At 37.5% G+C, this 132,038-nt stretch overlaps 2 protein-coding genes across 3 annotated transcripts; one reads left to right on the top strand and one right to left on the bottom strand.

Annotated features, from left to right (window-relative positions):
- Nucleotides 1-24,114: 24,114 nt before the first annotated feature.
- LOC101900966 (transcription initiation factor IIA subunit 2) lies at nucleotides 24,115-25,110 on the bottom strand. Its single transcript, XM_005183953.4, has 2 exons — nucleotides 24,927-25,110; nucleotides 24,115-24,734 (listed from the first exon to the last, which is right to left on the bottom strand). Exons 1-2 carry the CDS (start codon nucleotides 24,996-24,998, stop codon nucleotides 24,483-24,485), a joined length of 324 nt encoding a protein of 107 aa, XP_005184010.1. The 5' UTR covers nucleotides 24,999-25,110; the 3' UTR covers nucleotides 24,115-24,482.
- Nucleotides 25,111-26,938: 1,828 nt separating this feature from the next.
- Nucleotides 26,939-131,775, top strand: LOC101889032 (protein pellino). 2 transcript variants are annotated; one of them, XM_059118107.1, is made up of 10 exons: nucleotides 26,939-27,126; nucleotides 33,153-33,575; nucleotides 108,797-108,889; nucleotides 119,386-119,617; nucleotides 121,757-121,948; nucleotides 125,735-125,923; nucleotides 126,002-126,100; nucleotides 126,178-126,331; nucleotides 130,547-130,724; nucleotides 130,793-131,775. In XM_059118107.1, exons 2-10 carry the CDS (start codon nucleotides 33,565-33,567, stop codon nucleotides 130,917-130,919), a joined length of 1,275 nt encoding a protein of 424 aa, XP_058974090.1. In that variant the 5' UTR covers nucleotides 26,939-27,126; nucleotides 33,153-33,564; the 3' UTR covers nucleotides 130,920-131,775. The 2 variants fall into 2 exon arrangements, with proteins under 2 accessions (XP_058974090.1, XP_058974094.1); XM_059118111.1 differs by having other exon boundaries at nucleotides 27,000-27,023.
- The last annotated feature ends 263 nt before the right edge of the window (nucleotides 131,776-132,038 follow it).

The following is a 132,038-nucleotide window of genomic DNA, read 5'->3' as shown; positions in this document are numbered from 1 at the left end:
TCACCACTTTTGGCCAAGCGAAGCAACTCTTTAGCACATTTTAGACCCCACAAAGTATCTATATGTATATATATTCTTGATCAGTATAAAATTCTATGTCGATTAAGCGATGTACGTCCGTCTATTCATCTGTCCGTCTGTGGAAACCACTCTAGCTTCCGAAAGAATTAAAGTAGATAGACATTATTCACCGGAATTGTTCCAAAGTTGGTATTTGAAGTTCGTAGTGGTTACTACAGCTTATGACAAAAAATTGTCTGTGCAGGTCCACATCTTCGTATAGCCCCCATATAACAGTACCTCCCGATATTCGCTATTTTGGTGATTTGAGCGATATTATTCACCGGAATTGTTTCAAATTACGTATTTAGAGTTCGTAATGGGAACTACAGTCATTGACAGAAAATTGTCTATGCAAGTCCAGCTCTTCGTATAGGCCCCATATATCAGAACCTCCCTATATTCGGTATTTTGATGATTTTAGTGACATTATTTAGCGGAACTATTTCAAATTTGGTATTTGCAGTGCGTAATGGATACTGCAGCTTATGATAGAAAATTGTCCGTGCACGTCCGCGTCTTCGCCCTATATAACGGTACCTCCCGATATTCGGTGGTGGTTGGATGGTTTTAGCGACATTACTCACTGGCATTGTTTCAAATTTGGTATTTGAAGTTCGTAAAGGATACTACAGCCTAAGACAGAAAATTGTCTGTGCAGGTCCACAACTTCGTATAGCCCCCATATAATGGTACGTCCCGATATATGGTATTTTGATGTTTTAGCTACACGTTATTCACCGAATTTTTCTTTTCAAGTTTCGCATTTGAATATTTTAATGGCTTATGACAAAAATTGCCTATGCAGGTCCACGTCGTCATTTAGACCCTAATATGACGGCTACATGTGATATTTTTGAGATTTTAACAAACATTTTTAACGGAAATTTAATTTTTTTTTTGAAAATTGCCAAACTCTTTCCAAATGGTGGATGGTATTCAAAGTCCAGCCGAACTTACATCTTTTTTACTTGTTTTACTTTTTATTTAAAGATTTCTAGAAAGTTTTGACACCATCTTTGGAAGCAAATTATGAACAGCTCTGGTGGCCAAAGGAGTACCTGAGCTATAGCTTTTAGAAGGCCTATGATTCCTGAAGGAGTAATAGAAAAAACACAAAATTGCTCTTCTAAAATTGTAGAACTGAGATTTGCAAAATTTTGTCAACAACTTAATAACCTTACCTTCAAAAATAAATAATGTCACATGATAAAGAAGCTTAATAAATAAAATATATACTAACGTTAGTCATTGCGTTTTTGTTGTCAATAATATTTATATTTTATTTAACATTGAACATGTCTTATCTAAGTTAATGACACCCACCCGGGCACAAATTGACAACCATATTAAGTTGTCACTTAAACATAGACATCCCATTAAAGCTCTAAAAGAGTTCACCTAAAGTCTAAGGTTTTATTTATTGACGTGGCAAAATGATGGTACCTTCGATTCAAACTAAAAGACGGCAAATAGTAGCTCAAGGTTTAATTGTTTTTATACCCTACACCACATAGTGGTAAGGGTATTATGTCTTTGTGCATTTGTTTGCAACTGGCAAAAGGAAACGAGATAGATCCATACTTACTTTTGGGGATCTCCATAGAATCACTTTCTGAGTTGATTTATGCATGTCAGTCCGTCTGTCCATGTATTTTTGTGAACAAAATGCAGGTCGCATTTATTATCCGATTGAGATGAAATTTTCCAAACAACATTTGTTTGGGCCAAGGATGAACCCTATTGGAAATAATCGGTCAAAATTTAGATATAGCTCACATATATATCTTCGTCCGATTTGCTTTTTATTGTGCACCAAACGTGTAATATCACCCCGAATAGTATGGAACTTTGCACATACAACCAAATTAGGCCTGAAAATAAGTACGCCAAAATTGATCGAAATCGGTTCAGATATAGCTATAGCTCCCATATATATTGTTCATCCGATTTGTTATTTTTGTCTTCCGCAGCCGTAATATGCACTCTGTAACAACAATATTTGGGAAAATATATCAAATGCAGCTCAGAAATACCTTTGCTAAATTTTATCGAGATCGGTTCAGATTTGGATATAGCTCCCATATATAACTTCGTCCGATTTACTTTTTATTGTACACCAAACGTCTAATATTTGCCCAAATGAGATGGAATTTGGCATATGCGACCGTATTGAGTCTAGAAGCTAGTATGGAAAATTTGGTGAAGATCGGTTTAGATATTCCTATAGCTCCAATACTGTTCATCCGATTTGTTAGTTTTGTCCTCCGCAGCCGTAATATGCACTCCGTAACAACGATATTCAGGGAAATATATCAAATACAGCTCAGAAATATCTTTGTCAAATTTTATCGAGATCGGTTCCGATTTGGATATAGCTCCCATGTATAACTTCGTCCGATTTATGTTTTATTGTACACCAAACGTCTAATATTTGCCCAAATGGGATTGAATTTGGCATATGCGACCGAATTGAGTCTAGAAGCTAGTATGCCGAATTTGGTAAAGATCGGTTCAGATATAGCTATATCCCATATATATTTTTTATCCGATTTGTTGAATTTGTCCTGCACAGCCGTAATATGCACTCCGTAGTAACGATATTCGGGGAAATATATCAAATACAGCTCAGAAATATCTTTGTCAAATTTTATCGAGATCGGTTCCGATTTGGATATAGCTCCTATATATAACTTCGTCCGATTTACCTTTTATTGTACACCAAACGTCTAATGTTTGCTGGTTTTCTTTGTTTTTTTTACAAAATTTCCCTTAGAACCCCAATCAGAAAAACCCCCCCCCCCCCCCTACCTTGAAATATCCAATATGATTATTTTGCGTACGGATATACCTGTCACCAAATTTGAATATTTAATTAAACCATAAGATAAAACGCAAACAAATAAGTTATCAGAAAAAAAATTTCCCAGAAACTAACAAGACACAATAATTGTCAAGCCGAAAACTTTGCAAATATGATTAACGCCTGTTGTCCAAAAAAAAAAAAATAAAAATCGGAGTTGAAATGGGTGGTCACGTATGCTTCCCTTTTAATTGAATTAACTCACAGAACCACAAGTGTATGAGTGTATCAATATTTAGTTTATTCCAAATAAATCTATACATCTGACCGGATTTTTTTTTTGTTTTTTAGGAACTATAGATCTCTGTTCAATGATTAATCGAACGATATGGAAAAGAGGGTATAAATTATGCGACGAATTATGTGTGTCTCTAAACCACGTAAGTGCGAGATTTTTCATTTCATGGGACAATTTGTTTTTCTCGTTCCTTTTTTTTTGCTAAGCTGTCTGTTAATTCAATTAACACCTTTCGAAGTGCGATAAACTGGTAGCAGTATTGCCAATGTGTGGCAAGATTTGATCTATCAGAAAAGCAATTCAATTGAAATGCATCGATTTCTATGCTTACTAATCGTGGCTTCAAGTATGACTGACTCACCGCGCCAACTTTTACTTTCTAGAAATGGAGATTCATTTTTTCTGGCATAAGTCACCTGGCTGACTTTTTTCCTCAAAGAGCAAAAACTTTTGGGGTAACTTAGTTTCAACGAAAAAGCCTAGCCCAAAACTTATATCAGAAATAATAGAAAACCTCCTAGTTCAGTGAATATAGCAATATGGCGCCCAAAGTGGGACCCATACATCGATATAATTATTTTTGGAGCATCAGGTAAAGATTACATTCGTCCTTTATTAGACTTGTCCACAGCACTACAATGTGGCAGAAACCAGCTTGTTTGTTGCTCCCCGTCATCGAAATCGGTTCAATTTTGGTTTCTTCGGAAATGAGCAAAGGAGCATAGGGCCAAAATCGAACTAAAAAGAAGACAGAATCGAATGGAGAAGAAGAAAAAGGTCCAAAATCGAACTACAAAGAAGCCAGCCGATAACTTAAGTTAGTCAAAAAAGAGTTTTATGTATTCTCACCTCTACTCTTACTTATGTTTCCGATTTTCTCGGACTCCTTTTTAACCTTGAGAATTTGCCTCATTGATGAGTATATTCAGTTAGCGAAGAGATGTTCAAAATTTTTTCTGAAGAAACAAAATTTGTCAACCGAAATTAGAATTCCAGATTTTCCCTTAGAGGAGGATATTGTTTCAAATAACATTTAGATCGAGAAAGATGTTGGCATGATCCGTTTAAACCGACGTGAAGCCCATAAAAGATAAATTATGAATCAGGAGTTTAACAATAGTATTTTCCAAATTAAGTGAGAGAAATAAAGATGAGAATACATACAACGCTTCTCTGACTGGCCTAAGTCATCGGCTGGCTTCTTCGTAGAGGAATAAATGAGTCCTAGGTTGACTTAGTTGGATTTTGGCCCTACACTCCTTTGTTCTTTTCCAAAGAAACCAGCCGATGAATTAAGCCACTCAAAAAAGCTCTCTATGTGCTTGCACCTTAAGAAGTTTGAGATCGAACTAAAGCCAGGAGAAGATTTTAAGGTTGGTCTTAAGGGAAGAAAGGATGAGCAGTTTAAGGTTCTTGAAGAGGATTCAACTTCAACATAAAGTCGGAAGAGAAAAATAATTATGACTTTCTAGAGCGATCAGCTAATTGCGATTTCGTGGCTAACTTTTCTTATACAAAGTGGCGCAAACGTAAACTTTTTTGTGGGGAAGGTACCACAAGGAAGGGTCCGATCTCTAAGTTATTTTTAACAGATCTTGTGTTGATGGAAAAATTGAGATGTGCCATGTCTGAATGGAATCGAATGTTAATATCGTGTTTTATGAGATTCATGAATATTCAAAATTTTGAGCCTTTGTGAGGGAGGTACTAGAAGTAGTGGACCAATATATTCCATCTTCACACCAGACCTTGCGTTAATAAAATATTGTGATGTGTGTAATTTGAAGACAATCGAGCATTTATATTCAAAATGTTGACTCTTTGTGGGGAAGGTAATGGATGGAGCCTAAAACCGTTATTTCGATGAGACACGTTTCGGCCGCATCAAATGATATATACCACCCTCCCAAGCTATAATGCTAAGGGTATAATGAATACAATTTTTTAAATATTCTGTTAAAATCTTAAAAATATATGGGGTCACAGGCTGCAGTACCCATTGCAAAGTGCAAATACCAAATTTGAAACGATTCCGGATTATGAAGTAGATATAATCGTCAAAATACCGAATATAGGGAGGTACCGTTATGTGGGGAATATACGAAGACCTGGACCTGCATAGGTTATTTTCTGTCATAGATTGTAGTACCTATTAGGAACTTCAAATACGATATTTGAAAGAGATCCGGTGAATAATGTCGCTAAGTTTATAAAAATACCGAATATAAGGAGGTGCCGCTGTAAGAGGGCGTGGACTGCATAGCCAATTTTCCGTCACAGACTGTAGTATCCATTACGAATTATAATTACCACCATACTATGGTGGAGGATATAATTTATAATTTCTTTATAATTTCTCTCGAGGTTGGCCCCGAAAAACAAAGCCAGCCGATGACTTAAGCCAGTCAAAAATTCGTTTTATATATTCTCCTTTAGATTTGATTCATGCTGCACGCTTTCTATCCTTTCAAGTCTCTTAGTTCCTAAGTTTTTTTTTTTTTTTTTTTAACCGTGCTTTATTGACTAGTTCCGCTGCCTTTATTGCATCTTTAGCTTGCTTTTTTAAGTTATTTCTCATTTTAAAAATACATAACCAATATAAAATATTTGCTGATTCTTAAGAATTTTTTCCACTTACGCAGGTATGTCAATAGTACTCTCAGGTATTCAAATGTAATTTACACAAACTGTCAACAACAAAGAAATGATCATGTTGAATTGACGCACTTCGCTGGTTCTTGACAAAGAAAAGTTTGGTATGTGTTCTCAAGATGTACGAATGCATGTGCATAATTTGAAAAATGACATGCGGAAATTTTGGAAGAATAGCGGCGAGACTACTTAAAACGATTTTTTGACTGGAGTTTTAGGCTGACTTGGTTCAATTGCTTTACATAATTTACATGGCAAGATAAAAAAACTGCCACAAAGTCTCACGCCATAATTTTTACATTTTTTTTCTTAATTTTATTGAATGAAAGCAAAAAAAATTCGGAAAAAGCATCAAATTTTAGAATATGTTTAGATTTGTTCAAGTTGCTCACCTTTGGCACGAATTATGGCTTTCAAACGGCCAATGAAACCGTCACACGCTGCCCGAATGTTGTTCTGCGGTATTTTGGTCCATTCCCGGCGAAGCGCTTGCTTGAGGTGATCGACACTTTGGTATTTTTTGGTGCCAACCTTGCTTTCCAAAATACTCCAGACACAATAGTCCAACGGATTGGTATCCGGAGATTTTGGTGGCCATTGTGCGCTGAAAATGAAGCGAAGAACCTCATTTTGTAACCATTCTTGGGTGGCTGAACTTGCTGAGTCCTGTTGGAATGTTCAAGGTCTGCGGTCAAAATGTTTGCGTGCCCAAGGCATTAATTTCCAAAAATTTTTCGCGATAATATTCGGCATTTATTCTGATGCCACGGTCGATTAATACGAGCGGGGAGCGACCATCCGCTGTTATGGCGGCCCACACCATCAACATGGTCGGCGCTTGAGTTCTAGTGGCCAACCGAAGGTGCACATTTTCAGCTGACCTCTTTGGCAAGCAAATACGATCGTTTTGTTTATTTACAAACTGCTGGACAACGAATGTTTTCGTTTTCTCATCGGAGAAAACCAAATTCGGCAGTTCACCACTTTCCGCTAAGCGAAGCAACTCTTTAGCTCTTTTGAGTCTATTTTCTTCCTGTTGCGGTGTAAGTTCTGGCACTTTTTTGGAATTTCAATGGCTTTACCCCGAGCTCATTTTTCAATATTTGCCGAATGGAATGTTGCGATATGTTCAGCTCATGAGCCATTTTTCGGCCAATGCGACGAGGGTTTCGATCAAGTCGCTGCTTCTTTACTTTTCGGACCATTTCTGCTGATGTTGATACGCTACCAGTACCACGGTAACGAGCGATGGTGCAAGACACAAAAGATCTATTCACATTTAAGTGCACATTAAATGGAGTGCTCTAACGATAGCCACTTGTGGTTTTCCAGCCAAATATAAAGAGATCACACTATCACGCTTGAATTCCATCACGAACAATGAGCTGTCACTGGAATAATTTTAACAGCTGTCGGACGAGTGGCTTAGAAATGACAGCAATCAGAAGTTGGTTGCAGTTTTTTCATCTCACCCTGTATACCAATTAACCCTACGCTCCTTTGTGTTTGCACGAAGAAGCCAGTCGATAACTTAAGTCAGTCAAGAAAACGTATTCTAACCTTAAAGGTGCAGATACATAAAAAACTTTTTTACTGGCTGCACTCATCGGCATCGGTTATAGTTTGACATAGTTAAATTTCGGCTCATAATTTATACTTGCTCACCCTACGCTCCTTTGTGCTTTTACGAAGAAGCCAGCCGATGACTTAAGCCAGAAAAAAACTTGTTCCATGTATATCTTCACCATAATGATGGCATTATTATCAGCTGAGATTACCACCCTAATAAATTAAAAAATGCCACAAGCTTAAAAATGTGAGAAATATTAAAAGATTGGATTGGATTGGATCAGAGTACATTTACAGGAGTTTAACGTCGGGAATAACGTACAGCTAACACTTATGCAAAATGTATGGATCAACAGGTTTTCAATTGCAATCTAGAATTACGATTGTAAAAAAAATAGAATTCCAACTAGCACTATATAAAATCGGAGGTCTACTTGTGTTTATTAATATTCTTCGGCTATTTCCGATCCGCCATAAAATCCACTTATATAAATTTATTGATTTTTTTTGTGCTGGCGGACATGATAGTGTGTACGATACTAATCTATAGATAACTACTACTGTATGCCTGTGATTAGGTTAAGTAATGATTAGTTTAAATAGTTCTTAAGTGAAAATATAAGTTTCAGATTTGAAACTACAACCGAACTAAGTGGTTGGATTATACTCTCTCTCTCTCTCCCTCTTGTAATTGGTCCTTCGAGCCTTTACTTATATTAAAGTCAGAAAATTCTTCTATACATTCCATTGGATGGGATTAGAGTAAATTTACAGGATTTTAATGTCAGAACTATTGAAAAATGCAGTTTCAAAGAAATAAAAAAGAACACGAAGAACTTGTTTTATTTTTAATAGGGTGTGAACGCTATTTTAATTTGTCTTCTTCTTGTCATAACCACTGTAAAATGTTTGCTGATGCAGCAGAAATAAATCCAACTGTAATTTCCACAAGCAGTTAGTACCCTTACCACAACAAAGAAATTACCAAACGCAACCATTGTTAAGCTGGTTGAAAAAGTATAGCCTGCTGTTCTCAAAAAAATTCGAATGCACGTGCATAATTTAAGAGATGATTTGCACAATTTTCGGGAAAGTACATTTGGCAAAATAAGCATAAGTCATTGACGTAATTTTAGAAATGTGAGAAATTGTTGATTTTAGCCAAAGGGCCGCATAAGTGTTCCATCCTTAGGTTTAAGCATGAGATGACTAATAATAAGTTATGATGGAACTATCAAAGTACATTATTGTTAACAAACAAAAAGGGAAAATGTCAGCAAATCAAACACTTGAAAAAAGACACTTGACAAAGAAGAGATCGTTCAAAACGTAGAAATAATCAGTGCAATAATAACACCAGACAATGGTAGTAAAAACTACATTAGCTGTTAAGTAAATCTGACTATTTTATGTAAATGTAGAAGTACGTTTATATATATGAGGGTTAACCCACTGTATTTGGATTTAAATTGTCATATCCATTACTTTTACTTCAAATAAATCCTCTCAAAGTAGGTTAACCCTACAAAAAGTTCTAACGTAAACATGGCATAAGAAATCTCTGTTTTGGAAAATAATTGTGCCCCTAACAAAATGCTGTGATATTAATAATTATGTTTTCTAAAATAGATTGCCCTGAAGATGCAATTTGATAATTGCGAAATATTGGGAACATCTTATTGTAATCAATAAAAATAAATCCGAAAATGCCCTAAAGCTCGAAAAAATCTTATTATATATAAATTAAATAAAAAGGCCGACAAACAACCATTTCTCAAAATTTAAAAACTTTTCTGAAAAAGGTTGGCTTAAGTCATTGGCTGGCTTCTTTAGAAATGAACAAAGAAGTCTTGGGCTAAAATCGAACTAAGTCAACCTAAAACTTCTTTGTTCCTCTACGAAGAAGCCAGCCAAATAAGCGCTTTATGTATTCCCACCTTTATATATGACTGATATGTGCCATGTTAGGAGAATACAGGTAGTCCCATTGACACAACTGCTGGGACAATGAACTGTCAACCCGATTTTGGAATTGAAAATGTTGAATGAAAAATTATTATTAAAATTTGTAAAATTTTTAGAAAAATGCTTTTCAAATCTACTTATTTTTGACAAAACATTTTAAAATTTTTGACATATCAATGTTCCCAAGCGTTGATGCATCTACCTGTAATCTTCTACCATGATATGTGACAATTAAAAGACGCTTTTTTTACTGGCATATGTTGAATAAGCTCAATTTTGGCCCATAATTTATACTTGTTAACCCTACACTCCATTGTTCTTTTACAAAGAAGTTAGCCGATGACTAAAGACAGTAAAACAACATTTTATGTACTCTCACCTTAATATATTACTCACTTAGGGCTCGTAAACAAACATAAACATGACTTGAAAAAGACTCGAAAAAGGTTCAATTTAAGGAAACATTGCAATAAATGATTAAAAGATTCTAAAGTAAACTAAGTTCATAAAATTTTACTCAAATGTGTATTGAAATTTTGCCATGTACGTCCACGTTTTGGCATAGCCGCCCAATAACGATACCTCCCGATATTCGATATTTTGAGGATTTTTGTGACATTATTCAACGGAATTGTTTCAAATTTGGTATTTGAAGTTCGTAATGGATACTACAGCCTAAGACAGAAATTTGTCTGTGCAAGTACACGTCTTCGTATAGGAGCTTCGTCTTGTAGGAACTATCTGGGATTTGAACATCGCATAAATATTGAGTTTTTAATCTAAAGCTTCACGCCTCTTTTCTAATGTCCGCCTGAGGCCAAACCCACCCTGTAACCCAGAAAAAATGAAACTGCTTACATTAATCACGAAAATTATGTGATGCTGAAGTTGCTAATTGAGTTGACAAACCCTAACAAAAAAACATGAATCACAACGAACGTGATGATAAACAGCAACTGAAATTCGAGTAATACAAGATGCAAGATTTATGATGTAATAAATGGAAATGATCGCTTAATTAAACAAGTGAAAAAGCTGTAAGTTCGACAGGGCCGAACTTTGAATACCCCCCACCAATTGGAACAAATATGGCAATTTTCAAAAAAAAAATCTGTTAAGAATTCTATTAAAATCTTAAAAATACAGAATGTAGCCGTTATATTAGGGTCTATACGACGACGTGGACCTGCATAGGCACCTTTTGTCATAAGGCAGTAGAAAATACAAATGCGAAACTTGAAAAAAATCAGTGAATATTGTCGCTAAAATCATCAAATGGTGGCTATACGAAGGTGTGGACCTGCACAGACAATTTTCTGGCATAGGCTGCTGTATCCATTACGAACTTCAAATACCAAATTTCAAACAATTCCGGTGAATAATGTCGCTAAAATCATCAACATACCGAATATGGGGAGGAGGTACTGTTATAAGAGGGGTTATACGAATTAGTGGACCTACACAGACAATTTTCAGTCATAGGCTGTAGTATGTATTACGAACTTCAAATACCAAATTTCAAACAATTCCGGTGAATAATGTCGCTAAAATCATCAAAATACCGAATATCGGGAGGTACTGTTATAAGAGGGGCTATACGAAGGAGTGGACCTGCACAGACAATTTTCTGTCATAGGCTGTAGTATGTATTACGAACATTCAAATACCAAATTTGAAAAATTCCGGTGTATAATATCCCTAAAATCATAAAAATATCGAATATCGGGAGGTGCCGTTATATAGGGGGATATACGAAGACGTGGACCTGCACAGATAATTTTCTGTCTTAGGCTGTAGTATCCATGACGAACTTCAAATACCTAATGTGAAATAATTCCGGTGAATGATGTCGCTAAAATCATCAAAATACTGAATATCGAGAGGAGGTACTGTTATATGGGGGCTACACGAAGACGTGGACCTGCACAGACAATTTTCTGTCTTAGGCTGTAGTATCCATGACGAATTTCAAATACCAAATGTGAAACATTGCCGGTGAATAATGTCGCTAAAATCAACAAAATATCGAATATCGGGAGGTAACGTTATATGGGGGCTATACCAAAACATGGACCTACATGGCCCATTTTCAATACCAAAAGTCCTGCAGACATAATACGCATTTGAGTAAAATGTTATCAACCAACTTCATTTCGTTCGGAAGCTAGAGTGATTTCCACAGACGGACGGACATGGTTAAATCGACATGCTGACCAAGAATATATATACTTTGTGTGGTCTAAAATATATATTTCGAGGTGTTGCAAACGGAATGATAAACTTAATATACCCTCCATACTATGGTGGAGGGTATAAAAAAAGACTCATACATACAAGCAAACATATGCATTTTGTGGGGGGATTTTGTAATAACGGGAAATTGACGATAAATAAAAACGAAAATAACTGATGCTGCAGATTCCGCAAAATATATGTCAATGAAATTTCTGTTGAGATGCGAACGTGATTCCCAGATAACAAAGAAACCATATTTCAGTTTCTTTCCCAATCAAGTGAAGAGCGGAAAGATTTGGTTGTTTCCGAAACAAAGGGGAACCACATGCGTAGATGTATCTGATAGGAAATTTCGATATTACACAAATTGTTTATATGTGATGTTCGATTTTGCTAAATTTAGGCAGATACGTCATATTTGTAAGGGAAAGAAATTATTGTATATACAGGGTGAGATGAAAAATCGGCTACCAACTGTAGATAGCTGTCATTTCTAAGCCACTCGTCCGACAGCTGTTAAAATTAATCCAGTGACAGCTCATTGTATTGTTTACAAGCGTACAACTGCATTTTGGTGAGAATTTTCCAAGAAAAAATTTATTCGTGATGGAATTCAGGGGTGACAGTGTGATTTCGTTATATTTGCCTGGAAAACCACAAATGGCTATCGTTAGAGCACTCCAGCATTTAAACAAATCTTTGGTGTCTCGTACCATCGCTCGTTACCGTGATACTGGTAGCGTAGCCCGTCGTCAAGGAAGTGGACGGAAGAAAACAGCAACATCAGCAGAAATGGTTCGAAAAGTAAAGAAGCAGCGACTTGATCGAAACCCGCGTCGCAGTGGCCGAAAAATAACTCGTTAGCTGAACATATCGCAATATTCCATTCGGCAAATATTGAAAAATGAGCTCGGCATAAAGCCATTGAAATTCCAAAACGTGCAAGAACTTACACCGCAACAAACAGAAAACATACTCAAAAGAGCTAAAGAGTTGCTTCGCTTGGCCGAAAGTGGTGAACTCCCGAGAAAACATTCGTTGTCCAGCAGTTTGTAAACAAACAAAACGATCGTGTTTATTTGCCAAAGAGGTCAGCTGAAAATGTGCACCTGAGGTTGGCCAACAGAACTCAAGCGTCGGCCAGGATGATGGTGTGCGCCGTCATAACAGTCGATGCTCGCTCTCCGCTCGTATCAATCGATCAGAAGAAATGCCGAATATTATTGCGAAAATATTCTGGAGGGTGTATTAAAGCCTTGGGCGGGCAAACATTTTGGCCGCAGACCTTGGTCATTCCAACAGAACTCTGCACCATCGCCACCCAAGAATGGTTACAAAATGTGGTTCCTCGCTTCATTTCCAGCCCACAATGGCCACCAAAATCTCCGGATACCAATCCTTTGGACTATTGTTTCTGAAATATTTTGAAAAGCAAGGTTGGCACTGAATAATACCCAAGTGTCGATCATCTCAAGCAAGCGCTTCGCCGGGAAAGGGGCCAAAATACCGCAGAGCAACATTCGGGCAGCGTGTGAAGGTTTCATTGGCCGTTTGAAGGCCATAATTCGTGCCAAAGGTGACCAATTCGAACAAATCTAAACTTATTCTAAAATTTCAAGCTATTTCCGAATTTTTTTGATTTCATTTAATAAAATTTAAAAAAAAAAATGTAAAATTATGGCGTTTGACTTTGTTCCTGTTTTTTTTTTCTCTCACCCTGTATACCCTCCGTAGCCATATGACTGAGTGTAGAACCAGTAAAAGATAAATATGTACCATTTGTTTTCGTTATCGCTTCTTGCTCGTTCCTTTTTATACCCTACACCACAAGGTGGCCGGGGTATTATGTCTATGTGCATTTGTTTGTAACAGGCAAAAGGAAACGAGATAGACCCATAGTTCCTTTTGATGATCTGCATATAATCACATTCTGAGTCGATTTATGCATGTCCATCCGTCCGTCTGTTCATGTATTTTTGTAAACAAAGTACAGTTCGCATTTATTGCCCTATCCAGATGAAATTTTGCACAAATCATTTGTTTGGCCCATGGACGAACCCTATTGAAATTGGAGATAATTGGTGAAAATTTAGATATAGCTCCCATATATATATCTTCGTCCGATTTGCTTTTTATTGTGCACCAAACGTGTAATATCAGCCCAAATAGTATGAAATTTTGCACATACAACCAAATTAGGCCTGAAAATAAGTACGCCAAATTTTATCGAGATCGGTTTAGATTTGGATATAGCTCCCATATATAACTTCGTCCGATTTACCTTTTATTGTTCACCATATGTCTAATATTTGCCCAAATAGGATGGAATTTGGCACTTACGACCGAATTGAGTGTAGAAGCTAGTATGTCAAATTTGGTGAAGATCGGTTCAGATATAGCTATAGCTCCCATATATATTGGTCATCCGATTTGTTATATTTGTTACCCACAGCCGTAATTTGCACTCCGTAACAACGATATTCAGGGAAAGACATCAAATACAGCTCAGAAATATCTTTGCCAAATTTAATCAAGATCGGTTCCGATTTGGATATAGCTCCCATATATAACTTCGTCCGATTTACCTTTTATTGTGCACCAAATGTCTAATATTTGTCCAAATGGGATGGAATTTGGCACTTACGACCGAATTGAGTCTAGAAGCTGGAATGTCAAATTTGGTGAAGATCGGTTCAGATATAGCTATAGCTCCCATATATAATGTTCATCCGATTTGTTATATTTGTTACCCACAGCCGTAATATGCACTCCGTAACAACGATATTCAGGGAAATATATCAAATGCAGTTCAGAAATATCTTTGCCAAATTTTATCGAGATCGGTTCCGATTTGGATATAGCTCCCATATATATCTTTATCCGATTTCAGATAAATTGTGCACCAATTGGGCAATACAAGTCCGAATTTAAAAGATACAAATGCTTCGGCATATTTAGTCCTTTGAACTTTAAATTATAATCATGATCATAGCGCGTATGATTGAATTCTCCTATAAAAACTTTAAATTGTTATGCGGAGCTCTACTAAATTAGCATAGTGGTTATGGTATCAAAAAGTAAGCCCCGCCCGAATTTAAGACTTTCTTTACTGGTTTCCTATTTGTTTACGGAAACATTGTAGAGAATTGTTCTCAAGTTATTTGTCTTCATACAGTTGCAGTTTTTTTATCTCACCGTATATGAGCCATTTTGATTAGCAATTGGTATGTTATTGTCCTGTCTAGACATTTTCTTCAAACATATTTTCATTTATCTAATATTCAACAAAATTCCTTAGCCATCGGACACTAGTTGTGGCAAATGGTTTACTTTGCAGACATAACGCTTTTATCAATTCCGTTTTAATTAAAATGACCAAGGTTTTTTTAAAAGATAACTCTAACTAACCAAAACTGCTACTTTATCTATCTTCAAAAAGACACCGACCCGGTAGCCATCCCACTGACTTCTGTTCTTTGTGCAAAAAAAAAAAAAAACACCAAAGTCCATGAAAATCCCGCATTTCGTAAATGGATTATCTAAAGGGAATTTATTTCAAAAATAATAGAACGAAATAATCAAGAATTGTTTATTTATTTATTTATTTTTTTTTTTTTTGGTATTGATTTATTCTTTTCATTTTTATTGGCGTGGTTATTCAAAATCTTTCGCATTGTGATACCACTTATCAATAATTTATAACCCATTTTTTGTTCTATTTTGTAGTTGCAATGGCTCCACTACAAAAATAACATTGGTTTTGCGCTTGTACTACACGAAAGAAGTCAAATAAATGGAGAATATCAGATTTAGGTAGTTGGGCTGTTGTTGTACTAACCTGACATACTACTACTAATATACAAAACAAGTAAAAAAGCTGTAAGTTCGGCCGGGCCGAACTTTGAATACCCTCCACAATTTGGAACGAATTTATCAATTCTCAAAAACAATAAAATCCCTTAAAATATTAGAAATACCGAATGTAGCCGTTATATTAGGGTCAATACGACGACATGGATCTGCATAGGTAATTTTTTTCATAGGCCATTACTATATTCAAATGCGAAACTTTGAAAAAAAAATCTGTGAATAATGTAGCTACTGTCATCAAAATACCGATTATCGGGAGGTACCGTTATATGGGGGCTATACGAAGGCGTGGACCTGCACAAACCATTTTTTGTCTTAGGATTTAGTATTCATTGCGAACTTCAAATACCAAATTTCAATTTCACAATTCCGGTGAATAATGTCACAATTCCGGTGAATAATGTCGCTGAAATCATCAAAATACCGAATATCGGGAGGTACCTTTATATGGGGGCCATACGAAGACGTAGACCTGCACAGACAGTTTTCTGTCTTAGGCTGTAGTATCCATTACGAACTTCAAAAAGCGAATTCGAAACAATTCCGGTGGATAATGTCGCTAAAATCATCAAAGTACCGAAAGTAGGGAGGTACCGTTATATGGGGGCTATACGAAGATGTGGACCTGCACAGTAAATTTTCTGTCTTAGGCTGTACTATCCCTTTGGAACTTCAAATACCAAATTTGAAACAATTCCGGTGAATAATGTCGCTAAAATCATCAAAATACCGAATATCGGGAGGTACCTTTATATGGGGGCCATACGAAGACGTAGACCTGCACAGACAGTTTTCTGTCTTAGGCTGTAGTATCCATTACGAACTTCAAAAAGCGAATTCGAAACAATTCCGGTGGATAATGTCGCTAAAATCATCAAAGTACCGAAAGTAGGGAGGTACCGTTATATGGGGGCTATACGAAGATGTGGACCTGCACAGTAAATTTTCTGTCTTAGGCTGTACTATCCCTTTGGAACTTCAAATACCAAATTTGAAACAATTCCGGTGAATAATGTCGCTAAAATCATCAAAATACCGAATATCGGGAGGTACCTTTATATGGGGGCTATACCAAAACGTGGACCTATATGGCCCTTTTTCAATACCAAAAGTCCCGCAGACATAACATACATTTGAGCAAAATGTTATCAATCTATTTCAATTCGTTTGGAAGCTAGAGTGATTTCCACAGAAGGACAGACGGACGGACATAGCTAAATCGACATAGAATTTAATGCTGATCAAGAATATATATACTTTGTTGGGTCTGACATGAGTATTTCGAGGAGTTACAAACGGAATGACAAAATTAATGTACCCTCCATAGTATGGTGGAGGGTATAAAATATCAATGACTAATATTTATCTTTTGGGGGGAGATATGAATTAGAAGTACCATTACCCCAGCCCAACATCATGCCGGTTATATTGCCAATGTTTTGCTATCGAAAAAAAAAGAAAACAACAAAAGTAATAAAGAAATGGGAACGTAATCAGGCCTCTGGAATTGTGAAGGACTTTTGCTACACCCCTTTGGTTATATATATGTTGGCAAAGAGGGGGTGTGTAATAACTAAAGTCCATAGTTAATGGAAAATAACTCAACTTAAATAACTCGCAGTTGAATTATTCTGAAAAATTCCATCAGAAAATGTCCGTGTACAGAAGATTATATTCTGTTAAACTATTTGGAGAGATATTAAAAACATAGAAATAACTTTTAGAGCGTTACGAAAGGAATTAGTCAGTGGAGAATTTGTTGACAGAAGAAGCAATCAATAGCCTATAGAGACCTAAAAACATTGGAGAGTGTTTGATGTTCTATTGCCAGAAACACAGATGGATTGAAGACCTCTCCCGTATCGAAATGTTGTAGTTTCATCCATGAACATAGCCACGAGTTTCCAAGATACAGAAGATATAAATATATCATTCAATGGTAAACCTCATATAAATAATGGTTATAGACCTCAGATCTCTGTTGAAGAAATACATTTCAATGCAATTTCAATCAAGAATTTTGTATGATTACAATACTCAAGTGTGAAAATATCAAAAGATATTGGACCATACTTTCTTGTACCTCTCCCACAAAAGTATACAATTTCTACGAACAAGTAAAGAAGTAGCTAAGTCCGGCCGGCCAAACTTTAGAAGGATGTTGAAAACACACAAAAAAATCGTCGAAAAATGCCGCTTAAATGAAACCCGTTATATAATGGCTATACGAAGACGTGGACCTGCATAAGTCATTTTTGGTCATAGGCTGTAGCACCGATTCCGAACTTCCAATACGATATTTAAAACAATTCCGGTGAATAATGTCGCTAATATCATCAAAATGCCGAATATTGGGAGGTATGTGAACTATACCAAGACATGGACCTGCATAGATGATTTTCCGTCATAGGTTGTAGTATCCATTACGAACTTCAAATTCGAAATTTGAAACAATTCCGGTGAATAATGTCGCTAATATCATCAAAATACCGAACATTGGGAGATATCGCTATATGTGTACTATACCAAGACGTGGATCTGCATAGATGATTTTCCGTCAAAGGTTGTAGTATCCAATGCGAACTTCGAATACCACATTTGAAACAATTCCGATGAATAATGTCCCTAATATCATTAAAATGCCGAATAAAGGGAGGTGCCGTTATATGGGGCTATACGAAGACGTGGACCTGAACAGACAATTTGCTGTCATACTCATTACGAACTTCAAATACGAAATTTGTACACAATTCCGTCCTATAATATACCCACAATCATCAAAATACCGAATATTGAGATGTGCGATTATATGGGGGAGCTATACGAAAACGTGGACCAACATGACCCATTTAAGAACTTAATTTGCTTACTGACAAAATGTTTGCAGAATGTTAGCCTTCTATCTCAATTCATTCGAAAGATAGCGTTATTACAACAGAAAGACAGACAGACGGACATCGACAAATCGATCAAGAATTTTACGCTGATCAAGAATATATAAACTTTATTAAGTCTGACATCAGAATTTCGAGGAGTTACAAACGGAGTGACAAAGTTAATATAACCTCCATAGTATGGTGGAGGGTATAGAATTAGGGAATGATTTTTTTTTGTGAAATAGAGATTTCTTTTAACTTTTGTTGGGTCGGACATCAGTATTTCGAGGAGTTACAAATGGAATGACAAAGTTAATATAACCTCCATAGTATGGTGGAGGGTATAAATATTAGGAAATGATTTTTTTTTTTTGAAATAGAGATTTCTTTTCGTTGGTGACTTATAGTGAAATATTGTGAAGAATATTTTGGTCCTTCAGGCCATTCTTAAAAATGATGCTATGTTGGAGATTTTTGCATAAATTCACATAGAGTACGGCTTTAACCCTAAAATGTGTTTTAATCTACATGATTTCCTAGCGTTTGTGTACGGTTTAGACTCTTGACGTCTTCTTGGACCCATATTAGAATTTTATGACAAACTATTTGTAGAATATTTAGACTTGCGAGAATTGTGAGAATTTTCGAGAAAAAAAATTATTTGTGATGGAATTCAAAGATAGTGTGATTTTATGTATTTGGCTGGAAAACCACAAGTGGCTATCGTTAGAGCACTCCAGCATTTAACTATGAATAAATCTTTTGTGTGTCGTACCATCGCTCGTTACCGTGATACTGGTAGCGTAGCCCGACGTTAAGAAAGTGGACGGAAGAAAACATCAGCAGAAATGGTTCGAAAAGTAAAGAAGCGACTTGATCGAAACCCGCGTCGAACTGGCCGAAAAATGGCTCGTGAGCTGAACATATCGCAATATTCCATTCTGCAAATATTGAAAAATGAGCTCGAGGTATAGCCATTGAAATTCCAAAAAGTGCAAGAACTTACACCGCAACAGAAAGAAAATATACTCAAAAGAGCTAAAGAGTTGCTTCGCTTGTGCGAAAGTGGTGAACTACCGAATTTTGTTTTCTCTGATGAGAAAACATTCGTTGTCCAGCAGTTTTTAAACAAATAAAATGATCGTGTTTACTTGCCAAAGAGGTCAGCTGAAAATGTGCACCTTCGGTTGGTCACCAGAACTCAAGCGCCGGCCATGATGATGGTGTGGACCGCCATAACAGTCAATGGTCGCTCTCCGCTCGTATTAATTGACCGGGGCATTGGAATAAATGCCGAATATTATCGCGAAAAGGACTCAGCACCATCGCACTCAGCACGCGCCACCCAAGAATGGTTACAAAATGAGGTTCCTCCCAGCACACAATGGCCACCGAAATCGACCACCGGATACCAATCCGTTGAACTATTGTGTCTGATGTATTTTGGAAAGCAAGGTTGGCACTGAAAATACTCAAGTGTCGATCACCTCAAAGAAGCGCTTCGCCGGGAATGGGCCAAAATACCGCAGAGCAACATTTGGGCAGCGTGTGACGGTTTCATTGGCCATTTGAAGGCCATAATTCGTGCCAAAGGTGAGCAATTCGAACGAATATAAACGTTTTCTAAAATTTAATGCTATTTCGACATTTTTTGCTTTCATTCAATAAAACTTAAAAAAAATTAAAAATTATGGCATTTGACTTTGTTAAACCTATCCAAAAACCAATAATTATTTGTTATTTACTTTAACATAAGTGAGTCTCTTAGATCAAGTTTCTTGGAATCAGTGGCATATGACCATCCACTTTGGTGGAAATTTACAAAAATTTCTACGACAAAATTCTTTGCTTGCTTTATACAGTTTCGCATCACAAATTCTATAATTTCATTGACCCTGTTTTGACGTATTCAAATGTTTCCTAAAACATATTGAAATAAGAAAAAAAAAACTATAAACAAATTAGTTCTTTGTTTTAAAACATTATGACGCATTAAACTTTATTATTATTTTAAATATAGAAACAAATGAAATCAAGTTGTTAATTGAGCCAAAACCAAAAATGACCGGCCAAAATCGGGTAGGTCGCTTGGTCGACACATGGAATTTTGCCATCATCATTGACGAACTGAAAGGTTTACAATGCGTTAATTGATACCACAACTCGTGTATGCACCGTAGATTGTTGAGTTGTAAAATTATCTTTGATGCTGTACTGGCTGACAAGGATCGCGTGATACAACCAGTCTGAGGTGGGTAGGTGATAATTTTCATTTATTAACACTTTTTCAAAAAATTAAAATTTCCAAAACAAAAATTATAAATCAAAAAATTATTCGATTTTCGAAATCCTGATTTCGGCTATGTTTGATTAATTATAAGTGAAATGAAACACAATTAATTTATAAATCTTAAAGTAATATACTCTAAAATGTCATGGCAATTTGCTGAACTAGGTGATGGGATTTTCGCTGATTTTGGGAAGTACCGTCAGCGAATATTTCACACTTTTTTTTAATAATAATATTGGGTAACATTGAAATGAACTGGGAACTTTTTCAAAACTCAAAATGAAATATACTAAAAATTCCAATGGAGGTCTTCTCTTAGAATACTACAATTGTACGTTTTTATAGAGTAGAGCTGGAGATATACGACATCTATGACCATTGAAAAGTGTTGTTGTTTAAGAGTCCATTAGCAATTATTTCACACTTTTTGATGATAACACTGGACAACTTTGAAATTAATTGCGTACTTTTTCGAAGTACTAATTGAAGTTACTAAAAATTTCAATGGAGGTCTTCTCGTAGAGGAGACTAAAATATTTTTTATTTTTATTGAAAAGCAATGGAGATATGAGAACTTGACCCCTCTATTTAGTTAACTTTTCGCTGTAAACTTTCAAAACGTCTATAAATGTATATTCTGCACATTAGGAAACCTCTTGAGGTGTCCATGGACTAGCAAGTGTCCGCTATTTCGCCAACGAAAAGTCCGCACTAAAATTTAAATTCGTTCCTACTGGGTGAGATAAAACAAAACTGCAACAAAGTCAACGTCATATTTTTACATTTTTATTTTAAATTTTATTGAATGTAAGCAAAAAATGTCGGAAATAACATAAAATTTTAGATTAAGTTTAGATTTGTTCGAATTGGTCACCTTTGGCATAAATTATGGCCTTCAAACGGCCAATGAAACCGTCACCCGCTGCCCGAATTTTGCTCTGCGATATTTTGGCCCATTCCCGGCGAAGCGCTTGCTTGAGGTGATCGACACTTTGATATTTTCTAGTGCCAACCTTTCTTTCCAAAATACTCCAGACACAATAGACCAACGGATTGGTATCCAGAGATTTTGGTGGCCATTGTGGGCTGGAAATGAAGCGACGGACCTCATTTTGTAACCATTCTTGGGTGGCGCGTTCTGAGTGCGATGGTGCTGAGTCCTGTTGGAATGTCCAAGGCCAAAATGTTTGCCTGCCCAAGGCTTTAATACACCCTCCAGAATATTTTCTCTATAATATTCGGCATTTATTCTGATGCCACGCTCAATTAATACGAGCGGAGAGCGACCATCACCATAGCCGGCGCTTGAGTTCTGGTGGCCAACCGAAGGTGCACATTTTCAGCTGACCTCTTAGGCAATTAAACCCGATCATTTTGTTCTTTTACAAACTGCTGGACAACGAATATTTTCTCATCGGAGAAATCCAAATTCGGCAGTCCACCACTTTCGACCAAACGAAGCAACTCTTTAGCTCTTTTGAGTCTATTTTCTTTCTGTTGCGGTGTAAGTTCATGCACTTTTTGAATTCATCAATTGATTTACCCCGAGTTCATTTTTCAATATTTGCCGAATGAAATATTGGGATATGTTCAGCTCACAAGCCATTTATCGGCCACCGCGACGCGGATCTCGATCAAGTCGCTTCTTTAAATCCTGGAGTGCTCTAACGATAGCCACTTGTGGGTTTACAGCCAAATATAAAGAAATCGCACTAACACGCTTGAATTCCATCACGAATAACTTTTTTTCTGGAAAATTCTCACCGAAAGGCTTTTGTACGCTTGTAAACAATATAATGAGCTGTCACTGGAATAATTTTAACAGCGGTCGGACGAGTGGCCTAGAAATGACAGCTCACCCTGCATTTCCAAAACTACATTCGTGTCTTAACCACAGACACCAACAGTGACATTTATATCAAATTTCAGGATTTCAGTTCTATTCCTTCAACGAATGCCAAGTTTAGTATTACTTGGTAATTTTCTTACATTTATAGTACACATTTTCAAAACTACCTCCATATCTCACTTCCAGATACCAACAGAGATCTCGATATCAAATTTGAGGATTCCAGCCCCATCCCTTCGCCCAATTCCAAACTTAGTTCCCTTTAGTACTTTTCGTACAAATATGGGACACATTTCCAAACCACCGCCAATTCTCAAACGCAAATATCATCACTAATCTAAATATTAAATTTCAGAATTCTATCTCCATCCCTTTACCCAATACTAGATTTAGTACCATTCAGTACTTTTCGTATAATTATAGTACACATTTCCAAAACCCCCTTCATATGTCCAGGCTACACATGAACAGCCAGCCCAATACCAAAATTTTCGATTTCAATCACTATCTATTCACTCAACACCAAATTGTCCCAAATAAAGCACTATTTAGTACTTGTAGTGCACATTTCCAGAAACCAACCTCCAACAGGCACCCCAAAACAACATTTCAAATTTCCCGCTACATCTGTTCACCCTACACCAAACTGTTTCAAATTTATATATCAAATATATCATACATATATCAAACAACTTTCCAACCTTGATTATCATAGCAAATTTCAAGTCTCTATCATTTAACATCATCCAAGTTGTAACATTTTAGAGGTTTGGAACCATTTTAAAAATTTTTATAATTATCGAATTTCAAAAAAAAAAAAAAAAAAAAAGGATTGGTACATCTATCCTGCACTCCATCAGTAACCCTGACTCCAAATTTCAACTCATTCCGTTTGTCTAATGCAAGTTATTCGATTTTTAGTACACTTTAGTACCCTTTTAGTACGAATCTCCAAAAACGCAGCCCTTTCCCACCCCTACGTACCAAGACTGACCCTCGTGCAAAATTTCAAGATTCTAGCTTCAGCCGTTTCATCTAGTCATTGATTCTCAATCAGTCATTGAGGGTCCACCACTAGGGGCCTTCTAATATCAACAAGCACTAGTGGCCTTCTAATGTAGAACACCATTGGAGGTATTTTCATACAGAAAACCACTAGAAGCATTTTTATATAGAAGATCATTAGAGGTCTTCTTATGTCGAAGACTTTTTGAGCCATTTATTTATAAAGAACTCTAGAATATAGAAAACTGATATTTATATAGAAAACCATTGGGGTTTTCTTATATGGTATACTGGTCATGTAGGTAACCACTAGAGATTTTCTTATAAAGGAGACCACTAGATTACTTCATATTTTAAAACCAACTAGATATCATTTTATAAAAACAGACTCCTTCTATAGAGGACTCTTACATTGATTATTATACACAATGCAGCAAGAGGTATCTTTATATGGAATACAACTACATGTCTTCTTATGTAGGAAGTCATTATGGGGCTTACTTTACAGAAGACTACTAGAGATCTAAAATAGAAGAAGTAATCTTGGGGTCTTCCTGTATAGAAGACAACTAGGGATCTTATATGGAATTGTACTCTTCCCTTTGTAGAACATTTATATATATCACACTTACTACACAACTCTTTGCTTAAATTAATGCTACATTAATTAACTTGATTTATTTAGAAAATCTTATATTAAATACATGGTATTTGTCTTTGTCTACATCATCAATTCGTTACTGTCATAATTATTATCATTAGTAATAAGTAATGCCATAGTCCATTTCCAAGCCAATAGTGTGTTTTCCTATGAAACCATTACTCCACAAAACTTAAATTATCTTCTTACTTTAATATAGTATGTATATCTAACCATCATCATCCACATGATCAATTTATTCGTATGTATTCCAAGTCCAACCATAAATGAATTTCTTCTTTCATCTCGGTGGCTCTTTGTAATTAATAATGTTAACAATTCGAATAGACCTCTTTGCCAGGTTTTTTTTTTAGTTGAATTCGCCGCTCTTGCCATCACATGCCACAATCTTCACCTTATTCACTTTGGCAAATTCGTGGACTTCACGGAATTCCACTTCGTTCAACATCAGTGTCCATACATTGTCGCAGAAACGATAGGTGTTCAGTTTGCTGGCTTTAAATGTAACACGAGCCTTGACACGCTGACTGAGCGCATTGTTGATGCATTTGTCAAATTGCAGCAGGACCTTAAATGCCAATGCGGGTGTAATTTGTCCATACTGAAAGTAAGGTAGATAGGTTTAAATCAATGGCCCAATGGCCCAAAGGATAACAATCAAAATCGCTTTATGTGCAGACCCCAAGCTGAGAAAATTTCACAGATTCAATCAATAATTGCATATGCATGAATATTTAAAATGCAAAGGTTCTATGAACTTTTCTGCCTGGGCAACATAAAGTAAATTTCTTACCTGGATTAATTCGTCCAAACTTTCTTGCAGGGTATTGCCCAGTGTGGTATTACGATACAATTGATAGGACATATTTGTGCTAATTTGTTAGATTTTAATGGAAATAAAACAAAAAAATTGGAAACTATCAACCAATTGTAGCTGTGTCCAGACAACGAAGCGGCACAATTATTTTCGTCGGCGCCGACTGTCATGTGTAAGCTAGGGATTCGTAGGTCGACTTTTGAATAATAGCCTTTTGGCACTGAAATGTATAGTCTTAGTAATCGAAATTTGATTTTAAGATCATAGATTTTGGGTCCAGAGTTAAATTAGCAACTGTTGTGTTTCAGAAACTATGTTAGGCGACTTTTCCTTTATAAAATAAAAAAAAAAAACAAAATTTCTAGACTTTAGCTTAGCTACGTTGCTAACTATCGATAACATTGATCTTTCACAAACTACAGGGTGATTCAAAACAGATTAATTTATAATAAAATACATTTATTCAATTTTGCGACGCGTTTTTCGTTTGGCTAAGCGGCTCATCAGGCATATTTGGTGTGTATGACGGCTTACAAGGGCCGTTCTCTGGAAAGTTATATTTATTTCGAACTTATTGCGTTTAAGCATATGAGAATTAAAACCACCCTCGACAAACCCTCGACGTGCAACTCAAGTTCTATTAGCAATTCTTTTTCACAGCAAAGTTTGGTTTTGTACTGATGTATTTTTCGTCCAAATGAACGTAGAGGAACAACGGAGTGAGGTTAAGGTTGACTTAGTTCGATTTTGACCTTACACTCATTTGTTCTTTTCCGAAGAAGCCTGCCAAAAAAGTGTGATATGTATTCTCACCTTTACTATGGACATATTGAGAGACGAGTTCGGTGAATATTTTTGATTTGTTCCAGATATAATGTATAAAGAATATAATGTATAAATGTTTATTGCAATAACCGATTTTTATTTATGATATCGAAAATTTCAGAAAAAACTAGTAGGTATTTGCATTCTTCTAAATTCTTCTCCCGTGGAGATGTTGGCTTGTGTTCTGAAACACCGCCAGGACACAACTTTTATCCTTTACAGCGTGAATTTCATGTATTCTCACTGTAAAGGTGAGAATACATAAAAGGCTTTTTTGACATCGGCTAACTTCTTCAGAATAGAACAAAGGAGCGTAGGGCGTAGAAAATATTAGTTTTGCAATTTTCTTAGATATCACAAAGGGTTATCGTAATAAAGCTTTTTCATTCTTGCAGTTCTGGAAGAGACCAAAAGTGTAAACAAATTTGACATTACATCTGGTTTTTAAAGTCTGGGGCTGGATTCTTGTTCTATGAAAATATAAATATTTCATTTATTTGAAAAATATTTCATTTATAAAATTTTTCATTCAACATTTCTTTCCTTTATAAATTTTTTCATTTCACATTTTCATAGAACAAGAATTGAGGCCCTGGTCTGTCAGCCTAGCACCTTTCATTGACGGCACTGCGCAAATAATAATAATCCAAAGGTAGGAACCAGTTTTTTATTCACCGAACCGACATTTGACAAGGTAAATTAGAGAATATGCAGTGAAGTCTTATTTGAAATGACCATACCTTCTTAATTTTACCATGGTCGGAATATTTCCCAGCGTTTGCTCGGCGGAAGGATAAAATTATTATCTGTCAAATCAGGCATGAGCTAAGTGTTACCATTCACGAAATAAGCTTTAGTTTAAAAAGAAAATGTTTTATGGCGCAACCTGTATTAAGTTTTATTGAGAAAAAAATGGTACATGTATAACTTTTCGCCCTATGTGTAAATTTTTTGCCCTCCGTCTTTAATATGTATTTTCCCCAGTGACAAAATGGCAACACTGTATCAAAGACTTTAGTAAGGGGATCACATGCTTTGAATTGTTTGTTAGAGCGAGTCGACTTTCGATTAATCGATTCTTGTGAGTAAAAGTCCAAATCGCAAAGTCGACGTTTTGTAATCGATTTTCGATTTTGAAACCATAGCTCTTTGTCGACATTGACATTTCATATTATTTCATGTCGTCAATAAGTGAAAACCGAAAGCGGAAAAGTGAAAAAGTTACCGAAAAGCAAAAAGAGTGTTAAAGTAAAGCTTCAAAATTAAAAAAATAGAAAAAAATTAAATGAAAATAAAAAGGCATTAATTGGTGGAGTGCAAACAAAAAAAAAGCGGGCCGAAATGTTCTAAAGTAAATGGAAAGAAAAAATGTTTGAGAAAATTTCAAAAAACAGACGGAACGAAAAAGTTGATGTACCTTAATATAAAAAATTCTAGTTTCCTATTTCCCTTCGTTTTTTTTTCTTCTTCGAAGATATGATGGTGAAGATTTTGCATTGCACTGAGGAGTTATAAAAGGAAATTTGTGAAAAAACGTATTGATATGAAGGGAAAATGGAAATAATGAAAAAAAAATATATATAAATGAATTTATGAAATTAAATGGAATGAAATAATATTTGTTAAACGTGTAAATTGAAAAAAAAAAAATCATTGAATGTCAAAAAGAAATTTTATTTGTGCTGTATAATCAATGGTTGTGTCTAGCAAATGCACTTCGGCCAAAAAAAAAAATGCATCGAAAATTCCCTTTTAAAGAAAATATCGTAGAAGAAAATTGCCGTGATTTTTGTTCTGCTGGAAATGCAATGCAAATTAAAACAAAATATTAATGCAATTAGTTGTGTTTTGTGTGTGTGTAATGATAAAACTAAAAAGCAAAAAAACTTAACATTTAAATGTGAATTTATCTTTGCATGCTATGCTGTTGTTTTTGTTATCGTCATCGTCCGTCGCCGCCGTCATTTGCTGCAGTGAAAAAAGCAGCCACCATTACCACCAACCATCCATCCAACCAGCCAAGTTCTAACAAAGGGAAAATTGGAACGCAAATTGTGAATTGTTGTTGTTGCTGCAGTATTTTTTCCAATGAGAAGACTACTTGCACGCATACATCAAGCCAGTCAGTCAGCCAGCCAGCCGAGCCGTCGTGTGGAGGAGATACATACAGATGTACATACACATAGATGGCTGGATGGTTGTTATGTTGTTGTTGGGGTTTTTTTCTTATTTCATATTCCATTCCTTTTTTAAGTTCTTTGTTTTTGCTGTTGTTGTTGGTGTTTGGTTGCCTTCGTCCGTTGTTGTTTTATTGTTGCTGCTGGTTGGGGGTGAATGTAAGTTGAGTGTGTGTGTATGTATATGTTGAATGTCCATTGAGGGGGGCGGTGTGGGAGGTGGTGGTGGCGGAGGCAACGAAGACGAAGGCGTTTGAAATCAATGATTGTTCATTCATTAGTCTGGCTTTGGCATGATTAAGCCTCGATTAAAAACTTCAATAGCAAAAACTCTCACATTTTTCTGTATTTCTCTCTCTCTCACACACTATGCCGCATACTCCCACTCTAATACACTTGTTCATTTCAAATTGTTTGTTTTTTGGAGAGCCAGTCGAGGAGAAAAACGTAAACATAGTCGGGCATGCAGCAAGCAAGGGAGGGAGAGAGGTAGACTCATCATTTGGATATTGCAAAAAGCAACAACAACAAAAACAAACAATCCAATTGAAGACAACAACATTATTTATTATCACATCTAGATCTAAACAACAAAAACAATAATTCTAGAAAGTCAAAACAATTTGAAATTTTCTTTGTTTAATCGTCTGAGATTGCTTCTCCGAATTAAATGTAGCTGTAATTGTTGTTGTTTTCGCCCCTGCAGTAGTTTCTCATCTAGGAACGAAATTAGTAATTGGGGAATATATAAAAAGAGAGAAAGAGGTGTTTCAAATTAGAAGATGATTTGATTTCCAATAAACCAATAATTGCTCTGTTCCAGATCTGCAAGAAACTAAATAGAGTACATTTTTTAAAAAAGGATACCAAAAGAAACTTTTGGAGGCTCAATTAAAAAATATATATGTCTGGTTACTTTTTCTCTTTTGCATGCAGAGAAAAGTACAACCATGCAAAAACTTGCAAGCATTCAGCTGACTTGTCAAAACAAAACATTTTGTGCGCCATAAAAGAAAGAAATCAAGCTAAATTTTTATATTTGATTAAAATGTAAAAAAAGGAGACAAAAACAAGAATTGCCACATTGTTCCCAAAAAAAAAAAGAAAAAAAAAATAGGCCTGCGAATACCTAAAAAAAACCGGATAACTAATAACAAAGAAAGAAAAGTTGCAAAAAATCTCAGTAAAAGAACTGTCAACTTGTTGTAGCGGCAATTTATGTAGTCTTTATAGATCCCAATTTAGGAAATCATCTACTTTTATGAGCTGCAGCTAAAGATCCTCTGGAATTAGTGGGTAGGTTTGGCAGAGCAACTAAATAGTATCATATGACTACCCTGTTTTTAGTTGCAGGTGGTGAACCCCAATAACGGATTCATACTGTAGTGGTTGACCACATCAATATAAATTCTATTCAGACCTTCCTAATAGGCTTCTTGATCTGGGGACTCTCTCTTATAACGTTTGTCCTCCCTCTTTCTTTGGATCAATGCAGTTCCGTTCTGACACGCCTGATTGGGGGAGTTCTCTCCACCATATAATGGTTTGCATGACTTGACACGGTAATCCCAACCATGTAAATGGTCCTCTGAAGTCATGAGGAAACAATTTGTTGCAGTTCTTAGGTCAGCATTCTGGCAGGTCTGGATGCTCTTCCATTGCGTAGCACTTATATATTCGCAGACCACACTGGAGCCGTATAATTAACCACAGACCACTGTCATATAAGAGGTCAACCAGGTCTCCTTATCAACCGGCCAGAGCCTTGAGGATCTTGTTCTACTTGTAAATTTATCACAATTTCATAGCTGTGCCTTGGGCGGACAACTGGAACATATACTGTCGAATGTGATCCCAATGATTTTGACGAGTTAGTGGTCGGAATTATATTTCTCTCGACTTGTATATTCAGCTCTGTTCTCGTCTCTGCAGGCTATATGGTAAAGATTTAATGGTGGATATTTTCATATCCCTTGCGTGGAAGTAGGTAGCGAAATAGATGCTCAGTCCTACACATATGTCATCAGCACTGGGGCCGTCGCCATGATCGTACAATCATCCGCATATTTGACGATCTCCAAGCCATATAGTGGGCGAGGCATTTTGGAAAGGTAGAGGTAAAGCCTTTCTGAAGATATGACCTTACCTTGGTACCTCCCTATTTCACTCTATAGGGTTTGGATTTTTTGTTTTACGTACGACTGTCGTCAGCACATATAATTAATTATCCAACATTTCAAACTTGGCCGGAGGGTATTTTTTCAACATCCTCAAACAGTGTGGTGTGGTTGAATGTATCAATTGTCAACCAACACTGTTCTATGGCACGATCTGTTCTGGTTTAACCCTCGATTGATATCTGTGGATATGGCGTGCGATGCTGCTGTGGTATTTTGTTGTGAAAGGAATCCGTGTTCATGTTTGGCAACTGAATAGCAACCTCTAATGCTGGGGAGTAGTAAAGCCTGAAGAGTGTTTGCAACTGGCGAAAAAAACGTAATTGGCGTAATTGGTAAGATGCACCTTTGCTGTAATCTTTGCCTGGCTTCAATACTTAAGTAAACCGACCCAATTACCACGCTTCGGGAATAATGTGGTTGGCTAACAACAGATTGAGGACTTTTTTTGAGATACTCAACTCCAGGCGTATTCAGCTGTTTCGATATTATCATAAGCGATTTAAATAACCAGCACATAGCTTCGGATCATACACTTTTAAGTCGGTTAAGTGACAAAGGATCATCCATTTTACCCAAATCCACTTTTTTCTTTCATGCTTCGTACGAACCGGATAACCTTTACTGTTAATTCACTCACTCTGGTATCAGTAGGGTTGGAACTACTTACTATGCTCATTTGCCGGACCCATTGTCTCTGCTGGGAAAATTGGTTACTATTTCGAGTATTCGACCAGCTGCAGCTATGATGACGATTTGAAAGATCTCTTCAACTAATCGAACATCCGAAGGTTGTGGCGGACTTCTAAGGAGAAACTTGACGAACTCTCCGAATTCTGGCCAGTGGGCTTTCCCTTGGTGAAGTTTGGCGCTCAGAGTTTATGAAATCGAGTTACCCGCATATGGGGATGCATATGAGATGGTGGTTGGACACAAGAAAAATAACTAAGTGGGCCAGTCGCATTACTTATCAAATCAGGCGACACTATAGTTAAGTTTAAATCGATTTAGCCTATATTTGAGTGATTTTTGTTTATAGTTGGAACTTGATCGTGTGCCCCATAACTCAATCTTACTGGACAAATGTAGCATGATTGGGGCAAAATTACCATAATCATAGAAGGCAGATATATATATGGAAGGTATAACTAAATATGAACCGATTTCGAGAACACTTTTCTAAATTGTATCTGATATCTTGCAGCGAATTTAATTGCAGAGACGTTAGGTTTAGTAAGCTTATTGGTCCATTGTGTTCATCCTACTTTATGGAAGAAGAATAAAATAATAAAAGAGAAGGAAGCGAACATTGAAGAGGAAGTGTGTATATAGATAGGAATAGATAAGATAGTAGGATTGTATCCACGGTGTAATCAGCGTGTCGTCCTTTCCCATTTTAGTCTTCTGGCTAACTGAAGAATGACCGCTAGCTCGGTTTCGGAGAGGGAGAACAAGTCGGGCAGAATTTTCTTACCTAGTAGCGTCTGTCTCATTCCGATAAGAGTCGGACAGTGGCAGAGTCTCAGTTTCCTCCTAGTCCTGACAAAGCCTGCGGTATCGTCACCCTCCACTTTGAAGTCATAGCCCTTATGTTGCAGTGTCCTGTAATTAGGCCCTCCACAAGGTTTAAGTCCGACTTCGTCATGGATATGAGTGACCTTAATTTCCATTCGGAGTTCACCGGCCAAATCTTTTTGGAGACATTACATCCCCTTCCAGCTATCCAGTTCTGTTGAAATCTCCCAAGATAATGTTTATGCAGTATTTGGGAGAAGTGGCATAAAGGAAGCTTCACTGAGCTCTCAATCTCTAGATCTACTGACTCAGATCCGCGTCTGGCAAATTAATTTCCTGATATTTTGGGGTCCAACAGAGTTTGACAAACGACTTAACATTTTCCAGAGCATTCCTGCAATCCAGAATTGTCATAGATTTGATTGTAAAAGGATTAAGAGCCTTCAGGGCCGCTTGACTATCGACATATATAGTCACCGGTCCATCCAGCTCATTGATTCTGTTTGCCAGCAGCTCTATGGCCTTCCTGAAAGCAAAGATTTCTGGCCCCAACTCTCTTCCCCTTTACATCTTTGACCCATACACCACTGCGGTGGTGAGTTTTGCTAATAATGGCCTCAAACTAAAGTTATTCTCTATCAAGACTAATAAAATTGAGTCATTGCAATATTATGGGAAATGAAATGTCCGATGGGCTACAGCGAAAGGGTTTTTCATTCCCCCCAGGATAAACACAGAGGATAAAATTGATCCACCACCCTTTTTTATTAACCAGTTCTACCACGTCTTCAGCAGAAAAGTAAAAAGTCTTCTCTTAATAAATACTTTGAAGAATGTTTTTTTCGATTCAGAGCAAACTTCTTTGAAATTTTTCCATTAATGGAAGATCTTAAAATTTTCTGTTTGCACAGAAAATGAAAGAAGAGCGATAAATAAAATGTAACAAAAAATTACATAACTCTCATGTATGGAGTTCGGAATCCAGTTTCTTGCTCCCCCTCGCATTTGTGTGCTCTCTACACCAATTTGTCTTGGTTTATTATTTTTCTAATAAGATTTTAATGTTTTGGCTATGCTTTGTTATCAAATGACTGTCTGGCTGTATCACTCTTCCTCTGTGCATGCCATACATGCATGGTTTTGTATGGGTGGGTGTGTGTGTGTGTGTACATGGGTGCATTTAGGTGGCTCAACTCTCGGTGAACTGGTGGATGATGGATGAATTGATGATGGTTTTCGAAAAGAAAAAAAAAAATCACATATTAATACAAATTACCATTTAAAACAATAAAATCATGGAACAGATGAGAAAGACAAATAAAAAAGAACAGACGTAAAAATAAACTTCAAAAAATCTTGCCTTCAACATTTATTTGTCTGTTTGTCTTCCCGCTCTCCCAAAAAAAAGTGAAAAGTGTAAATGGAAAAAATCAACAAGAAAAATTTATCATTGTTTCTATTTTTATTTATTTGTTTTTGTTTTATTTTTTTTTTTTTTCGAAATGCAGTCAGCCAGCCAGTCAGCATTATCATTAGCAGATCAGAGTCAGCCAGTGTGTTCTCTACTTAAGAAAGAAAGAAAAAAAAAGGAAATAAACCAACACGACCAGCAAGCAAGCAAGCTAGCTGCTAATACACAAAAGAGATCTTCTCCCCATTTCCACAATTGTCTTGAAGTTTATCTGAAACCAAAAAAAAAAAAAAATCAAATAAATAAATAAAACAGAAGCAGCAAAACAACAACGTCAAAAAGAAATTCAAAACAACAAAAGTCGTGTGATTATCATTCGCATTTCACAACCACCAAAATAATTTAGCAAAATTAATTTCCGTCGCATAAAAATCTTTTCAAAACTGGATTATAATAAATCCGACGATATTGGATCTCTACAGGAAAACAACTCGGGCATAACCAACAAAATGGTTAAACGGTAAGTTTTGCGTTTTTTATTTACTTTCTTCTTTTGTTTGTTTATATATAAAAGTTTTCGTTTTCATTTTGGAGAATTCTTTGGAAAAAAAAGTAAAAAAGCTGTAAGTTCGGCTGGACCGAACTTTGAATACCCTCCACCATTTGGTACAAATTTGGCAATTTTCAAAAAAATATAATCCATTAAAAATTCTGTTAAAGTCTTAAAAATACCGAATGAAGCCGGGTCTATTAGGGTCTATACGATGACGTGGACCTGCATAGGCAACTTTTTTTTATAAACTATTATGATATTCAAATGCTAAACTTAAAAAAAAAATTGTTTACAATGTAGCTAAAATCATCAAAATACCGAATATAGGGAGGTACCATGGGGGCTATAAAACGTGGACCTGCACAGACAATTTTCTGTCGTAGGCTGTAGTTTCCATTACGAACTTTAAATACGAAATTTGAAACAATTCCGGTAAAAAATGTCGCTAAAATCATCAAAATACCGAATATCGGGGGTACCCTTATATGGGGGCTACACGAAGACATAGACCTGTACAGACAATTTTCTGGCATAGGCTGTACTATCCATTACGAACTTCAAATACGAAATTTGAAACAATTCCGGTAAATAATGTCGCTAAAATCATCAAAATATCGAATATCGGAGGGTACCGTTATATGAGGTCTATACGAAGACGTGGACCTCCATGACCGATTTTCTGTCTTAGGCTGTAGTATCCATTACGAACTTCAAATATCCAATTTGAGACAATTTCGGTAAATAATGTCACTAAAATCATCAAAATACCGAATATCGGTGGTACCGTTACTTGTTACTGAGCTAAGGGATATGGCTGGAATCCTGAAATTTGATATTGAGGTCTCTGTTAGTATCTTTAATTGAGATATGGAAGCAGTCTTGAAATTGTGTACTAAAATTGTACGAAAACCAGTAAAGAAAGTCCTTAAGTCGGGCGGGGCCGACTTTATGATACCCTACACCACTTTGCTAATTTAGTAGAGCTCCGCATAACAATTAAAAGTTTTTATGGGAGAATTCAATCATACACGCTATGAGTATAATTATAATTTAAAGTTCAAAGGACTAAATACGCCGAAGCATTTGTATTTTTTAAATTCGGACTTGTATTGCACATTTGGTGCACAATTAATATGAAATCGGATAATGATATATATGGGAGCTATATACAAATCGGAACCGATCTCGACAAAATTTGGCAAAGATATTTCTGAGCTGTATTTGATATATTTCCCTGAATATCGTTGTTACGGAGTGCATATTACGGCTGTGGGTAACAAATACTACAAATTGGATGAACAAAATATATGGGAGCTATAGCTATATGTGAATCGATCTTCACCAAATTTGACATACTAGCTTCTAGACTCAATTCGGTCGAAAGTGCCAAATTCCATCCCATTTGGACAAATATTAGACGTTTGGTGCTCAATAAAAGGTAAATCGGACGAAGGTATATAATATGGGAGCTATATCCAAATCTGAACCGATCTTGATAACATTTGGCAAAGATATTTCTGAGCTGTATTTGATATATTTCCCCAAATATTGTTGTTACAGAGTGCATATTACGGCTGCGGAGGACAAAAATAACAAATCGGATGAACAATATATAAGGGAGCTATAGCTATATCTGAATCGATCTTCACCAAATTTGACATACTAGCTTCTAGACTCAATTCGGTCGTAAGTGCCAAATTCCATCCCATTTGGGCAAATATTAGACGTTTGGTGCACAATAAAAGGTAAATCGGACGAAGCTATATATATGGGAGCTATATCAAAATCTGAACCAATCTCGATAAAATTTAGCAAATGTATTTCTAAGCAGTAATTGATTTATTTCCCCAAATATTGTTGTCACAGAGTGCATATTACGGCTGCGGAGGACAAAAATAACAAATCGGATGAACAATATATATGGGAGGTATAGCTATATCTGAATCGATCTTCACCAAATTTGACATACTAGCTTCTAGACTCAATTCGGTCGTAAGTGCCAAATTCCATCCCATTTGGACAAATATTAGACGTTTGGTGCTCAATATAATGTGAATCGGACGAAGCTATATATATGGGAGCTATATCCAAATTTGAACCGATCTTGATAAATTTTAGCAAATGTATTTCTGAGCTGTATTTGATATATTTCCTCAAATATTGTTGTTACAGGGTGCATATTACGGCTGCGGAGGACTAAGAGAACACATCGGATGAACAATATATATTGGAGCTATAGCTGAACCGATTTCGATTTGGCATACTTATTTGCAGGCCCAATCTGGTTGTATGTGCAAAATTCCATACAATTCGGGCTGACATTACACGTTTGGAGGACAATAACAGGCAAATCGGACGAAGATGTATATGGGAGCTATAGCTAATTTTTTACCGATTATCTCCAATTTCGATAGTGTTAGTCCTTGGGCCAAACAAATGATTTGTGCAAAATTTCATCTGGATCGGATAATAAATGCGAACTGTACTTTGTTCACAAAAATACATGGACAGACGGACGGGCATGCATAAATCGACTCAGAATGTGATTCTATGCAGATCATCAAAAGGAACTATAGGTCTATCTCGTTTCCTTTTGCCTGTTACAAACAAATGTACAAAGACAATACCCTGACCACTTTGTGGTGTAGGGTATAATAAGTGGGGTAGAACCCGGTAACATCGAGTCTGTTAAACTGTCACGGTCATTTCATTAGGTGCATTGATTAAAAATTCTATCTAAAGCCAGTAAGGAAAAATCAAAAGTCGGGCGGGGCCGAGTATATGATATCCTATACCACAATGCATATTTAGTACTGCTCCTGTAACAAAAGAATTTATTTCAAGTAGATCATTGCACCTATCAACATTTGGCTTTAGAGCAGTTCGATTTCAGAGGGATTTAATATATAGGAGACATATCCAATTCTGAATCGATTTTCAATAAATTCATATACCAAATTTAATACCATATAACAGTGCCTTATATCACTTCGAGAAGGATTATCTAAAAAAAATATATATCGGAGCCGAATGCCACAAAATGGAAACGTACGTCCCGAAATTCACTCCATCTGGGATGATTTTAGCCATTATTTGCACAGTAAACCTGAAATTGGTTGAAGATATATATGTTAGCTATATCCAAATCTTTGCCGATCTCGATAAAATTTGCAAAGGTATTTCCGAGCTCTATAAGATGTCTGGTAGCAAATATCACCAAAACACCAAACGGATGAAACATATGAAAGTCAAACGCCATAATTTTTACATTTTTTTTTTTAAATTTCATTGAATGCAAGCCAAAATTGTCGGAAATAGCATCAAATTTCAGAATAAGTTCAGATTTGTTCGAGTGGGTCACCTTTGGTACGAATTATGGCCTTCAAACGGCCAATGAAACCTTCACACGCTGCTCGAATGTTGCTCTGCGGTATTTTGGCCCATTCCCGGCGAAGCGCTTGCTTGAGGTGATCGTCGCTTTGGTATTTTTTAGTACCAACCTTGCTTTCCAAAATACTCCAGACACAATAGTCCAACGGATTAGTATCCGGAGATATTGGTGGCCATGGTGCACTGGTAAGCGAGGAACCTTATTTTGTAACGATTCATGGGTGGCGCGTGCTGAGTTCGATGGTGCTGAGTCCTGTTGGAATGTCCAACAAGTCTGCGTCAAAATGTTTGCATGCCCAAGGCTTTAATACGCCCTCCAGAATATTTTCGCAATAATATTCAGCATTTATTCTGATGCCACGGTCGATTAACACGAACGGAGAGCGACCATTGGCTGTTATGGCAGGCCACACCATCACCATGGCCAGCGCTTGAGTTCTGGTGGCCAACCGAAAGTGCACATTTTCAGCTGACCTCTTTGGCAAGCAAACACGATCATAAGTTTGAAGTTGGTTACGGGTTTGTTAACAAACTACTGGACAACGAATGTTTTCTCATCGGAGAAAACCAAATTCGGCAGTTCACCACTTTCGGCCAAGCGAAGCAACTCTTTAGCTCTTTGGAGTCTATTTTCTTTCTGTTGCGGTATAAGTTCTTGCACGTTTTGGAATTTCAATGACTTTACCCCGAGCTCTTTCTTCAATATTTGTCGAATGGAATATTGCGATATGTCCAGCTCACGAGCCATTTTTTCGTCCACTGCGACGTGGGTTTCGATCAAGTCGCTACTTCTTTACTTTTCGAACCATTTCTGCTGATGTGGCTGTTTTCTTCCGTCCACTTCTTTGACGACGGGCTACGCTACCAGTATCACGGTAACGAGCGATGGTACGAGACACAAAAGATTTATTCACATTTAAATGCTGGAGTGCTCTAACGATAGCCACTCGGGGTTTTCCAGCCAAATATAAAGAAATCACACTATCACGCTTGAATTCCATTACGAATGGCATTTTTTCTGGAAAATTCTCACCAAAATGCTTTTGTACGGCCCTAAACAATATAATTATCTGTAACTGGAATAATTTTAACTGCTGTCGGACGAGTGGGTTAGAAATGACAGCCCTCGGAAGTTACAGTTTTCACATCTCTTGACCTTCTTTTATAGAATTGCAGTAGGTGGTCTTATCGGAGAAGATGGCCTTCTTTTATTGAAGATTATGAAATTCGAGCATAAAAGAGGAGACATGTGTAACGGCAAGTTTCCATCGCTAAGTAAATTAAATAGAGGGTGCAAGTTCACCACTCTTCGTATTTTTTTTTAATTTTTTTTTTGGATTAAGATTCTTTGGAATCCTTGCATTTTATGTATACTCTTTGGGAAGTCCTTCTTAAAAATTATGCTCAAATTCCCATCTCCCCCTGCATTATGTTGTTTTCGATCCAAATCATTATCACTTATTGCCTGGCCGTCCTATCTTCCCGCATCCAAAGGCCTGTTGTGTGATAACTGTTCACGTGAAACATCGCAACTACGCAATGCATTCCTCCTCCCAAAAAAAAGCGACACAAAATAGGTTCATTAATCCTACAGGTGGTGTTTATCTCGAAGTTATTGACCGACCGTCTCAATAGACACCGTGTGTGTTGAATTTAGTCAGTCATTTAATTGAATTGTTTATTTACATAGATATGTATATATTTTTATTTTTATTGTTATTTGTTTTGTGTTTATTTTTTTCCGTTTTGGTTATCAGTAACAGACGTTCATTTTTTTTACTTTTCTATCATCCTATCAACCACAGCCACTGCTGTGAAAAGTAAAATACCCCACTCGACTCCATTCACAAACCATTCCAAGTTCAATGACTAGGGATTTTTTTTTTCATCACTTATTTCGTAGTTCTAAAAAAATATATAAGGTTTTATCTTTTTTTTTTGTGGGGAGGGGGAGGTACAACAAGTCCCTCGTCATCATCGGTCATTCGAACACGGGTTATATAGATTAGATTTTTGCCGTGGATTTTACTGTCCTCTGCCACATTAGGCCCAGTTAATGACTTTTTACTGCAGTTCAATGCACACTAAAGGTTCGTTCCTTCCTTTTTCCTCCCACTTGACGTGTTTTTTTTTTCTTCTTTTGTACAAAGGTAAGCACGGCGTTCATCGTTCGCCGTCCGCTTCTTACCTATCTAATTGACAACATAAAGAAACCCATTATCACCAGACATTATTCGCATTTGAATGTCCGATTTGGGGAAGAACGTGTCATTGACTTCAACTCCATTTATAGACATATTTACAATTCTTGTCGCAACAATATTTTTTTGGATATGGAGAACGCAATTATTTAGGTACTTTCATTATTGGGTAAATCAATTTAATTGTTAACATCAAACCAGTTGGTGGAAAGGTGTCATTACATTTTTTTTGCAGACACAATAATTAAATATAACACGTAGAAAAAAATTTATGATTAGAGTCAATAACACTATGCCACAAAATGCAAGTTATTATAAAATAAGTAAAAGCGTTTTATGTTCGGCAATTTTCAAAAAAAATATAACAATAATAAATAAATAAATAAAATAAAATCCCTTTAAAAAATTCTGTTAAAATCTTAAAAATAACAAATGTAGCCTATATGTTATGGTCTATACGACGACGTGGACCTGCATAGGCAACTTTTATCATAAGCCATTACAATATTCAAATGCGAAACTTGAAAGAAATCGTTGAATAATGTCGCTAAAATCATAAAAATGCCGAAAATAGGGAGGTACAGTTATAAGAAGCTATACGCAGACGTGGAGCTGCGCAGAAAATTTTCTGTATTAGGCTGTAGTATCCATTACGAACTTCAAATACCAAATTTGCAACAATTCCGGTGAATAATGGCGCTAAAATCATCAAAATACCGAATATCGGGAGGTACCGTTATAGGGGAGCTATACGCAGACGTGGACATGCTCAGACAATTTTCTGTCATAGGCTGTAAAGTCCATTACGAACTTCAAGTACCATATTTGAAACAATTCCGGTGAATAATGTCGCTAAAATCATCCAAATACCGAATATCGGTGTGTACCGTTATATGGGGGCTATACGAAGACGTGGACCTGCACAGACAATTTTCTGTCATAGGCTGTAGTATCCATTACGAACTTCAAATACCAAATTTGCAACAATTCCGGTGAATAATGGCGCTAAAATCATCAAAATACCTAATATCGGGAGATGCCGTTATATTAGGACTATACGCAGACGTGGACATGCTGAGACAATTTTCTGTCATAGGCTGTAGTATCCATTACGAACTTCAAATACCAAATTTGAAACAATTCCGGTGAATAATGGCGCTAAAATCATCGAAATACCGAATATCGGGAGATACCGTTATATTAGGAGCTATACGCAGACGTGGACATGCTCAGACAATTTTCTGTCATAGGCTGTTGAGTCCAGTACGAACTTCAAACACCAAATTTGAAACAATTCCGGTGAATAATGGCGCTAAAATCATCGAAATACCGAATATCGAGAGGTACCGTTATATGGGGGCTATGGTCTATGTCTTAGGTTGTAGTATCCATTACGAACTTCAAATACCAAATTTGAAACAATTCCGGTGAATAATGTTGCTAAAATCATCGAAATACCGAATATCGGGGGGTACAGTTATATGGGGGCCATACGAAGACGTGAACCTGCACAGACAATTTTCTGTCATAGGCTGTTGAGTCCAGTACGAACTTCAAATACCAAATTTGAAAAAATTCCGGTGAATAATGGCGCTAAAATCATCAAAATACCGAATATCGGGAGGTATGGTTATATGGGGGCTATACCAAAACGTGGACCTACATAACCCATTTTTAATACCAAAAGTACGGCAGTCATAATATACATTTGAGTAAAATTTTATCAACCAACTTCATTTCGTTCGGAAGCTAGAGTGATTTCTACAGATGGACAGACGGATAGATGGACATACGGACAGACGGACGGACATTGTTAAATCGACATAGAATTTTATGCTGATCAAGAATATATATATACTTTGTGGGGTCTAAAATGTATATTTCAAGGTGTTACAAACGGAATGACAAACTTAATACACCCTCCATACTATGGTGGAAGGTATAACAAGGTAAAAAGTGTCAGTCGGATTTGCCGACAGATATATACCCTCAGCCAATGTTCGATTATTTAAATATATTTTGACTTGTGTTATGATTATTCAAATCGTTAACTCTCTATGGAGAAGGTTCCGAAGGAATGGGCCAATATTATCCATTTCATATCGGTCCCAAATAAATATGATATAAATACGGGGTGAGATAAAAAAAACTGCAAAAAAGTCAAACGCCATAATTTTTACATTTTTTTTTTAATTTTATTGAATGAAAGCAACAAATGTCAGAAATAGCATCAAATTTTAGAATAAGTTTAGATTTGTTCGAGTTGGTCACCTTTGGCACGAATTATGGCCTTCAAACGGTCAATGAAACCATCACACGCCGCTCGAGTGTTGCTCTGCGGTATTTTGGCCTATTCCCGGCGAAGCGCTTACTTGAGGTGATCGACACTTTGGTATTTTTTAGTGCCAACGAAACTCATTTTGTAACCTATGGTGCTGAGTCCTGTTGGAATGTCCAAGGTCTGGGGCTAAAATGTTTGCGTGCCCAAGGCTTTAATACACCCTCCAGAATGTTTTCGCGACAATATTCGGCATTTATTCTGATGCCACGGACGATTAATACGAGCGGAGAGCGACCATCGGCTGTTATGGCGGCCCACACTATCAACATGGCCGGCGCTTGAGTTCTGGTGGCCAACCGAAGGTGCACATTTTTAGCTGATCTCTTTTATTTGTTTACAAACTGCTGGACAACGAATGTTTTTTCATCGGAGAAAACCAAATTCGGCAGTTCACCACATTCGGCCAAGCGAAGCAACTCTTTAGCTCTTTTGAGTCTATTTTTTTCCATTGCGGTGTAAGTTCTTGAACTTTTTGGAATTTCAATGGCTTTACCCCGAGCTCATTTTTCAATATCTGCCGAATGAAATATTCCGATATGTTCAGCTCACGAGCCGATGATACGAGAAAGGTTTATTCACATTTAAATGCTGGAGTGCTCCAACGATAGCCACTTGCGGTTTTCCAGCCAAATAGAAAGGAATCACACTATCACGCTTGAATTCCATCACGCTTTTGTACGCTGGTGTACAATATAATGAGCTATCACTGGAATAATTTCAAGAGCTGTCGGACGAGTGGCTTAGAAATGAGAGCAGTCTGAAGTTGGTTGCATGTTTTCCATCTCAACCTGTATATAACTAAAATTCATGGATTTTATAAAATCTACACTCAAACCATGTATCAATTAATCCACTGATTCTTTAAACTCATTAAACCATTTTGTTCTTTGATTCCTTCCTTGCTGTGATATTTTATGCTCCTATTGTGGTTTTAAAAACAAAATCTGTGATTTTCCATAAATAAATGTATTTTTTGCGTTCTTATTAAAGAGACTTTGTTAAAAACTCTTTGCCAATAAGGAAATTATTTCCACATTTTTCATTTGTTTTTATTTTGCAGCGCAAAAGAGCAAAAGGAAAATCTATCCATGTCTCATAAAAAACCAACTTTTTGACATTTTATGTTTCATTCCTTTCATTCATTCCTTCCTCGTTGTGTTTATTATTTTTTGTTGTCCTCTCTCATCATCGCCAGCGCAAACGGCTGAAATGCTATTTTTGGTGTTTTGTTGTTGTATTCTGTTCGCCTTTGTCGTCGCTTCAATTCAACATTTTGTGAGTGTGGAAGTTTTTTTTTATGGTTTTGCCTTTTGGGCTCTCGGAACTGAAGATGACACAAGATATACCCCATCCATTGCTTGCCTCACCATCATCATCCATCCATACATCTACAAATCTTTAAGCGAGGCAAACTCAAACTGTCGAACTCCAGAGTTGTTGTTTTGATTTTTTCCACAGCTCCCCGCTTTCGTTTTGTACACCTTGCCTTGCCCCACATGCAATGTGGCTGGCGATGTGTTGATGACGATGTCTATTTTGGTATTTTTCCTGTAAAGCAGAGCATGCGCTCTGTGCATTGGTCCCAGAACCAAAAACAAAAATCTCGTCATCATCGTCGTCGACGCTGCAATGAAAATGAAAAATCCTAATTTTACATTTTCAAAAACCAGAGAAAAAATATCAGCATCCATAAGCGGAAACTTCATGTTTTGATACATGATTTCCTTTGTTTTTCTTTGCATTTTTTTGCCAGCATCATCAACCCCTTGTATGAAATTCTAACACCCACCAACCCCCCCTTTCTGTGGTCTTTCTCCTTGGGTTTCAAATAACCAGAGTACAGCACAACAACACATTGCAGTGCATTGCACCACCACCAACCATTGATGACAACAAATACACACACTCACGCACACAAAGGGAACACCACATGTAAACACCATCAATTTGTTATTTTTTTCTCATTTTTCCATTCAATTTCTCTTGTGGAGAGAGGGGATTTTGTGGAGTGTGTGAGAGAGGGTTTCCCAGATAATGCAAGAGATGCAATCTTTTAACGGTGTGCTAAGAGTGGAGGGAGGGGGGAATTATCTGCCGGTTAGAGAAAACAGAGCAAACCATAAGAACTCCATCATTCAGGAAAAAGAGAGAGAGAGAGAGAAAGAGAAGAGTCAATGTGGTATTTTTGGTGTAAACAAAATGGTTGGCAGGGATGGAGGCTTTCAATTGTTAATATGTTGCAAATAATAAACGAATTAACTTTTGTATAAATTTGAAGGGAATCTGATTTAATTGCCTAAATTTTGTTAAACTGGAAAAAAATGAAGAACCTGTAAAAATGGAATCCATTTTGCCAACATTTCGGCTTAAAGCCTTATCTGCTAATATTCCGAAGGATATAGATATACCACCATAGATGTATATAAAAACCATTTAAAGGCCCATGGTACAATAACGACGTAAAAAAGGCTTTGTAAGCTACTGAAATACCGACCTGAGGCTATGTCCACTTCCTGCCAAAAAGAATTCAAGATTAAATGCAATAGGTTGATGTCAAATGTTTTATATTTTTATATACTCCACTATATAATTAAATTTGTCATTCCGTTTGTAGCACCTCGAAATATACATTTTAGACCCCACAAATTATATACAGGGTGAGATGAAAAAACTGCAACCAAATTCAGACTGCTGGAATTTCTAAGCCACTTGTCCGACAGCTGTTAAAATTATTCCAGTGACAGCTCATTATATGGTTTACAAACGTACAAGAGCATTTTGGTGAGAATTTTCCAGAAAAAAGTTATTCGTGATAGTGTGATTTATACTTAGCTGGAAAGCCACAAGTGGCTATCGTTAGAGCACACCAGCATTTAAACGTAATTAAATCTTTTGTGTCTCGTACCATCGTTCGTCACCGTGATACTGGTAGCGGAGCCCGACGTCAAGAAAGTGGACGGAAGAAAACAGTAACATCAGTAGAAATGGTTCGAAAAGTAAAGAAGCGACTTGATCGAAACCCGTGTCGCAGTGGCCGAAAAATGGCTCGTGAGCTGAACATATCTCAATATTCTATTCGGCGAATATTGAAAAATAAGCTCGGGGTGAAGCCATTGAAATTCTAAAAGTGCAAGAACTGACACCGCAACCGAAAGAAAATAGATTCAAAAGAGCTGCTTCGCTTGGCCAAAAGCCGTGAACTGCCGAATTCGGTTCTCTCCGATGAGAAAACATTCGTTGTACAGCAGTTTGTGAACAAACAAAATGATGGTCAGCTGAAAATGTGCACCTTCGGTTAGCCACCAGAACTCAAGCGCCGGCCATGGTGATGGTGTGGGCTGCCATAACAGCCGATGGTCGCTCTGTGCTCGTATTAATCGACCGTGGCATCAGAATAAATGCCGAATGTTATCGCGAAAATATTCTGGAGAGTGTATTAAAGCCTTGGGCACACAAAAATTTTGGCCGTAGACTTTGGACATTCCAATAGGACTCAGAACCATCGCACTCAGCATGCTCCACCCAAGAACAGTTACAAAATGAGGTTCCTCGCTTCATTTCCAGCGCACAAGTGGCACCAAAACACCGGATCCCAATTCGTTAGACTGTTATGTCTGGAGTATTTTGGAAAGCAAGGTTGGCACTAAAAAATACCAAAGTGTAGATCACCTCAAGCAAGCATTTCGCCGGGAATGGGACAAAATACCGCAGAGCAACATTCGGGCAGCGTGTGACGGTCTCATTGGCCGTTTGAAGGCCAAAGGTGACCAATTCGAACAAATCTAAACTTATTCTAAAATTTGATGCTATTTCCGACATTTTTTGCTTTCATTCAATAAAATTTGAAAAAAAAAAAATGTAAAAATTATGACGTTTGGCTTTGTTGCAGTTTTTTTATCTCACCCTGTATACCCATTTGTAGCCATATGATTGAGGTTATAAAAACAAATCACAGTGAGTGAGCGTAACTGAGAATTAACCATCAAAAATCACTGACGAAAATAGAGAGAGAGAGCAAAGAGAATATGTGTTTTACCGCATACCGTTAACGTACGTTTTTGAACAGTTTGGCACATCTATGGTTCTATTCGATCCTATTCGGAAACAATCTTTTCATGCACATCAAACTAAGATGAGATATCGAGTAGACTTAAATTATTCACACTCGACGTAGATCTCTGGTTGATATTGCCTCTTCTGGAAAATAATAAATGAGTATTGATTACTCCCGTCTCTGATTGAGCATTTGTATGTATCTGCGTTGTTTGTGTGAGTTTCTCGGTATTCATTGAGAAATTTGTTTATTTTGTTTTGGCTGGTTATCTCTGAGTTATTAGACCGGGTGTGTATGTTGTTGTTGCTGCTGCTGTTGTTGTTGTTTTATTATTATCTGCTCTAAAATCTAGGGTTTATTTTTGCTGCTTCCCGAATTTTTTTCAAGTTTCAGGTTTGGATATTTGTAATGGTTTATGGCAAAAAGTTGCCTGTGCAGATCCACGTTGTTGTATAGACCCTAATATAATGGCTAGATTCGGTATTTTAAAGATTTGAACAGAATTTTTAACGGATTTTTTTGAAAATTGCCAATTGGTATTCCAAGTTCGGTCCGGCCGAATTTACAGCTTTTTTTACCTGTTTTGTTTTTATTGTAGAGGGAAGAGAAAAATATTAAATCTCTAACTTCCTGAAATCCCAATATTGTACGCCATCGATAATATATAGAGTGTGGGCCATTTGGACGATTTTTGAACTGGAAGCCTCTTAAAGATTTGATAAATGTTGTCCTCTGAATTTTGTTTTAAAATTGAACATTTTATGCTGAAAAATAAAATCAAACATACATTTTGGAATATTTGGAAAAATTGGACGGATTTGTGATTTTGGACCCAATAATATGCATTCCCACTTTCGAATTGGCAACCCTGTTTCTTTTGACATGTTATTTTGCCCTTTTTCCGATTTAATTTTTTTGGCAGGCTTGGCTGTTCGCTAATGCCGTTGTTGTTGCTGTATTTGTTTTGAATTTGGAATTGCCGTTTTCCCAGACTACCGTCGCCATTGCCGCGCCGCTCCTCGCCACCACTGCCGCTTGTCAGTTTTGTCTCCAATTGTTTGTCGTTTTTCGCTTGTAGGTCCATTTATTACTTTCATGTTTCGCTTTTACACGGATATTCGTTACTTGTTATTTGCCTTTTTTATGCGGCAAATACCAACCTACCTTCATAGCTCGCTACCGAAAGGGAGCAGATGGAATTTTTCTTCATTTCTTTACTTGTCAGTTATTTTTATGTTGTTGTTGGATGGCTGCACTTGCCACCAGCTGGTTTTTCAATTTTGCTTTTTGGCTTTCTCGGTCTTCCAACATTTGTTTTGTTTTTTCTTCAGAAAAATATGAAAAAAAACTAAACCAAACCCCGAATAGATGGACGGGCGACATGCAAACACCTTGCAATCCACCTTTGGCCATTATTCATTATTTTGTTATTCGTCATTGTCCGTCTCTCTCTCTCCCTCCCTCCCATTCTTATCCACCATGGAGCCGGGGCATGGCTTATTATGGTGGAGCCGGGGCATGACTTATTGGGAAGTTAGCGGGGGGTTTCCATGAATATAAGTAATGTTTTCTGTTGTTTTTTTTTTTTTTTTTTTTTTGGTACTAAAGTTTTCCAGTTCGTGTTCAAAAGCCGTTTAGTCGTCCATCCTCATCATCATCACCAGCAGCAGCAACGTCGTTGCTGCTGTCGTCTTTAGCCGGCTGTTTTTTTTTTTGCCGGAGGATGGGATGTGACCACAAATTTTTTTCCACTCACAGGTAGAAAAAATATGTTTTAGAAAACCGGTTGGAGGGTGAAGCTTGTGCAGGTTTCTAATGTTAAAACTTATCAAGAAACAAAAAAAATGTTAAGAAAATTCGGAAGACTGGAGGTCTTCAATACAAAGACATTCATTCTTTTATAGGAAGGCCTGGGAAGACCTTAAGTGGTCTTATATAGGAAGACCTTCTGGTCTTCTATATGAAGACCTGGAAGACCTTAAGTGGTCTTCTATAGGAAGGTCTGGCAAGACCTTAAGTGGTCTTATATAGCAAGATCTTATGTGGTCTTCTATAGGAAGATCTTCTATGGTCTTCTATAAGAAGACCTTCTGGTTTTCCATAGGAAGACCTTCCGTTCTTGAATAGCAATATCTGGGAAGACCTTCTGTGGTCTTCTATAAGAAGAACATCTGGCTTTCTATATGAAGACCTACTGGTCTTCAATAAAAAGACCTTGGAAGACCTTCTGTGGTCTTCTATTAGAAAACCTTCTGTGGTCTTCTATAACAAGACCTTCTGTGGTCTTCTATAAGAAGACCTTCTGTGGTCTTCTATAAGAAGACCTTCTGGTCTTGAATAGGAATACCTGGGAAGACCTTCTGTGGTCTTCTATAGGAAGAAGACCATATGTCGTCTTCCTTAGGAAGACCTTCTGTGGACTTCTATAGGAAGACCTTCTGTGGTCTTCTATAGGAAGACCTTCTGTGGTCTTCTATTGGAAATCCTTATGTGGTCTTCTATAGGAAGACCTTCTGTGGTCTTCTATAGGAAGACCTTATGTGGTCTTCTATTGGAAATCCTTATGTGGTTTTCTTTAGGAAGACCTTCTGTGGTCTTCTATAGGAAGACCTTCTGTGGTCTTCTATAGGAAGACCTTCTTTGGTCTTTTATAGGAAGACCTTCTTTGGTCTTCTATAAGAAGACCTTCTGGTTTTCTATAGGAAGACCTTCTGGTCTTCAATAAAAAGACCTTGGAAGACCTTCTGTGGTCTTCTATTAGAAGACCTTCTGTGGTCTTCTATAAGAAGACCTTCTGTGGTCTTCTATAAGAAGACCTTCTGTGGTCTTCTATAAGAAGACCTTCTGGTTTTCTATAGGAAGACCTTCTGGTCTTGAATAGGAATACCTGGGAAGACCTTCTGTGGTCTTCTATAGGAAGAAGACCATATGTCGTCTTCCTTAGGAAGGAAGACCAGAAGTCTTCCTATAGAAGACCAGGTGGTCTTCCTATAGAAGACCAGAAGGTCTTCCTATAGGAGACCAGAAGGTCTTCCTATAGGAGACCAGAAGGTCTTCCTATAGGAGACCAGAAGGTCTTCCTATAGGAGACCAGAAGGTCTTCCTATAGGAGACCAGAAGGTCTTCCTATAGGAGTTCAGAAGGTCTTCCTATAGTAGTCCAGAAGATCTTCCCATAGAAGACCAGACCTGTGGTCTTTTACAGTAAGACCTTGTGATCTTCTGTAGGAAAACCTCAGGCTATTTTACAGGAAGACCTGTGATATTCTACAGGAACACCTTCTGTGGTATTCTATAGCAAGACCTTTTGGTCTTCTATAGCAAGACCTTCTGGTCTTCTATAGGATGACCTTCTGGTCGTCTATAGAAGGACCTTCTATGGTCTTCCATAGGAAGACCTTCTGGTCTTCTATAGAAAGATCTTCGGGTCTTCCATAGGAAGATCTTCTGGTCTTCTTTGGAAGACCTTCTATGGTCTTCTATAATACCTTCTGCTCTTTTTTGAGAAGACCTTCTGCTCTTCTATAACAAGACCTATATATAAGAAGAAGACCTTCTGTGGTTTCCAATTAAAAGACCTTCTGTGGTTTTCTATAAGAAGATAAAGATTTTATTTGATAATATTTACTCCTGTCTGGAATTTCCTTCCTAACCAAATAAATTTTTTCTCGGCTACCAGTGTGGGAGGCGTTTCAAAACTTTGTGTAACCAATATTTTTAGCCAGTCGCACCTCAATTTCTTTTCACGTGGCTCATACTTGTGTTTTGTTGAGGATTTGGAATAAAAATAACTGCACGTGTCCCAAAACGTAAGGAGAGAGAGGCTTCTGTGGGACACTGATGGCGAATAAAAATAAATCCAAAGAATAACAAAAAACACAAAACCCTAATTCCAGACAAACACAAAAGCCCTACCCTAACAACGACGATGATGATCGTCGTCGTCCACTAATACTAAACAAACTAAAAATACAAATAATTGTTGTTGTAACTTGGTTACTAAGCGAAAACCAAAACCAAACATCGAACGAACCCCGAATGTAGGTGAAAGCTGTCATGAAAATCAATTTCTAGGAAAACATGGAAAGAAAAACGAGCCACAACAAAATACGGACATGAATGGATAACGGTGTCAGTTGTGGAAGAATGCGAGGGTGAAAGGGAGGGGAGGAAGAACGAATTGAATGTGGAGGAGTAGAGAACTAATATCCAAGTCCACTGCTTCGAATGATAACGACGAACCAAACAAATATTTGCATATTCCATCCCCTCCCTCCAAATATAAACAAAAACACCGATAAATGACAACAATAAATCATTGTTGTCGTAGATGTTGTTGTACACGAGGAGGAAAAAGAAGAGAAACGGGGGAGCCCGTAACAATGGACAAACAACCTCAGAAAAAATGAAAGTGAGGTGTAATTTTACATCATTTTCGGTTAACTACCCACCAATAAAATTGAAGAGTTATTGAAGGACACAGAAACAGAAAAACCGACGAATATCAAAAAGAGGAAGAACAGAATGGCAGGAAATATTTATTGCCACAATTACTTATACAACATTAACGACATAATGAGGTGAATTAAGGAAAGGAAGTGCGTGAATTTGAGCTGTTCTAGAAAATGATTAAGGAGAAAATTAGGAGCCGAGAGGGTATGTCAACATTATATAGATAGGGAGGGTTTTGAAGGTCATTCCTAATAGGTCTTCTTATAGAACATAAGGTCTCCTTATAGAGGACAACAATGTCTTCTTATAGAAGGTCTTCTTATAGAAGACCAGAAGGTATTCTCATAGAAGAGCAGAAGGTATTCTCATAGAAGACGAGAAGGTCTTCTCATAGCAGGTCTTCTTCTCACAGAAAACCCCAAGGTTTTCTTTTAATAGAATACCACAGGGTCTTCTTTCCACAAAGTCTTCTTATAGAAGACCAGAAGGTCTTCTGATAGAATACAAGAAGGCCTTGTCATAGAAGGCCAGACGGACTTCTCATAGAAAGTCAGAAAGTCTTCTCATGGAAGGTCAGAAGTTATTCGTATAGAAGACAGGAAAGTCGTCGTACATAAGTCTGGAAGATCTTCTTATGGGAGACTGGAAGGTCTTCGTGTAGAAGAGCGGAAGGGCCTTCTCATAGCAGAGCAGAAGGGCCTTCTCATAGAAGACCAGGCGGGTCTCCTCATAGAAGAACACAGAAGGTCTTCCTGTAGAAGTCCACAAAAGGTCTTATAGAAGATCACAGAAGGGTCTTCTCATAGAAGACCCGAAGGTCTTCGTATAGAAGACCAGAAGGGTCTTCTCATAGAAGACCAGAAGGGTTTTCTCACAGAAGACCAGAAGGGTCTTCTCATAGAAGACCAGCATGGGCTTCTCATAAAATACCAGCAGGGGCTTCTCATAGAAGACCAGCAGGGGCTTCTCATAGAAGACCCGAAGGTCTTCTAGTAGAAGACCAGAAGGGTCTTCTCATAGAAGACTAGGAGGGTCTTCTCATAGAAGACCAGGAGGGTCTTCTTATAGAAGATCACAGAAGGTCTCCTCATAGAAGATCTTCTCATTAAAGGCTGGAAAGTCTTCTCATAGAAGACCAGAAGGGTCTTCTCGTAGAAGTCCAGAAGGGTCTTCTCGTAGAAGACCAGAAGGGTCTTCTCATAGAAGACCCGAATGTCTTCTCATAGAAGATCAGGAGGGTCTTCTCATAGAAGACCAGGAGGTTCTTCTCATAGAAGACCAGGAGGGTCTTCTCATAGAAGACCAGGAGGGTTTTCTCATAGAAGACAACAGAAGGTCTTCCTGTAGGAGGCCACAGAAGGTCTTCTCATAGAAAACCACAGAAGGGTCTTCTCGTAGAAGACCAGGAAGGTCTTCTCATAGAAGACCAGAAGGGTCTTCGTATAGAAGATCCGAAGGTCTTCGCATAGAAGACCACAGAAGGTCTTCTCATAGAAGACTCCAAGGTCTTCGTATAGAAGACTACAAGGTCTTCGTATAGAAGACTACAAGGTCTTCGTATAGAAGACTACAAAGTCTTCGTATAGAAGACTACAAGGTCTTCATATAGAAGACCAGAAGGGTCTTCTCATAGAAGACCACGGAAGGTCTTCGTATAGAAGACCAGAAGGGTCTTCTCATAGAAGACCACGGAAGGTCTTCGTATAGAAGACCACACAAGGTCTTTGTATAGAAGACCCGAAGGTCATCTCATATAGAAGAGCAGAAGGGCCTTCTCATAGAAGACCAGAAGGGTCTTCTCATAGATGATTACAGAAGGTCTCCTTATAGAAGATCTTCTCAGTGAAGGCCAGAAGGGTATTTTTATAGAAGAACAGAAGGATCTTCTCATAGAAGACCAGAAGGGTCTTCTCATAGAAGACCAGAAGGGTCTTCTCATAGAAGACCAGAAGGGTCTTCTCATAGAAGACCAGAAGGGTCTTCTCATAGAAGACCAGAAGGGTCTTCTCATAGAAGACCAGAAGGGTCTTCTCATAGAAGACCAGTTTTCGATGGCTGGAAGACTACACCCTTCTATTTCTAGAAGGACCGTCTAAAGACCTATATACAGAAGACCTTATGGAGCTCATCTATAGCTGGAAGACCTCCTAAAGGTCTTCTATGTCTGAAAGGCCTTATGAAGCCCTTCTATGGCTAGAAGACCATCTGCAGTAGAATTTGCGAAGCTCTTTTCCATTCATAAAAAAGCATTCTGAACACTTTCCTATAGCTATTGGGCCTACTAAAGCTTCCATAACTAGAAGAGGTCCTAGAAAATTGTTTTTTTATTTTATAGATTTTTTCAATGTATCCAACCTTAACCCACTGTATGTCTGCCGAACATATGGAAATTAATCACATGCACATATTATGTATGTATGTATGTTCCTCTAGAATTTAGTGTGTTACATACCTAAAAAAACAAAGATAACAAAAAAGGCCGACAGTCGTCGCCGTACATAACAATGACATTAAGCACCGCTTCCAATTGCCCCTGATGATGAGACCAGGCGTTGAAAGATGATATTCCCTTCAAAGAAGAAGAGAAAAAAAACCCAGGGAATATTATCATTCACATAATGATGATCAGTAACAATTATGGGAAATTATTACCCTATTCCCCCCTACCCTACCCGAGCCGCGATTGCTTGCTATAATAATAAATTGATAAAAAAATATGGACTTGTCTAGGTTGTGATTCCCAACCGCAGCTGATGGGAGTAAATTTCTGGCTGCGTACAAAAAAGAATCATCAGCAGGTCATTGCTATCATCACAGATGGGAGATATTTGCACAAAAAACGAACAACAACAACAACAAAATTGCGTGTTTTGTTTTACAAAAAAAAAAAAAAAAAAACACACAAACACACAGAATTTCCCAAGTTATGGGTCAATGATATGCCACTGTTTGCGCTACTGTGTGTTGGAAGCGCTAGAACGTCTGTTCTCCGTTACGGCAAACTGTTGCTCGGCTGGTGATAATGACATTTGAACGATGCGAGAGAAGGTATTGCCCGACATAAGTCATTGGACTTCAAAGTTCGGTGTTCTGTCTTGAGAGGTTTTTTTGTTCTTGTCTTTTTCTAAGGCAAGTCTAACGGCTCAGAATAAATCCCCCATCCATTTCCATAACAATTACCCCGCAAAAATTTGTTAAATATTTGTTGTCAAATAACGTCAAGATGCTGCTGTCTATGAACCTCCATCATGACCTTTGTTTTTTTTCTCAGGCGATTTGGGGGAGGTCAAACTTTATTGCTTTGCTTTCTATTTCCATTTTTTTTTGAGAAAGACGCGTTGATGTTTACTTTGAACTTTGTGTAGGGGTTTAATGTAGGGTAGGGTAGGGGAGTTAATGTGACATTGTAGAGATTTTTCGAGAGAAACTTAGATTTTCTTTAATTTAAATTTCACCGAAAATATGGAGCAAATGTTAAGGGTTAGTTGGCCAGACAGAAGATGACCTTTTGAAGGTCATTTACTGATGAAAGATCTTTGGAAAATATAAACTCATGCCAATAGAATTTCTTCTGAAGGCCTCCCACAGATGGAAGACCTTTGAGGTCTCCCTCCTATTGATGGAAAGCTTTCAAAACGCGCCCCTATATCCCTAGGAGACCGTGCAAAGGTCTTTTATCCACAGAATACCTATGGAAGATTTCTTATGAATAGAAGATTTTCTGAAAGTCTCTAATATATAAAATGACTTCTCCTATAGATAGGAGACCTTTGAGTTCTCCTATTGATGGAAAACTTTCAAAACGAGCTCCTATATATGCCTAGGAGACTGTGCCAAGGTCTTTTTTCCACAGAATACCTATTGAAGATTTCTTATAAATAGAAGATCTTCTAAAAGTCTCTAATGTATAAAATGACTTCTCCTATAGATAGGAGACCTTCTCAAGATCTGCCTTGGTTATGAAACCTTTTGAAAGTCCTCTTTAGAAGAAGATCCTAGGAAGGTCTTCAGAAAATATAAGAACTTCTGGAAGACTTCTCTCTAGCCTCATCCTAAAAGTTTCCTATGGATAGCATACCTTCTAAAGGTCTCCTATAGATAGAAGAAGGACTCCTATGGACAGAAAGTCTTCTAAATGTCTCTATGAATTCTTCTGAAGGATAGAAATCTTTTTATAGGTCTCCTATAGATGGAAGGACTTATGGAGGTTTCCTATTCTTAGACGACTAACTTATATCTTTTATATCTATGGATAGAAGAACTTTTGAAGAACTTGTGAAGATTTGCAGATAGAAGAGTTTCTTAAGGGCTTCTGTGACTTGAAGACCTTCCCAAGGTCTTATAAAGGTTGTATACCTTCTTGAAGGTCTCCTGTGGCCAGAATTTCTTTTGATGTGCTCCTATGGATGTAGATTATATGGAGGTCTCTTATGGATGGGAAATCCTCTGAAGGTCTTCTATTAATAGAAGACGTTCTGAATGTATCCTAAAGAAAAAAGACCTTCGAAAGGTCTGAAAGATCTTAGGAAAATATAATCTCATGCCAATAGAATTTCTTCTTCCTCCTATTGATGGAAAACTTTCAAAACGCATCCTATATCCCTAGTAGACCGTGCAAAGGTCTTTTATCCACAGAATATTTATTGAAGATTTCTGCTAAATAAAAGATCTTCTGAAAGTCTCTAATTTATAAAATGACTTCTTCTATAGATAGGGGACCTTCTCAAGATATGCCATGGATATAAGATCTTCCGAAAGTCCTCCTTGGAAGAAGATCCTAGGAAGGTCTTCAGAAAATATATGAACTTCTGGAAGCCTTTTCTCTAGCATCCTCCTAAAAGTTTCTTATGGATAGCATATCTTCTAAAGGTCTCCTATAGATAGAAGAAGGACCCCTATGTACAGAAAGTCTTCTAAATGTCTCTATGAATTCTTCTGAAGGCCTCCAAGGGGTAGAAATTTTTTTATAGGTCTCCTATGGATAGAAGGACTTATGGAGGTTTCCTATTCTTAGAAGACCATCTTTATATCTTTTATACCTATGGATAGAAGAACTTTTGAAGAGCTTGTGAAGATTTGCAGATAGAAGTGCTTCTTAAGGGCTTCTGTGACTTGAAGACTTTCCAAGGTCTTATAAAGGTTGTGTACCTTCTTGAAGGACTCCTGTGGGTAGTATGCCTTTTAATGTGCTCCTATGGATGTAGATTATATTGTATTATATTGAGGTCTCTTATAGATGGGAGATCCTCTGAAGGTCTTCTATTGATAGAAGACGCTCTGAAAGTCTCCTAAAGAAAAAAGACCTTCGAAAGTCTGAAAGATCTTAGGAAAATATAATCTCATGCTAATAGAATTTCTTCTTCCTACAGATGGAAGACATTTGAGTTCTCCTATTGATGGAAAACTTTCAAAACACGCCCCTATATCCCTAGGAGACCGTGCCAAGGTCTTTTATCCACAGAACACCTATTGAAGATTTCTTATAAATAGAAGATCTTCTGAAAGTCTCTAATATATAAAATGACATCTCCTATAGATAGGAGACCTTCTCAAGATCTGCCTTGGTTATGAGACCTATTGAAAGTCCTGTTTGGAAGAAGGTCCTAGGAAGGTCTTCAGAAGGCACCCTCCTAAAAGTTTCCTATAGATAGCATACCTTCTAAAGGTCTCCTATAGATAGAAGAAGGACTCCTATGGACAGAAAGTCTTCTAAATGTCTTTATGAATTCTTCTGAAGGCCTCCTATGGCTAGAAATCTTTGTATAGGTCTCCTATGGACAGAAGGACTTATGGAGGTTTCCTATTCATAGAAGACTATCTTTATAGCCTTTATATCTATGGATAGAAGAACTTGTGAAGATTTGCACATAAAGGAGCTTCTTAAGGGCTTCTGTGACTTGAAGACCTTCCCAAGGTCTTATAGTGGGTAGAATTCCTATTGATGTAGATTATATGGAGGTCTTTTATGGACCCTCTGAAGGTCTTCTATTAATAGAAGACCTTTCGGAGACCTCCTATTGATTGGAGACGTTCTGAAAGTCTCCTAAAGATCTACTATAGATAGAATATCTTTTAAAGGTCTTACATTGACAGGAACCTCCTGAAGGTCTAATTTTCCCCTATGAATTGGAGAGTTTCTGAAGTCCTCCTTAAAATAGAAGACCATCTAAATACCTCCTGAAGGTCTCCTATAGATAGAAGATCTTCTGAAGGTCTCCTATAGATGGAAGACCTTCCGAAGGTCTGCTATAGATAGAAGGCTTTCTGGAGGTCGGCTATGGATAGAAGACCTTCTGAAGGTCTACTATAGATAGAAGAACTTCTGAAGTTCTCCTATAGATAAAAGACCTTCTGAAGGTCTCTTATAGATAAAAGACCTTCTGAAGGTCTCCTATAAATAGAAGACTTTCTGAAGGTCTCCAATAGATAGGAGATCTATTGATAGAAGACTTTCTGAAGGTCTCTTATCGACTTAAGTCCTTTTGATGATCTCCTATGGGGACCTTTTGAATGTCTTCTATTTATAGAAAATCTTCTTAAGGTTTCCTGTTGACGGGATACCTTTTCGAGGTCTCCTGTGAATAGAAGACCTTCTGAAGGCCTTCTATTGACAATAGATCTTTGAATGGTCTCCTATGGATAGAAGTCATTGTAAACGTCTCCTAGAGATTGAAGATCTTCACAAGGTCTCCCAATGGATCTTATTCGGCGGGCCGAACTTTGAATATCTTCCACCATTTGGTACAAATTTAACAATTTTCAAAAAAATAAAATCCGTTAAAAATTCTGTTAAAATCTTAATAAGGTTGGTTCTGAAAATCTCCTGTAGATAGAAGACCTTCTAAAGGTCTCCAATACATAGAAAACCTTCCCACGGTATAGATAGGAGATTTTCTCGAAAGCCTCCTTAAAATAGACGTACTTTAGAAGATCTCCCATGGATGTAGATTTTACGGAGGCCTCTTTCTAAAGATCTACAGAATTTTCTTGACGGCCTCCTATGGATAGAAATTCTTTTGATGGTCACCTATGGAGCTTATGGAGATCCCATATTGATAGTAGACCTTCTGAAAATTTCCATAAGAGTCTCTGCAGATCTCATTGTTTTTAATAATTTTTAGAGATATCCCATTTATCCCATAGATGGCGGGCCTCCTTTTAAAGGCCTCCTACAGATAGAAAAACGTCACACGGTATAGATAAGAGACCTTCTTTAATGCCTCCTAGGATAAGTAGTCCTTTATACCATGGATGTAGATTTTACGGAGGCCTACTTCTGAAGATCTAAAGAATTTTCTTGAAGGCCTCCTATGGACAGAAGTTCTTTTGATGGTCACCTATAGATGTAGAGCTTATGGAGATCTAATATTGATAGACGACCTTCTGAAGATTTCCATAAGAGTCTCTGCAGATCTCATTTTTTTTTAATTATTTTTTAGAGATATCCGATTTATCCGATAGATGGCGGGTCTTTCAAAGGTCTTCTTAAGTTAGGAGATATTCAAAAGCGATCCTATATTCAGGTAATAGATTGCCCTTCTAGTATTCTTTTGACAATTTTCATTGGCATGTCCTCTGCCGTATGGTTGCAGAGTATCCAATTTGGCCCAGTCTAGTATTTCAAGACATTTTATAAATCTGAAATCAAGTCCGTGATGTGGAGAACATCGGTCCGCCCTTGCTGGTACCCTTCCCACAAAGTTACAATTTTTTCCAAATCATCAAATATTTCACAGAAATCGAAAAAAGTATCCGATTTAATACTTTTCAATTAGTCATTTCATTACATTTGGGGGCCGCATTGTGGGCCCGCTCCGACTTGGCTGCTTTTCTGCCGTGTTGTGTACATGTTTTCTCCCTCGAAATTTTGTCAAAATGTTTTTCCGGGCTTGCCCAGATAGTGTTTATCGATCCAATGTTTTTAGTACCTCCAAACGGTCAAAATTGAAAAACCCTTTTTAAGGACAAATTTTGAGGATACATAACTGAAGACAATTTGAACCTGAATTTTTAGCTTGTTTTTTTTAGTTTATTTCGAAACACTGTGTTCTGGCGCTTCTCCTTACGCACCAATATCTCTCCCTATAACCCTCTCTCTGCCCCACACCCAAACTTCCATTGTGATTCAGATTAAAGGCATTTAGATTTTAACAATTTGATAAACATTGTCATTTATTGTTTGGTTGTCGCCTCTTGTTGTTGTCGTTGTTGTTCTCGCTCCTGATGATCCCATTGTATGCCTGGCCTGTCAGCCAAGCACCAAATGACGAGTGCTGCTGATATTATTTGTCATCCACATTTGTATGTGTGTGTGTGTTTCTCTTTTGTTTGGCACTGCCATTTCTGGGCTTTCCAAACAAATGCAGCAGCAACAAATGGAAAATTAATCAGAATTATCGCCGAGAATTAAGGCGAATCGAATTGGCGATTACAACTAATTTGTGTTTATCATCGAATGTGGCATTCATGGGAGTGTAACATATAAAAAAAACCCAAACGAAGGAAGGTTGGACTAGGGAGTCATAATAATTTCAAAATCTATAAATAAAAAACAAGTAAAAAAGTTGTAAGATCGGGCGGGCCGAACTTTGAATACCCTCCACCATTTGGTACAAATTTAAAAATTTTCAAAAAAATAAAATCCGTTAAAAATTCTGTTAAAATCCTAAAAATACCGAATGTAGCTGTTATATTAGGGTCTACACGACGACGTGGATCTGCATAGGCAACTTTTGTCCTAAGCCATTACAATATCCAAATGCGAAACTTGAAAAAAATCTGTTTATATTGTAGCTAAAATCATCAAAATGCCGAATATAGGGAGGTACCATGGGGTTATAAAACGTGGACCTGCGCAGATAATTTTCTGTCATAGGCTGTAGTATCGATTACGAACTTCAAATACAAAATTTGAAATAGTTCCGTTAAATATTGTCGCTAAAATCATCAAAATACCGAATATCGGGAGGTACCGTTATATGGGGGCCTGGGGACCTGCACAGACAATTTTCTGTCATAGGCTGTAGTATACATTACGAACTTCAAATACCAAATTTGAAACATTTTCGGTAAATAATGTCGATTAAATCATCAAAATACCGAATATCGGGAGCTACCGTTATATGGGGGCTTGGGGACCTGCACAGTAAATTTTCTGTCTTTGCCTGTAATATCCCTTTGGAACTTCAAATACAAAATTTGAAATAGTTCCGGTAAATAAGGTCGCTAAAATCATCAAAATACCGAATATCGGGAGTTCCGTTATATTCGGGCTATACGAAGACGTGGACCTGCACAGACAATTTTCTGTCTTAGCCTGTATTATCCATTACGAACTTCATATGTCAAATTTGAAATAGTTCCGGTAAATAATGTCGCTAAAATCATCAAAATACCGAATATCGGGGGGTACCGCCTGGGGACCTGCACACACAATTTTCTGTCATAGGCTGTAGTATCCATTACGAACTTCAAATACCAAATTTGAAATAATTCCGGTGAATAATGTCGCTAGAATCATCAAAATACCGAATATCGGGGGTTCCGTTATATGGGGACTATACGAAGACATTGATCTGCACAGACAATTTTCTGTCTTAGCCTGTATTATCTATTACGAACTTCAAATACCAAATTTGAAACAATTCCGGTAAATAATGTCGCTAAAATCATCAAAATACCGAATATCGGGAGGTACCGTTTTATGGGGGCTATACGAAGACGTGGACGTACATGGCCCATTTTCTGTCTTAGGATGTAGTATCTATAGCGAACTTCGAATACCAAATTTGAAACAATTCCGGTAAGGAATGTCGTTAAAATCATCAATATACCGAATATCGGGAGGTACCGTTATATGGGGACTATACAAAGACGTGGATCTGCACAGACAATTTTCTGTCTTAGCCTGTAGTATCTATAGCGAACTTCGAATACCAAATTTAAAACAATTCTGGTAAAGAATGTCGCTAAAATCTTCAAAATACCGAATATCGGGAGGTACCGTTATATGGGGGCTATACGAAGACGTGGACCTGCACAGACAATTTTTTCTCTTAGGCTGTAGCACCCATTTCGAATTTCAAATACCAAATTTGAAAATATTCCGGTTAATAATGTCTCTAAAATCATCAGAATACCCAATATCGGGAGGTACCGTTATATGGGGACTATACGAAGACGTGGACCTACATGGCTCATTTTCTGTCTTAGGATGTAGTATCTGTAACGAGCTTTTAATACCAATTTTGAAACAATTCCGCTGAATAATGTCGCTAAAATCATGAAAATGCCGAATATCGGGAGTTACCGTTATTTGGGGGCTATACGAAGACGTGGACGTACATGGCCCATTTTCTGTCTTAGGATGTAGTATCTATAACGAACTTCGAATACCAAATTTGAAACAATTCCGGTAAAGAATGTCGCTGAAATCATCAAAATACCGAATATCTGGAGGAGGTACCGTTATATGAGGGCTATACGAATTCGTGGACCTGTACAGGCAATTTTCTGTCTTAGCCTGTAGTATCCATTACGAACTTCATATATCAAATTGGAAACAATTCCGGTGTATAATGTCGTTAAAATCATCAAAATACCGAATATCGGGAGGTACCGTTATGTGGGGGATATACGAACACGTGGACCTACATGACCCATTTTCAATACCAAAAGTTCTGCAGACATAATAGACATTTGAGTACAATTTTATCAATCTACATCAATTCGTTCGGAAGCTAGAGTGATTTCCACAGACGGATAGACGGACGGACATTTATAAATCGACATAGAATTTTATGCTGATCAAGAATATATCTACTTTGTGGGGTCTGAAATGTATATTTCGAGGTGTTGCAAACGGAATGACAAAATCGGAATTGCTTATAAGGACATAATTTATAACTCCGCATGGACTTTATAGATAAAATCCTAAAATATCCGGTTTGTGAATGGGTCACATGAACGAATTATTATTGACTACTGCTTATATCAACCGAGTATTGGGGTACCCTTGACCATCGCGACTTGGATTGTACTCCGCGGATCAATTGTGTCTTTGAATATAAATTCTAAAATAGTATTGGCAAAGACACAAACCCATGTACTGACTTCATTGCAGCGTTTTTTTGAAGTTCCCATCTTCTTCACCTGTTTTTCTAAAGTAATCAGAAATTCTTCACGGCTAAATGTTTTTTAAAGCCCATGGATCTTCAAATACTCTACACCAATTTCCTCTCCTTATCTATTTAAAGTAAAATGTTTCAACATTCTATTTTTTTTATCAATATCCCACAAATATTCAAATGAATTCCCGGAAAACGCGTCTGGCTAGCACACAAAAGCTAAAGAGGAAGATACAAAAAAAGAACAAAAAAACGTTTCCCGCCTTATCAAATAAGGCACCACAACAGATTACAATGTTTACATGGTAATGCGTTGTAACTCGACATGTCTTATCTATTGATTATTTTCTGTTTCTGTTGTTATTGTAGTTGTTGTCTCTCCTATGGCGATTATTCTCTGTTTGGCATACGCCCATCAATAAACGGAATGTATTTAGTGGTGTAATCCATAACAAAATATAAAAAATATTGACAAGACGAATAAGCGATGTGCTAGAGCAAGTCATTTAATAATAGAATAGCTCAGGATAATAACAGACCTAAAGGTCTTCCATATGCAATACCAGTCGCCTATAAGTCTGGAGGTCTCTTCTGTGGTCTATCGGAGAGCTGGAGGTATCTTCTATGGTCCATAGAAGAGCTAGAGGTGTTTTATGGCCCACAGAAGAGCTAGAGGTCTTTTATGGCCCATAGCAGAACTGAGGTCTTCTATGGTCCATAGAAGAGCTGGTGGTCTTCTACGACCCATAGAAGAGCTGGTGGTCTTCTATGACCCATAGAAGAGCTGGTGGTCTTCTATGACCCATAGAAGAGCTGGTGGTCTTCTATGACCCATAGAAGAGCTGGTGGTCTTCTATGACCCATAAAAGAGCTGGTGGTCTTCTATGACCCATAGAAGAGCTGGTGGACTTCTATGACCCATAGAAGAGCTGGAGTTATTCTATGACCCATAGAAGAGCTGGAGGTCTTCTATGACCCATAGAAGAGCTGGAGGTCTTCTATGACCCATACAAGAGCTGGAGGTCTTCTATGGTCTCCATAGAAGATCTGGAGGTCTTCTATGGTCTCCATAGAAGAGCTGGTGGTCCCTTCTATGGTCCATAGAAGAGCTGGAGGTCTGGTGGACCCTTCTATGGTCCATAGAAGAGCTGGAGGTCTGGTGGACCCTTCTATGGTCCATAGAAGAGCTGGAGGTCTGGTGGACCCTTCTATGGCCCATAGAAGAGCTGGAGGTCTGGTGGACCCTTCTATGGTCCATAGAAGAGCTGGAGGTCTGGTGGACCCTTCTATGGTCCATAGAAGAGCTGGAGGTCTGGTGGACCCTTCTATGGTCCATAGAAGAGCTGGAGGTCTCTGGAGGTCTCTTCTATGGTCCATAGAAGAGCTGGAGGTCTCTGGAGGTCTCTTCTATGGTCCATAGAAGAGCTGGAGGTCTCTGGAGGTCTCTTCTATGGTCCATAGAAGAGCTGGAGGTCTCTGGAGGTCTCTTCTATGGTCCATAGAAGAGCTGGAGGTCTCTGGAGGTCTCTTCTATGGTCCATAGAAGAGCTGGAGGTCTCTGGAGGTCTCTTCTATGGTCCATAGAAGAGCTGGAGGTCTCTGGAGGTCTCTTCTATGGTCCATAGAAGAGCTGGAGGTTTCTGGAGGTCTCTTCTATGGTCCATAGAAGAGCTGGAGGTCTCTGGAGGTCTCTTCTATGGTCCATAGAAGAGCTGGAGGTCTCTGGAGGTCTCTTCTATGGTCCATAGAAGAGCTGGAGGTCTCTAGAGGTCTCTTCTATGGTCCATAGAAGAGCTGGAGGTCTCTGGAGGTCTCTTCTATGGTCCATAGAAGAGCTGCTGGTCTGTCTCTTCTATGGTCCTCCATAGAAGAACTGCTGGTCTGTCTCTTCTATGGTCCATAGAAGAGCTGCTGGTCTGTCTCTTCTATGGTCCATAGAAGAGCTGCTGGTCTGTCTCTTCTATGGTCCATAGAAGAGCTGCTGGTCTGTCTCTTCTATGGTCCATAGAAGAGCTGCTGGTCTGTCTCTTCTATGGTCCATAGAAGAGCTGCTGGTCTGTCTCTTCTATGGTCCATAGAAGAGCTGCTGGTCTGTCTCTTATTCTATGGTCCATAGAAGAGCTGCTGGTCTGTCTCTCATTCTATGGTCCATAGAAGAGCTGTTGGTCTGTCTCTTCTATGGTCCTCCATAGAAGAGCTGGTGCTCTGTCTCTTCTATGGTCCTCCATAGAAGAGCTGGTGCTCTGTCTCTTCTATGGTCCTCCATAGAAGAGCTGGAGGTGGTCTGTCTCTTCTATGGTCCTCCTTAGAAGAGCTGGTGGTCTGTCTCTTCTATGGTCCTCCTTAGAAGAGCTGGTGGTCTGTCTCTTCTATGGTCCATAGAAGAGCTGTTGGTCTGTCTCTTCAATGGTCCATAGAAGAGCTGTAGGATCTTCGATATGTTTTAGAAAAACCACTTCATGATTTCTGTAAAACCTGAACAGGTCTCTATTGTTACATATTTCTAAAAATAGATCACAATTTCATTCACCCTGATTTTGCGACGCTATTTCCTCTGTTTGTGTGTGTCCTTTTTACCCTGTTTTCATTTTTTTTTTTCATTTTTTTGTGTTGGTATTTTAGCAGCTTTTAATGTGACTGTCAGTCGTCGAAACACTTCCCTACTTGTTCCACATATTTGTTGTTGTTGTATTTTGCATGCACTCTTCTCTGGATGTTTCCATTTTATGGCTAATTTCTTTTGAAAAAAAAATTTTTTTTCTTCCTCATGACACACTTCCGGGATGTTCACTCTCGAACACAAACGAACACACAACTACATTGAATGAGCGAAGCATGAACATCCTTCACAGGGTTCTCCTGATTGTTAATAATTATTTTTGCACTTTATTTTTTTCACTCTTGTCCTGCAGTAGCTAAATTTATACCACAAAATGTGTCTGGAAGAATGCAGGAGGATATTATTTTGATATCCTTTAACCCAGTAAGAGGGGTGGAGACACTTGGGATATCCTGCAAAAATTGAAGCTGGAAATTTTTAAAAGTTAACAATCAAGTCTGTTCTGGATTCTCATTCCTTATGAAACCAGCCGATTTTTCTGCCCTCCTTCAATGGGTTAATCCTCTTCTATTTTGTTTTTGTTATGTTGTGGTGGTTTAGGATGTCTGCAACTCATGCAATTCGATATCTTTTTTTATGGAAATTGTGATTTTTTCTTTGCCTTGCTTTTCATAAAACTGAAGTTTATCACCGGCACAAACCACAACAGCCCATAAAATTCAATACCCAATCCCCCATCCCCAATCCACCGCAAAAATATGAATGAAACTACCAGGCTCTTCTTCTTTCATACACACACACATACCACAACAGACACAGAACCTAAATCCACTGTGACCATATAATGTGAAACTAATAACGAATATTGTCGCTGATGGATGGATGACTAGCTGGGTGGTTACATGGGTGAATGGTACAGAGGGAAAGAGGAAAGACCACCTATTGTTGCCACGTTGCTGCTCTACCCGTTTAGTCAATAAAATGCATCAAAATGCAATGTGGGTTCTTCGTCCAAAGTCTTCTACATGGCAGACGACTGTGGTGAGGAAAACCTACAAAAAAAGGACGACGAACCACAACGAATGCGTTGAATGTTACTCCTCCCAAAGATGATCACTTTCCACAGCAGGCTGGCAACAACATATGGGAATGAGACTGTGTGTGGTTTTTTTTTGTTGTAATTTCGATTTTTTTTATTGTTTCTCTTTTGGGTCACCCCACTGGCATTATGTCTGCCGACTTAAAATTCTGCTTTTGTTGTTTTTGTTATTGAATGGATTATGAAAAAATTAATTGAATTACTTGGAACATAAAAACCTGGAAAGGCCATGAGATTTTATTCCTTGGAAGACTAAGAGAAGGCCAATAGAAGACCACCATAAAGACCACTCATTAAAAAGGCCAATAGAAGAGCCAGATCTTCTATAGAAAAAAAACTTCTGGTTTGTGCTCCTCCCAGAGGCCCTGAGGTCTGTAGGTTCTGTAGAAAATCGTGAGGTGTTTCTCTTATGAAGTCTATGAGACATTTTTCTTCTCCTAGAGAAGACCATGAGGTATTCTTCTACAGAAGACTATGAGGTCTTCTTCTACAGAAGACTATGAGGTCTTCTTCTATAGAAGACCATGAGGTCTTCTTCTATAAAGGACCATGAGGTCTTCTTCTATAAAAGACCATGAGGTCTTCTATAGAAGACCATGAGGTCTTCTTCTATAGAAGACCATGAAGTCTTCTTCTATAGAAGACAATGAGATCTTCTTTCATAGAATACCATGATGGTCTTCTTTCATAGAATATCATGAGGTGTTCTTTCATAGAATACCATGAGGTCTTCTTCAATAGAAGACCATCAGGTCTTCTTCCATAGTAGTAGAGGTCTCGTGGTCTTCTTCTATAGAAGACCGCGAGGTCTTCTTCTATAGATGACCGCGAGGTCTTCTTCTATAGATGACCGCGAGGTATTATTTTATAGATGACGGCGAGGTATTCTTCTATAGAAGACCGCGAGTTCTTCGTCTATGGAAGACCATGAGGTCTTCTTCTACAGAAGACCATGAGGTCTCCTTCTATCGAATATATGAGGGATTTTTAAATAGAGAACCTTGAGGTCTTCTTCCATAGAAGACAATGAGGTCTTGTTATAGAAGACCATGAGGTCTTCTTATTTAAGAGACCATGAGGTCTTCTTATTTAAGAGACCATGAGGATACCTTCCGGTATTTTCTTATAGAAGTCCCTGAAGTCTTCTTCCTCTTTAGAAGGCAATGAAGACCATAGAATGCATTACGTTTTTTCTTTAGCAGTCCTCCAGGTCTTCTATGTTCTACCGAAGACCTCTAGGACTTCTATGTTCTATTGAAGATCTCTAGGATTTCCATATTCTATAGAAGACCCTCTTGGCCTTCTATTTTCTAGAGAAGACCTCTTGGCCTCCTATTTCTATATTATATAAAAGACCCCCTGCCCTTCTATTCTCTATAAAAGACCACATGGCCTTCTATTTGCCATAGAAGACATCTAAGTTTTCTATTTGCAATGGAAGACCTCTAAGTATATTTTCTATGGAGGATCCTTAGGTCTTCTATTTCCTATAAAAGACCTCTTGGACTTCTATTTCTCATAGAAGAGGAAGACCTTTAGTTATTCTATTTTCTGAAGAAGGTCTTCAGGTCTTCTATGTTCTAGTGAAGATCTCTATGTCTTCTATGTTCTGTTGAAGATCTCTAGGATTTCTATATTCAATGAAAGACCCCTAAGTCTCTAAGTCTAATAATTTTTGTAGAGGACCCTTAGGTCTTCTATTTCCTATAGAAAACCTCTAGGACTTCTATTTCTCATAGAAGACCTCTTCTATAGGAGAAGAATATTTTCTGAAGAAGTGTAGGTCTTATATTTTTTGTAGAAGACTTTAATGTGTTTTATTTTCTATAGAAGACCTTTAGCTGTTCTACTTTCTTAAGAAGGCCGTTGACTATAGAAGTCCTCCAGGCCATCTATTTTCTATAGAAGACCTCCAGGCCTTCTATTTTCTAGAGGAGACCCCAAGTTGTTCTATTTTCTATAGAATATCTCCAGATCTTCTTATTTCTATAGAAGTCTCCTGGCCATCCTTTTTCTATAGAAGACCTACAGGTCTCCAGGACGTAAGAAGGTTAGCGGCTTTGGGGACTCGGCTTCTCGGAAGCCGTTTTCAGGCATTTTTGATCTTTTTGAAAGGAAAATTTTGTTTTTTTTTTTTAAATTTTTGGTGGACACTCGCAATGGTTTCGAAAGACATTCCTGAGTATGTTCCTGGTGACGTCACCTTCTTTTTGTGAATATTTAAAAGGCCTTGTACTTTAAAATTGGCCATCTTCTCTAGAAGTCCTTCAAATATTTATACCCTACACCACAAGGCGGTCAGGGTATTATGTCTTTGTGCATTTGTTTGCAATAGGCAAAAGGAAACGAGATAGACCCATACTTCCTTTGATGATCTGCATAGAATCACATTCTGAGTCGATTTATGCATGGCAGTCCGTCTGTCTGTCCATGTATTCTTGTGAACAAAATGCAGGTCGCATTTATTGCCCTATCCAGTTGAAATTTTTCACAAATCATGTGTTTGGCCCAAAGACGAACCCTATTGAAATTGGAGATAATCGGTCAAAATTTAGATATAGCTCCCATATATATCTTCGTCCGATTCGCTTTTTATTGTGCACCAAACGTGCAATATCAGCCCGAATAGTATGGAATTTTGCACATACAACCAAATTAGGCCTAAAAATAAGTATGCCAAATTTAATCGAATTCGGTTCAGATATAGCTATAGCTTCCACATATATTGTTCATCCGATTTGTTATTTTTGTCCTCCGCAGCCGTAATATGCACTCTGTAACAACAATATTTGGGGAAATATTTCAAATACAGCTCAGAAATACCTTTGCTAAATTTTATCGAGATCGGTTCAGATTTGGATATTGCTCCCATAATATAACTTCGTCCGATTTACCTTTTATTGTGCACCAATCTTCTAATATTTGTCCAAATGGGATGGAATTTGGCACTTACGACCGAATTGAGTCGAGAAGCTTGTATGTCAAATTTAGTGAAGATCGGTTCAGATATAGCTATAGCTCCCATATATATTGTTCATCCGATTTGTTAGTTTTGTCCTCCACAGCCGTAATATGCACTCTGTAACAACAATATTTGGGGAAATATTTCAAATACAGCTCAGAAATACCTTTGCTAAATTTTATCGAGATCGGTTCAGATTTGGATATAGCTCCCATATATAACTTCGTCCGATTTAGCTTTTATTGTGCACCAAACGTCTAATATTTGTCCAAATGGGATGAAATTTGGCACTTACGACTGAATTGAGTCTAGAAGCTAGTATTCCAAATTTGGTGAAGATCGGTTCAGATATAGTTATAGCTTCCATATATATTGTTCATCCGATTTTTTGTATTTGTTACCAACAGCCGTAACAACGATATTCAGGGAAATATATGAAATAAAGCTCAGAAATATCTTTGCCAAATTTTATCAAGATCGGTTCAGATTTGGATATAGCTCCAATAGATATCAAATGGGCAATACAAGTCCGAATTTAAAGATAGAAATGCTTCCACATATTTAGTCCTTTGAACTTTAAATTATAATCATAATCATGGCGTATATGATTGAATTCTCCCATAAAAACTTTTAATTGTTATGTGGAGCTCTACTAAATTAGCATAGTGGTGTAGGGTATTATAAAGTCGGCCTCGCTCGACTTTAGGACTTTCTTTACTGGTTTTATAAGGAGAATGTGATGTTAAGATACTTTATATTATTAAGTCTTTAAGAGATCCAATAAGATCTTATCTTATTGGAGAATTGAGAAGTATTTAAATATTAAATTAAATCTCCACTATAAATTTTAATAATTTTCTTTTTTTTTTCTTTTTCATTTCAGGTATGTATTTCCCTATTGGTTCGAATATTTATTCCATTTGAAATAACTTGTAAGTAAAAATAACTTTTTCTCCGGTAAAACAAATGTCACTTTCTTTGTGACAATAAAAAAATGGAAAAAAAAACTCCAAACGTTACGCCCCAAATAAAGTCATGAAACACTAATTTGTTGGTGATTTGCAATTTCATTCATAAACTCAAGTGGATCGTAGCTCCCACACACCAACCTCCCAGTCCCCAGGAGTGAGAGGAAAAAGTTGTTTGGTCACAACTTGCGACGTTGAAAGCCTTTTTCAATGTTAAGCGCATGCGTAACCAGCTTTAAAAAAAGACACACAAACACTCTCTCAGATGTGATGATGATACATTGCGACTACTTCAAAACAATGGCATTCTCCGATCTCATCATGGCACCCTGCCTCCCCACCCTACCCCACGGCATATAAATAATTATCAGCAATGACTTGATCATTACCCAACCCTCAACGACAGACGACAAACAGCGCCGTGGAATTGTTTGGCCACCGTAGCATGAGAAGAAGATTAAGCCATGACAAGGATTGAGTAATAACTTTTTTTTCTTTGATGCGAACGCGAAAAATGACAAAAACTCCAGCGCGAATTGTGTCGCTGGGAAATAATTTTCCATGTGAACCGAAATGAGTCTCTTGGAAAGAGGAAAAACTTGTTTTTCTATGTTTTCTTTCGTCATCGTGTTTTTTTCGCATTTCATTGCTGCCTGCCTGCCTGCTCTAATAAATAGTGCTGTGTGTTGGTGTGCAAAAATTCATAGATAAAAGCAAATTATTAAAACAAAAGCCGACTCATTTGAAACTTGTTTCGCTGTCGGAGGGGGTTTCTTTTTTTTTGCCGGCCTGCTAAAGTGGCAGCTACTCTTTCTGTTGCAATGTCAAACTTTAAATGGCAAAACCAAGAAACTTGTTTGGCTGGAAATTGCGATTTTCAAGTTGCCAACAAAAATCTGATGATGATAATAATATGAAAATTTTCATGTCGCATAATTTGTTGTTTTCGTCGCGATGTAATCTCTTGGCTACAGCGTGAGATTTTCCAGTATTGTATGTTGGGAGCGAGATGACATCAAAAAGCCTATGTGGTCTTTATTAGAGATGACCAAAAGGACTTTTTTTTTTAGAAGAGCAGCAAGTCTTCCCTTAGAAGAGCAGAAGGTCTTCTCACAGCAGATATCTTCTCACAGAAGACCTTGAAGTCTTCTATAGAGAATAGAAGACTTAAAGGTCTTCTGTGGAAAAGGTCTTCCTGTAAGTCTTCTATGGAAACTAAAAGACCTGGATTCTTCAATGGAAAATAGAAGAGCTGGAGGCCTTCTGTAGAAAATTGAGGACCTAAAGGTTATAAAGTATAAGATCTAGAGATCTTCTATACAAAATGCAAGGCCTGGAGATCTTCTATAGAAAATGATAAAGTTTAGGTCTTCCATAGACCCAGAAGTGTTCTATAGAATATAGAAGGCTTAGAGGTCTTCTATAGAAAAAAAGAAGTCCAGGAAGACTTATATAGGAAATACAAGACCCGGTGGTCTTTTGTTGGAAATAGAAGACCTGTAGGTTTTCAATAGAACATAGAAGACCTCAAGGTATTTTATAAAAACATAGAATACGAAGAGGTCTTCCATAGAAAATAAAAAACTTAGAGGTCTTCTGTAGAAAATGTAATACCTATAGGACTTCTATAGAAAATGAAATGGAAGATTTCTTTAAAAATAGCAGATCTGGAGGACTTTATTAGAAAATAAAAGTTCTGAGGTCTTTTATAGAAAATAGAAGAGCCGAAGGTCTTCTCATAGGTCTCCTCTCTTCTGCTATAGAAGACCTGGAGGTCTTCTTCTATAGAAGACCTAGAGGTCTTCTCCCATAGAAGACCTAGAGGTCTTCTCCCATAGAAGACCTAGAGGTCTTCTCCCATAGAAGGCCTAGAGGTCTTCTCCCATAGAAGACCTAGAGGTCTTCTCCCATAGAAGACCTAGAGGTCTTCTCCCATAGAAGACCTAGAGGTCTTCTCCCATAGAAGACCTAGAGGTCTTCTCCTATAGAAGACCTGGAGGTCTTCTCCTATAGAAGACCTGGAGGTCTTCTCCTATAGAAGACCTGGAGGTCTTCTCCTATAGAAGACCTGGAGGTCTTCTCCTATAGAAGACCTAGAGGTCTTCTCCTATAGAAGACGAAAAGGTCTTCTCATAGAAGACGAGAAGGTCTTTTCATAGAGGATGAGAATATCTTCTCTAGAAGACATTTAGTTCTTTTCCTTCAGAAGACCAAAAGGTCTTCTACAAGAGAAGACCTCCAGGAGGTCTTCTCGTAAAAGACCTGGAGGTCTTCTTATAAAAGACCTGGAGAAGGCCATGAAGTCTTCTCCTATAGAAGACCATTAGGTTTACCCTTGTAGAAGATCTGGAGGTATTCTCATAGAAGATCTAGAGGTATTCTCATAGAAGACCTAAAGGTTTTCTCTTATAGAAGACATGGAGGTGTTCTCCCATAGAAGACCTGGCGGTCTTCTCCCATAGAAGACCTGGAGGTTGTCTTCCCATAGAAGACCTGGAGGTGGTCTTCCCATAGAAGACCTGGAGGTTTTCTCCTATAGAAGACCTGGAGGTCTTCTCCAATAGAAGACCTGGAAGTCTTTTGCAATAGAAGACGTGGAGGTTTTCTCATAGAAGACCTGGAGGTCTTCTCATAGAAGACCTGGAGATCTTCTCCTATAGAAGACAAGATGGTATTCTTCTATAGAAGACCAGAAGGTCTTCTCCTATAGAAGACCAGAAGGTCTTCTCCTATAGAAGACCAGAAAGTCTTCTCCTATAGAAGACCAGAAAGTCTTCTCCTATAGAAGACCAGAAGGTCTTCTCCTATAGAAGACTAGAATGTCTTCTCCTATAGAAGACGAAAAGTTCTTCTCATAGAAGATGAGAAGGTCTTTTCATAGAGGATGAGAATATCTTCTCTAGAGCCGAAGGTCTTCTCATAAGTCTTCTCTCTTCTGCTATAGAAGACCTGGAGGTCTTTTCATGGAAGACCTGGGGGTCTTCTCATGAAAGTGCTGGAGGTCTTCTCATAAAAGACCTGGATGTCTTCTCATAGACTTGGAGGTGGTCTCCTCTTGAAGATCTGGAGGTATTGTTATACAAGTCCTGAAAACCTGTGTGGCCTACAAAACCTCAAGAAAAGTTAATTTCATTGATTTTGTTTATGGAAACCACTCCCATCATCCGTCAAGTATCGCCACTCTAAAGTTTTATCGCATATTTGTTTTCCACTTGCGATTTTTCTCTATGACTGATTGACTAGTAGCTGTCAAGTTTTGTCTCTTCAAAGCAAATTCAGTTATTTTTTTTTTGGCCATTTATCTTGACCTTCAAAATCACACATAATTATTTAAAGGTCATGGTTTATAGTCGTAGCAGTAGCCGTAACATTAGCAGAGTGCTATGGTTTTGGCCACAAATCACTGAGTCATTCATCCAGCCAGCCAGCCAGCCAGCCAGCCGTACATCCAAAGTTTGCGGTGGTCAGTTAGCAACCACGAAGTGCAAAACTTCAAGAATGAGTGGCAATTTTAAAACTACGATTAGCTAAAATTATTTGTGTTTATTTTTTATTTTGAGAAACAAATTTTAAGCGTGTGTTTTTTGGAAAATCGAAATCATGTATCAGGCGATATATGGGCTGCTATGAAAATTTGCAGAAGGCTGCGGCTCTTTCTTCGGCCAAATTAGACCACAACTACAGCATTCAATAGGCCATGCAATTTTTGTTTTAGCCAACAGAATGTCGTTGAATTCAACCACAGAAACCACCATAATCAATGTCTCTAAGAAGGAGAAGAACCTCCCTTCATTGATTTCGGGTAGTGGCTGGTTATCATTTTCCCATCTGCTGCTGCTGCTGCCGCTGCCGACTGACCTCAATTGAAATGTTATGTTAGCCCATATTTTCTTTTTTTTTGGCATTCATTTCTTCTTAGTTTTAACGATTTTTTAATATTGAAATATTATTGTTTATTTTCTAAATTTTTCCATAACGACTTCGAGGGCTCAGAGATTCAGGGTGGAGGGGCGCAACATTTAAAATTGAAATTTGTTCGTTTAAACTGGGAAAAAAATTCGTAAACTATTATCAAACCCTAAAACGTCGTTGCTAAATCATTATTAGATGTCTCATTAAATTGGCAGGGAAAGGGTGTTCCGCTTCTTGATTTTTATTGTTCCCATTTGTTTGTTGTTGTTGTTGTTTTAAAAAAATGTGCAACTACCCCTCAATGACTTTCGATAAATATTCTTATCTCTCTCCGTGGGGATTTGTCGCTTTACGCAAATACTTCCCCATTCATCATGATATTAACAAAATAGATTAAGTCGTTGATAGAAGTGGTTCGGGGTTTGGCAATGGCGTTCGAGGACTTTGGCACTGCAATTTTAAGTGGGCTTTTGTGGGGAAATAGAGAAATAATTTCATGGGAAACCTTTTATGAATAAACCAGGAAATGAGAGGGAGGGCATATATGTCGGGTGGAGACGACTACTTCACATAGTAGACCAGTGTGGATCTTCACATGGAGGACCGGAAGGTCTTCTCATACAATAACAGAGGGACTTCTCATAAAAGGCCCAGGGTCTTTTTTTATGGAATGCCAGAATATTTTTTCATGAAAGACCAGAAGCACTTCTTATTGAAGAACAGATCATGCAAACATCTTAGAATATCCGTAAAAATGTTAAAAACATTATTTTTGCGAGATTATGAAAAAAATTCATATATTTCAAAATTATTTTCTTATTTGGCGCTGGCACTATTTGCGCTCATTTCCCTTTTTCTCTCTTTGTGAGACAAACTCTCCGAAATTCCACCTCCATTGGTATTTTTAGTACATGCCTCACTTAATGTTAAAATATATTGTGGATTTTGGGTTATTCTCTCTGCCCCCTCTCTCTCTCTTTCTCTCCTAAAAGTTTCATGAACTCAGTTCACAAAATGCAAAAAAATTAACACAGTTTATATTAATTATTTCTTTCTGTGCCCAACCCCTATATTTATACCCTACACCACATAGTGGTAAGGGTATTATGTCTTTGTGCATTTGTTTGGAGAACATGGAGAAGGAAGCGAGATAAACCCATAGTTACTTTTGAGGATCTCCATAGAATCACTTTCTGAGTTGATTTATGCATGTCAGTCCGTCCGTCTGTCCATGTATTCTTGTGAACAAAATGCAGGTCGCATTTATTATCCGATTGAGATGAAATTTTCCAAACAACATTTGTTTGGCCCAAGGACGAACCCTATTGAAATTGGAGATAATCGGTCAAAATTTAGATATAGCTCCCATATATACCAAATTAGGCCTGAAAATAAGTGTGCCAAATTTTATCGAAATCGGTTCAGATATAGCTATAGCTCCCATATATATTGTTCATCCGATTTGTTAGTTTTGTCCTCCGTAGCCGAAATATGCACTCTGTAATAACAATATTTGGCGAAATATATCAAATGAAGCTCAGAAATACCGTTGCTACATTTTATCGAGATCGGTTCAGATTTAGATATAGCTCCCATATATAACTTCGTCCGATTTACCTTTTATTGTGCACCAAACGTCTAATATTTGCCCAAATGGGATGAAATTTGGCACATACAACCAAATTAGGCATGAAAATAAGTATGCCAAATTTGATCGAAATCGGTTCAGATATAGCTATAGCTCCCACATATATATTGTTCAGCCGATTTGTTATTTTTGTCCTCCGCAGCCGTAATATGCACTCTGTAACAACAATATTCGGGGAAATATATCAAATACAGCTAAGAAATGCCTTTGCGAAATTTTATCGAGATCGGTTCAGATTTGGATATAGCTCCCATATATAACTTCGTCCGATTTGCCTTTTATTGTGCACCAAACGTCTAATATTTGCCCAAATGGGATGGAATTTGGCACTTACGACCGAATTAAGTCTAGAAGCTAGTATGCCAAATTTGATCGAAATCGGTTCAGATATAGCTATAGCTCCCATATATACTGTTCATCCGATTTGTTATATTTGTTTCCCACAGCCGTAGTAATATGCCCTCCGTAACATCGATATTCTGGGAAATAAATCAAATATAGCTCAGAAATGCCTTTGCGAAATTTTATCGAGATCGGTTCAGATTTGGATATAGCTCCCATATATAACTTCGTCCGATTTACGTTTTATTGTGCACCAAACGTCTAATATTTGTCCAAATGGGATGAAATTTGGCACTTACGACCGAATTGAGTCTCGAAGCTAGTATGTCAAATTTGGTGAAGATCGGTTCAGATATAGCTATAGCTCCCATATATATTGTTCATCCGATTTGTTATTTTTGTCCTCCGCAGCCATAATATGCCCTCCGTAACATCGATATTCTGGGAAATAAATCAAATATAGCTCAGAAATACATTTGCTAAATTTTATCGAGATCGGTTCCGATTTGGATATAGCTCCCATATATAACTTCTTCCGATTTACCTTTTATTGTGCACCAAACGTCTAATATTTGTCCAAATGGCATGAAATTTGGCACTTACGACCGAATTGAGTCTAGAAGCTAGTATGTCAAATTTGGTGATGATCGGTTCAGATATAGCTATAGCTCCCATATATTTTATTCATCCGATTTGTAGTATTTGTTACCCACAGCCGTAATATGCACTCCATAACAACAGGGAAAAATATCAAATACAGCTCAGAAATATCTTTGCCAAATTTTATCAAGATCGGTTCGGAATTGGATATAGCTCCCATATATATCAAATGGACAATACAAATCCGAATTTAAAAGATACAAATGCTTCGGCATATTTAGTCCTTTAGTCCTTTAAATTGCAATTATAAAACATAAAAACTTTTAATTGTTATGTGGAGCTCTACTAAATTAGCAAAGTGGTGTAGGGTATCATAAAGTCGACTTTCGGACTTTCTTTACTGTTTTTTTGCAAAGAAAACTTAAAAGTCAATTTCATCCATTTTGTGCAACAACTTTTCTAAATGTCATCGCAATGGCAATTGTTTGTTTGTTTGTTGAAATGAAATGCATAAATTAAATTAATTGTATGTAAAACAAATTTAAATTTATGTCGGTTGGGGCATTTCGCGTTCTTCTCCTCGAACAAAAAAAACTTAAAACCAAAAAAGTCAGCAAAATGAAAATGTGCAAAGCCCGTCTCCTCTTTCCGCCCCCCTAAACATGTGTCTCGCTCGCTGCTGCAGCTGATGTTTGCTTTCGCCTAATTTTTTATGGCCAAAATGTCAAAGAGTCATTCATTAGCAAATGGCGAGAGCTGGATGGACATCAGGCACAAAGCCGCATCAACTTTTTGTTTTTTTCCTACAACCTTTTATGAGCTATTATTTAAAAAAATAGAGACAGAGTTAGAGAGCAGCAACAACATCATGCAACAAATTATGATGCATTTAGTATTTTTTTTTCAGTTCGGGATTCTAGGAAACCTATAGTAGACCTTTGAAAAGTCATATGTCCATGGAAGGTACCTTAAAGGTCCGAAACATCGGCTGATATTCCATGAGAAGACCAGCTACTGGTCTTCTATGAGAGAGTAGCTCTTCAATGAGAGAAGACCAGCCACTGGTCTTCTATGGAAGAAGACCAGCTACTGGTCTTCTATGGAAAAACAAACCAGCTACTGGTCTTCTATGGAAGAAGACCAGCTACTGGTCTTCTATGGAAGAAGACCAACTACTGGTCTTCTATGGAAGAAGACCTGCTACTGGTCTTCTATGGAAGAAGACCAGCTACTGGTCTTCTATGGACGAAGACCAGCTACTGGTCTTCTATGGAAGATGACCAGCTACTGGTCTTCTATGGAAGATGACCAGCTACTGGTCTTCTATGGAAGAAGACTAGCTACTGGTCTTCTATGGAAGAAGACCAGCTACTGGTCTTCTATGGAAGAAGACCAGCTACTGGTCTTCTATGGAAGAAGACCAGCTACTGGTCTTCTATGGAAGAAGACCAGCTACTGGTCTTCTATGGAAGAAGACCAACTACTGGTCTTCTATGGAAGAAGACCTGCTACTGGTCTTCTATGGAAGAAGACCAGCTACTGGTCTTCTATGGACGAAGACCAGCTACTGGTCTTCTATGGAAGATGACCAGCTACTGGTCTTCTATGGAAGATGACCAGCTACTGGTCTTCTATGGAAGATGACCAGCTACTGGTCTTCTATGGAAGATGACCAGCTACTGGTCTTCTATGGAAGATGACCAGCTACTGGTCTTCTATGGAAGATGACCAGCTACTGGTCTTCTATGGAAGATGACCAGCTACTGGTCTTCTATGGAAGATGACCAGCTACTGGTCTTCTATGGAAGATGACCAGCTACTGGTCTTCTATGGAAGAAGACCAGCTACTGGTCTTCTATGGAAGAAGACCAGCTACTGGTCTTCTATGGACGAAGACCAGCTACTGGTCTTCTATGGAAGAAGACCAGCTACTGGTCTTCTATGGAAGAAGACCAGCTACTGGTCTTCTATGAGAGAAGACCACCTACTGGTCTTCTAAAAAGAAGACCAGCTACTGACCTTCAGTGAGAGAAGACCAGCTACTGGTCTTCCATGAGAAAAGACCAGTTACTGGTCTTCTATGAGAGAAGACCACCTACTGGTCTTCTATGAGAAAAGACCACCGACTTGTCATCTATGAGAAGACTACCGACTGGTCCTCTATAAGAAGACCACCGACTGGTCCTCTATGAGAAGACCACCGACTGGTCCTCTATGAGAAGACCACTGACTGGTTCTCTATGAGAAGACCATCTACTGGTCTTCTATGAGAAGACCAGTAGATGGTGAAATAAAAAAACTGCAACAAAGTCAAACGCCATAATTTTTACATTTCTTTTTTAAATTTTATTGAATGAAAGCTAAAAATGTCGGAAATAGCATCAAATTTTAGAATAAGTTTAGATTTGTTCGAATTGGTCACCTTTGGCACGAATTATGGCCTTCAAACGGCCAATGAAATCGTCACACGCTGCCCGAATGTTGCTCTGCGGTATTTTAGCCCATTCCCGGCGAAGCGCTTGCTTGAGGTGATCGACACTTTGGTATTTTTTAGTGCCAACCTTGCTTTCCAAAGTACTCCAGACACAACAGGTCCAACGGATTGGTATTCGGAGATTTTGGTGGCCATTGGGCGCTGGAAATGTAGCGAGGAACCTCATTTTGTAACCATTCTTGGGTGGTGCGTGCTGAGTGTGATGGTGCTGAATCTTGGTGAAATTCCAAAATGTTTGGGTGCCCAAGGCTTTAATACACCCTCCAGAGTAATTTCGCGAAAATATTTGGCATCCTGATGCCACGGTCGATTAATACGAGCGGAGAGCGACCATCAGTTGTTATGGCGGCCCACACCATCACTATGGCCGGCGCTTGAGTTCTGGCGGCCAACCGAAGGTGCACATTTTCAGCTGACCTCTTTGGCAAATAAACACGATAATTTTGTTTGTTTACAAACTGCTGGACAATGAATGTTTTCTCATCGGAGACGAAACCAAATTCGTCAGTTCACCACTTTCGGCCAAGCGAAGCAACTCTTTAGCTCTTTTAAGTCTATTTTATTTCTGTTGCGGTGTAAGTTGTTGCACTTTTTGGAATTTCAATGGCATTACCCCGAGCTCTTTTTTTCAATATTTGCCGAATGGAATATTGCGATATGTCCAGCTCACGAGCCATTTTTTCGACCTCTGCAACCGGGGTGTCGATCAAGTCGCCACTACTTTACTTTTTGAACCATTTTTGCTGATTTTGCAGGTTTCTTCGTCCACGTCCACTACACTACCAGTATCACGGTAACCTAGCGATGGTACGAGACACAAAAGATTTATTCACATTTAAATTCTGGAGTGCCCTAACGATAGCCACTTGTGGTTTTCCAGCCAAATATAAAGAAATCGCACTATCACCCCTGAATTCCATCACGAATAACTTATGTTCTGGAAAATTCTCACTAAAATGCTTTTGTACGCTTGTAAAGAACATAATGAGCTGTCACTGGAATAATTTTAAATGCTGTCGGAAGAGTGGCTTAGAAATGACAGCAGCCTGAAGTTGGTTGCAGTTTGTCCATCCCACCCTGTAGATGGCCTTCTTTTATAGAAGATCAGTAGGTGGTCTTACCGAAGAATATGGTCTTCTTTTATAGAAAACCAGTTAATGGTTTTCTCTCCTAGAAAACCTTTAATGGGCTTCTCTCACAGAAGACGAGTAGCTGGTCTTCTTTCATAGAAGACCAGTAGCTGATCTTTTCCCATTGAAGACCAGTAGATGGTCTTCTTCCATTGAAGACCAGTAAATGGTCTTCTTTCATTGAAGACCAGTAGATGGTCTTCTCCTTGAAGACTTTACATTAATGGGAGACTTCTCGTATAGAAGGTCCATTGGTCTTCGTATAGCAGAACATTCTTTCCCTTTCTCTTTTGCCCTGTTTTTTCTGCGTTTCTTTGTGTTTTCAGTTTTCTTTGTCTTCTATCGCCACAACACCTTGCCTGATATTTTGTGCAAATATTTACAATTTAATAATTTATGTATTTATTTTTAAACGCTGTTGTTTACATTTCTTCTCTCTTCCCCTCTCTCTGTGGTGCTTCCTGGCTAGTTAGCCTTTTTGCTTCGAAATATTCATTGCTCATGCTGTTAGGGTTTCTTAAACGCAAAAACAAACAAATAAATAGACCAGGCTAAAGACTAAAAAGCGGCAAAATGTGCTTTTCTCCTAGCTTCGCTCTACAGCATGTGCCTGAGGTATGGCTGTTGTTGTTGCTGTTATCTGTGGCAGCAGAAAAAAACAAAAGAGCAAACTAATTACATTATCATCGAATAAATACAATTATTAGTTGTGATGTGGCCTATAGTCGGAGAGGCGGGCGGGCGGTTAGTCAGCCAGTCAGTCAGTCAGCCTTTGTTCTCCGTTAATGTCGTCATGTTTGACCATAAACCACAAATGTAAGGGCCATTCCCGTTGTAGATAGACTTGGCTGTCTTTGTGGGGTTAACCAAGTCTTTGGCATTATTTTTCATCCGGCGTTTTTGGGTATTGCGGGTTTTATTTTGTTGAGCTTTGTGTGTGTGTTTTTTTCTATTAAAAACTTTTTGGGTTTATGTTTGCCCCCCCCCCCCCCTTTTTTTTTGTTGTCTCCTCCGTTCATTATACCCTACACCACAAGTTGGTCAGGGTATTATGTCTTTGTGCATTTGTTTGTAACAGGCAAAAGGAAACGAGATAGACCCATAGTTCCTTTTGATGATCTGCATAGAATCACATTCTGAGTCGATTTATGGATGCCCATTCTTCCGTCCGTCTGCATGTCTGTCCGTCTGACCATGTATTTTTGTAAACAAAGTACAGGTCGCATTTATTGCCCTATCCAGATGAAATTTTGCACAAATCATTTGTTTGGCCCAAGGACGAACCCTATTGAAATTGGAGATAATCGGTCAAAATTTAGATATAGCTCCCACATATATCTTCGTCCGATTTGCCTTTTATTGTGCACCAAACGTGAAATATCAGCCCGAATTGTATGGAATTTTGAACATACAACCAAATTAGGCCTGAAAATTAATATGCCAAATTTGATCGAAATCGGTTCTGATATAGCTATAGCTCCCATATATATTGTTCATCCGATTTGTTATATTTGTTACCCACAGCCGTAATATGCACCCTGTAACAACGATATTCAGGGAAATATATCAAATACAGGTCAGAAATACATTTGCTAAATTTTATCGAGATTGGTTCAAATCTGAATATAGCTCCCATATATAACTTCGTCCGATTTACATTTTATTGTGCACCAAACGTCTTATATTTGTCCAAATGGGATGGAATTTGGCACTTACGACCGAATTGAGTCTAGAAGCTAGTATGTCAAATTTGATCGAAATCGGTTCAGATAGCTAGCTATAGCTCCCATATATATTGTTGATCCGATTTGTTATTTTTGTCCTCCGCAGCCGTAATATGCACTCTGTAACAACAATATTTGGGGAAATATGTCAAATGCAGCTCAGAAATACATTTGCTAAATTTTATCGAGATCGGTTCAAATCTGAATGTAGCTCCCATATATAACTTCGTCCGATTTACTTTTTATTGTACACAAAACGTCTAATATTTGTCCAAATGAGATGGAATTTGGCACTTACGACCGAATTGAGACTAGAAGCTAGTATGTCAAATTTGGTCGAAATCGGTTCAGATATAGCTATAGCTCCCATATATATTGTTCATCCGATTTGTTATTTTTGTCCTCCGCAGCCGTAATATGCACTCTGTAAATCAATATTTGAGGAAATATATCAAATACAGCTCAGAAATACATTTGCTAAATTTTATCGGGATCGGTTCCGATTTGGATATAGCTCTCATATATAACTTCGTCCGATTTTCCTTTTATTGTTGCACTAAACGTCTAATATTTGTCCAAATGGGATGGAATTTGGCACATACAACCAAATTAGGCCTAAAAATAAGTACGCCAAATTTGATCGAAATCGGTTCAGATATAGCTATAGCTCCCATATATATTGTTAATCCGATTTGTTATTTTTGTCCTCCGCAGCCATAATATGCATTCTGTGACAACAATATTTGGGGAAATATATCAAATACAGCTCAGAAATAGATTTGCTAAATTTTGTCGAGATCGGTTCCGATTTGGATATAGCTCCCATATATATCTCTATCTGATTTCAAATTAATTGTGTACCAAATGGGCAATACAAGTCCGAATTTAAAAGATACAAATGCTACGGCATATTTAGTCCTTTGAACTTCAAATTATAATTATAATCATAGCGTGTATGATTGAATTCTCCCATAAAAACTCTTAATTGTTATGCGGAGTTCTACTAAATTAGAAAAGTGGTGTAGGGTATCATAAAGTCGGCCACGCCCGACTTTAACTTTTTTTACTGGTTTTTGTTTAGATTTTGGTTATTTGGCTTTGTTTTAGTTCTCTTCAAACACCTTCGTCTCCAAACACCTCCCCCATCCATCTCCCGGCCTTCTTCAGCCATCATCATACATAAATACTATTACAAGTTGGGAAGACAAAGAATGCGTTTCTTCGGCTTTTGTTGTTTGCCTTTGTCTGTCTCTTCTTCTTCTTCGTCTTCGTCGGAGTAGAGTGTCTAATAATGATAATTGGTTTTTGGTGTCTGGAAGACTTACCATATTTGTGTAAGGCAGACAGACGATAGACCATTGCCATTTGGTTGGAGGGAGGTAACCGGCCGCATTTAACCATCAGACCTTCCTTCCCTTTCCCAAAGACACCCAAAACAAAAAAAAAAAAAAAAAAATAATTGACCAAATTTTAATCATTAGAAAGCCATAATCGTTCAATAATTTTTATGTGCATTTTTAATTTCCGGCAATTAATTCAATCACCAAAATTGGTTAGAGGTTGTTCGGGTTTTTTTTTTTTTAATTCTACCTCCTTCCACTAGCTCCATGAGAGAAAAGGCATTTTGATTTTTATTTGGTAATAAAAAAAGGCCCTTGATTTAATGAATTAACTTTAAAAATGGGAGAAAATTGTCTTTGGGTTTTCTGCAGATAGCTGGTGGGTCTTCATTCCCTAGAGTTGACGAATTCGAAATCGAGCATTTGAGAAATAAAGGAATAAGCGCCAAGAAACTTAGTCTGAAATCTGATCGCTCTTCGCTCGTATTAACCGACCGTGACACCAGAATAAATGCCGAATATTATCGCGAAAATATTCTGGAGGGTGTATCAAAGCCTTGGGCACACAAACATTTTGGCCGCAGACCTTGGACATTCCAAAAGGACTCAAAACCATCGCACTCAACACGTGCCACCCAAGAATGGTTACAAAATGAGATTTCTCGCTTCATTTCCACCGCATTTCCAGGCCACCAAAATCTCCGGATACCAATCCGTTGGACTATTGTGTCTGGAGTATTTTGGAAAGCAAGGTTGGCACTAAAAAATACCAAAGTATCGATTACCTCAAGCAAGCTTTTCGCCGGGAATGGGTCAAAATACGGCAGAGCAACATTCGGGCAGCGTGTGACGGTTTAATTGGCCGTTTGAAGGCCATACTTCATGCCAAGTGTGGCCAATTCGAACAAATCTATACTTTTTCTAAAATTTGATGCTATTTCCGACACTTTTTGGCTTTCATTAAATAAAATTTAAACAAAAAATGTAAAAATTATGGCGTTTGACTTCGTTGCAGTTTTTTTTATCTCACCCGGAATTTTTACACATTTGCAAAACCACCTCTATATCTCAACTTCAGATGCCAACAGAGACCTCAATATCAAATTTTGATTATTCCAGCCTTATCCCTACACCCAATACCATATTTATTTCAATTAAGTATTTTTTTTGAACAAATATGTCACGCATTTCCAAACCCACCCGCCAAATTTCAACCTCACATACCATCAGTAATCTTAATATAAAATTTCAGAATTTTGTCTCTATCCCTTCACTCAATATCAAATTTGGTACCATTCAGTACTTTCATTACATTTCCGAAACCACTTCCATATGTCCTGGCTACGATCCTAATACAAAATTTCCGATTTCAAGCATTATCTGTTCGCCCAATAACAAATTATACCAAGTATAGCACTATTTAGTACTTTTCGTACAATTATGGAACGCATGTCCAAACCCAGTTTGATCTCGCAACCACAGACACCAACAGTGATATCCATATCAAATTTGAGGATTTCAGCACTATTCCTTCGCCCAATATCAAATTTAGCACTATTTGGTACTTTTCGTACAATTCCAGTACTAATTTTTAAACCACATCGATTTCTCAACCTCAAAAGTCAATAGAGACTTCAATAACAAATTTCACGGTTTCAGCTCTATCTCTTCACCCAATACCAAATTTGGTACCATTTAGTACTTTTTGTACAAATATAAGACACATTTCCAAACCCACCGCCAAATCTCAAACACAGATACGATCAGTAATCTTAATATCAAATTTCAGAATTTTATCTTTATCCCTTCACCCGATATCAAATATAGTACCACTCAGTACTTTTCGTACAATTATAGTACATGTATCCGAAACAACATTCATATGTCCAGGCTCCACATGAACGGCGACCCTAATACCAAATTTCAGATTCCAAGCAATATTTGTTCACTCAATAACAAATTGTACCAATTAGAGCACTATTTAGCACTTTTCGTACAATTATTGTACGCATGTCCGAACCCAGTTCGATCTCGCAACCACAGACACCAACAGTGATATCCATATCAAATTTGAGGATTTCAGCCCTATTCATTAACCCAATATCAAATTTAGCACTATTTGGTACTTTTCGTACTAATTCAGTACTTATTTTAAAACCACCTCCATATCTCATCCTTAAAAGTCAACAGAGACTTCAATATCAAATTTCACGGTTTCAGTTCTATCTCTTCACCCAATACCAAATTTGGTACCATTTAGTACTTTTTGTACAAATATAAGACACATTTCCAAACCCACCGCCAAATCTCAAACACAGACATCATCAGTACTCTTAATATCAAATTTGAGAATTTTATCTTTATCCCTTCACCCGATATATCAAATATAGTACCACTAAGTCTTTTCGTACAATTATAGTACATATATCCGAAACCACCTCCATATGTCCAGGCTACACATGAACTACGATCCTAATACAAAATTTCAGATTCCAAGCACTATTTGTTCAATCAATACCAAATTGTACCATTTAGTACTAATGATTTTTATACCCTACACCACAAGGTGGTCAGGGTATTATGTCTTTGTGCATTTGTTTGTAACAGGCAAAAGGAAACGAGATAGACCCATAGTTCCTTTTGATGATCTGCATAGAATGACTTTCTGTGTTGATTTATGCATGCCAGTCCGTCTGTCCGTCCGTCCGTCTGTCCATGTATTCTTGTGAACAAAATGCAGGTCGCATTTATTATCCAAATGAGATGAAATTTTCCCAACAACATTTGTTTGGCCCAAGGACGAATCCTATTGAAATTGGAGATAATCGGTAAAAATTTAGATATAGCTCCCGTATATATCTTCATCCGATTTGCCTTTTATTGTGCACCAAACGTGTAATATCAGCCCGAATAGTGTGCAATTTTGCACATACAACCAAATTAGGCCTGAAAATAAGTATGCCAAATTTGATCGAAATCGGTTCAGATATAGCTATAGCTCCCATATATATTGTTCATCTGATTTGTTATATTTGTTCTCCGCAGCCGTAATATGCACTCTGTAACAACAATAATTGGGGAAATATATGAAATGCAGCTCATAAATACCTTTGCTAAATTTTATCAAGATCGGTTCAGATTTGGATATAGCTCCCATATATAACTTCGTCCGATTTACTTTTTATTGTGCACCAAACGTCTAATATTTTCCCAAATGGGATGGAATTTGCCATATACGACCGAATCGAGTCTAGAAGGTAGTATGCCAAATTTGGTGAAGATCGGTTCAGATATAGCTATAGCTCCCATATATATTGTTCATCCGATTGAATTCTCCCATAAAAAGTTTTAATTGTTATGTGGAGCTCAACCAAAGTGGTGTAGGGTATCATAAAATCGGCCCCGCCCGACTTTTAAACTTTCTTTACTGGTTTATTTATATGGTCTCGGAGTACTTATACTCTCTCTCCCTCTCTTTCTCTCTATCTCTCTCTCTCTGTCTTCCTCTCTCTCTCTCTTAATAACCCCTTCTTGAATTTGAGATTCGCTTGGTTTGTGTCTTTGATAAATAAATTTAAATTTATTATCGCTGATATTAAGAGCAATTACATTGATTTAGAATTATGAACCGCTCCCCTCGCAGATGACAAAAGTTGCATAATCCTCCTACTAAAAGCTCAGTATGATAGCCCCAGAAAAAAACTGCTGGTACCCGCATATATTCTTAATTTCAAAAAAAAAAAAAAAAAAAAAAAAAACTCAATTAAGGGAGTTCCCCCCCATTACCAATTCCATGATAATTCTTTGCAGACCTCAATTTTATGTTTTTGTTTAATTTCAAAAATTAAAATTCTCAGCTTTCCTGTGAATTTTCATTGTCATCACCCAGCAAGCACCACTAGTGCCATGGGTGTTTTTTCATGTCATTCAAAACTATTTTTTTTCCATTTTTTTTTTTTTTTGAAAATTATTTATGCAAACAATTTTGAATTCACATAAATTTCCAAGTAAATGACAAAAAATGTTAATTTACTTGCGCTTGCAGAACAATTTTTAGTTATCGTTGTGGGTCAATTTGTTGTTGACCAGTTGGCATTATTGTTGGTGTCATATTTGAGACCGACCACCACAATGGCGACACAGGGAGAGAGATAATAGAAATTTTAACCAGCAAATGTTGTGACAACAACTACTACAACATTAAACTGTCACTATGCATGCGATCACGAATGTTAATGTTACGTTGTTGGTTCCAACATTCTGGATTGCTGTTTAAAACATGACCTCTATTTTAGCTGACCTGGGCCAATTGCCTGCCTCGTTTTGTTACTTCAAAAAGGGGTTATTTGGTGGCAATGTCATTACGACCGGTACGTAGTAATGAAAAAATAAATGTATATCGCTAGGTGAGTCAAGATTTAATTTTAAATGGAATTTCGCATTTGAAGTTCGTAATGGATAATACAGCCTATGACAGAAAATTGTCTGTGCAGGTCCACGTCTTCGTATAGCCCCCATGTAACAGTTCCTCCCGATATTCAATATTTTGATGATTTTAGCGACATTATTTACCGGAAATGCTTCAAATTTCGCACTTGAAGTTCGAAATGGATACTACAGCCTATGCCAGAAAATTGTCTGTGCAGGTCCACGTCTTCGTATAGCCCCCCTATAACGGTACCCACCCGATAATCGGTATTTTGATGATTTTAGCGACAATATTCACCGGAATTGTTTCAAATTTGGTATTTGCAGTGCGTAATGGATAATACAGCCTATGACAGAAAATTGTCTACGCACGTCCACGTCTTCGTATAGCCCCCATATAACGGTACCTCCCGATATATTCGGTATTTTGATGATTTTAGCGACATTATTTGCCGGAAATGTTTCGAATTTGGTATTTGAAGTTCGTAATGAATACTGCAACATAAAACAGAAAATGGGCCATCTAGGTCCACGTCTGCGTATAGCCCCCATATAACGGTACCTTCCTATTTTCGGTATGTTGGTGATTTTAGCGACATTATTCACCGGTAATGTTTCGAATTTGGTATTTGAAGTTCGTTATAGATACTACGGCCTATGACAGAAAATTGTCTGTGCAGGTCCACGTCTTCGTATAGCCTCCATATAACGGTACCTCCCGATATTCGGTATTTTGATGATTTTAGCGATATTATTAACCAGGATTTTTTCAAATTTGGTATTTGAAGTTCGTTACGGATACTACAGCCTATGTCAGAAAATTGTCTGTGAACGTTCACGTCTTTGTATAGCCCCCATATAACTGTACCTCCCGATATTCGGTGTTTTGGTGATTTAAGCGACATTATTCACCGGAAATGCTTCCAATTTGGTATTTGAAGTTTCTAATAGATACTGCAGCATAAAACAGAAAATGGGCCATGTAGGTCCACGTCTTCGTATAGCCCCATATAACGGTACCCCCCGATATTCGGTATTTTGATGATTTTAGCGAAATTATTGACCGGAATTGTTTCAAATTTGGTATTTGAAGTTCGTAATGGATACTATAACCTATGACACAAAATTGTCTACGCAGGTCCACGTCTTCGTATAGCCCCCATGTAACGGTACCTCCCGATATTCGGTATTTTGATGATTTTAGCGACAATATTTACCGGAAATGTTTCGAATTTGGTATTTGAAGTTCGTTACGGATACTACTGCCTATGACAGAAAATTGTCTGTGCAGATACACGGCTTCGCATAGCCCCCATATAACGGTACCTCCCGATATTCGGTATTTGGATGATTTTAGAGACATTATTTACCGGAATTGTTTCAAATTTGGTATTAGAAGTTTGTAATGAATACTACAGCCTATGACAGAAAATTGTCTGTGCAGGTCCACGTTTTCGCATAGTCCCCATATAACGGTACCCCTCGATATTCGGCATTTTGATGATTTTAGCGATATTATTAACCAGAAATGCTTCGAATTTGGTATTTGGAGTTCGTAATAGATACTACAGCCTATGCCAGAAAATTGTTTGTGCAGGTCCACGTCTTCGTATAGCCCCCATGTAACGGTACCTCCCGATATTCGGTATTTTGATGATTTTAGCGACAATATTCAGCGGAATTGTTTCAAATTTGGTATTTGAAGTTCGTAATGGATACTATAGCCTATGACAGAAAATTGTCTATGCAGGTCCATGTCTTCGTATAGCTTCCATATAACGGTACCTCCCGATATATTCGGTATTTTGATGATTTTTAGCGACATTATTCATCGGAAATGCTTCAAATTTGGTATTTGAAGTTCGTAATGGATACTACAGTCCATGACAGAAAATTGTCTGTGCAGTTCCACGTCTTCGTATAGCCCCCATGTAACGGTACCTCCCGATATATTCGGTATTTTGATGATTTTAGCCATATTTTCCCATGGTATTGTCTGAAAATCCATACAAGGAGTTCGTTGTGAGCACTTTAACCCCTGAAAGGTAATTGTCTATATAGGTCCACAATATCGTATGTCCCCCATATATCGGCACCTTCCGATATTAGATATTTTAAAGATTTTAACAGAATTTTTAATGGATTTTATTTTTTGAAAATTTTCTAATTCGTTCCAAATGGTGGAGGGTATTCAAAGTTCTACCCGGCCGAACTTACTGCTTTTTTACTTGTTATATACTCTATCCTGCGAGTAGAAAAAATAAATCGAGTACTTTCCAAAGTCATTCCAATAAGAATTTGCTTTTCTCGTTGGAGTAAAATTTTGCTCGAAATTGAGCAGATTCTTCTATTGCCGAGTACTATTTAGGGGTTGTGTCATAACGAGATTATGATTTTGCTCCTACTGTTTTACAAACATCGGCCACTCGCTTGTGCTGTCTTTCTCTTCTTGGCTTCAGTATACAATGGTATACTTCGTATATAAAACTCGAACTCTTCAGCCACCCCCACTTCCTAGAAAGTTTCACTCTCGAGTAAATCCGAGAAGGTCCGAGCATTATTCAAAATTCAGCTATGAATAGTTCAGGTAAATCAAAATTGTTATATTTATATAAATGTATCTACATATGATAATTTCGAAAAATTGCAAATGAAACTGTTTCTCTTTCTTCGCTGCATTGGAAAAGTGCAACGACACACATTTCACTGCTTTCTAGGAAAAATTACAAAACTTTATGCAATACTCAAATTTGCAAAAAAAATGAAATCCAACAGAAAAAAAAAATGAAAACTATTTTTGGTAAATTTATTTCGTTGTTTTTTTTTTTTTGTTTTACACAAGACGCCTTTTCATTCTACAATTTCATGTTAAGTGAGGAACATTTTGCTGGTGCCGTTGTTGCTGTTTTTTTTTTTTAAACGACTCGTTAGTTTTCCCTTGGTATGACGGCGACGTTGAAGACGACGACGTAACATCAATGTGCGTGATTATTTACGATTTGGAGTTTAGGTTGGTTTTGAGTTTTGCGGTTTTCTCTTCTTCGCATTTTTTTTCTATTTTTTTGGTGTTTTTGGCTTTTTGGAAGACCTCATTTTTTAGTACGCCAACTTTTTTTTGCTATGTGTCTGCTTAACAACTCACCGCCACACCACAATTCGTATGTATGCACACATACATGCACTTAGAATACATACATATGTACACTAGATTACGAAATATTTTTGTTAGATACTGAACTACAAGGTCCGTGCGCTGTGGAGTTTTGTAAGACTTCCGTTTTGATTTGCAAATAGCCAAATTTTAGAATATGGAGCTTCAAAGCAAACTAATATAATATGGAATGGAGTAGGATTTTGGTGGTATTTAAAAATTTCGGGAGGTACCGTTATATGGGTGCTATACGAAGACGTGGACCTACACTTATAATTTTCTGTCATAGGCTGTAATATCCTTTACGAACTTCAAATACCAAATTTGAAAAAATCCTGTCAACAATGTCGCTAAAATCATCAAAATACCGAATATCGGGATGTGCCGTTATATGGGTGCTATACGAAGACATAGACCTGCACAGACAATTTTCTGTCTTAGGCTGTAGTATCCATTACGAATTTCAAATACCAAATCTGAAACAATTCCGGTGAATAATGTCGCCAAGATCATCAAAATACCGAATATGGGCAGGTTCCATCATATGGGAGCTATACGTAGACATGGACCTGCACGGACAATTTTCTGTCTCAGGCTGTAGCATCCATTACGAATTTGAAATACCAAATGTGACACAGTTCCGGTGAATAATGTCGCCAAAATCATCAAAATACCGAATATCGGGAGGTGCCGTTATATGGGGCTATACGAAGACGTGGACCTGCACATACAATTTTCTGTCTTGGGCTGTAGTATCTGTTATGAACTTCAAATACCAAATTTGAAACAATTCCGGTGAATAATGTCGCTAAAATCATCAAAATAACGAATATGGGGAGGTTCCATCATATGGGAGCTATACGTAGACATGGACCTGAACAGAAAATTTTCTGCCTTAGGCTGTAGTATCCATTACGAACTTCAAATATCAAATATGAAACAATTCCGGTGAATAATGTCGCTGAAATCATCAAAATACCGAATATCGGGAGGTGCCCTTATATTGGGGGCTATACAAAGACCTGGACCTGCACAGACAATTTTCTGTCTCAGGCTGTAGTATCCATTACGAATTTCAAATCCCGAATTTGAAACAATTCCGGTGAATAATGTCGTTAAAATCATCAAAATACCGAATATCGGAAGGTACCGTTATATGGGGGCTATACGAAGACGTGGACCTGCACAGACAATTTTCTGTCTCAGGCTGTAGTATCCATTACGAACTTCAAATACCAAATTTGAAACAATTCCGGTAAATAATTTCGCTAAAATCATCAAAATATCGAATGTCGGGAGGTACCATTATATGGGGGCTATAAGAAGACGTGAACCTGCAAAAACAATTTCCTGTCTTAGGCTGTATCATCCATTTCGAACTTCAAATACCAAATTTGAAAGAATTCCGATGAATATTGTCGCTAAAATCAACAAAGTACCGAATATCGGGAGGCGCCGTTGTATGGGCGCTATACGAAGACGTGGACCTGCACAGACAATTTTCTGTCGTAGGCTGTAGAATCCATTACGAACTTCAAATACCAAATTTGAAACCAGTCCGTTGAATAATGTCGCCAAGATCATCAAAATACCGAATATCGGAAGGTGCCGTTATATGGGCGCTATACGAAGACGTGGACCTGCACAGACAATTTTCTGTCGTAGGCTGTAGTATCTGTTATGAACTTCAAATACCAAATTTGAAACAATTCAGGTGAATAATGTCGCTAAAAGTATCAAAATACCGAATATTGGGAGGTGCCCTTATATTGGGGGCTATACGAAGACGTGGACCTGACAGACAATTTTCTGTCTTAGGCTGTAGTATTCATTACGAACTTCAAATATCAAATTTCAAACAATTCCGCTAAATAATTTCGCTAAAATACCGAATATCGGGAGGTACCGTTATATGGGGCTATACGAAGACGTGGACCTACACAGACAATTTTCTTTCATAGACTGTAATATCTATTACGAACTTCAAATACCAAATTTGAAATAATTCCGGTAATTAATGTCGCTAAAATCATTAAAATACCGAATATCGGGGGTTCCGTTCTTTGGGGGCTATAAATTAAAACAATTCCGGTAAATAATGTCGCTGAAATCATCAAAATACCGAATTTCGGAAGGTTCCGTTATATGGGCGCTATACGAAGACGTGGACCTGCAGGTACAATTTTCGGTCGTAGGCTGTAGTATCCATTACAAACTTCAAATACCAAATTTGAAACAATTCCGGTGAATAATGTCGCTAAAATCATCAAAATACCGAATATCGGGAGGTACCATTCTATGGGGGCTATACCAAAACGTGGGCCTATATGGTCCATTTTCAATACCAAGAGTCCTGCAGACATAATATTCATTTGAGTAAAATTTTATCAATTTACTTCATTTCTTTCGGAGGGTAGAGTGATTTCTACAGAAGGACGGCTAAATCGGCATAGAATTTTATGTTGATCAAGAATAAATATAACTTGAGGAGTTTGAAAATTTTATTTCGAGGTGTTACCAACGGAATGGTAAAATTAAAAATAACCTCCATGCAAATCCTAAAAAAAAAATTGAAAAAAAAAAGTAAAAACTGCCACCAACTTTAAAGCAAAAGCGGAAACTTTTTTTCCGTTGTCGAATTGACTGCTCCATTTATTTTTCTTTCTTTGTTTCATTGGGACATGAAGAATAATTTTCATTTTCGTTTTTTTTTTTCCAAATGTTATGACAACAAATTATATAAAGGCTGTAACGAGGTACGTTGTTTTCTCCTTTGAAATCCTTTAGTGGGCGCCAATTGCAGATAGTTTTAGCCTTCCGGATTTAAACGCGAATGTTTTTTTACAAAATAACGATTCTTTATTTAACAAACAAAATAATAACGTAGACGGGAACAATCTATGAAAACAGAATGAATAGAATATATGTAATGATATTAGGATAAAAGGCAACGGCGACCATCGTCACCACGTTTACACATTTATCTTCATATCAAAATATTTTCCAATAATCGAAAGAGGGAAACAATAGGAAACGGCTGCGAATAGCTACCACGTATTCCAATTGCTCCACTATTCAAATTATTGAACTATCCTAACCAACCTATGAAAACAGAATGAATATTGTTCGTTATGGAAGCTCCTTATATAGGCCTTTTCGAAAAAACAAATGTGACAAAATTTACAACGAACAATATTTTACAAAGGTTCTGTTTCCAATAAATTACAAAATTATTTAAAGTAGTTTTGAGCAAAGTAAAAAGTAATAAAATATTTGTGTTATTGTAAAAACGCTACTGCTACAAGGCGCCATTTGCCGTTTTTGGATTTGATTTCTATTTGGCTGCTTGCTGCATATTTTGTTGTTGCTGTTGTTGTTTTTTAATGTTTTTGGTTTTGGAAAAATAATTAGAAACGCACTTAGTTGGTTATGAACAAATGAACGTGTGAACAATATGAAAGTGCTTATGTGAGTTTTTTTTTTTTTTTGGGGGGGGGGGGGGGGCAGAGAACAGTGGACCGGAAGGTAAAATTTTATCGAGAGTCTAAAGAATATGAGAAAGTATATATCCAGAAGAGAGGTCCATAACAATTTTGATTGGGCGCCATCTGACAAAAAATTAAGGTTTACTTTACTTTAAGGTTTAAGCGAAAAGAAGGGTTTATTAGACAATTTCAATAGCTAGTTTTTTTGTACGGAATGTATATTTTTTATACGGAGGGTATATTTTTTATACGGAGGGTATATTTTTTATACGGAGGGTATATTTTTTATATGGAGGGTATATTTCTATGTCGATTTAGCAATGTCCGTCCGTCTGTCCGTCTGTGGAAATCACTCTAGCTTCCGAACGAATTGAAGTATATTGATAAAATTTTACTCAAATGTATATTATGGCTACAGGACTTTTGGTATTGAAAATGGGCAATGTAGGTCCACGTTTTGGTATAGCCCCCATATAACGGTACCTCCCGATATTCGGTATTTTGATGATTTTAGCGACAATATTCATCGGAATTATTTCAAATTTGGTACTTGAAGTTCGAAATGGATATTACAGCCTAAAACAAAAAATGAGCCATGTAGGTCCACGTCTTCGTGTAGCCCCCATATAACGGTATCCCCCGATATTCGATATTTTGATGATTTTAGCGACATTATTCATCGGAATTGTTTCAAATTTGGTGTTGGAAGTTCGAAATGGATGCTACAGCCTAAGACAGAAAATGGGCCATGTAGGTCCACGTCTTCTTATAGCCCCCATATAACGTTACCTCTCGATATTCGGTATTTTGATGATTTTAGCGACATTATTTACCGGAATTGTTTCAAATTTCGCATTTGAAGTTCGTAATGGATGATACAGCTTCTGACAGAAAATTGTCTGTGCAGGTCCAACCCTTCGTATAGCCTTCATATAACCGTACCGTACGGAATATCGTATTTTGATGATTTTAGCGACATTATTCACCGGAATTGTTTCAAATTTCGCATTTGAAGTTCGAAATGGATACTACAGCCTATGACAGAAAATTGTCTGTGCAGGTCCACGTCTTCGTAAAGCCCCCACATAACAGTACCTCCCGATATTCGGTATTTTTATGATTTTAGCGGCATTATTTACAGGAATTGTTTCAAATTTGATATTTGAAGTTCGCAATGGATACTACATCCTAAGACAGAAAATGAGCCATGTAGGTCCACGTCTTCGTAAAGCCCCCATATGACGGTACCTCCCGATATTCGGTATTTTTGTGGTTTTAGCAACATTATTTACCGGACTTGTTTCAAATTTCGCATTTGAAGTTTGTAATGGATATTACAGCCTAAGACAGAAAATGGGACATGTAGGTCCACGTTTTCGTATAGCCCCCATATAACAATACCCCCGATAAACGGTATTTTGATGATTTTAGCAACATTATTCGCCGGAATTGTTTCAAATGTTGTATTTGAACTTCGTAATGGATACTACAGACTACGACAACAAATTGTCTGTGCAGGTCCACGTCTTCGTATAGCCCCCATATAACGGTACCTCCTGATATTCGGTACTTTGTTGATTCTAGTGACATTATTTACCGGAACTATTTCATATTTGGTATGTGAAGTTCGTAATGGATACTACAGCCTATGCCAGAAAATTGTCTGTGCAGGTCCACGTCTTGGTATAGCCCCCATGTAACGGTAGCTCCCGATATTCGGTATTTTGATGATTTTAGCGACATTATTTACCGGAATTATTTCAAGTTTTGTATTTGAAGTTCGTAATGGATGCTACAGACTATGGCAGAAAATGGTTTGTGCAGGTCCACGTTTTATAACCCCCATGGTACCTCCCCATATTCGGAATTTTGACGATTTTAGCTACTTTATAAACAGATTTGTTTTTAAGTTTCGCATTTGAATATTGTAATAGCTTATGACAAAAGTTGCCTATGCAGGGCCACGTCGTCGGATAGACTCTAATGTATTTTTAAGATTTTGACAGAATTTTTAACGGATTTTATTTTTTTGAAAATTGCCAATTTTGTACCAAAAGTTTTTTAATATTTTTTATTTTTATTATTCATATGTAATTTTTTTTATTATTTTTTTATTAATTTATTTACATTCCCCCACTGTGCCTTCTTACTTCTTATTACCCAATTTTGTGTTATGGCACATAGTTTTTTGTTAACTTTAATTAGCCGTATGTGCACTTTGGTTTTTTTATGCTTTCTTTCGTGCCTAGTTTAACTGCCTGCCAGCATGACTGAGCGCGGCATAATGCCTAGTCGCCTGACTGACTGATTGGCTGACTGACTGACTGCCGTTGATATCTAATTTTAAATGTCTGTCACAATTATTTAATGTTCCGCTGATGTCTAATGTGTATTTTTTTGTACATATTTTGGTTCCCACAGATATCAGCAGCAGCAACATCAACACCACAGTGCCAACAACAATTATTGACATTTTTTGGTGGCTTACTAGTGTTTTTTTGTCGTAGTTATCTTCCAGGAAATGGCAAAGTAAGAGAGGAATTAAAACCCCTCTGAATGGTCTTGTAGCTATTGTCTGCCTCTGTATTCTAGTAGTAATTTCTAGTTTTTAGAAGATTTCAGGATTTCTTAATTCAGAAGTTATCTATATGATATTTATACCCTCCACCATAGTATGGAGGGTATATTGAGTTTGTAATTCCGTTTGTAACACCTCGAAATATACATTTTAGAAGTTTATATATTCTTGATCAGCATAAAATTCTATGTAATTCTATCTAGCTTCCGAAGGAAATGAAGAAAGTTGATAAAAATTTACTCAAATTTGTATTATGCCTGCAGGACTTTTGGTATTGAAAATGGGCCACGTAGGTTCACATCTTCGTATAGCCCCCATATAACGGCTCCCCCCGATTTTCGGTATTTTGATTATTTTAGCTACATTATTTACCGGAATTGTTTCAAATTTCGCACTTGAAGTTCGTAATGGATGTTACAGCCTGTGACAGAAAATTGTCCGTGCAGGTCCACGTCTTCGTATAGCCTCTATATAACGGTACCCCCTGATATTCGGTATTTTGATGATTTTAGCGACATTATTTATCGGAATTATTTCAAATTTAGTATTTGAAGTTCCTTTTGTTTGTTTACAAACTGCTGGACTAAGAATGTTTTCTCATCCGTGACGGAAAAAACCAAATTCGTCAGTTCACCACTTTCGGCCACTTTCGAAGCAACTCTTTAGCTCTTTTGAGTTTATTTTCTTCGTGTTGAGGTGTAAGTTCTTTTACTTTTTGAAATTTCAATGGCTTTACCTCGAGCTTATTTTTCAACACATGCCGAATGGAATATTGCGATATGTTCAGCTCACGAGCCATTTTTTCGGCCACTGCGACGAGGGTTTCGGTCAGGTCTGGTAGCCACGTTTTCTGCCTATTGAATACCTCCAAAAGATATTTAAGTCATATAATGTCATTAAAATGTCTTCATTTATAGAAAACTTCTTCGTTATAACCCCCCTTTTAAAACCTGCAGGTGACCCTTTGCTATTACCAAATTTCACGATGGCCATCAATATTTTTCCGTTGAACTCGTCACTCTTATGGCGTTCTATTTTTTTATTTTTAGTTAACCAATTTGTCTTCTGTAGGTCTTCTCGAACATGCAACGTGTTGTAATGTGCTGTCTTGGTACTAACAACAACAGTTCGGCAACATTGGCTGTTTTAAATTTAAACTTTGACCCCAAAATAAAAAAAAAACGTAACACCGCAAATGATTATCAGCCAATATGTTTTTGGGTTTGTTGTTGTTGATTCTTTCTTTTGATGTTGTTTTTTTGTTGTAGTTAAGTTTTCATGGAACAAGTCATGTCAGTTTTCAGACTACCTTCCCTTCCTCCTTCTCCTCTCTCACATTCGATGATTGTTCTGTATGTTTTTTTTTTTTTTTTTGTTTTTTGTTGAAAATAGCCAAGCCTTTATTTTACAGTTTCGATTTTGTTGCGGCTTTTTAAAACAGTTTAGGTTTTTTTCCAGACGTTTTTTTGGTTTATCGGGGGCCTACATGTAAGTGTATGCATGTATGTGCGAGGCTATGACTATGTCTGTTGTCATCCATCCTATCACATCGAACGAGGTATCAAACTGGCTGCGCCTATTTTAACCTTTTGATCTTTTTGCATTTCGAATTTTGGTTCGGTTCGTCATTGCTGTGGCAAGAAATTTATTGGATGTTGTTGTGGAGAACAACAAAATTGTTCGTTAATGTTGTTGTTTTCTTGGTATGAGCCACCGAAAGGTATTGTAAATTTTACATCATCCTTATTTTCGTAACATGCAAAGGCACCACATGTATGTGGTTCAATGTCATTTATTGACCAGTCAGCCATCCTACCTTTGTGGACTATTCCTTCCTCTCTCTGCCTTCTCTAGATGAAGAAATACCCTGGCAAAAGGGGTTAACTTGTAAATAGCGATACAGTAATTGTAGTTTTTTACTTGAGGCTGAACCCTTTACTAAATTAATGTAGAAGAATTACGGTTTATAGCTAAAAAAAAAATCTCCTGAAGGTCCTCTATAGCTGTGAGGCCATCCATAGCTAAAAGATCGCTTATATAATTGGTTGTCATCCAGGGGGTCCACTTGAACTTGAAATTAATATACAAGAATTAGGCTGTATAGCTAAAAGATCTCCTGGATCTCCTCTCTGGCTTAAAGGTTATCTATAGCTATAAGATCGCCTTTATACTTGAGAGTCATCCAAGGGATCCTCTTTAACTTGAAGTTATTCCAGCGATTTTATTTAGTTAGAGGACCTCCTAGAATGCCTTCTAAAGGGATTCCATCGCTAGAAGACCTTCTACAGGTATTTCATATTCAGAAGATCATTTAGAGATCATCTATCTATCAGAAGATCATTTAGAGATCATCTATCAAGAGAACTTTTATAATTAGACAACATTTTAGAAGTATTCCACACCCAGAAGAACTCCTAAAGGTAACTAGAAACCCTACCAGAAGTCTCCTAAAGCTAGAAGGCCCTTTAATGGTCTTTTATATTCAAAAGATCTCCAAGAGGTCCTTAACATCAAGAAAACCTCTTGGAGTTCTTATTTAGCGAAAAGTTCCTCTAGTTATCCTGTATGGCTGCAAGCCATTCCAGAATCCTTCATTAACAAATAGTCATCCTAAGGGCCCTCTAAAGCTAGAAATATCTAAGAGATCCTAAATAGTTCGAAGACCATCTTCGTCCACAGCTAGAATACTTCCTAGGTATTTTTTATTTGGCTAAAAGTTCCCCTAGTTGTCCTGTATTGCTGGAAGCCATCCCAGAATCCTTTCTTAACAAGAAGTCTTCTGAGGGGCCCTTTAAAGCTAGAAATCTCTAAGAGAGCCTAAATAGTTAGAACATCTTCTTTTTCTACAGCTAGAATACTTCCTGGAGATTTTTTAAAGCAAGCAGATCTTTAATAGTTCTTCTATATTATTTTGAAGACCCCAAAAAGGCCCTGTATAACTAGAAGAACTATCAAATGTCCAGTAGTTAAAAAATCTCCAAGAGATCCTTTATAGTTAGAAGATCTCCTTCTTCTACAGGTAGAAAGAATTCCACCTAGGATCTTCAAGCTAGAAGACCTTCAATAGATTTCTATATCTTCAAGACCGCTAGAAGACCTCCGGGAAATACAGCAATTTTATGTAGTTAAAATACCCCAATAAGGCCCTTCAAAGTTAGAAGACCAATGAGATGTGCTGTATAGTTAGAAATTTTCAGTGTTTCTTCTATAAGAGGGTCTTTATAGTTGGCAGACCTCCAACAGGTCAGATCTTTAATAGGTCTTCTATACTTTGAAGACCCCTAAAAGGCCCTGTATAACCAGAATAACTACCAAATGTCCAGTAGTTAAAAAATCTCCAAGATATCCCTTAGGGTTAGAAGAACGTCTTCTACATTTTCTACAGGTAGAAAGAATACGTCCTAGGGTCATCAAACTAGAAGACCTTCAATAGATTTCTTCAAGACCGTCAGAAGACTTCCCGGATATATAGCTATTTTAAAATAGCTAAAATACCCAAATAAGACCCTTCCAAGACAAGACCCGTGAGCGGTGCTGTATAGTTAGAAATCTTCAGTGGTTCTTCTATAATTAGAGGACCGCAAAGAGGGAATTTATAGTTGGTAGACCTCCAACAGGTCCTTTTTAGTTAGAAGACCCTGCAAGGAAGTTTGTCCAAACTCCTAGAGGCAGACGAACAAAATGTCTTCTATAGTCAAAAGACTTCAATGATTGAAAATCCTCCTTTAAACGGGGACTATATTTGTCCAAATTTTTCAGGAGCTCTCAGTCTTTCAAAGTTGGATTTCTTATATCATACTTTAACATGCCTGACGCTGATCTTTTAATAATATTTTTAAGGTCTCTCAAGTCTTTAAACCTACATAGAGTTTGAAACCCCAAAATTTGCATTTTTTTATTAAATAATGCTTCTCAGGGGCCCTGAGGCTTTTAGTTTTTTTTTTTAATAAATCTCAAAGAAATTCAGACCTTTAATAGTGAATGTTTTAAAAAAGATTGCTCCGGAACTCTCTGGCCTTTAAACGTGCATTTTTTTAAATAAATTTTCAAGGAATCTAGGTCTCATAAGTTTGGATTTTTAAACAATATTTTTAATGGACTCTGAGGCCTTTAAACGAAAGTCTCCTATAGCTAGAAGGACTCTTAGTGGTATTCTATATCCAAAAGAGCTCCAAGATGTCCTCAATATCATGAATTTCTCCCAGAGGCCTTCTTTAGCTTGAAGTTCTCCTCCCGGAAGTACAGCAATTTTAAATATGGCTAAAATACAATAAAGGGGTCCCTCGAAGTTAGAAGACCCATGAGAGGTGCTGTATAGTTAGAAACCTTCAGTGGATCTACCATAAGTAGAGGACCGCTAAGCGGTTTTTATAGTATGTTGGCCTCCAACAGTTCATTTATAGCTAAAAGTCTTTGGAGGGGTTTCCCATCTACTACAGCTAGAATACTTCCAAGGGAGCTTAAAGTTAGAAGATCTTCAATAGTATTGTTATATCTTCAAGACCGCAGGAAGGACTTCTCGAAACCCCCAATAAGACCCTTCTTGGATGCTCCTTTAATTAGAGAAGCAACGGTTCATTTTTGGCTAGAAGCTTTTGAAGGTGTTTCCCAACTCCTTGAGGTCCTCTAGAGGTGGACATAATTCATGACGTTCTATAGTCAAAAGATCTCAATAATTGGAAATCCTCTCAACCCTTTGAGGGTGGATTTTTTAAATAATATGATTTGTCTCTGAAACCTATAAACATGAATTTTTCAAATCATTTTCAGGAATTCTCTCACACCATTTAACGGACATTTTTAAACTCATTTCAAGGTCTCTCAGGCCTTTGAATGTGGATTTCTTAAATATATTTCAGGGTATCTCAGGCCTTTGTGGTTGGTTTTTAAAATAACATTTCTCATTTTTCTAGGCCTCTCAGGTTTCAGATAATTTCAAGGACTTTGAGACCCTAAAATTTGAATTTTTTAAATAATGCTTGTCATGGGCCCAGGAGCTTTTATAATTATTTTTTAATAAATCTCACAGAATCTCAAGCCTTTGAACGTGAATTTTTTAAATATTTTTTTAGAATATTTTTGTAGGAACTCTCAGAACTTTAAAAGTGATTTTTTTATAATCTATTTTAGGTCCTCTCAGACCTTTTAGTGTGGATTTGTTAAACAATATTTCTCCTTCAAAACTACATTTATTAAACAATATTTTTTAGGGACCCTCAGGCATTTTAACATGATTTTTTTTTTTTTTTAAATATGAATTTAAATTCATTCATTGGACTTTTTTAATATTTGTAGGTCTATGTAAAGAGGGAATAGAGGTTCTCCACGAAAAAAAAAAAACTATTTAGCCCTCATATAACATTTCCAATTTTGTGTTGTGTCGCCCTCTCTTTTTCCTCCTGATCCCCTCGCCAACGCATTTTTTTCAACCACTACAATTCTAATTCGTACATTTCGCATAAATTTCGTTTATTTAATTTAACTTTAAGCTATGCCAAATGCAACAAACATGATGGCTGGCTGGCGCCTGTGTTTTATCCAAAACGAAAGTGTGAATGCTAAGGGTCATGGAAAATGTAGCCCACTGTGGACTAGGGAGGGGGTAGTTGGAGAACAAAGAAGGAGGAATATGTCACCAGTTATTGCATGTGCAGAAACAATGGTTGGAATGGCTGGCTACGTAATCGTTGACCCTCTCCTGTTGCAGTGGCAGAAGTAGTAGCAGCAACAATAACACCAGGGTTTACTGGCATGACATGATGGGGTTGGGGTTGGGGTTGATGTCTGCACTGGGTGGCCATCACCATCGACCAACCCTCCTCGGTTGTTTAGAGAACCCTAGTTGTTTTGTATCGATTTTGTGTAAAACGCTTTTGTTGTTGTTGTTGCTGCTATTGTTCTTGTTCTCTGCATGCAGACTAATTTATGTTCGAATGTCTGACAGAAGCGTGCCACCGATTATTGCGGCAATCAAATAGAAATGAAAAAAAAAACGGGTTACCAGATAAAAGTAACGACTAAAAGGAAATGACATGAGGAGGTATTTATGGGGAAAGGGGGAGAGTTTTTGGTCGGAAATTATCATAGGTAAGTACCAGGTCCTCCAGAGAGATCAGCAAGTCTTCTTATATAGAATATGTAAGAGATGTAAGTCGTCAGTATAAAAGCAACTGATTTTCGTTTAAGAATAGCTGGTTTTCGGTATGAGAAGACCAATTGCTCTTCGGTATGAGAAGACCAATAGCTCTTCTAGGAGAAGACCTTCAGCTCTTCTAGGAGAAGACCTTCAGCTCTTCTAGGAGAAGACCTTCAGCTCTTCTAGGAGAAGACCTTCAGCTCTTCTAGGAGAAGACCTTTAGCTCTTCTAGGAGAAGACCTTCAGCTCTTCTAGGAGAAGACCTTCAGCTCTTCTAGGAGAAGACCTTCAGCTCTTCTAGGAGAAGACCTTCAGCTCTTCTAGGAGAAGACCTTCAGCTCTTCTAGGAGAAGACCTTCATCTCTTCTAGGAGAAGACCTTCATCTCTTCTAGGAGAAGACCTTCAGCTCTTCTAGGAGAAGACCTTCAGCTCTTCTAGGAGAAGAACTTCAGCTCTTCTAGAAGAGATTCAGCTCTTCTAGGAGAAGAGATTCAGCTCTTCTAGGAGAAGACCTTCAGCTCTTCTAGGAGAAGAGATTCAGCTCTTCTAGGAGAAGAGATTCAGCTCTTCTAGGAGAAGAGATTCAGCTCTTCTAGGAGAAGAGATTCAGCTCTTCTATGAGAAAACTCTCAGCTCTTTTAGGAAAAGTCATTAAGCGCTTCTGTGAGAAGAGTTTCTCCTCTTCTCGGAAAATACCTTCTGCTGTGTTCGGAAGAGACTTTCTGATCCTCTCACAGAAGACTATAAAGACCTGGTCTGTTCTTCTATGAGAAGACCTCATCTGCTCTTCTAGGAGAGGACCTTCAGCTCTTCTAAGAGAAGACCTTCAGCTCTTCTAGGAGAAGACCTTCAACTCTTCTAGGAGAAGATCTTCAGCTCTTCTAGGAGAAGACCTTCAACTCTCCTAGGAGAAGAACTTCAATTCTTCTAGGATAATATCTTCAGTTCTTCAATGAGAAAACTTTCAGCTCTTTTAGGAGAAGACCTTTAGCTGTTGGAGAAGATCTTAAGTTTTTCTATGAGAAAACATTCAGCTCTTTTAGGAAAAGTCATTCAGCGCTTCTGTGAGAGGAGTTTCTCCTCTTCTCGGAAAATGCCTTCTGCTGTATTCGGAAGAGAAAGACCTTCTGGTTTTTATGAGAAACTCTTCTGTTCTTCTCGGAGAAAACTATGAGAAGACCTGATCTGCTCTTCTTCTCTTCTATGAAAACAATACCTCCTGCTCTTCTTCTCTTATAATTAATTGCACTTATGCCTAAGCATAGTTGTCGTATCGTCATGGTGATATTGTGCGATGGCGAAGAAGATGATGATGATTATGGATTGTGGATTGTGGATGGACGTTTCAAAGTGCAGCTAGTTCTGCCTGCCAGGGGCTTTTTGTCATTCAATTAAGTTCTAATTTAATCTCATTTGCTGTTCTTGATGTGGCTGAATTTATGGGGCTCTCTTTCTGTGTGTGCTATTGTGTGTGGGCATTGATGCGTGTGGGTGTTTTATAGAGGGTACTTGACATGATTTTTCCAACATACATGGCTTTCTTTCACATTGTTTTGTCCTGCCTCCACCCTCCTCTCCCTTGATTTCTCTTATTCGTCAGCCTCATCTAATTTTTAATAAGCTTCTCACATACAGATTTAATTGCTACTTGACATTATGAGCAAAATATAACGACCCTCGTGGTTCATTGGCGGGCGTATGTTTTATTGGCTCCGCTCTGGGGGTCTTGGAAGCTTTCTGTTAACCAATACTTGTGCCAAATGTGTGAGTGGGAATTTTTCTTGACTTGCCTTTGTTCCATATGGAATTCTTTAAGATTTTCTAATTGTTTTCTGGGGAGATGGGAGAAACATTTACTTGTCATCAATGCGTACTTGACACCAATTTTTGGCACAACCCTCGTAAAGTGAATAGAGGGGTGGATGAGGCCCTTTTTCCTTATATTTTCTTGAATTGCTGCTGCTTTTATTTTAAATTGCCTTTTGCAGTAATTTGATCTCTCCGATTTGCTTGGTAAAAGCAAGACGTCTTGCAATTGAGTAAAGTGCAGCGCTTTCAGTTCAGTTCCTACCTGCAATTAACTTGTTTCTGGTTCTTCCCTGTTGGATATTTTTGTTGTTGTTGCACTGGTATTTTATTTTATTCTTGTCTACGTTTTCTGTTTTTTTTTTTTTTTTCGAAGACAGCTGAGTGCAATTGCAAGCAAACTTGAACCACTTTTTTCATTAAACTTTTTATATTTTCGTTGGTGTGCATTTGCTTGGCTCATGGACTTTGCAACAGATTCTTAAATTGCACAGTGGGACAAAATGGGGGGGGGAAATTTAAAAAATTTTTGCTGAGTGAAGGTCTTAAGAGGAAATTTATAGAAACTTTTGCTCATCCGATGTCCAGGACAGAGGGACAAAATTGGTGATTTAACCACCCCCTCCCCCCAAATTTTACAGAACTCGTAAATATTATCGACTTGCAAGTGCCCGCTACTTCATCTGCAAAAAGTTCAATTTTAGATTCGCTGAGTGGAGGTCTTAAGAGGGAATTTATAGAAACTCTTGCTCATCCGATGTCCAGGACAGAGGGTCGAAATTGGTGATTTAACCATCCCCTACTCCCAAATTTTACAGAACTCGGAAATATAGTCGACTTGCAAGTGGCCGCTACTTCATCAGCAAAAAGTTCAATTTTAAATTCGTTTGAACTGTTTGCGTTAGCCATTTTAGTAGCCCAATTTGTCTGTCCAGAACTAGTTTAACGTCTCCATATGTAAACTGTAGAAACCAAGGTTACTCTTGGTTAATACTAAATTTTCGATTTTCATCTCTACCCAACACTCAATGGCACATTTTGCACTTTTCGTACGTTAGTACGCATTTCCAAAACCACCTAGTTTTCTCAACTACAGACACTCACAGTGACATTCATACCAAATTTCAGGATTTCAGCTCTATTCCTTCACGCAATAACAGATTCAGTACTGTTTAGTACTTTTCGTGCAATTATAACACACATTTCCCAAAACCACCTCCATATCTCAAATCCAGATACCAACAGAGACCTCAATATCAAATTTGAGGATTCCAGCCATAGCCTTCCAACCAATACCAAATTTCACACCATTTAGTATTTTCGTACAAATATAGGACACATATGGTTCCAAATATAGTACCAAATGGTTCCAAATATAGTACTATTTAAAACTATTCGTATAATTATAGTACATATATCCAAAACTAGCTCCAACTTTCAATTCTAGACTCCAACAGTGACATCCATTTAAAATATCAGGATTTCAGCTCTATTCCTTCACTCAATATCAGATCTAGTACCATTTAGTACTTTTTTTTACAATTATAAACACATTTCCCAAAACCACCTCCATATCTCAATTCCAGATACCAACAGAGACCTCAATATCAAATTTGAGGATTTCAGCCATACCCTTCCACCCAATACCAAATTTCGCACCATTCAGTATTTTCATACACATAATTTCACAATTTTATCTATTCCTTCATCCAATACCAAATTTAGTACTTTTCGTACAATGATTGTACACATCTGCGAAACCACCCCCATATGTCCAGGCTACACATGAACAGCGACCCCAATACCAAATGTTCGTTTTCAAGCATTGTCGGTTCACCCAATACCAAATGGTGCCAAATTTAGAACTACTTAAAATTATTCGTATAATTATAGTACGTATATCCAATTCGTAGTACGTATATTCAATTCCCGACACCAACTGTGACATCCATTTAAAATTTCAGGGTTTCAGCTCTATTCCTTCAATCAATACCAGATTTTGTACCACTTAGTACTTTTCGTGCAATTATAGTACACATTTCCAAAACCACCTCCATATCTCAATTCCAGACACCAACAGTGACCTCAATATCAAATTTGAGGATTTCAGCCATATCCTTCACCCAATACTAAATTTCGCACTATTTAGTACTTTTCGTACAAATATAGGACACATAAAAAATTTAAATACCAAATTTCACAATTTTATCTATTCCTTCATCCAATACCAAATTAAGTATCATTTAGTTTCGTACAATGATTGTACACATCTCCGAAACCACGCCCATATGTCCAGGCTACACATGAACAGCGACCCCAATACCAAATGGTCGTTTTCAAGCACTATCGGTTCACCCGATAGCACCAAATGGTGCCAAATATAGTACTATTTAAAACTTTTCGTATAATTATAGTACGTATATTCAAAACTAGCTCCAAATTTCAATTCCAGACACCAACAGTGACATCCATTTAAAAATTTCAGGATTTCAGCTCTATTCCTTCACTTAATACCAGATTTAGTACCACTTTGTACTTTTCCTACAATTATACGACACATTTCCAAAACCACCTCCATATCTCAATTCCAGACACCAACAGTGACATCCATATTAAATTTCAGGATTTCAGCCCTATTCCTTAACTCAATACAAGAATTAGTACTTTTCGTACAATTATAGACACATTTCAGTATCGAGACTTTAGTATCGAATTTGATGATTCCAGTCGTATCATTTCACAACGAATTTCATATTTTACTGATCGGATCCATAATACCAAATGGTACCATTTTAAACATTTTTAGTACCATTTTGGAACTTTTCGGTAACCTTAAAGTTCGAATTTCTAAAAATTCTTCGGCACATCTATCCTGCACTCCAGCAGTGACTTTCATGCTAAATTTCCGAATTATAGTTCATTACGTTCTATTTTAGTACTTTTCGTTCAATTTTAGTACTTTTCGTTCAATTTTAGTACGAAATTCCAAAAAAAAAAAAAAAAAAAAACAATTCGTACGCACCAATTCATACTTCAAACTTATGTTACTACCTTGATTCTTAAACCAAATTTCAAGTTTTTAGCCATACCCACACGTTCACATAATTCCAAATGGTACCATTTTAGAAGTTTAGTACCATTTTAGAACTTTTCGTTACCTTAAAATTTGAATTTCAAATGATTCTTCGGTACATCTATCCTTCACTTCAATAGTGACTTTCATTCCAAATTTCATAATTTCAGCTCATTCCGTTCTATTTTCCTTCCGATACTCGGTATTTTTTATGATTTGTGCGACATTATTCACCGGAATTGTTTCAAATGTGGTATTTGAAATTCGTACTGGATACTACAGCCTATGACAAAAAAATTTCGTAAGCAGGTCCACGTCTTCGTATAGTCTCCATATAAGAGTTTTAATTTAAATGGTAGGTTTTTTTTTTTTTTTTTTTTTTTTTTTTTTTTTTTTTTTTTTTTTTTTTTTTGAAAAATTTCAAGTTCCTTCCAAACGGTGGAGGGCATTAAAAGTTCGGCCCGTCTTGTTTTAATTTTACCCTACCACCACCACAAGGTGGTCAGGGTATTATGTATTTTTGCATTTGTTTGTAGCAGGCAAAAGGAAACGAGATAGACCCATAGTTTCTTTTGATGATCTGCATAGAATCACATTCTGAGCCGATTTATGCATGTCCGACCGTCTGTCCATGTATTTTTGTAAACAAAGTGCAGTTCGATGATGAAATTTTGCACAAATCATTTGTTTGGCCCAAGGACGAACCCTATTGAAATTGGAGATGATCGGTCAAAATTTAGATTTAGCTCTCATATATATCTTCGTCCGATTTGCCTTTTATTGTGCACCAAACGTGTAATATCAGCCATATCACATAACACATACAACCAAATTCGGCCTGAAAATAAGTATGCCAAATTTGATCGAAATCGGTTCAGATATAGCTATAGCTCCCATATATATTGTTCATCCGATTTGCTATTTTGGTCCTCCGCAGTCGTAATATGCACTCTGTAACAACAATATTTGGGGAAATATATCAAATACAGCTCAGAAATTTCTTTGCCAAATTTTATCGAGATCGGTTTCTATTTGGATATAGCTCCCGTATATAACTTTGTCCGATTTTCATTTTATAGTGCACCAAACGTCTAATATTTGTCCAAATGGGATGGAATTTGGCACTTACGACCGAATTGAGTCTAGAAGCTAGTATGCGAAATTTGGTTTGAAAATAAGTACACCAAATTTGATCGAAATCGGTTCAGATATAGCTATAGCTCCCATATATATAGTGTTCATCCGATTTGTTATTTTAGTCCACCGCAGCCGTAATATGCACTCTATAACAACAATATTTGGGGAAATATATCAAATACAGGCCAGAAATACATTTGCTAAATTTTATCTAGATCGGTTCCATTTTGGATATAGCTCCCAAATATAACTTCGTCCGATTTACCTTTTATTGTGCACCAAACGTCTAATATTTGACCAAATGGGATGGAATTTAGCACTTACAACCGAATTGAATCTAGAAGCTAGTATGTCAAATTTTGTGAAGATCGGTTCAGATATAGCTATAGCTCCCATATATAATGTTCATCCAATACAAGTCCGAATTTAAAAGATACAAATGCTTCGGCATATTTAGTCTTTTGAACTTTAAATTACAATTATGATCATAACGTGTGTGATTAAATTCTCCCATAAAATCGTTTAATTGTTATGTTGAGCTCTACTAAATTAGCAAAGAGCTGTAGGGTATCATAAAGTCGATCCCGCCTGACTTTAGGACTTTCTTAACTGGATTTTTTTAAATTTTAAATTTCGACCCGGCCTGTTTTAATTTTTTTATTAATTTTAAATATCCTTCCATTTTTTTGATCTCCTGTTCTTATATCTCTTTGAGTTTTTGAAAAAGTGCGCATCAATTTCGCCTTTTCCCCTTTTTTGGTAGAGAAATGCATTCCCCCCTCTTGTGTTCTTTATAAATGAATGGAACGAATGAAGTTGTATGACTTCATTGATTCAAAAGCCTGTTTGTTTTTCTTAACCCTGATTGAATTTCTTCCTGCCATTTGTTTTGTTTTTGTTTTTTTTTTTTTTTACTTCTTGAATAATCTTTTATCCTCATCTTCTCTGCTTCCTTTTTTCCTTTACCCCTCAAATGGCTTATAACTTTAATTTCTTAATAATCCCAATTTTTTCATGTTTTCCTGTTTCTCGTTTTTTTCGTCTTTTGCAGCACTGACGGTTCCGAATCGCCCACATTGGCTGAATCCGATGCAGATGGTCACGATAAGCCACGCGTTAAATATGGCGAATTAGTTATATTGGGGTAAGTAAAGTTGATTATTTTTTTCAAGTTAAGATTTAATGAAGAAAATTTACTGAAAGTTTGGTTAACAAAAATATATGAAAAAGTGTTAATGTATCATTAACCCCTTGGGGGGAGGTTTTTATGATCCAAACATCATCAGAATATTTTGTCAGTGGTTATTTATAATTTTTCTGAAAAATGGTTAATTACCGGTTTTGAAAAAAGTTGATCGCTAATGGTTTTTGAAAACATATTTGGAAATGTGGTTAAAGTTACCCAATGAACAAAGCCATAGTTCTATCACTGGGTCAGTTAATTTTTGGTAATTGAATTAAACCACCTATTTCTACTAAACGGAATCCTAAAATGTATGTAGGTTATGAAGCTCATATTACGGTTCATATTTTATGAAGATAATATCTCATTAGGATGTGGCCGGATGTTGCGGTTTAAACAAAAAGTAAACAGCTATTATTAAAAACATCTTTTATGGTTAAAGCCGTACTATGTGTGAGTTTGGGCAAAAATCTCCAACAAATCATCATTTTAGAGGGTCGACGTGAAAGATAAAAATATTCTTCATCAAATTTTACCATAAGTCACCAAAGAGAAGAAATCTCTATTTCCATTGTATGCCAAAATATTTTTGCATCAATATTTCGAAAAAAAAAAACCAAAAGAAATGGTTCGTAAATTAAAGAAGCGACTTCATCTGATCGAAACCCGCGTCGCAGTGGCCGAAAAATGGCTCGTGAACTGAAAAAATGGATCCATTCGGCAAATTTTGAAAAATGAGCTCGGGGTGAAGCCATTGAAATTCCAAAAAGTACAAGAACTTACACCGCACCAGAAAGAAAATAGACTCAAAAGAGCTTAAGAGTTGCTTCGTTTGGCCGTAAGTGGTGAACTGTCGAATTTTGTTTTCTCCATCTCCGATGAGAAAACATTCGATGTCCAGCAGTTTTTATACCCTACAACACTATGTGTTGGGGGTATTATAAGTTTGATTGGGCCAGAATTTATGTAACACCTCGAAATATTGGTTTCCCATATAGGAAAGTATATATGGATCTTCCTAGCTCGCCGAGCTGAGTCGATCTAGCTATGTATGTCCGTCCGTCCGTCTGTCCGTCTGTCCGTCTGTCCGTCTGTCCATGTTAATTTGTAATCACTCTACAGGTCGCAATTATGGCCCGATCTTCACGAAATTTAAAATGTAGGTGGGGTTAATGTCACAATAGAACCCTATTTCTTTTGGAGATGATCGCCAAATGTTTAGGGGTTGAAATGGACCAAATACTGAAAAAATGTCGTATTTTGCAGTAGCTATACAGGTCGCAATTATAGACCAATCGACGCGGAATTTCGCATGTAGCTAGAGTTTAGGACGGGGAAGAAGCCTACCAATTTGGATGGTCATCGGATAATAATTAGCGGCTAAAATAGACCATATCTTTTTTGTTGAAAAAATTCAAAATTTTTCATTAAACCGCGAATATTTTAAATCCCGGCGAAACCACAAAGCCATGACAAGGTTACTTCTGATCTTTACATTGATGTTAAGATCCAACAAATCGAATATATAGCAAAATATGTGCGATATATATGTCTATCAAAGAAGATATGCTTGAAAGATCTATTTTATGTCGAGAACGGCTTAACTGATTTCGACAGTTCTCATTAATTCAGAATGGCCTCTTGGCAGGAAAGAAAAAACGCCTAAAATATCGCATAAAAAACATCTCTCTGAAGATGAAAATATTGATTTTGTAAATTTTCTCATGTTTTTTCAATTTTGTCATATTTTTGGCATATTTTCATTTTGAATTAAACATTTGGTAATATTTCTACAGCTAACAAAACTAAGTAGTTAGGATATCAATATATCATATACAGATCGCATTTATGGCCCGATCCTTACAAAATTTTGCATGGGGATAAGATGAGGGTCAGAATAGAAGCCTACTCTTTTTGGAGATGATCGCCATATATTTAGGGGTTGAAATGGACCAAAAAAACTGCAAAATTGTCAGCCGGTCGTAATTATCGCCAGATCCTCAGGCATATTTGTATGGGGGTTACCGGACATTGCAAAAGCCAAGCAATTTTGGATGGCCATCCAAAAATATTCACTGTGTGAAATAGTTTGCCAACTTTTGTCGACAAAATACGAAAATGTCCATTACGGTGACTTCTTGGAGAATTCACAAATACAGGAAAGACGCACTTCTGACTATTTCATTAACGCTGATTTCATTGAAGAATATAGTCAAATGTCTGTATCTCATATAGATGCGTTTCAGTCAAAAACCAATAATAAATGTTAATGTTTTGCCACTTCTGAGAGATTATGGGTCTTTGAGAAATATTGGTTCCAGATCTAGGAAGACCATTTACGTGCAACATCTACCAATAAATTGGAAATGGGCAAATTAGTTTAAGTTGCTATTATTCGAAAATTAGAGAACGAAACCTGATGGTTTTCTTTTATTATTTGTCACAATATCTTGTGGAATTCTTTCGAGTATCTCGCCTATATAAACTGTATCGTTTATTGTAGTGTTGTAGGGTATTCAACGGTCGGCCCCGCTCGACTGTAGCCTTTGCTTACTTGTTTAAACAAACAAAATGATCGTGTTTACTTGCCAAAGAGGTCAGCTGAAAATGTGCACCTTTGGTTGGCCACCAGAACTCAAGCGTCGGCCATGGTGATGGTGTGGGCCGCAATAACAGCCGACCGTCGACCGTGGCATCTGAATAAATGCCGAATATTATCGCGAAAATATTCTGGAGGGTGTATAAAAGCTTTGGGCACGCAAACATTTTGACCGCAGAACTTGGACATTCCAACAGGACTCAGCACCATCGCACTCAGCCTGCACCACCCAAGAATGGTTACAAAATGATTTTCCTCGCTTCATTTCCAGCTCACAATGGCCACCAAAATCTCCAGATACCAATCCGCAAGCCAGCGCTTCGCCGGGAATGGACCAAAATACCGCAGAGCAACATTCAGGCACCGTGTGACGGTTTCATTGGCCTTTTGAAAGCCATAATTCATGCCAAAGGTGACCAAATCGAACAAATTTAAACTTATTCTAACATTTGATGCTATTTCCGACATTTTTTGCTATCATCCAAATTTACCTTAGCCACAGAAGGTTTTAAAACCTGGGAAAAGTACTTTGAGATCTTCAAGACCTGATGGATTCTTTTAATGGTATTCTTTCCAAAAAAAAAAAAAGGAAATAAAAAGAACTTCCTCCGTTAAACGATCGCTATATTATAGCCGGTTTCCCTAGATTACTTCCCATCGCAAACAAGAGCCCTAAAGAAACTTCAGAATCTAAAGAAACTTCAGAAAGGGTATCTGAAGCTCATTTAGAAGTTATTGCAAATATACAAAGGAGCTTCTTCATCTTTAAAACAATTAAAAACCTTTGAGAAGCGTTCTACTACAAAAAAAAACCTCTAGCGCAGGTCTTTATACTTTAGAAAAACTTCTAAAAATGTTTGACCTATAAATGACATCTGGAATATCTCCTCTAATGAAAGAACTCTGTTCGGTATTTTATATGCACAAAATTTAGAGGTGATCTTCTTTACATAGAAGACCTTTGAAAGCCTCTCCATCTATAGTAGTCCTTTGAAAGGTTTTTTTCTTTATAGAATGTCTTCAGAAGGTCCTTTGGAAGATTTTCTTCCTCTATCGACCTCTCTTAGGTCACCTAGCTATAAGACCTCTAGAATGCTTTCTCTATTTGGAAAATATCTAGAAGATATTCAGTATATAGTCCGTTAAAAAATCTGTTAAAATTTTAAAAATGCCGAATGTAGCCATTGTATTAGACGACGTGGACCTGCATAGGCATACGCCATTACAATATTCAAATGCAAAAATTGAAAAAAAAATCGCTGAATAATGTAGCTAAAATCATCAATATAGGGGGGTGCCATTATATGGGGGCTATACCAACATGTGGACCTGCACAGACAATTTTCTGTCGTAAGCTGTAGTATCCATTACGAACTTGAAATGCCAAATTTAAAACAATTCGGGTGAATAATGTTGCTTAAATCATCAAAATACCGAATATATAGAGGTAATATTATAAGGGGGCTATACCAAAACGTGGACCTACACAGATAATTTTCTGTCATATGCTGTAGCATCCACTACGAACTTCAAATACCAAATTTGAAACAATTCCGGTGAATAATGTCATCAAAATACCGAATATCGGGAGGTACCTTTATATGGGGGCTATACGAAGACTTGGACTTGCACAGCAATTTCCTGTCTTAGGTTTTAGCATCCATTACGAACTTCAAATACCAAATTTGAAACAATTCCGGTGAATAATGTCGCTAAAATCATCAAAATACCGAATATCGGGAGGTACCGTTATATGGGGGTTATACGAAGACTTGTACCTGCACAGGCAATTTTCTTTCATAGGCTGTAGTACCCATTACCAAATTTGAAAGAATTCCGGTAAATAATGTTGCTGAAATCATCAAAATACCGAAAATAGGGAGGTACCGTTATATGGGGGTTATACGAAGACGTGGACCTGCTCAGGTAATTTTCTGTCATAGGCTATAGTATCCATTACGAACTTCAATAATTAATTATAATTCAATAATTCGGAAATAATTATTTTTTTCTATGGTCTACTGAAATTGATCTTCAAACAGGCTAATGAACACTAAGACAAGTAGGAGGAGGAGTTTCTATACTTTGGAATATCTTAGATAGAAATTCTTTCTGAAAGTAATCTGTGCATGGAATACCCATAGAATGACATCAAGGTATGATCAACGTGTTTTTATACCTTAAGTGTTTCTAGCGATAGAATACCTGATTAAGGCCTCCCTTGATGTTGAATTATCTCTACCCATCTTCATTTCTTCAGTCATTTTCAGTAAAGTCAGTAAAGTCATTGATCTTTTTTTTCTTTCTTAATATTGCCTCGATGGAAGACCGACTCCGACAGACCAACATCGCGGCTTTATTGAAGCCATTTACTTTTGTTGCTCATCTTACAAATGGCTCTTTTATTGCTGCGATAAACATCGCGATTGCTAACTTCATCATCATTTCCAACGCCATTGTGTCGGTATTACTTATCGCTGCTGCTGCGAACTTCAACTTGTATTATTACAACAATTTCATTCAACAACTTTGAGGTTGGCCGTTCAATTAAGTCATGCCCGATATGGTTGTCTTCTGGTCGATCTTGAACGCTTAAATATAATTAATATATTAATGACTTCTTTATATAAATACATATGTATTAAGGCAGAGAACAACAACAACAACACGCTTTCAATGCTATGAACTGTGGCGATAAGAGGTTAATGCGATTAAACCGAGACAACGACAACAAACACAAAATGTCCTTGTGATAAGATTTAAAATTTGCAAAAAAAAAAAAAAAAAGATCGCTGATCGCTGGAGAACACAGCGTTTGTGAAGATCAAAAGATATGCAGTGCATTGAAGATGTCGAAATAGATATGGTTATTAATTCTCTCACATCATTCAAAAATTTAAATAGATGATATCCGTGATATCCGAATGTGGAAAGGGGAAAAAATTATATCCTGCCTTTAAAGTAAAAATATTACGTTCATTTTATAAATATAGCTGAAGTGCTCTCTTCACGCTTTCACGCTTTCACCGAACGCCAAAAACGCGCATCCACGCTAGAAATATTTTTTTCACGTAATCCAAATATCAAAAATATGTTATCTTCATTATCGAAATTACCTTATCCTTGTTATCCTGATATCAAATTTACGTTATCCCCCTTCATCCAAGGTATCTTATTCATGTTATCAAAATTATCTTATCCACATTATCCAAATATAAAAGTGACTTTATCCACTTTATCCGAATATCAAAATAACCTTATCCGTCTTATCCAAATATCATACTTATGTTATCTGAATATAAAAACAATCTTATCCGCGTTCTCCAAATATCAAAATAACCTTATCCGTGTTATCCAAATATCAAAATTATCTTATCCACGTTATCCAAATTTAAAAATAACCTTAACCACGTTGTCCAAATGTCAAAATTACCTTATCCACATTATCCAAGTATCAGCATTATCTTATCCACGTTATCCAAATATCAGAATAATCTTATCCACGTTATCCAAATATCAAAATTATCTTATCCACGTTATCCAAATTTAAAACTGACCTTTTCCGCGTTATCCAAATATCAAAATTGTGATATCCACGTTATTTTAATATAGAAATAACCTTACCCGCGTTATCCAAATATCAAAATAATCTTATCCGCGGTATCCAAATATCAAAATTATCTTATCCTCGTTATGCAAATATTAAAATGATCTTATCCACGCTATCCTAATATCAAAATGATCTTATCCACGTTATCCAAATATCAAAATAATCTTATCCGCGTTATGCAAATATTAAAATGATCTTATCCGCGTTATCCAAATATCAAAATTATCTTATCCACGTTATCGAAATATCAAAATTATATTATCCACGTTATCGAAATATCAAAACTATCTTATCCAAATATCAAAATTACCTTATCCAAGTATCAATATTATCTTATCCACTTTATGCAAATATTAAAAAAAATCTTATCCGCGTTATCCAAATATCAAAATTATCTTATCCACGCTATCCAAATATCAAAATTATCTTATCCACGTTATCCAAATATCAAAATTATCTTATCCACGCTATCCAAATATCAAAATTATCTTATCCACGTTATCCAAATATCAAAATTATCTTATCCACGTTATCCAAATATCAAAATTATCTTATCCACGCTATCCAAATATCAAAATCGTGATATCCACGTTATTTTAATATAGAAATAACCTTACCCGCGTTATCCAAATATCAAAATAATCTTATCCGCGGTATCCAAATATCAAAATTATCTTATCCTCGTTATGCAAATATTAAAATGATCTTATCCACGCTATCCTAATATCAAAATGATCTTATCCACGTTATCCAAATATCAAAATAATCTTATCCGCGTTGTCCAAATATCAAAATTATCTTATCCGCGTTATGCAAATATTAAAATGATCTTATCCGCGTTATCCAAATATCAAAATTATCTTATCCACGTTATCGAAATATCAAAATTATCTTATCCACGTTATCGAAATATCAAAACTATCTTATCCAAATATCAAAATTACCTTATCCAAGTATCAATATTATCTTATCCACTTTATGCAAATATTAAAAAAAATCTTATCCGCGTTATCCAAATATCAAAATTATCTTATCCACGCTATCCAAATATCAAAATAACCTTATCCACGTTATCCAAATTTAAAAATAACCTTATCCGTGTTATCCAAATATCAAAATAACCTTATCCGCGTTATCCAAATATCAAAATTATCTTATCCACGTTATCCAAATGTCTAAATCATCTTATCTACGTTATCCAAATGTCAAAATTGCCTTATCCACGTTGTCCAAATATCAAAATTTTTTTATCCACGTTATCGAAATATCAAAATTATCTTATCCACGTTATCCAAATTTAAAAATAACCTCATCCACGTTATCCAAATTTAAAAATAACCTTATCCGCGTTATCCAAATATCAAAATTATCTTATCCACGTTGTGCAAATATTAAAATAATCATATCCGCGTTATCCAAATATCAAAATTATCTTATACACGTTATCCAAATTTAAAAATAACCTTATCCACGTTATCTAAATTTAAAAATAACCTTATCCGCGTAATCCAAATATCAAAATGATCTTATCCACGCTATCCAAATATCAAAATTATCTTATCCACGTTGTGCAAATATTAAAATAATCTTATCCGCGTTATCCAAATATGAAAATTATCTTTTATCCACTTTATCCAGATGTCAAATTTATCTTATCCACATTATTCAAATGTCAAAATTATCTTATCCACGTTATCCAAATATCAAAATAATCTTATCCGCGTTATCCAAATATCAAAATTATCTTATCCACGTTATCCAAATTTAAAAATAACCTTATCCGCGTTATCCAAATATCAAAATTATCTTATCCACGTAATCGATATATCAAAATTATCTTATCCACGTTATCCAAATATCAAAATTACCTTATCCACATTATCTAAAAGTCAAAATTACCATATCCACGTTATCCAAGTATCAACATTATCTTATCCACGTTATGCAAATGTCAAAATTACCTTATCCACGTTATCCAGATGTCAAAAATTATCTTATCCGCGTTGTCCAAATGTCAAAATTATATTATTCGTGTTATCGAAACTTCAAAATTATCCAAGTTATCAAAATTATCTTATCCACGTTATCCAAATTTAAAAATTACCTTATCCACATAATCCAAAAGTCAAAATTATCTTATCCGCGTTATTCAAATGTTAATTTATAAATATCAAATTTTTCTTATCCATACTATTCAAATATCAAAATGACTTTATCTGCATTATCAAAATGCAAGAATTATGTTATCCACTTCATCCAAATATCAAAATTATCTTATCCGCGTTATCCAAACATCAAAATTATCTTATTCACGTTATGCAAATGCTAAAATTATCTTATCCGCGTTATCAAAATGTGAAAATTATTGTATCCACGTTATCCAAACAGGGTGAGATGAAAAAACTGCAAACAACTTCAGACTGCTGTCATTTCTAAGCCACTCGTCCGACAGGTGTTAAAATTATTCCAGGGACAGCTCATTATATTGTTTACAAGCTTTTGTACATTTTGGTGAGAATTTTCCAGAACATAAGTTATTTGTGATGGAATTCAAGCGTGATAGTGTAGTTTCTTTGTATTTGGCTGGAAAACCACAAGTGGCTATCGTTAGAGCACTCCAGCATTCTTTTGTGTCTCGTACCATCGCTCGTTGTGTGTCGCAATGGCCGAAAAATGGCTCGTGAACTGAACATGTCGCAAAATTCCATTCGGCAAATATTGAAAAATGAGCTCGGGGTAAAGCCATTGAAATTCTCAATTCGGTCGTAAGTGCCAAATTCCATCCCATTTGGACAAATATTAGACTTTTTGTGCACAATAAAAGGCAAATCGGACGAAGTTATATATGGCAGCTATATCCAAATCTGAACCGATCTCGATAAAATTTAGCAAAGGTGTTTCTGAGCTATATTTGATATATTTCCCCAAATGTTGTTGTTACAGAGTGCATATTACGCCTGCGGAGGACAAAAATAACAAATCGGATGAACAATATATATATATGGGAGCTATAGCTATATCTGAACCGATTTCGATCAAATTTGGCATACTTATTTTCAGGCCTAATTTGGTTTTATATGCAAAATTCCATACTATTTGGGCTGATATTACACGTTTGGTGCACAATAAAAGGCAAATCGGACGAAGATATATATGTGGGAGCTATGTCTAAATTTTGACCGATTATCTCCAATTTCAATAGGGTTCGTCCTTGGACCATACGAATGATTTGTGCAAATTTTTATCAGGATCGGGTAATAAATGCGAACTGCACTTTGTTTACAAAAATACATGGACAGACGGACGGACATGCATAAATCGACTCAGAATGTGATTCTATGCAGATCATTAAAAGGAACTATGGGTCTATCTCGTTTCCTTTTGCCTGTTACAAACAAATGCACAATGACATAATACCCTGACCACCTTGTGGTGTAGGGTATAAAAATGATGCATCCTAGTTATACAAATCTGAAAAAACCTAATCACATGCTTATTTCTGCTTTACAACACTTAAAAATATTATTTCTCAAAAAAAAAAAAAAAAAAAAAAAAAAAAAAACGCTTCATATTCTTTGCCACCTCATTTGTTATTGGCAATAGGGTGCTAATTATTTGCCTTTTGGGTTAATTTTGAAATTTTATAAAAATAAAAAAATCGAAAACGAACTCTAATGAATGTGTGAAACTGCATTACAACGGGGCAATAGAAATCATAGCAAACAACAAAAACAAAAACATCAGTAAAATTGAAATACAAAGCTGCTAATGGTGTTGTAAAAAAGCCAAAGTGAATAATCTGTTAACGAACAACAGCCGCAATAACACCCTCAACCAATGGGGTTTTGGAAAATTGATGCCCCCGCCACAATAGAATGAAGCCATAGCATCAACACCCCTGCCATTTCCCTTCCAGCCCAACATCCATCAGCTGTAGAACAATATGTCGATGATGACGATGACGTTTGTGGTTGTGAATTGTGGCAATGGCTTGCCCGGTTGGGTTTGTTTGTTGCAGCTCTACATTTTTTGTGCGTTTGTGTGTTGTAAATCGTAATTTCAAAATATGTTCGATTGTTCCGAAAAACTTGACCTAGTTTTTGGTCGCTGGCATTTTCAGCTGATTCAAACACATATCGTCAGCGTGTCGGGGGAGGATTGTTTTTCGAATTTATTTTGTAATGCAATTCTTTTATTTTTTTTACTTCAACTCTTTACAAATATTTAATTCTTTTTCTTCTCTTCCAGTTACAATGGTTATCTGCCACAGGGCGATCGTGGCCGAAGACGTTCCAAGTTTGTCCTGTACAAACGCAGCGAACCCAGTGGTGTCAAACGCTCCAAACACTACATTGTCCAGTCGCCACAAACATCAAAAGCCATACTCGATGCCAATCAACATTCAATATCGTACACATTATCTCGCAATCAAGCTGTCATAGTCGAATACAAAGAGGATACGGAAACGGATATGTTTCAGGTGAGTAACTGGCTGGCTGGCTTGGCCATACCAGCCATATGGGTGTGTGGTGGGCATACGAGTGTGTGTGTGTGCATGTGTAGTTTTATAATGTACTCAAGAACATTATTTTATGGCATAGAATGACAAATGTCAAAACGATGACACATGTCAGTTGAATGTCTAATAAAAATAGGAAATTTCATTAATGGATATAAGAGAAATTATGAAGTGACCCTGAGGGGCAGTCACTTAGCCGTTGTTTACAAATAATTGGGGAAAATAATTATTTTGAAAAAAATTTTTTTTTTTTTTTTCACAAATGTGGATAAAATTTTTATCGACAATCGAAATATCAGAGACTCTCTCCTTTAGCTCGTCTAGAGAGACTCTCGCCTTGAGCTCGTCTAGAGAGACTCTCTCCTTGAGCTCGTCTAGAGAGACTCTCTCCTTGAGCTCGTCTAGAGAGACTCTCGCTTTGAGCTCGTCTAGAGAGACTCTCGCCTTGAGCTCGTCTAGAGAGACTCTCGCTTTGAGCTCGTCTAGAGAGACTCACTGTCCCTCCAGCTCGTCTAGAGAGACTCACTGTCCCTCCAGCTCGTCTAGAGAGACTCACTGTCCCTCCAGCTCGTCTAGAGAGACTCACTGTCCCTCCAGCTCGTCTAGAGAGATTCACTGTCCCTCCAGCTCGTCTAGAGAGACTCACTGTCCCTCCAGCTCGTCTAGAGAGACTCCCTGTCTCCCTCCACCTCGTCTATAGAGACTGTCTGTCCCTCCAGCTCGTCTATAGAGACTGTCTGTCCTTCCAGCTCGTCTATAGAGACTCTTTGTCCCTCCAACTCGTCTATAGAGACTTCCTGTCTCCTTCCAGCTCGTCCAGAGAGACTCCCGGTCTCCCTCCAGCTCGTCTATAGAGACTGTCTGTTCCTCCAGTTCGTCCATAGAGACTTTTTGTCCCTCCAGCTCGTCTATAGAGACTTTTTGTCCCTCCAGCTCGTCTATAGAGACTCTCTGTCCCTCCAGCTCGCGTATAGAGACTACCTGTCCCTCCAGCTCGTCCATAGAGACTCTCCATATCCCTCCAGCTCGTCCATAGAGACTGTCTGCCTCCCTCCAGCTTGTCCATAGAGACTATCTGTCCCCATCAAGCTCGTCTATATAGACAAACTGTCCCTCCAGCTCGTATATGGAGACTCCCTGTCCCTCCAGTTCGTCTGTATAGACTACCTGTCCCTCCAGCTCGTATATAGAGACTCCCTGGTCCTCCAACTCGTCTATAGTGACTCTCCTTCCCTCTCTCCCTCTGGCTCGTCTGTAAAGACTGGATCGACTAAAGACCGTAAACACTTTTTTAAGCTTATCTGTAAAGCTCGTCCGTAAAGACTCTCTCCAGCTCCTTCATAGAGACTTCCTCCTTCTCGCCTGTAAAGACTTTCTTGAACTCTCCTGTATATACATTTTTTTATAAAGACTGCCTCCATCTAGTCCACTGCCTTCGTCTCGCCTGGAAAAAGACTCCCTTCATCTCGCCAATAGGGAGTCCCTCCAGCTCATCTATAAAGATTCTCTTGAAATACTTCCTCCCCGTTTTTCCACAAAAACTCCCTTTTGGCTCTTCTTTATCAGGACCCATTTCAGTTTTTCTATTGGCAGACTCATCCGTTGATGAACTTTTCTTATCCACTTAGTTGCTATAAATTCCATCCTCCATCAATTATATAACCCGTCAAGATAATAATTGCAACTTATATAATCGACGGCAATTCCAACTGGTTGTTTCTCATTACTCCAATCATTTGCAGCTTGTTGTAAAACTTCTTTATTGATTTGTCTGTTTCGTGTTGTGGAACAGAAGACCCAGTTAAACGTTTCCGGTCTACAATTGCACACACACTCACACACAGATAGACACCTACCTACTTATCACTCGTTTCTTCCTACCACTCTTTGACTTACATTCATTATTTGCAATGCTGAGTGAGTTTTCAAGTTCCAATGACATCTATTCTGGCTGGGTGTTTGGTTGCAAGTGAACAAATTATTTGCTCAGCTTCTAACAAAAAAATATGGTTCTATTGATTTGGCGTTCACACTGCGAAGCGTTGAAAACCTGTTTCATTGATAAATTAAATTCTTTTCCTTCTTTCGTTTCCTTTGCAGGTTGGTCGCTCCTCGGAATCACCCATAGATTTTGTCGTAATGGACACACTGCCCGGTGACAAGAAGGACGCCAAAGTAATGCAGAGTACAATATCACGTTTTGCATGCCGCATTCTGGTCAATCGAAGTGAACCCTCCAAGGCGAGAATATTTGCAGCCGGCTTCGATTCGAGTAGGAATATTTTCTTGGGTGTAAGTATGTAAAAGCTACGATATTGGGTACTCCTCTCGCTCGCTCTCTTTCTCTATCGCTCTGGCAATTTATTATCAACTCCATGCAGAGCCTAAGCCAACCAGCCAGGCAGCCAGTCATCCAACCATCCATTCAGCCATGCCTGCAGCCCACAATAAGTTCTTGCCATAGCCGTTTTGCTGGAGCCGCCTCTCAGTGTATCATTAAAATTTAATCAATAAATTGTTTAAACTTTTTATGGGGGACGACAGAGTGAGAAGTTCGTGGAGAGCGAAAAGGGGGACGACTGTGTGTGCGGCTTAGCAGTCACCCAGCCAGTCAGCTTGAACTGTGCTTTGGTTGTGGCTGTGGTATTTTGTGTGGTATGGTGATGATGATGACTATGGCTATGGCTATGACGACGAGGAGTACTACAAGAGTGCCACTCAATTGCTTTGACTTTGCAAATCCAACAACACCAACAACAATGGCAATAGATAAATGTTTGATGGCAACGTAGTATTATTGTTGTTGTTGTGGTGGCCTGGCCTGGCCCATAATGCAAAAAGTGGGTCATTGTTACGGTATTCATAATTTGTTCGAAGGAATGGTGTCTCCACGTAGGTACTACGCCTAGCCATTCTCGCTTGGGTTGCTGCACTGGCTTCCTAAGTTATGGCTTGGGCGGCGTTTTGTACATTGAATTATTGGTATTTTTCTTGGTTGTGTGATTTGTTTGCAATTCATTAGTCAACATGTAATCTCTAGAAATCAATCTAAACTAATACCTCTGCACCACAATCCTTTTGTGGGATATTGGATTTGGAAAGAAAAGAATGTTGGAAATGGCCAAAGGGGAGCCTTTATAAAAGACTTAAAGGAGAGACCAAAACCACTCATTTTTATAGACAGTCAGAGGGAGTTCCTGATGGAGGATCAAAAAGGACGAAGTGAAGGAAGTCTCTATAGACGAGCTGGAGGGACAGGCGGTCTCTATAGACGAGCTGGAGAGACAGGGGGTCTCTATAGAAGAGCTGGTGGACAGGGAGTCTTTATAGACGAGCTGGAGGGACAGGTAGTCTCTATAGATGAGCTGGAGGGACAGGGAGTCTCTATAAACGAGCTGGAGGGACAGGGAGTCTCTATAAACGAGCTGGAGGGACAGGGAGTCTCTATAGACGAGCTGGAGGGACATGGAGTCTCTATAGACGAGCTGGGAGGGACAGGGAGTCTCTATAGACGAGCTGGGAGGGACAGTCAGTCTCTATAGACGAGCTGGAGGGACAGGGAGTCTCTATGGACGAGCTGGAGGGACAGGCAGTCTCTATAGACGAGCTGGAGGGACAGGGAGTCTCTATAGACGAGCTGGAGGGACAGGGAGTCTCTATAGACGAGCTGGAGGGACAGGGAGTCTCTATAGACGAGTTGGAGGGTCAGGGAGTCTCTATAGACGAGCTGGAGGGACAGGGAGTCTCTATAGACGAGCTGGAGGCGTAGAGAGTCTCTATAGACGAGCTGGAGGCGTAGAGAGTCTCTATGGACAAGCTGGAGGCGTAGAGAGTCTCTATAGACGAGCTGGAGGGACAGGAAGTCTCTATAGACGAGCTAGAGAGACAGGCGGTCTCCATAGACGAGCTGGAGGGACAGGGAGTCTCTATATACGAGCTGGAGGGACATGGAGTCTCTATAGACGAGCTGGCGGAACAGGGAGTCTCTGTAGACGAGCTGGCGGAACAGGGAGTCTCTATAGACGAGCTGGCGGAACAGGGAGTCTCTATAGACGAGCTGGCGGAACAGGGAGTCTCTATAGACGAGCTGGAGGCGTAGAGAGTCTATATAGACGAGCTGGAGGGACAGGAAGTCTCTATAGACGTGCTGGAGAGACAGGAAGTCTCTATAGACGTGTGGAGAGACAGGGAGTCTCTATGGACGAGCTGGAGAGACAGGGAGTCTCTATAGACGAGCTGGAGGGACAGAGAGTATCTATAGACGAGCTGGATGGACAGGGAGTCTCTATAGACGAGCTGGAGGGACAGGGAGTCTCTATAGACGAGCTGGAGGGACAGGGAGTCTCTATAGACGAGCTGGAGGGACAGGGAGTCTCTATAGACGAGCTGGAGGGACAGGGAGTCTCTATAGACGAGCTGGAGGGACAGGGAGTCTTTATAGACGAGCTGGAGGGACAGGGAGTCTTTATAGACGAGCTGGAGGGACAGGGAGTCTTTATAGACGAGCTGGAGGGACAGGGAGTCTCTATAGACGAGCTGGTGCGACAGGGAGTCTCTATGGACGAGCTGGAGGGAGACAGAGACTCTCAATAGACGAGTTGGAGGCGCAGGGAGTCTCTATAGACGATCTGGAGGCGCAGGGAGTCTCTATAGACGAGCTGGAGGCGCAGGGAGTCTCTATAGACGAGCTGGAGGCGCAGGGAGTCTCTATAGACGAGCTGGAGGCGCAGGGAGTCTCTATAGACGATCTGGAGGCGCAGGGAGTCTCTATAGACGAGCTGAAGGCGCAGGGAGTCTCTATAGACGAGCTGGAGGCGCAGGGAGTCTCTATAGACGAGCTGGAGGCGTAGGGAGTCTCTATAGACGAGCTGGAGGCGCAGGGAGTCTTTATAGACGAGCTGGAGGGAGGCAGGGAGTCTCTATAGACGAGCTGGAGGGAGGCAGGGAGTCTCTATAGACGAGCTGGAGGGAGGCAGGGAGTCTCTATAGACGAGCTGGAGGCGCAGGGAGTCTCTTTAAACGAGCTGGAGGGACAGGTAGTCTCTTTCGACGAGCTGGAGGGACTGGGAGTCTCTATAGTCGAGCAAGGAGGAGGGAGAGTCTGAAGAAGGGAGAGTTTATTTAGACGAGGCAGAAGGTGTGGCAGTCGCTATAGACGAGTCGGAAGGAGGGAGTCTCTATAGACGAGCCAGAATGATGGAGTCTCTATATACGGGCCAGAAGGAGAGTGAGTCTCTCTAAATGAGCCAGAAGGACGGAGAGTCTTCCTAGACGGGCGAGAAGGAAGCATCTTTAGATGCGCCAGAAGGAGGGAGAGTCTCTCTAGATGAGTCAGAACGATGGAGTCTATTTATAGTATCTATAGACTTACCAGAAGGAGGAACAAAGAGTCTCTATAAACAAGCCAACAGTTTGGAGTCTCTATAGGGAGTATATCCCCCCAGAAAGAAAAATCTAAAACGAACCAGCTTGTCTCTATAGACGAGTCAAAATTGTGTCTTTTTAAACTAGCAGATGGAGTCGTTTAAGATGAGCTGAAGTGAGGCTCTATAAACGAGCATATGCAAGTTGAATTCAGTTTTGGTAGGTGAACCTAAAGGAGTCTTGGTGGGCTAGCAGATAGAGACAGAGAGGTTTACTTTTTCATCATCGAATTGTGTATCTTGACTGTCAACAAGCAGTTAAATTTTGTTATGCTGTTTAAGCTTGTCTCGAAACCGATAATGAAGTCCATCACTAGTCCAAGTCCAATCCACACAATCCATCACCACACAATCTGAACATATCCTAAAACATTTCTTTAAAAAGACATCTTGAGTCAGAGAATATACTTCGAGCACAGCTTTGAACTGGGCAAAATTTGTAGCTTTAAGACTCATAGAAACGTAGTTTTTAGTCCCATAGCCTACCCGAAACACAATCTCTTAATCCAAATGTAATTTGGCCTTATGACAGAAATCCAGAATAGTTTTTATGGACAAAGAATAAATAAATATTCCCAAAGGATAAATATTCCCAAGGATTTGCCTCTTTGCTTTTTTCCTTTTATAATATTCTTTTAACCTGTTTTTCTTCTAGGAAAAAGCTACCAAATGGCAGGACAACATTGAAATTGATGGCCTTACAACAAATGGTGTTTTAATAATGCATCCACGAGGTCAGTTTTGTGGCGGCAATGCCAAGTGTGGCATTTGGCGTGAATGTTCGGTGGGTGGTGATGTCTTTAGTCTGCGTGAATCTCGCTCGGCCCAACAGAAAGGACAGCCGGTAAAACATAGAGGCTTTTCATAATAATATTCCTATTTTTAAATTTCCAAATTTAAATCTCTCTTTCCTTTTTTTCAGATTTATGATGAATCAAATGTCTTACAAGATGGCACTCTAATTGATTTGTGTGGTGCCACACTACTGTGGCGTTCTGCCGAAGGATTACAGCATTCACCGGTATTTATATCAGAACTTGTTTTTTTTTATTATTATTGGTGCATTTAAATTAATTCCCGATTTTTGGTGGTTTTCAGACAAAACGTGATTTGGAAAAATTAATTGACGAAGTCAATGCTGGTCGTCCTCAATGTCCTGTTGGCCTTAATACCTTAGTTATACCCCGTAAAGTGAATATTGGTGATCAAATTAATCAGCCTTATGTGTACTTAAATTGTGGTCATGTTCAAGGTAAATTTTGTTAGTTTTTCAAAATTGTTGTGTTTTAAAATGGCTTTAAAATTGGGAAGAATCATTTCAATTAGGGAATTGAAAAATTACATGGGTGACAATAAATGGTTTTTGAGTGGTTGGTATTCTTTTTTGTTTCGTACTTTTTGTACTTAAAACGTCGCTATGTATGTACTTACTTCGACGTTTATACGTTTCGAAAATAAATGCTGGTATAAATGTAGTAGATCTTCTAGATGATCTCCTCATGTATTCATTAACAAATTTTAAATCGACTTGCAAAACATTTCTTGTTTTTTTTATAACCTCCCTCATAGTATGGAGGGTATATTAAGTCTGTCCTTCCTCGAAATACACATTTTAGACCCCACAAAGTACATATATTCTTGATCAGCATAAAATTCTATCGATTCTGTCGATTTAGCGATGTCCGTCCGTCTATCCGTCTGTGGAAATCACTCTAGCTTCCGAACGAGTTGAAGTAGATTGATAAAATTTTACTCAAATGTATGTTAGTCTGCAGGACTTTTGATATTGAAAATGGGCCATATAGGTCCACGTTTTGGTATAGCCCCCATATAACGGTACCTCCCTATATTCTGTATTTTAATGATTTTAGCGAGACTGTTCACCAGAATTGTTTCAAATTTGGTATTTGAAGTTCGTAATGGATACTACAGCCTAAGACAGAAAATTGTCTATGCAGGTCCGCGTCTTCGTATAGGCCCCATATATCAGTGCCTCCCTATGTTCGGTATTTTGATGATTTTAGCGATATTATTCACCGGAATTGTTTCAAATTTGGTATTTGAAGTTCATAATAGATAGTACAGCCTATGACAGAAAATTGTCTGTGCAGGTCCACGTCTTCGTATAGCCCCCATTAACCGATACCTCCCGATATTCGGTATTTTGATGAATTTAGCGAGACTGTTCACCAGAATTGTTTCAAATTTGGTATTTGAAGTTCGTAATGGATGCTACAGTCTAAGACAGAAAATTGTGTGTGCAGATCCACGTCTTCATAGAGCCCCCATATAACGGTACCTCCCGATATTCGGTATTTTAATGATTTTAGCGACATTTTTCACCGGAATTGTTTCAAATTTGGTGTTTGAAGTTCGTAACGGATACTACAGTCTAAGACAGAAAATTGTCTGTGCAGGTCCACGTCTTCGTATAGGCCCCATATATCAGTGCCTCCCTATATTCGGTATTTTAATGATTTTAGCGACATTTTTCACCGGAATTGTTTCAAATTTGGTATTTAAAGTTCGTAATGGATACTACAGTCTAAGACGGAAAATTGTCTGTGCAGGTCCACGTCTTCGTATAGCCCCCATATAACGGTACTTCCCGATATTCGATTTTTTTTTAAGTTTCGCATTTTAATATTGTAATGGCTTATGAAAAATGTCACCTATGCAGGTCCATGTCGTCGTATAGACCCTAATATGACAGCTACATTCGGTATTTTTAGGATTTTAACAGAATTTTTAACGGATTTAATTGTTTTTGAGAATTGCCAAATTCGTTCCAAATGGTGGAGGGTATTCAAAGTTCAGCCCGGGTAAAAGTTCTATTCATAGTCAAACCTTATTTGTTGCTGTTGTAGCCGTAATACATGCAGATGTTTACTTCTGCTAAATTGCTTCGAGCTCCAGGTTTAAAAATTCGGATACCTTAATGGGCTGTAACCACAGAGAGCTTTTGGAGTGATAGATAAGGGAATGACTTTCGCCTCCTCATGTAGATGGTGTCATGAGAAGGCACTCTCTCGCAGTTCCCAGGGCGGCATTCTGGCAGGTCTGGATGTTCTTCCACTGCGTAGCATTAATATTCCCAGAACACACTGGAACTGCATAGTTGACCACAGACCTATCTGACCTATCGTATTATAAGAGGCCAACAAGGTTTCCTTGTCCGCACACCAAGTGCTGTCGGCTAGCGCCTTGAGACCTGTGTTCTTACTTTCCATCTTGTCGCCGACAGGTGTGGCTTGCGCGTACGACTTGAACTGTCGGCTGTCGAATGTGATCCCTAGGATCTTGGGTTAGTTCGTGGTCGGTATTATATTTCCCTCAACCTGCACATATTACGAACATGATGGACTCAAACACCAAATCGTATGAAACATATATATGGTAGCTATAGCTTTATCTGAACCGATTTTCCGATGTACTAGCTTCTAGACTGAATTTGGTCAGATGTACCAAAATTAAAAGTCATTGGGACTTATATTGGCCATTCGGTGCACAATTAACCCGAAATCGGTTGAAGCTATATTTGGGAGCTATATCTAAATCTGATCCGATTATCACCAATTTAAATAGGGTTCGACCTTGGGTCAAACACATATTGTTTGAAAAATCTCATCTCAATCGAATAACCTGAATTTTGTTCACAAGTACGGACTGACATGCATAAATCGACTCAGACACTATATGGTGTGGGGTATAAAAACATTAACCATTTCTCGATGGCGCAATCAATTCACCGTAACTCTAGACCCGATCTCGGTTGAGGACGATGAGGAATCTCTTGGGGTTTCCGAGCCACAGACTTGTTTCCGTAGCCACCCGCGTGGATATAGGCCTCATCTGCTACTGATTAATTTTCCGATCGCTTTGAATGGCATCAAGGACAGGATGTAATTGATGATCGGTCGGCTTGAGTTGTTGTGTTAACTTTGACCCGAGTCTTGAACCAAAATACGTTGTCATGACAATTGCAGAATGTTGCCCAAGTCCAAAGAACGACGAAGAATTGAGAAGTCTGGGGTACTTAAAAATAACACCTATTGTAAGGAAATCCCTGTACATTTTGAAATAAGGATTCTCAGTGAGTTGAAGAGCTCCCTGAAACAATTTGTGTGTATGTTTGATATCAAGGAATATAGGGGTCCACCTTTTCTTCTAGCTATCTTTTGATTCATTGTATTTCAATGCCTGAAGTGTTCCTCCTCTTAGAGCCTATTTACACCCTACACCACAAGGTGGTCAGGGTATTATGTCTTTGTGCATTTGTTTGTAACAGGCAAAAGGAAACGAGATAGACCCATAGTTCCTTTTGATGATCTGCATAGAATCACTTTCTGAGTCGATTTATGCATGTCCGTCAGTCCGTCTGTCCGTCCGTCTGTCTGTCCATGTATTCTTGTATAAAGAAAATGCAGGTCGCATTTATTATCCGATTGAGATGAAATTTTCAAAACAACATTTGTTTGGCCCAAGAACGAACCCTATTGAAATTGGAGATAATCGGTAAAAATTTAGATATAGCTCCCATATATATCTTCGTCCGATTTGCCTTCTATTGTACACCAAACGTGTAATATCAGCCCGAATAGTATGGAATTTTGCATATACAACCAAATTAGGCCAGAAAATAAGTATGCCAAATTTTATCGAAATCGGTTCAGATATAGCTATAGCTCCCATATATATTGTTCATCCGATTTGTTATTTCTGTCCTCCGCAGCCGTAATATGCACTCTGTAACAACAATATTTGGGGAAATATATTAAATGCAGCTCAGAAATACCTTTGCTAAATTTTATCGAGATCGGTTCAGATTTGGATATAGCTCCCATATATAACTTCGTCCGAATTACCTTTTATTGTGCACTAAACGTCTAATATTTGCCCAAGTGGGATGGAATTTGGCACATACGACCGAATTGAGTCTAGAAGGTAGTATGCCAAATTTGGTACAGATCGGTTCAGATATAGCTATAGCTCCCATATATATTGTTCATCCGATTTGTTGTATTCGTTATCCACAGCCGTAATATGCACTCCGTAACAACGATATTCAGGGAAATATATCAAATACAGCTCAAAAATATCTTTGCCAAATTTTATCGAGATCGGTTCAGATTTGAATATAGCTCCCATATATATCTTTATCAGATTTCAAATTAATTGTGCACCAAATGGGCAATACAAGTCCGAATTTAAAAGATACAAATGCTTTGGCATATTTAGTCCTTTGAATTTTAAATTCTAATTATAATCATAGCGTGTATGATTTAATTCTCCCATAAAAACTTTTAATTGTTATGTGGAGCTCAACTAAATTAGCAAAGTGGTGTAGGGTATCATAAAATCGGCCCCGCCAGACTTTAGGACTTTCTTTACTGGTTTTGATTTTATTTATGAATATATTTTCGTATTTTGTATTATTAACTACAATTTTCCGTAACATTTTTTGCAGGCCATCACGATTGGGGTCAGGATAAAAGTACCGGTGCCCGACGCTGTCCAATGTGTTTAGAAGTAGGACCTGTGGTGACATTGTGTATGGGTTTGGAACCGGCATTCTATGTAGATATTGGCCCGCCAACATTTGCATTTAATCCATGTGGTCACATGGCGACTGAGAAAACGGTTAAGTAAGTTCATCGGAAATCTTGTAACGATTTGAGCAATTTATTCGAAATCTTCACTCTTCTTCCAACAGATATTGGGTCAATGTGGATATACCACATGGTACAAATGCTTTTCAACCTGTTTGTCCATTCTGTGCGACGCCATTAGACGCCAATTCGGGTTATATTAAATTAATTTTTCAAGATAATTTAGATTAAAGTGTGTATTATATAAATATATTATTATTATTATTATAAATATTAAAGATAAAAACAAAACAAAACAAAACAAAGAAACATTTAAAGCAAATTTGCAAATAAAACAAAAAAAGAGAAAAGAAAACATGAAGATGAAAATAAGAAACAAATAATCCATAGGCTTTATTTTTCTAAAAACATAAAAATTATACAATAAGAAAAACAAAATATAGAGAAAATAAACATGAAATATTAATAATGAATTATTATTAATAATATTTACAAATTATTTTTTAAATATCAAACAAACAAACAAGCAACAAAAATTGTTCTATTTATACATAAAACATATAACAGTATCAAACATGCATTACATACATCTACACATCATCCCACATCCAAATGAACTGCATATACAACTCACATGGTTATTCTGTATTGAAAATTTGAATAAAAAATATATTTTGTTTTGTCTTACAATTTATAAAACATTATCAAGTATTATTTACTTACCCACACTTATGCTCCACCCCTTCATCCATATTGTTCATTGCATCCATTCACCATCATTATTATTATATTAGAAATTTTTTGTGTTAATTTTAAGCTATTCAAATATTGTTTTCATTTGATTTCTTTTTTAATTTTTTTTTCTTTCTTTCTATGTCAAATGATATGCATTTTCATTTGCTGAAATATTTTGTAAATTTAATATACAAAACGAATGTGTTAAATGATCATAGAGTTTCCCAAAAAACAACAGAAATTTATACACATTTCTCTTTATATGTACAATTATTGATTTCTTATCTTGAAGAAGATTGTATAACATTTATATGAAATTAAAATGTAATTTTTAAGAATTTAAAAAAATGTATTTGTAGCTTTTGTTTTTATTTAAGATTTTTTTTGTATTAGTTTTGTTGGTTCTTCATTTGTGAATTTGTGCAGTTTCAAATGTCATTTAATCAATTTCGTTTTGACTATTTATACCCTACACCACAAGGTGGTCGAGGTATTATGTCTTTGTGCATTTGTTTGTAACAGGCAAAAAGAAAAGAAGATAGACCCATAGTTCCTTTTGATGATCTGCATAGAATCACATTCTGAGTCGATTTATGCATGTCCGCCCGTCCGTCC

This window comes from Musca domestica, unplaced genomic scaffold (assembly GCF_030504385.1).
Source record: "Musca domestica strain aabys unplaced genomic scaffold, Musca_domestica.polishedcontigs.V.1.1 1, whole genome shotgun sequence".
NCBI classification, from domain to species: domain Eukaryota; kingdom Metazoa; phylum Arthropoda; class Insecta; order Diptera; family Muscidae; genus Musca; species Musca domestica.
Note: the sequence above shows the minus strand (reverse complement) of the source record. Positions and strands in the feature narration are given on the sequence as shown.

Excerpts from the sequence above, each read along its gene's own strand:
- LOC101900966 (XM_005183953.4), bottom strand. The coding sequence starts at position 24,998 with ATGTCCTATCAATTGTATCGTAATACCACACTGGGCAATACCCTGCAA. Across the intron at positions 24,735-24,926 it reads GTTTGGACGAATTAATCCAG|TATGGACAAATTACACCCGC; the intron begins GTAAGAAATTTA and ends CCTTACTTTCAG.
- LOC101889032 (XM_059118107.1), top strand. Across the intron at positions 119,618-121,756 it reads CGGAAACGGATATGTTTCAG|GTTGGTCGCTCCTCGGAATC; the intron begins GTGAGTAACTGG and ends TTTCCTTTGCAG. Across the intron at positions 130,725-130,792 it reads GCGACTGAGAAAACGGTTAA|ATATTGGGTCAATGTGGATA; the intron begins GTAAGTTCATCG and ends TTCTTCCAACAG.